Below are 121,896 nucleotides of genomic sequence, written 5' to 3' on the forward strand. Positions count from 1 at the left end.
GACAAATAAACAAAACACAAGTTTCCGTTTAAAGCGGACGGCCTCGCCAGGAGAGCCCGCGAGGGAGAATGTATTTTTGTCCATTTTTCGGGCTTTCGGTATTGAGGCAACACCCTTTACGTTATTAGGCCCTGTCGCCCTCAACCTTATAATCTGTTTACGGACAAAGGAACGCTAGGCTCGAGCTTGTTCTCATCAGCTTGGAGCCTTATGTAAGGCTCGAAATTCGGTCACGAATTAATGATAACACAAACAGGTTTGGGGTTTTCGCGGTAGAGGAAAATCCCGGGCACGTTTACACTGATTAGTGTGTTGATTATAGGTATCGCCTTGATGAGGGATTAACACCCTATCTTCGGTTTTGCACACTATTAAAACACAAGATTTCACGTAAAGGTAGAACGGGCTGTTACTTCGAATGGTTTATTAAAAACAAAACAAAAACATCAAATTTGGCAACGTGAACTTGATTTTGAGTTGGTATGCAATGGAATATTGAGAATAAACTTTATCCACTGCAAGATGCAACTTTATTTGTTTAGCTACATTTAACAAAAAATAACAACCATATCTGTATAGTTTAACTCACACAGACAAAATAACGCCACGAAAAACTTACCCTTTTGAAAAACCTGTTCAGTTAACAATGAAGTTTAAAACTTATCTGCTCCTATATGTGCAAGCCACAAACCTTGGTTGTGTCTTCTTGTGATAGGATCTTTTATTTAAATGTTTGCACAGACGAGATTGCGCTACGTCGAACGTGAGTTGAGTTGTCTGTAATTTGCTACGTTTTAAAGATAAGGATTTTTTGTTATTAATATCTAATTTTAGCTTCATTGCGTCTTAGTTTGACGAACTCCAAAGAAACTAAAACTTTGAACCTACTGTCTGTCAACGTTGTTTTAGGTGTGTGTATAGGCTTTGAATTTTAAACTTGATCGATTTAAAAAAAAAGCTTTTAAAAGAGACGTAATTAAGAAAACTGTAAAAAAAGCAATTTATTGCGACAGAATATGTTTTGCCTTGGGCAAGAATTGAAAAGGTCGGCGTTTGTGGGAACGTAAATCCTTTACATAAACACCTTAAACCCTGGAATTACATCGCTCGTCAAATCAAACTTAAACCCTCTCAATTTTTTATCTGCACCTATAATTACGGTGTACGTTTATAGATGATTTTATCGAAACTTTTATCGCATATTGTAGCTAGAAATGTAACTTCTTTCGACTTCTTTGCTTTGGTTTACGTGAATCACGTGTTGGTGATCATTTGGGGATTTCCATCGAGGACAATGGCGATTTTTAATTTTTAATCCCGCTTTCGCAGGAAAGAGCCCGAAACAAAAGAACGCCTACACATTGACCTTTCCATTGTTTCCCGGCTTATGTGACTCACTACCGACGCATGTTGGCAAAAAACGAATGACGACTCGGATTGCAATTGCTCTCAATACGTTGACCTCGTATGGTTTATCACAGCTATATCCGAATCAACCATCGGTGAAACGCCGAGTATTACCGCATTGTTTAACGAATACGTCTTGACGTTTTATGGCACTATCTGTAATTGTTTTTGCCTTTGGATTTACGACAGTGCGTAAAACTTAATCCTCGCGATTCGACATTTTAAATTGACGACCTCGACTTTTTTTTTAGAAAAGCCTAAACATTCGTAACTCGTAATGGTTCGGATAAAGGTGAAATAATAAAAAAATCATGTTTCATCCAGAACGAATTTTATAGGATTTTCGATAATAAAATAGCGCTAGCTTGATTCAGTATCGTTTACCCAACAACAATGTGTAACTTTGTTGGTGTAATTAAAATGTTGTTTAGTGGGTGACGCATTGTCAGTGTGAAGTGACTCTGAAACTGTCATATGTGATTGAGTATATTAAACATTTGACATATACTTTCATTCCGACGAAGATACTGGTTATCGTTTAAGTAAAAAACTGAGTAAAAAAAAACGAAAAAAGTTGGTTCCAAATTGAGCCAAATAAAATACACATCATGAGTTTTTAGTCAAAACTAGGTCCTTAAGAATTTATTAAAAGCCAGTTGTAGTTTTTGTGCCTGAAAAGTGAACATTTTCGGTCTTTATTCAAACCCTTTTAATTAATTTTCATAACGCTTTGTTGCTTACAAAGTAGTTATAACTGTACATTTTTTGTATTATGTTCAATTTACGAAAAAAGTAAAAGCGACATCAAAATAAAACTAATTGAAACGCCGACAAGCACAAATATTATTAAAACTTTTTTGTAAAATTAACAGAGTCAACCCCTCTCACCCTTGCCGCTATACCGTGGTAAATGCTAACATGATTGTAGGTATTACAAAGAGAAGTCAAACTCATTTTGACATGTTTGACCAGTACTAATGCACCAGGTTATCGTGGTGAACATCAACCATTAAGGTCCAGGCGCCTAACTTGGGGGCGATTTGTATACGAAGTTAATCCCCCGTGATTAATCTGTCTGACAGGCGAAGAGACCTTTTTTAAAGATCGTTTAAACGAACAAAATCTTACAAGCCTCCCAATTGGCAGAGATCCGCGTAAATTCCGTCAAAAAAAAAAACGATGCAAGGGCTTGACTGGATTATGGGGGAGGGGGGTATGCTGTCTGAATTTCCTATTCTAACTTTGTCCATTTTGCTTCCTTATACGGTAAATTTTCTTCCTTTTGCCAGCTTGAAAGTATCCCTAATTTTGGGTTCGAAACTGCTGATTTTAGTAAATCGATAAGAAAGTTTTACCGAACGTCCGTTGAAAACAGTAATGCAGTGCATACATAAAATATACGTTTCAAATATAATTTCTGGAATTGTATCGTGCTGAGGCCAAATCTTAAGTGGGTTTGGCCAGTGCTTAACGTTCATATAGTTCAACAAAAAACATCCGATATTTAAAAGACTCTTTTTTAGCATTTGGGATTAACCATTTACCACCCCGCCTTGCAACACTATTTGTCTGTTCCGTGAAACAAATGGGCTAAATATGCTAATCTGCGTTATAGTTCCCAAAGCCGTTTTTTTTTGCAAGTGCAACCAAGGCTCAAATGGGCAATAGATGGAAATCTTCACAATTTGCCAAAGCCGATTTTTCTTCGCAAAAAAGGGAAAAACTTAACCAAAAGAGAGCGAAAGAGCGACCTATCAAGGTGCGATGAGGCGATACACAAGCTGGCCAAAAAAGCTCTTCAAAGCAGCCTATGCCTTTTTACTAGTCACGTTGCAGAGGCGTTATAGTTAGCATCCCGCCCGCAAGCTTCGCACGATTTTATCACGATCGCCATCGGGTGAGCTTTAATTGGCTCCAACTCACAGTTCCTTTTTATTCCCGGCTTGGCCCCTAATTCGTCGTGGAGCTTTACTGAAGACCACAATCGCCAGCCTTGTGTGTAGCCTGCGGTGGGTTGCACGTGATTTTCACGTTTCCTTGGTCGTCTTGCACATATAATAATCGGCTTATTTTAGAAGGTTACCTAAATCACGAATTTTCCATTTTGTTGATTAGCCCGAAAAACGCCTCTTTGTATTTGACACCGTTGTTACTTCATCGTTATACAAACTCACAACTAAGTTATTGTTTATCCTTAATGTTATCATTGTTTAACCCGTTTAGTCTGTTGCGATCTTTTCCTGTTAATAACAGATCATATCTGCCTAAATATTATGACTTATTTTTGTTATGACTGTCTTTTCCTATGTTTCTCCTTGCTGTTATAGATTTCCGAGTTATGTCTCATTAAATGCAACTCAAACGAAAAACTTAACTTTAATAATGTTTTGTGCGTTCTCCACTTATGTAAACCTAACACACAAAAATATTATTTAAAACATTGTATATAAAGCTGTTACAATCATGTATAGTATGTGAGGGTGGCCATTTTGTTGATGCCGGCACAAAATGCTTCATACGACATATAACGGAGTTTTATAAAACATATAACGGAACAAATTTAATTTTATGTAACTGCATTAACGTCTAATAAATGATATTTGAGACTTTTTCAAACACGGGTAACAACGGTAAGTTGTAAATATGCTGTTCCTACCATAGGCATATAGCATATACTGAAAAGAAGTTTTTCTGGTACCTACTTTATTTTATCTGATGTTTCTGCTACCTTTGTCAGTATAGGACAAGTAGTAGTTAGTATAAAGTTTAGTTACAGTTTAGATTTTAAGTTGTTAGTACAGGGGTGTCCAACATGTGGCACGCGACCTATTAAAAAATGGCACGCAAGCCCCCCAAAATACAGCCAATTGTCAAAAAAGCTAAATTTGTTATACTGCCAATTGTCATTGTGAATTCACAATACAAAACAATCCCAGCAATTATACGACAACAAACAATTACTTCTGATATTATAACACTATATACTGTTTTTATTTTTTGTATAAAAGCGCTTTTAATATTAGAAAAAAAAATAGTTGCTAAACTTTGGCACGGGAAGAAGTTAAGATAAAAATTGGCACGCCGGCAAGTTTGAGTTGGACACCACTGAGTTAGCACATGGATGCGTTTATATTGTTGTTTACCGTTTGACTGGATTTCGCAAGTTCTTGTCTGCAAGTTTTTCGCGGAAACCTTTTAGTTTATCGCTCACTTTATCGATTGGGCGCCGACAGTTTTGCAAGAGGAAGTTGTCTAAGATAAACGGAAGCTCTACATTTCGGCAAATTCGGAAACCGGTTGTTCTACATACATTTACCTACAACAAGCGTCAAAAAAGCGTCGCCGTTCGATATGTTAGTCACCTCCGGTTGCGTGAAGTTAACTTGATATTTTGGCGGATGCCGAGAATATTGTTTGCCGAAAATCCCGCACAGGTTTCCCGAAATGGCCCAAGACAGGAAACGGTGGGTCTTGAAACCGGTATTAGCCGATCGCTATCTGCTTGGTGTGAATATCCGCCAGACGAGTTGTGTGATGGCGTGAGCAGTCGTCGAGGATTTGCGAAATATTTATTTACGACTGTCCGTTTGAGAAATGAACATTCGGATACGAAACATTTAAAGTCGGAGTCGGCGTCTTTCTAATTGTACGATTCTGTCTAACCCTTTCCGCTTCAAATTAAGCGTAAAAATGTGCCAAAATTCCATAACAAACAGTATCCAGTCTTACGGAAATTAAAAAATATAACAATGTAGAAATATGGTGAGACAACAAATATTTGTACAAAGTGAATGTTACGTAAACTCCACATTTTGCCAGGAGTTTTTCGTTTTTAATGCGACTTCGTTATTTCCTACAGGGCTTATATGTTCCAAGTATCGCTGTTCAAATATTACGAATCGATGATATAGGACATTCACTGTAATTCATAGAAATTAATCCCATTTTTTTCATACAGTATATACACCGAAAGCCATCGCAGACTCGAATTTTTCGATCAATGATGTAAGCAGGACATAATTTTTCCATTGAAATTCTTCATCATACATTTACGAAACTTCAGGCTGAATTTTCCCTTATTCGGTAAAACAGACTGCGACATGGAATCTCATATGTCGTTAGAGTGTCTTATGCCTAATAACACAAATTAATTTGAAGAAAACTTATTGCATCATTGCTTTAGATTTTTTTTAATACCTAAATAGGTTCTTAGTTTTTAGATCATTGTTCTAGAAATTTCATACATTGAAAATTAAGCTGCATTAGAACACGTAAGATCGTGCTTGAGCAAATAAAGTGTATTGGTATAATCAAGATTAAGATTAGAACGATGTTTGGCACACTTATATTTAATGATTGAATCGCTTTTATTTTAATCAAACGCATAATTTTTTTTTTTTTTTGGGGGGGGGGGGTGGTTAAAGTTGCTATATGCCTCCTTTCGCCTGTACTTATTACATTCAGGTTTATAAAATAGTAGACCAGTCTATAGTAAATTCCTTTCAATATAATTTATTCCAGAAAAGTTCAGAAAAACAATAAAAATCGCGTTTTCACGTGGAACATGACGAGATATAAAAAACGAAAACAAATGACAAGAAACTCAGCGCGAAACACAGTTGAACAACAAAAGAAAAAATAGCGGAAAATACAGAAAAGCTCAATGGACAGTAAACGGAGCAAGATTGGCAGCAAGTTCCAAAACGTCCTGAAATAGACTTGAAGGTAAGAACAAGAAAGACAGCTACGACCCCGGATGACCAAAGTTCGCTTGAATTCAGGTTAACTCGCAGCGTTGCCAAAACAGCTTCGAACAAACTCTGCCCGAAAGGTCTGCAGATGTGAATCACGCCGTGCTTTGCTCGAGACGGCAAATGGCAACAAGCTGCTCCAACAGTGGCATCTTTGTGCCAACGCCAGGAAGGGCGCGATCATTTTCGCGGCCCTATCTCAAGCCGCGATCGTCCGCTCGACTGCTCTCTTGTGCGTTTTGCGGCGGCGCTCCGACCCCGAAACAGCAAATAGTCTGTGTTGCGATTCTTTGCACAGCCGCGCCCCAAAAAACGAGGCCGAAAGATCTGCCACTAGTGCGTTGCGGGAGATGGTACCAGTGTTGACGCCAAACAAGATCGGCCTGCAACCGGACTCTGACGCACGGTGGAAAAGATTGAGGCACAGTTTTCAACGCAATCAAAATAAATAACACTCCTATACATGAGCGGGCTTCTCCTCCGAAACTCTCCACTTGACAATCATCTCTTCCCAATTTTTTTTCACCTTTAAGGCGTTACGTGACTTTAAGAGGAATTTACCAGCACCTTGCACTGCATCTTGCGCAGGAGGCACGTGACTTTCTTCTCTTCAGCCAAACTCCGGACCTCCTCCGGCGCGAGAGCTCCTTCTCTGAGGAGGATGTGGCGAACTCCTCCCAAGAGGACACGCTCCTCTTGGTGAGCACTGACGCGTGACAGCGATAGGCGAGCACGTAGCACTTGGCGCGCAGACGGTAGTGACACTTGCGTTTGATTATGAAGCCAGAGAAACGTTTGAACCTTTAGAAAAAAGAAAAATTGTTTAAAATGCTGATAGAACGCTTTAATACATATATCAAAGGGACGATTTCTGCAAAATCAAAATAGAAAACGTTAACGTCAAATTGAGTTGAAGATTCCGCTATATTTTGCTTGAGATTTGCAAACTTTAAATTGGCATTTAATTCAAGATACAGATGGGTTAAAATATAATATATTTCATTTAGAATTTGGTTGAATTTATCTCTAAAAATGTTTCGATATAATGCAGTTAACAAAATTATTTAATTTACCTTTTAAGCAGTCCTCCGTTTTTGTCTTTTTCGCGTTTAGCTTCGGACGCTTCGCAGCAGATCGCCAAGCAACAAGCTGCCAGAAAGGCGATGGCCAAAAGTCGGTTGCATCTTTGTGTCTGCATCTCTTTTGTAAGGTCTGCTACTTCGAACGATATATACTCTCAAGGTAAATCCTGTGTCTTTAGCCGATGCTTCTGTGATTTGATGCTACACTCAGCTCTCCGCAGCCTTATATACGTCGCCGAAACCGCGCCTTTTTTCCTTTTTCAACGGCCGCGAAGGCGAACGCGCGTGGCGGCGATAGGCTATCGCGGCTGCTGGCGCAAGTGCGTCGAGATTTCGCTCGCTATATTTATGTCGAGTAATCTTTGGCGTTTCGAGCGCTTACCTCATGCCTTTCTTATCTCGCGACGTCGCGTTTTTGTTTGCCAATCGGCGTGGACGTGACTCGGACGGCGAATGTGGGGAAGCACCCCCCGTACCTTGCCACACGACATGGCTATACCAGTGATTTTCAACTTTCTATGGCTTACGGCACCACTCAAAAAAAATAAATAGATTTTCAGCAACCCGACTGGAAATATACACTCTTATGCCCTCAGTTTTGTAAAACGCGTTAAAGCTGGTAGGATTATTTTGAACTTTGGTGTAATCGCTCCGGCCAAACCCGGTAAACCGAAACACTTGGAACGTCCTGGTTGACCTTTTAATTTAATTATTTGAACGTAGCGAAATTTCCGTAAGAACTGGAATTGCCATTGGGCTTACCACCCAGAGGAAATTTTAAATTGCTTCGGAATTATTCATCTAAGTCATTTCGGGAGCGGTATATATTCGACACACCATTTTAATTTTGGTTTTATTTTTTCGTTTCGTCTAACGATTTTTAGGACTTACAACCATTATCATCCAATAAAGATATTAAGTAGAGTTAAAATTTGAAATACTTACTTTACATCAACAATTCTTGGCAGATACCCGTATTTGAAATATTTAAGATCAGAAAACTAATGTTAACATTCTGATCATTAAAGCACCAGTTGTGCGACAAAACGCTACCAATTCAAAATACCACCTGCCTGCAGTATCACTTTTTTTTAACTACAATCATAGTTTGTAACAAAAATCAAGAGATTGAAATTTCGGAAACCAAATGTATAAACTCATTGAGTTTGTTCATCAGAACAGTTGCCGTTTTTAATCATTTGTTTTTAAATTTTTTTTGCTGTTTTTGAATATCATTTTGGTAAACTTCCCATATAATGTAATCCTTTATTTAAATATTAAAATCAGTAATGAAAAGTAAGAAGGATGAAAATGGATTTTGTACAAATCACAATTGTCCATAAATTTAATGTTGAAATCATCACGTGTTCAAAATCCGAATAGTTCTTTTATGGCTGGATATATTAAACTTTGTTGTACTTGCAAATGCTCTATTTTACTGGTCAAACTCATAGGCTAAAAAAAACGAGAAAAATGCTGTTTGGCAAAAAAACGCTCTTATACAAAAGTAACGGTGATAGCACAAAAATTGACCAGTTTAAAAACTCTCTAAATATGGCGTAAATTCCCGTTACCTTTAACCGAAACGCTTTGACAAGTTTAGGCTGATGATTCGTAGTGTGTTGGCCTATATGGTTTGTTTTTGGTACTTTTGTTAAGAGCGTGAAGTGTTTTTGAACTTTGGATCTTGATTATGATAAAATAACAACGAGATTCAAAATAAACTAGTACTTAGTCCTTCAGGGTGACACAACATTATACAATGAAAAGTTTTTTTTCATGAACAACTTTTTTTTATATCTAATAATATTGAGAATAAAATAAAACAAAATATGTTCATATGTGGTTATAGCTCCACAAATTATCACTTGACTTTATTTTAAATACTTCCTAATTAAACAACAACTTTCTTCCACGTGAAAGCATTGCGTCTTTTTCAAGTATACTTTTCTTTTTATCATAAGTTCGTAATAAATAATTGTGCGTGAAAATGGTTATTGCATACTAGATTACGTTAATCGTAATTACAGCTGACATATCAAAAGATGATATATGGTGTCATAGCTAAAATATTAGGCAAGTTAAAAGTTTGCTGCTTAAAATTAAACATTTCATTCTTGCCAAGTTTATCAAAGCGACGAAACAAACCGAATATTGGACATTGGCGCCATCGCAATATCAAATTTGTGAAAACACGTTCGTAAGATATCCCCGTGAAGGATTATCATAATGTCGGCGACCGAATTTATGCCTTGAATGTTTACTCTGAACAAGAATTTCCTTTTCGGCTTCACGGCACGTCAAAAGTCACCGAAAAGGCTATTAAGAGTGATTTTGCGGTCTGATTTAATGAGAAGGGCTAAATTAAATATCGCAAGGTGGTTTAAGCGGCGACGATTCTGCGCTGGAGACGTTTACCTTGCGTTGGATTAAGCGTGTACTCTGGCGCCACAATTGTTTGTGGACCGGCTTTAATAAAATAGCAAATTGATAATCGTCGACGGGCATTAGATGTAAAGCTTTTCAAAGTCGGGTTTTCCAAATATGGGCGTGCGATGGTGTACTGTCATGACACTAAAGTTTAATCTCATTAAGTTAAAAATACAGCAATATAAAGCTGAAATATTCGAACATCTATAAGAGGCCAGTGTTGTAATGACTTAGTCAATGACATGAAATAAGTCACTGCTTTCAATAAGTTGACTCGAATTTGGGCGAAGTTATTGGATTGACTTAAGTCTGTCAGACAAATGACTTGACTGAAGTCATTTGGACAAATGATGTGGATTGAAATTAAGCGTTTTTATTTACCATTTAAAAAAAAATGGGTTAGTTTTCTTAATTGGTGCAGGTAAAAATATTAACTTAGTCTATGCGTTTTATGATTTTTAAGGTTAAATTATTGCTCATATCCGGACAAGTTTACCAAATTTAATAGTTTAAAGTTTAATTGGACTTGATTTTCTCTAATCTAATTATGACTTAACACTTAGGAAATGCAAAAATAATTATTTTCGTTGGAATTGCGCCAGTGTATTTTTAGATTGCCTAAGAAAGAACTTTCGGCGTTGAGACGTTGTGACGTCAGCCAATTCTATATCGATATCGTCATACAATCAGAGTTTAATCCAAACGAGAGTTTTGGCGAAAGTCGGCCAGCTTTGATGAGAAAGGCCACACGTATAGTCGGTATTGAAAAAATAGAATGCGGCATCTGAACTGCGGTTTCGATTACCTTTCGCTGGAGAATGTAAGTTTTATTTAGTGGCATTTCACAGGCATTTTTGTGACGCAGTTGTGCGCACCGTTATTAGGAAGCAAAAACAATGTGTTGAGCGCAGTCAAGTAAACCGTCAGTTTGCAAATGGAGTCAAGACGTCATCTCACCAGCATAACAAACAAAGTTAACAAATTACTGAAAAGTTTAAACTACTCAAGCCGAGTCTTGCGTTAAGGCGCTCGATTGTGAACTTTTTAGACAATATTTTGACAAATGGCCTTACCAACAGTTACAGACCTAAGGACCAAAATTCGCGTTCTTCTAAAACTACAAACATATTCAATATGAAGATTACCATTCTACACGCATCTGTTAATTCGAAAATTAGAAGCCATTGTTGAATATTTTCTACACTGGTCCGTGTATAATTAGTTGGAGGGCATCACAAAGTTAAGATTATTCCAATGTCAAACACAAACGATTCATTAAAAAAATTACATATTGCCTAAACATCTTCAAAAAGGCGCCATAAATTGTGGTACAGTTGAGATTTACGCCATATTGCGCGAAAACAAGAGGGCTGTTCAGAAAATGGCGAAAGGCTTAAAAGCTTTCGGAAATAATGACTTTAAAGTGCCTGAAAACGCTGTTTGGGGAAGATGCCACGAGGCCACAATTTAAAGTGTTGTGGTTTGGCGTACTGTCGAAACAACCTTTAACGTTGCAAACTTGCCGTGGGTAAATATTTACAAGCGAGGGTAGCGGGCGTCAATTAGTGATTTCAAAAGGGGCGGGGTCTCCTTTTCTGTCCCATTGCCTATAGGGTTTCCACCCTGATTGGCGCGGGCCCTTTGAAACATGCTGAGCCAACGCGAATTTTTGATGCTGTTTGCGTCTATTTTAAGCCACGAGTGACGTAAAAAATCAAGGCTCTCACGCTAATGCGAGCTGATCTTGCTGAAACAACAAAACTCACCCCCGACCCTCTGAACCCAACCGTAATTGATCGATGACGCACTTCGCTTATCTCTTTCTACATGGGCGGGACCCAATTGGCAAAGTTTCGGTCATACACAACTCGCCTTTGTGTGCTGTGAGCTCTATCCAAGGGTGAAGTCAATCTGAGGGTAGTCAATTGTTATCACGTAAGCGTTCTATGTCAATTTTGTAACCTAATACCGGTGTGATTTAGCGTATTTGAACAAGTTCGTTTGTGCATTGTTATGGGAATCGTTCTGAAGGTCAAACTGTCAACAATCAGTAAGTATATTGGATAATGTTAAAGACACCCGAAAAGAATACAACCTTTGGAAAGATTTTCGTGAAAGTAGTTCGAAAGGTTTGCAAACTCAGCCATGCAGAGATTTGAACTCACGACCCCGTCTTACTGTCTCGCAGCGGAAATCCAGATCAGGCCGACCGATTACTACACGTCACTGCCTAGGTTGCAACCATGAGTCGGCGGGTGGCCAAATGATCATAGGCCTAGCGCCCTGTTTCTTCTCAAAGGTAAAACACAAAAGCCACACAGTTCTCATGCACGGAAAGGTTAGTAAACCCATTTTATTTTCGTTCTACAGAATAGATAAACACATCTCGTTATTTACCATTGCAGGAATTTAAAAAAATCGACGCTGCAAAATGTTTGTTATATCGAATGATTCCTTACGAAAAGATAATAGAATTAAAGTAGACATGCAAAAATTCTTAAAGAAATAATTTCTAGCCTATATTGTGTATATATGATAGGAATATCAAGGACCATATAAAAGTATGTAACATTTGGAAATGCTTTATACCACGTTATATATGGCTTTGATGTTCGCACTATGTTCAAACAAAACCTCTTGCCATTATACCAGAAATTTGATTATATTATTGTTCAATATTTGCCAAGGTTCAAAATAGTTCTCAAAATAAATGTTTTTTTAATTTACTGCATTGCAAACAAACTATGTATATTACGCTATATATTCTGGATGGCGTACCTGTGTACAGTTTAATTTTACACTCGGACTTCAGAAAACACAAATACAAGTTCAACGTTACAGCCGCCTAAAAGCTCGCCACCCTTTTGTAGCACTTTCTTAATATTGTAAACTTAGACAACGTAGGCTACCGCAGGAGGGCGTAACAGTGTCAAACTCACACTGATACTTTAAACGCCGGGCGTTGGCAACATGAGGATCACGGAATGACGTTTAGAAATCGCAAGAAACCTATATTGGGGTGTATAATTTGGTGAATCACGTCATGCATTCCGTTTCGGGTATTAGTTTTAACGCAACGGATGTACGTCATAACAGGTGACGAAGTAACAATCACATGTTGTTTTGCACTTTTACAAAATACCTTAGTTTCAAATAATGCATTCCTCGTATCCTCAAGGGTAAAAACGCAACTTTGGTTAACAGCGATTATTATGCTTAATGAGGAATACCTCATCAGAACGCTTTCGATTTGTGAATAAACCACTTAAATAATCATTTGATTTAAATCGGCCTCTGTTTCCAAAAGGATACAAACTTTTCGAAAGCGATCATATTTAGATTTAATTTCGCTTCGCGCTGTACAGTTTATTTAGGTTTGTCAAATCTGTTCGAACAAGACAGGAAGTGTAGATTCACATTAAACAAGGTGATACTTCAGAACGACTCACATCGATGAATGGCGTCTTCTCTTGCTTGTGTATTTCCAAGCACGTTTCGGCGATTGCTGTAAGTGATACGCAGTAGATCGTCATGGCTTTGATTGGCACTCCCCACTTCCGCACTGAAAACAAATTAAAAGCTTATAGTTTCTTGATATTCTTGTTTGTGTGGTCGGTGTGTTGAATACACGCCTTCGTGATATACAGTACAAACATGCGGAAACGTCAAGGAGGAGCAAAAGGGACAGGAAAACTTCCCGGGAGTTAACGCGAAGCAAAGTTTCTCTTTAAAAGGTCGTGGGAAAAGATGAGGCATAAGAATTGACAAACCCCCTCCCACACACATATCACCACTGTTTTTTGTCATGACACATGTGATAGTGAAGTAAGCAAATTTTCCAGCCTGAGGACACTGAGATGGTTGGAAAATCGACACACGTGAGTTTATTCTGGTATGATGTCCAGGTCCTAACGTGTTTGAATAAGAAAAACACTACGCGATATTTAATGCGAACAGTTGGTCTGTTACACCAATATATTCGTTGACTTGGTTTAAATGTAGGTTTTGCAAAGATTGTCCGCTGTAATCCTCCCTAAAGTGTGACCGACGCGAAGGGTGCCACGTGGTCGCTTTGATTGGATCAGAGTTTGTGAAACGATGTTATGCCATCGTATGGGCTGATTTCTACGGGATACTTTACTAATGGTGAACAGACTCGATGAGTAATGCAAACTTAGTAAATTTACTCTTTCCAGAGTCTATGCGAAGTGGTGTAAGGGTGGCTTCGTTTAGGTCTCAACTACCAGCCTGGGACTTGGACTGCTGTCAATCCTCGCCTTAAAGAACAGGTGTATAGTAAAAACTTCATGCTTTCTAATAAACAACTTGATGCCAAATAAATAACAAGCCAACGACGAACAATCATTATGTTATCTTCCGTAGGAATACATAACAAATTTATACAGTAGCGAAATAATTACTTTAAGAAGTGGACTAATTACTAATTATACTCATTGTAGCTTTTATAATTCTTTGCTTTAATTTTTTTAAACACACGGTAACTGCAGAATAGTCTAAAGCTAGTAATTCACGTAAAATATATTAAAAGCTTCACATATATTTTTCCTGCAAATGCATCGTCTGTATATATTATCAAATAGAATGATGGTAACTAAAAACGGCAACTGTATTTTTTTTCCAACTATAACACGAATAAATTATTATTGCAACATGTTTGAAACGGTATTTACCTTGCAATACGAAATTAAAAAACACATTTTTAAGATTGACACATACACACACACACTTGGCTTAATTAATTCCGTTCGTATCCCTTCTGTCGTACACAACAAAAGTTGAACGAGAGAAGAAAAACAAACTAAAGGATACAACTCACCCGCAACTGTAACAGTGCATCTTTACTTTGCGCAAAACGCTGCCGCGTTACGTGCAAGCCAAAACAGCAAAAGTGGCAACCGCAGATAAACTGATTACAAGCTGTGAGAACGCTAATTGGTCTCACTTCGCCAACGTTTCGATTGCGTCATATGCTGTTCTTTAGCGACCCCTTGTGGCGTGTGGCTTAATTTTTGTAGTTTAAAGTTACTCTTGTAAATGAATATCAAGGTTAAAAAATCGAGTTTATCGGCATCAGTTTAAATCAGAAATTTCAGTTTGGCCTCTACCAGCATTTCTGGGACTGAAATATTTTAAACCTCACTTTAATCATGATGGAGCGCAGTTCTTATCATTCGGAGTTTGCAATCGCTTGGAGCGCCTTAATTCAAATATTATTACTGCAGGGGCTCAACTAATGATAACACAAGTACGTATCGAAACGCCTTTTTTAAGATGATATCGATTTAATCGAAATCTTTGAACTTTCACAGATTTGTGCAAAGGGTAAAAATATTAATCTCCCCTGTGTCACGTTTCCACACTTAAATATAGTAGTTTTACAGGACGTTTTGTGCTTGAAAAACCCATGCTAACAGTTTGATCTGTTAGCTGATATGTAGCGACTTGAACCCTAATTCCGAAATAATAAAATAAGTAAACCAGGCAAACCATTAATTAATATTTAGATTATTTATATTTTGCACAAAATCGCCTAAAGTTAATATTGGTAAAAGAGGTAATTTAACAAGAACGATCTATGACGAAATCTAATTTATTTAAATCATTTTATTAGACAGTGAAAAGCAATGCTAATTACAAGTTATACGGTTGGCAGTGAAATAAACACATAATGCATGTTTATACATAAAAGCACCCGATGTCGCAAAAGCATAAAACTCGCACTGTACAATCAGTGAGATTGGCCTTAAATTGGACAATGTCATCGCAGCATTAAATCTGTTCATTAAAACCGCTTTGGCTTAAAGAGAGTTGGTTTGACCACATAAGGGCATTACGGCAAGTCAAAAATAAAATACCAGATGAAGCGAACTCTGCAAGATTATTCCGGTTAAATCCGGACGAAACTGCAATATTTGACTCTGTCCGGATAGAACTAGTCATGACTGGTGAGCCCTGCACTCTTCAAGGCAGTTTCTCAGTGGCAGTTGAATTTAACTGCAGTAGACGGGCAGTTTCTGATTGGTCAAAGCGTAGGCGTCGCTTGGGCGTTTATTGGGCGTTGTCAATTACACTCTGTACAATGTGAAAGGGTCAACAAGAATCGTTATATTTCCGCTGGGCTGCGTTTGTCTTTAGTTTCCCGGTTTGCGGCAATATTAAGGTCACGTTGACTTTTCTTTTCGTTGTCGCTTTCTTTGAGGTGGACGTATTCAGTCAAGGCTGCCAAAAACAAAATAAGCAATACAGCAAATTAGTATACGTGATAAAGGTAAACGTTCCGAAGTACAATCCACGTGTTGTTGACAATAGGCAACAAATCGATTTATCGTGTAGTTGTAGACCCAGTAAATTATTAGGATTAACAGTATTATGGCCAAGTTGAAGAATTCACTTTGTCAAATTTTCGCTTTTATTATGCCTTTCTGTTTAATCACCACAATAAAACAGCGCATGCGTTACCCAAATTATTATCAAATGGTCGCAAATTCTGTAAACAGATCATTAGCGCCTATTTATCTGACATTTTATAGAAGATGCTGGAGTGATAAAAAGGAACAAGGTAGTTTAATAAATTCGTCTAAAAAGCAAACTCCGATGAGCAGTCAACAAAACGCAGCTTAAGAAGACATAAAAAACAGTTTACGGCATTTCTAGTAATTTCTATACCGTTTAGAAAGTTTAGCTAAAATTTAAATATAGGCTGGGTTACCGAATACCGCAACCGCTTAACTTTATCTCCATCTTTAACCGTATATACATACGAGTACTAATTCCGCTCAATTAAAAACAAGTACGATTAACCGAAGTTTATCGAAATACAACAACCGTGTGTGCAATACAGCCAGGCTTGCTTTGCTGTTCGTCGACTCGAATTTGGCCCGGGTGGCCTTTGGTCTAGGGCTGTCCCGTATCCGGGCTGCAAAATCCAGGGAGTCCAGGGCAGCAGTTCGAGGGTCCGGGGTTCTAGTCCCGGCAGAGGCAAGGCGCGGTGCTTGTGAGCTAAGCACCTGTACAAGGCAGTCGGAACTTGAGTAACGTTGTCTGAAGATCACGCATAAGAACGCATTCCGCATTTACACCAATGCTAGTTTAGATCTTCGGTCATAAAGAAACAAAAACTCCAGTATTTGTAAATGAAATTTTGCGATTTCTATTGAAGTTCTGAGGGTTCAATGTGGACATTATACAATTCAAATTTTGTTGGTTATAAGTAAACGTATACATAAAACTATACTATCATTATATGTTTGCTACCCAATTTGGACTTATGTGTAATGCTGTCAATCTAAAAATCTCTCTAGCTTTAATGTATTTGATTAGTAATGTTAACACGTGCTTTTAATAGCGAAGGTAATTTTACATTGTTCTTAAATATATTTAAAACATATCCGAAATGCAATAACATAATGTAGTGGTTTATTAAAGTTATTGCATTATAGTCCCTACTCCTATTATAATCGAAGCGTTTGTTGGTCAATCAGACATATTCTGTGTGCGGATCTATATAGTGTCTGTTGTTATGTTGAGGTACCAGTTTGCAGATATACTTTTTTAGTTTTTCAGGAGTGCATCACATTTTAAATGATATCGACGTTTACTCACGCTTATCCCACGAGGCCAACGACAGATTCCTCTTAGCCAACATAAGGGTTAAGTGTCCACTCACCGTATGTTACAATAGCGACAGCGAGCATCCCTGATTGAGCGTAGATCTTGTCGTGAACGCAAAGCGCCGTGCTCCAGGCATAGGTGATAAGGTAGCCGATGGTTGTGTTCACGGCCCACCAGGTGTAGGCCAACTTTGTGTCGCACGGAAAAATTACGGCCACCGCGACTTAAAAGATGAAAGAAACTTGGCGCTCGAAATCGTCAACCTTTACTATTTGTAAATTAATGACTGGTTAAAACTAATGTTGTTTAAGTTCATAGATGTGTGTTATATATGAATTACCTTATGCTTTACTGAGGGCAAGACCACCATCGACCTGGCGGTCTGGCAATTATGACTTAAAGCACTTTATACATTACGGTCGTAACTGGGAACATTTATTTGAGGGCTAAGGCAAACTGTTGAAAGATTTCACCGATTTCGTAAATAGCAACGATAACATTGATTATTTTACTTTCTTTTTCTTGAAGTTCCCTTGCAATTAATTAATATGCCTTTCTAACCCCGGATTATTCTAATTTATTGTGTAACAGGTAATGTGTTATCTACAGTAATACGCAATTTAAGTAAAATTTTGTAGGTTAAATGCTGATGGCATATTTGCCAGGTTTCTGTTGAGTGCCAAAAACAATTAATGGCAATCAACCATTTTTAATGAGAATTTTTGATTTTCCATCAGTTACGGTTACACTTCTTATAACAATATATAAAGGACATGTCTTATTTCTGTTTTGCTTCTTAAGTTGTTTGGGCCACTTACTGATGCTCATGGTTTGATAGATGCCGTCAACGACGCCACAGAAGCTAATGAGGCCATAGACGATTCCGACGCTGGAGAATTCGTCCGGTCTCCAAAACAGACAGAAGAAATATATTCCGTAGTTGATGAGGAAAGCCAAGGCAGTAGGGTATCCTCTGCGAAAAATATAAGACATTGTATCTGTTAGATCACCTTTTTTGATAATTGTGAAGAATAGGTATGTATGCTTACGACAAACCTTCGACAAAAATGTCTGGGAACTTACTTTTAAGTAATATGGGTTATCGCGATATTGTTTTCTGTATTGTTAAAACTAAGATTGAAGTTAGGCAAGGGTATAGTTTATTTGGGTCAAATTATTTGAGTAAAATATATAAAGTGAAAGCCGTTAAAATGGTCAAAGAAAGTTTCCATGGAAGGTACTCGTCCGATAATAAACCGCCGGACGTTACAAGTTCGAAAAACAAACATAAGCCCCAGCACAACCCAAGTCCCATTGGTGCAGATTCGAAACAAAATCGGTTAAAGCCGAACACAAACACCTCACCAAAAACGCAAGAGAACAACTGCTGTAGTAGAATGGGCCGACTTGAAAGCGCTTGTCAGCCTTCACCTGGTAATTTGACTCAAATTAAAAAAGCAGAATAAGCGTTAGGTCTAGGCACCACATTTTCCAGTTTACGCGGCAAGCCAAGTTGGTACACCCTTAAAACGACCGATGTTTTGAGATAGCCGTGTAAACTGGTTGTGGGCCGCAGCAAAGAGTTGTTTCGATACAGTAATCTTTTCAGTTTATTGGATTCTTACCTTCCACACAGTGACACAACTCTTCCACTTACGAACGAACTAATCAGGGCCAGAGTTCCGTATATCGCCATACATATGCCCACCTGAAAGCAATATAATACATCCCTGTTTTCGGAGGTAGGATTTTCACTTAATAAATACCAAGCGTTCGTTTGAATTTGAATAAATGTATAAATACAGTTTAAAGTTAAACAAGTTTTCAGCGAACTATAAATAAACATTAAATGCAAAAACGATACAGAATTGATACTATATTTGCTATTCAAAATTGCTAATACTTAATTTAGATTGGCTACTATTAAAGCACAAGGCCTTAAGAATATTACACATGATGGCCTTGAAAAGGCTTACCGAAATCAGTCGGCCTCCGAAAAATGGATTCCTTTACCCCACCCTTTCCGTCAACTCAAAAATATATAGGCATGTACTTAGCTTTAAAACACACCTCGGCAACTCCAAACACGCAAGAAACGTAAGCTCGTGTAATCTCGCTGGTGCTGAATGCTACGTTTAGTCCCATCATCACTTGCGACCAGAACAGCAAAAGCTGTTTCGGTATAAAGAAGAACTTCCACGTCTTAATAAGCTCGGTGGTGACCTCTTTTAAAATGCTGACGCTTGGACTTACTGACTTTGACGCCGGCATCTAAAACGATAAACGATTCAACAAATTATAAAAATTTGCTGCATTCGCAACTTTCTATGTTGTTTTGTTAATACTAAAAACATTTAATGGTGAAAATAACGGCCCAAATAGACATAAAAAGCGACATGCTTTATTATTCAAACGTTTCGGCAAATGCTCATGCCTTCTGCGCACCTTTTTATCTATCATTTTTGCGACGCGTGTTTCGCACCTTTTTATCATTCCTTTGTGCGACTAAAGCTTATATAAACAGGTGTAACTGATGTGGCCTTCATATCATTGATGATGGCATGAGCATTTGCCGAAACGTTTGAATAATGAAGCATGTCGCTTTTTATGTCTATTTGGGCCGTTATTTTCATCATTAAACTTATGAACAGATCCGTATATAGTGTTCTAAAAACATTTGTTTGTCGTTTTAATATGCTGTACTATTGTAAATTTGACTAAACCTTCGCCAAATATATTTTAAATATTAATCATTACGCATTGTAAAAAATAAAATGGCGCCCAAAACCGCACGATAAAGTACCCTATGGTTGCTACAAGGTTTAAGAATCTTCTGTGCGCAAAGCGAAGATGTATGCATATACCGTTGGACTGTAATGATTAAGTTACTCACATTTGGTTTATGTTTTCCACTGTTGTTGTTATTGTTCTGGTCAGCGATGTTTCCATTGTGATCGAGCGCCATTTCGATGCTGCTGATTGCAGTTTGTCTGTCATTGAGGATTTCAGACTTTTTGCTTTGTGGTCTCTTAGACAACTCGTCAATAACAAACGAAGGATTGCTCTGCGGGATCTTATTACGAACTGGTGTTCCTTGATCTGAAAGTAATTGAGAATTTTGGACGGATGTCCAGTCAAAGAACTTTTCATTTTTTGTTCCTCATATTACAAAATAATACAAAAGCTCTATAATTAAGAACTGTATATGGGCCACTAAAGAACTTGGCAAAAAGGTTACCAAGTGAGTTCATGTAATATTTAAGATTCCCAAAACAATTATACGGTCGATAACGACTTTGAAAACACCTAAACATATACCTTCGTCAATTGATGGGACAAACCGCCAATGCAGCACCAGCGCAGCCAAAGTCATCCCGGCGAAAATTCCAATGACAAGGTTCAAGGACTCTTCGTTTGCTGGTTTGTAATTGGAAGAATTTGCTGTTATCGATGCGTCTTGACAATCGTTGGCTGCGCAGTGTTGAAAGTCGACGAAATCTATATCCCTATATAGATTTGGAAAGAAAGCGACAGATTTAGTTAGCAAAAATCTATAGATAGGTAAAAACAGAAACGAAAATAACTGATATTTCGTGTAAAATGTGCGGAAGCCCGATTAGATACTAAATGACGCCATGAGTGTGGTATAATTAACCGAATTAATAAAATTTAAACGCATTTCCTTAAGTGTTTATCTTCTGTTTTCATGCTATTCTATTTTAACTGAAAACTCTACGTTGGATTAAAAATGAAAGTTGAACAACTTTTTCGTATTGCATCGACGCCAATACTAACTAACGAGTGCATATACTATTGCTTGGTATCGGATATCCAATGTGTTATTATTTAACAAGCCTAATCGTAAACACTTTTGAGTGTTTAGTAAGACACAGATTATTTTAGTAAAAAACAGGATTATCTTTAAATAACCTGGTCCCAGCTGTAGAAGTGTTCATTGAAATGGTTGTCACTGAATTTGTAATGGGGAGATCGTTGGACAAAGTAGAAGCAGCAAGCTCGAAAGAGATAAATGGAATTAGGTTTCCAAATAGCTGAAAGAAAACGGATATTTAGTTGAATACAAGGTACAAATTTTAACGATTCATGATCGAAATGTGTATTTTATGTTACTCCCCAATTCCAGAATAGTATTGGCAACAATCTATTACAATTATTAAGAGTAATAGTACTTTCGCTCTCTTCCATACAACAATCCTTATTGGGTTAAATAATTCCTGCTTTCTAAGGCATCCTAAGCCAGTTGCAGATACCCGGTGTACCATTACTTTAGTTATGTTTCTAGTGTTGTTCTGAAGCTTGCAAACACGAGCTGGCTCCCCAAACAATACCGTCGCACATATCAAAAGTATACGCTGTTAAGACCCGAAATAGCCATCTGTAAAATTCTTAAAAGAAATCCACCTGTGTCGCCATAAGAGCCCCAAAGAAATAGGATGACACTTTACTGACGTAGGTCGAATAGTCCCTGGTTCCGCATAATTCCAGTCGACGGGCAAAGTGGATGTTGATTCGATTGATGCAGATCCAGAAGAGCGTCTTTCCAAATCCAGCAAGCACCGAAGATGGAATCAAAGTCGAATAAGCTAACAAGATTAAGAAATGTAAGGAAATTATAAACGCACAATTTTAACTTGACTTGTTTGCATTTACAATAAAATAAATGGCTATTAACGCTTGGAATCGTCTGCAATAAAGCAATTAAATCTCTAACACTATATATAGTCTATGTTTAAAAAAATCTTATCAATGACCTTTATAAGAACAGCGCGACTCATTAATTCGGGTATATAGTAAGTGTGTTGGATTAGAAAAAGAGAAAGGGTAACTGTTATTTCCTGGCCTGCAAAAGAAAAATGTGAAAACCTTGTTTTATGATAAAATACCGGTTTTTAAATAAACATAAAACACCGGTTTTAAATAGATAAATATACTATATAAGGGCTACCGTGTTAAAAAAAAACACAAAAGTTTCACTGTGCAAATTTTAATTAGCAACGGAAACAAACCTGGATAGAAGTTGGCCAAGACATACGTAAGAAGCGTGACGTCACTAAGCATGACGCCATACCTGACATTGACATAGGCGAGGGCGACCGGCGCCAGGAACATGCCGCAGAAGATGGCCGCACCCTCCATCACTGAGAGAGAAGTGGTTCCTAGGCAAAAAGTGAAGTTGACAAAATTACTTTGGAAATTTTCCGTTTCTGTTTCAAATTGTTCTGAATGAATTAGCAACAGTACTTTAGTATCGCTCTACATCAGCGGTTCCAAAACTGGGGTCCGCGGACGAAATGGGGTCCGTACAGCAGTTTCATAGGGTCCGCAAGGAGAATTAGTCTTCAGGTTTTTCAACATTGGGCTTTCGCGAATGTTTTTAAACATTAGCCTATGATTTAAACAAATCTGATATATTTATTGTCTTTAGGTATGCTTTATTATTCGATCTTGCAGCGTGTTTAATTAGGTCTCTTGTAACTTCATAAAGAATATATTATGCTGCTATCGGCAAATCGTTCGCGTTAGTTAGAAAGTTGTTACATTAGAAAGAATCGTGACTCCACTAGTGTACTACAAGAAACATGGGTCAACTGACCCTTCGAAATATGAAAATAATTGCAACGGGTCCATCAGGCAAAAAAAAAATTTAGAAAAGTTTGGGAACTGCTGCTCTACATGATAAACGTTTATGAAAACGCGAAGCACATATTCATACATAGCATGTAGTTGTCGTTCATTTCAGATATCTATGTACTTTTTCTAGCTTTATTTTGCTAAGTAATTGCGAAGAAGGAAATTTTAGTGCACAACTATACAACTATAATTTATCGGTGCTGCGCATTGGAGCAGTTGTGTACCTGAGCAGGAATAGTATACATCTATCCAAGTATTCAATGAAACATATGTACACACATATGTGTGTTAACAACTGAGATCTAGCCCTTCTGAAGCTGCTTTTTCACCAACGATTACGGCTTACATATCATTAGCACACTGAAAGCCATTGCAGACTCACCGAATCTGTCGATCAGAGTATTAAGTATTATATAAATAGAAATATGCTAAAAAGTTATCCGCCCCCTGCCTGTTTATCGAAAAAAGAAATGTGGGTCACTTAAGCATGGCGTAAATTCTGTCGTCTTGTATACACACATTCAAATAGGTATGCATATTTAACATTGTTAATTTAGCAAATTGAAGACTTATGTTTCTTCACGTCTGAGGGCCAAAAACGGAAAAGGCATTTCGTTCAATTTGCGCGCTTCCCTACCCTAGTAATATATATTTTATATAATATGCATACCTGTTTATATATTTATATATATATGCATGTTTAACATTGTTAATTTATCAAATCAATGACTTATGTGTCCACAATCAGGGTTAAAAAGGCGGATCGTCTGCATTTAAACGGTTACGTGCAGTGATTTTTTAAACACACTCACCTAGCCCATCTTCAATGTTGAGACTCGACTGGAGGTTGCGCAGTGCGTAGTGCGCAGAGAAAGTGAGGAAGACGCCAATCGTTGTGAGAACAAACGACTTGCGCGTTTCCCGACGCATCAAAGTCACCCCGCTGTCGCTTTCCATTCCAACTGTTAACTTGCCTTGTTATGTCAAGGCACACTTAAAGATAGGCGCTTTAGCTGGAGAAGATCTCACAACAATTCCAGCAGCAAGATTTATGTGAACACCGACCAAACCACAACACCAAGAGATCAACCTCAAAAAGTTAATTTACGTTTCTTCTATGCGTTCAGGTTCAATTTAAGAAATCTAATTGATTCCAGTGTTCTTTTCTCAACAACTCTTTTCGGATTCAAACAAATAACATCCATAATAACAATAAAAGCAGCGAGGTTAAAAGGAAAAAAACTAACTCTCGATAGCACGCGAAAAACCCTTAAAGCTGCTACATAATTAAAGCTACTTTCAGAATTATTTTTTTAATATTTCAAAGTTCTTAAATTGCAAACCCCTTAAGGCATGAGACAAACATCGTGTGCAGCTTATAAATAAAATTCCACTATATAGAAGCATTCACGCTAAGTTTACAAGACGCTTGTGGCATCAATGCACATGGTTGATAAATTACTCGAGGAAAATCTACTTATTAGATGATGTCGGTTGTATAACAAACAAGGTACAACGTATCAAAAGTTATAAATCCATCACTTGTCACTTGCCGCTAAAAGCGTGGCACAGAATCAGTCAACAGGATCAAAATGTGCCCAGATGGTTAAAATCTGACGTCGCGCAACTATTTTGCTTAGTCAGCGACAACCCTTTTATTTGCCGGCGACGTCAAATATACGGAATTTTATTTGCTGGGCGTGATGTAACATCTTGTTGCACAACAGATTTTTGAGACACAATTTGACCTTGTCTAGACGCAAAGCCCAATCAAGGTCAATATTTATAAACACACAAAACGCTTCATTTCGATTGCATTTGCAAATCAAGATAATCAACTATTGATAAAACAAAATAAAAAATACAAAAACTTTAAACACCCTGTGTAAAATGTAATACATTTCATTTATCGCAGCAGTATAATATGCCGCTTGAAGCGAATGCCGACTTGTTTACACACTCTGACCATTCAAACTGCAACAAGCGTTGTAGAAATTCCTGGAACGGCTGAATTCAAATTACCATCGATTATTGCAACACGGCGACACCAGTTAAGCGTTTGTTTCGAGCATTTTCCGTTCACTTTAGTATTTGCTGACAATAAATTAACCGAAGTTGAAAACATATATGAGAGTTCATGCGACAAAATAACACTTTGCATTTAACAATTCAAATGAAGTTGGCTAACTTTTACGTTGTAATCATTACTGAATTTATCTAAAATATGTATTTGGTGCATTAGTGAAAATACAAATTTGCGTTGGCCACTTCTGGACAACAACACAGAACTTTCCAGAAATGCAAATCAGCGAACACAATGCGCAATTCTTTGACGGTCTAAACACCGCTTATTTTGCACAACAAATTACGTACATTCTTAGCACCCGTTAGAGTGCAAACTTTAAACGTTCACCTCTTTACAACAACATATAGAAGTTTCTAGAAATTTGAGTTCAATCAGTAGACAGGAATCGCAAGGGTTTAGTAAACATCTTTGTGATTGTGGTTTAATGAGAGCCAACTCCCCCCCAGACAAAACAGGATTGAGACAGACCGGGAGACACACCCATAACACGCCAGTTCTGCTTTCCGCTTTGACACGATCGTTCTGCTTTAGAGTTCACTGTGCATCAGGGGCGGATCCATGGGGGGGTGGGGCGATTGCCGTGCCCCCAAAAATATTTTTTAATTAGGCCTATTTTGACTACGCAAATCTGTTCTTTTTGCTTTTTTGCGTCTTTCTTCATTCAAAAAAAAAATTCTCGACTCCTATCCAAAGGCGTTTTCTCACTTTGCGATAATCACAAACATCTTTTTTTTTGTAAAGCTTTTGTATTAAAAGTAACACCTACTCAATATAAACTTCAAAAGTAATCCAACTGTGTAGTGTTCTTCAGAGTACTTCTTTCACGGTTAGCCGTAATTTTGTGACATCACGTAGAAGTTTCCAGTAATTCGAGTTCAAGCAGTGGACAGGAATCGCAAGGGTTTGGCAAACATCTTTACGGCTGCGGTTTAATGAGGGCCCCCTCCTTAAGACAGAACCGGTTTGAGGCAGACCGGGAGACACACCCACAACACGCCAGTTCTGCTGTCCGCTTTGACACGATCGTCCTGCTTTAAGGTTAAGTGTGCAGTACCATGGGCGGACTCAGCGGGGCCGCGTGGCCATAACTCCAACTGTATTTTTATTTTGCCCATTTTAACTATACTTTATTATCAAATCTAATGCGTATACGGCTAAATTTGGTGTGTTGAACTGATGAGCTACGGATTTGCTGTTTGTTCCATATAATCATTGACCAAAAAATCTTATGCTCATTTCACTTAATTGTGTCATTATTCAGGGGGGACAGTGCGTTGTAAAATTGCCGTTATAGCAATGTGAGTTAATATAACATTCCACCACGCTATTAACGACGTGAAGCCACAAAACAAAAGTTTATAAAGAGTAATATATATTTTGGAGCATAACGGTTGGAGGTTGTAGTAAGACGTAATAAGAATATCAAAGCTCATACAGAATATATTTAGTAATATATATGTTTTTACAGTTAACTGCTTTTAATTTAGAAATTGCACAGTTATTTGCTAACTTATATAACACTCTAGCAAAACACTGTAATAGGAAGCGCAAGCCACTGAAAAGACTTTGCAGCTGTTTTTTTTATAATTTGAATACGTCATAAATGGTCTTAAGCGACTTTTTACGACGCGGAGGATTTCCCCATGATCTCACAAATATATTCTGCTGTTTTGCGACTTTTTTGTGAAATGTATTAATTCAATCGGCATATGCATTGTGTTTGAAAATCTCTCTTTTAGCTATTTGTATCAAATAGTTGGGAATTTTTCATTAAAAGATTAATGCGAGTATGATATGAACTATATAGTTTCAGAAAGTGGTCTGCAAAATTTCGTTGTTTATATGCTCTTTTGTTAGTCTTGACCTGGAATAAAAAGCAATACTCAACTAAATATCTGAAGGTCGGGTATTAAAAAAGCAAAGTCACACTTTTAGACATGTACAGAAAATGTTGACAACAAATGTTTGTTTAAAGTTGAAGGACGCGTACGCCTGCATAGCGAAAAATATTCAATTCAAAATAACGACGAAAAAGCAAAAATATTTTTTCAACACGTTGAATGGCCAATAAATAGACTTTCGTGACAATAAATAGACTTTCGCGAATCACTAAGAACAACACGCAAAATTCATTACAGATATATTTAAGTAGCAATTTTCTTCATTGGAACTTGTTGGTCTCGCTTTTAAAAAACAAAAATTCCGGAGCAAATGAACTCTGCAAGATCATCAGAAACCCAAATCCAGTTGAAACCGGATAGGGCAGCCATATATTTGCTTCGTTTCAGCTCAGATCCGGCGCAGTCAAGCTAACGCTGCACATTTTATATTGAAAGCACGTGACTGATTTAATTGCGCGCTTTATTTGACTGACGTCAACGCAGACAATTCTAATCGCTGATTGGCCAAAATGCGTGGGCGTTTTGTGGGTGATGCCAATTGCAATATGTTCAATTGTTCATTGCGAGATTGTCAGTAATAGTTATATTTTTGTTGATTTGGGTACGTCGTCGCTTGGTTGGATTACGTCATGTTGATTGCGCTTTTTCCGCACGCTTTTTACCTTGGTGTAAGTATTCTATTATCGCTTTAAAGTACAGCAAAGCAATTTACAGGTTAACAGTTGGAAAAATCCTTCGTGAAATAGACAATAACAGACAATTGCCTGAACTGACAGAATGTAGCGATTTTCCTTGCTGAAAATACATAAATTTTGTCCATTTTTATACGGAATATACGATCTAAATTATTATATTCTTAAAGCCATCGCAGACCAACTGAATCTATCGATCAACTAAGCCAGTCTAGAAACACAACTAACCTGCCGTCAGGTTCGAACTCACGACCTCCGGTCATACCGGGACCGTCGCTCAACCACTATACACAGGCTCAGGGGGGAGCTGGTGGAGACCATCCATGACGCCAATATATTGCTTCAAGGGCTTTGACAACGAATAAAGAAACAAACAAAGAACACAACGAGGTTAACTTGGCGACTGCAAACGCTCTGATACGTGAACACATTTAAAGCATGCAAATTACAGCTAATTGCTTGCGATTAATCATGGCTTTTGCGCTGTCAGCTACAACACGTTTCATTTTCCTGCACTTGTCAGCCTTTGCACATTTTATTTGCTCAATGTGCTTTAACACCTTGTCACAGAATACCAAAGCTAAGGTTATTTGAACAGGGCAGCATCGACAACGACTTCAACGACCTTCTATTACTGAGAGTCAAGTTGGTGCACTGACTTTAGAGCAGTGCTGAAAATAGAATACCATTCCTCCCGAAACGATAAAAAAATTCTCACCGAAACGATTGAAATTATTTAAAGATGACGTCACAAATTTACGTCATAACGCGTCGTCTAAAACAAATATAGTCCTACGAAACATGCGATTTGTTTGATGTAGTGCTCAAAAATGCAACTTAAATCCTAATTTTCATACATTTAAGGAAATGATGGAAAGGCCTGCTAAAAAATACGTCAATCCATGCGGTTCCGGCTTTCGTCTGGTTTGGAGTTTTAATAAGTTAATTTCGATTTTGCAGGAATGTTAACCATAACGTTGTTTTTAATCAATGAGAAGTTGACCTGAGCTAAACCGAATGTTTTCAGTTAGCTTTACAAAACCGAACCTGTTAACAAAGCGGTACTACTACTCTCCTGACAAAGCTGCTTTAAAAAAATTGAACAAACTTTCTATTTTGCGCGGGGTTCAAAAGATGGTTTTACTACTCTTTTTAACTGCTATAATTAGGGCAATTATTTTTTTACCTAAATAATGAGAAATTGTGACCTAAAAAATGAAATTTTTGACAAGGCCTAAAAATATATTTTTTTGACCAAATTTTGACCTATTCCAAAAACATTGATCTAAAAAGCATATTTGTTGTCAGACTTAATTATATTTAGATTTGCCAGCCTATACCAAATGTTTCACTCGAAAAACATATTTTATGACCTTATGGTAGGTGAGTATTCCAATATTCAAACCCACAGCGTCAGCGAAGTTAAAAAAGAACTAAACAAATAAATCGAAAATGTTGCAACAGTTGAATTGGCGTAAATATGTTTACTGCTGTTTGACAGGTTACCAAGGCGAACGCATTTTCTTTGTGCACATATCAAATGATTGAAAACCTACCCCCAACAACGCACCTTACACTTGTTAATACCTGTCGATTTCCATGTTGTATCTTACGTAATAGCAGTGATAAAAAAGTTGCACCATTAATCACGAAGCACATGTTATAGACCAGACCCAGGCAAACTATGGCCAGCAGGCCGGGTCCTGCTCATTTTCCTAAAATCTTATTGTTTACCTGTTATGCTTGATTTTAGAATATTTTATTGAAAATTTATAGTTGTAGGGCAACATTACTCTTTCTACTCTTCCTAGCCTGTCAATGTAAAAAAAAGAATTACACTTTTGTATTATGTGTGTTGCACATCCCCTTTTGACCCGACCCTCCTTCAAATGTTGTGTTTCTTATGCGCTGTAAAAATAATTTCACAACCCGTTAAGGACATTGCCTTAGCGGAAATGTGTTGGGCAGTAAATTTTAATATACGGCAGATCAGTTATTTATCTAAGATACAGATTTGGATTAAAATCCTATTAAGTTTATCAAATAGGGCAGGAGAAAACCAATCACTGAACTGCCACTGCCAATAGCGGTTCTCCTTGTTATTCACCAAAGGCGGGGATGAATTTTTACATTACAGTAGGTGGAACACTGTACACATTTCTAAAACTTGACCTCAACACAAAATGTTAATTCTGACAAATATACGCCGTTTGTTTGATACATTAAAATGGCTTATAGTTTCAAGATACAAAATTACTGCGGATTTCCGTTAAAGCCTTATCGCTAAAGCGTTCAAAACTAAAAATTGTATTATCCATATAAGGGCATCGTGTTAGGAATGCAGAGAAGTATACTACCTTTTTCTGTGCATAAACTCTAAAAGAGTGAGACCTAAAGAATTCTTCGCTACCTCAGAGTCAAGATGAAACTATACATTATCCTTTACTCATTTTTATTGCTGGCAGTTTAGTATTGAAGAAGGTTTTGCAAAATTGTGGTCGTAAAAGTCACATTTAAACAATTTGTCGTAAATTTTATGTTGCATGATAAACAAAAAACAGTAGTATGAATAGAAAACCCAGAGGAGTTGTTCAACAGTTTGTATAAAAAACGGTAGTATTTAGTAAAAAGTCTATATATTGAGCTGATTCAAAGCTAGATTTTGTGGCCATAACATTTGATTGTCTGAGGGAAATTTATAAACGTTGCGTCGAGGCTAAGGTCCTGGAAAAACAATTTTTGCGCGACCCAGATTTTTCCGAAAAGCGCGGACAGTGTTGCAGCGAACCTGCCACTGTAAAAATTTGACGACTTTATTTCGTAATCTTTGCTGATCAACGGACTCGCCGTAGGTCAGTACCGGTTGCAACCAGCGACGGCCGGATCCGCTGTGACGGTTTCGTGGTTTCGCAATCGACTCTTGACTACATAAAACTTGCTGATCATCGTGATGGCCCTTTTTGCGCCGGTGTCGTACTAAAGGCGGCAATAGTTAGTATAGATACGCACGTACTGCGAAGGGATTAATGCGCACGTTAAAAGCTATCTAACAAGATGTAAAAAATCACGCTTTCAGGAGACAAAATTTAAAAAGGTTTTTCGCGCAAATGAAAAGTTTTTAATTCAGCAACAAAGTAATTTGGCCATGTACGAAATTGTGTTTGTTCGAACAGCTGTCATACGAATTAGACTGGCGAATTGCTTGTTGGCTCGACGTTTTGTTGTCCTTATTTCATATCTAAACTATAATTAATTTAATTAATCAATCTATACGGGTTGAACCTACGAAGAGTATAGTTTGCATACAAAGTCAGCTTAAAGGTTTCAATTTGGTTAACTAATCGCAGTATAGTTTTAGTCAAGATAAAGGTGTCACAAGTTAAATTTTATGTAACTCTACATTATGTTGCTAAAAACGAGGTACGTTTCAAAATTTTATGTAAGGTTGGCCTACCGTATGTTTGTTATGGTGCAATGAAGTACGATAACACCTCTGCACATCGCCGATGATTTCAGTGGTTCTCAAACACTGGTATCCGTTATTATGCATTTAAGTCTTGCCTGCTTGCCTCCATTTCCAAATGCAATTCGAATTTTTCGAAAATTGCTAAACGTATAGCGGCACACTGCTGCTCAACAAAACTAACAAACTGGTTTAAAGAGGCATAATTTTACTCTTGGTAAGGCCCGAGCGCCTACAATTTCCAGCAAATCTAATTACTGTGGATGTATTCAATTTTCAGATATTACGTCGTCAACAACTTTTGCAAATATCGCTAATTCATTTGGTGCTAGTGCATGTGATGCGCGTCGTAAACATGTGTAGTGAGGAATTAATATATGTTCTAAACGTCCAAAGTGCTATACCATGTATTTAGAGCTAACCAATGCCTCGTTGCGTGTTGCCTAATTCGGTTTCTGTTAGTAAAATATCACACTATATCGATTAAGAAAAAAGGATTCAAAGCTGCTACGACATTTTTCCGGCTCTGAATCGAATTTTTAAATCTAATTATATTTGCAGAATACTCTGGTGAAGCTAGCAATTAAGGTCAGACTTTGTTATCTCCAAAGACGTATTTATTTTGCCAGAAACAGCATCGTCAGTGTATCTTAATTCGATTGATTCATTCTGCTTTTACTGATCAGAAAATAAGGTCTATCGTACAAGTGTCAAGGTGATTTCCAATTTCATATTTTCATACTAATTATTTGGGCACAGTATGCACGGATCTGTAATGTAGCTCGATTATAAATTGCAAAGCAAAAAAGGGCGAGTAGATCGACATCATCTCTTATTAAGCAAGATGATGTCGATCTACTCGACCTTTTTAGCTTTGCAATTTATTATCAAGTCACACTAATTATATTTGTTTAAAGTACTCAGCTGTGTTTTTGTTTCAAGAATAAAACTGTTTGTAACGAAACGAACATAATGTCAAACGCCAGTCGAAGAAGCCAGATCAGGCGCTCCATGATGATTAATATCGGAGCGGTGATGTTGGTCTTTTCGTCCTACAACGCATTAAAAAACCTTCAATCAAGTCTAAACATCCAGGAGGGCTTGGGTAAGCTAACTGACTTGTTTGAAGTTTTATTTATGTTATCAAATGATTAAGTTAGCAACTGGTTTGAACAAGGTGAAATAATTTTAAGTGTTAAATTTGACACGAGTCTATATAGTATATATATAGTTGCGTTAAATCTAAAAATGTGGGTCAACCAATGTTGAGAATAATCTTTGTAGTCGTTTAAGCTCATTTACGTGACGTACTGAGATACCAGCAACCCATTATTGAAAAATCTAAAAAATAAAAACGTTTTATTGAATCAATATTCACATTTTTGTCATGCAATTTCGAACATGGCGTAACTCAACTCTGTAAAATAGAAGTTGTGACGTAATGCTGTAGTGAACTGCTTTTGTTTACAGGTTCGGGTTCGGTTAAGGTTCATGTTCTTTCAAAATATTCGGTTCAGTTCCGGTTTGGCTCCTTAAAATCTTACAAAACACGTTTCAGGTTAGGTTACGAATTGGAAAAAATTGACCCAAAACCGGTTCATAAAGTTCCGATTCGGTTCCGGTTCGGCTCTTTAAAATCTTACAAAACACGGTTTAGGTTGGGTAGTTTTTTTTACCGGCGCTAAATTAACGACTCCAGCACTAAATAAAAAGTTTAACTTATAGTATGATACACTGCTAAACCTACTCGTTTATCCAAAGGAACCACTTCTCTCGCGGTTTTCATGGGTTCGACAATCTTCTGTGGTCTCTTCCTCAGCCCAGTCTTCCTTCGAATCTTCAGCGTCAAATGGGGATTCGTCTTCTGCGACCTCGCCTTGCTCGCTTACACCGCGGCAAACTTTTACCCGGGTGAGTTGACAGCTTTAATAGCGCACCGCTCCGAAGAAAAAATCAGCCAACAAAGCATTAAAACTCACAATATAAATTATGCATTTTCAACAAAGTAAATCATCAGTATTTCAACACAATTAAATAGTGAAAATGATTTAAACTATTGCAATACTTTACAATGTAAAATTAAAAAAATATATATATATCGAAAACTGACATGAACTAAAAAAAAGCTGCGTGTACCACTAAAATATAACAGCAATAATCCGTGAAGCGGTCTCCAAACGCCACTAAAAACAGTTAACTTGTTATTTGAGATGTTCGATGTACACTCGCAACCGAAACCCGATGTCAGTTGGTATTATCGATGCAGGCCCGATACTACTGTTGTATTTGTACTGATGCGATACCAAAATATTATCAATCTATACTTTTCATTTTGTAAGTGTCAAAGATTTATTTATAGAAAAAGAGATATTAACCACTAAATCTAGGTCTCCTACAGAATTGAAGCAATTCTGCCTAACCAGATGAAATCATCACGTTTTCAAATTTGTTAAATTTTGCGACTTGACCTTAGTAATAATCGTATTGAATCTTTGCCCACCAAATAGGTATAGGAATAAAAAAGTATCGAAAACCAAAACTTGTCGTTTGATCATTGAAAGATAGTATACTTGACAGACTTTATTAACTAACTCTTGACAATTGATTTATTAACTAACTCTTGACAATCGCATTTTGCCTAACATACTTGCAAACCAGATGCTTATGTTTTTTAGTTATTGTGCTCGCTTTGCGAAACATTCCTCGGGAAGAAATAAGATTAGTAATTTCAAGAAGTTGAAATTAAATTTGATTCGAACAATTTGACCTGGCCTGTTAATTTAGTTGTTACTTGTAAAAAATAAATTATTTTATTTTAAAAGTCATTTTTTGTGAGCCTTACAACTCCCCACATTGATGAATTTTCACAAAACCTATTTTGTTTATTGGCCCGTAGAACAATTAAATAACCAAAAAGCGGTAACAGACCTAAGAAGAAATAAAGTAAAACTGCAACAGAGATACATTATTATTTACTCGAATCGTAATTCAAAACACCTACATTTATGCGCCGTTCAAACTCCTCATGTACCTTATAAATTCAATGCCCAGGATAACCCAAATTCTTTTTCACAGCTTACTCGACTCTAATTCCCACTAGCGTCCTTGGCGGCATGGGTTTGAACATGTTCTGGGTTGGGGTCGGCCAACTGAACATCCACTTCGCACGAAATTACAAGGAGTGTGGCAAACAGGAACTGGACAACTACGTGAGCAGCATCAGCGCTTACTTTTTCTGTGGGTACCTCTCCACTCAGGTAAGACGACTTTGTCACAGAACTGAGGTTATTTTGGGTCGTGAAACTTATTTCTGCTCACGGTTTTCTGTACCTTTTTGGCATGCATCACATATCTGTGAATTCCCGTGTTTAATAAGTAAATTTTATTTAACCGAAACTTCTTGACGACTGGAAATGTTCACCTAAAATGTCGCAAAACTTGTTCTTATAACTGAGTAAGAAACAAAAGTAAATTTAAAGAAAAAAAGACGGTTTATTTCAAGCTTATTGAAAAAATATAAGTTTCACAAAATATGAAATAACATCTTTCTTCAGAATTTATTATTTATGTACATGTAAATGAGTGCTTCGCCATACGAATACTGACCTCACCCTTTCGTACGATAACAACTATACGCTAACCCCAACTAGGAAATATGTTTTACCCTTCCATAAACCTCCTTCACAGACCCTACAAACTAAGATGCCAAATATAACAGTATTTAGATAGAGTCAAATAACCCAGGTTGCAGTTTCACTCTGATGTTCGCTGGCTTTTTTGTGTTGAATATGCTGTGTATAAGTAAGTCTGGCCTATGCGTATACGTGAGTGTAAGTTGCTGTGTTTTTTACTATTCGCTTGTTCTTTTAAACAGACAGTGAGTTTACTTGTGTCGTGTGTGATGCAAACGTTCAAGCTCACCATGTATGTTAGTTGGATCTGGTATGGAGTCCACTACTTTATTGGCAAACATTCTATGCCTGTTCTTATGACTAATGTTCGTATGTTGTATAAATGCACTTGGAGCGTAAGTGTGTATGGGTTACATTAGTTGGTAAGCGTGTATTGTTGAGTGTTTTCATGTGTGGGTGACAACTTTTCAAACGCTGGTTTACACTCTGTTGCATTTCTTTCCACAGCTGTTTGGGAATTTAATTCCTTTCGTGGTGTTTGAGATAGCATCTGGTCCCGATTCGACCGGCGGCAATATCTCGACCGCCGTCACTTCGTCGCAATCCTTAGTGACTGGCGCTCAACTGGCGTAAGACATCGAATGTAAAACGCGAGCGCACTTACTAGTAAAACCTGCGAAACTAGGAAACGGACACGGGAATGCGCAAAACACTAGCAAGATGAGCGCAATTTTCTAAACAGATTCAGACATTCTTGTTACTTTGGTCAATGGAAATTTGAAGTGCAGTGGGCCGTTATTAAACCATGTTTTAAATAAAGTTTTATTATGGCCACTTCGCCATATTTTGTTTGACGTCGGTGTTACAAATAACTCAATAATCACATCGATAGCATTTTGTGCGCTTCCGATTGAACTTTAAAGTGACTGATCGTTTTTTATCATATTTGTTTAAAAGAAAACGTAAAATGTATCAATGTAGATTAAACGTGCATGGGCATATCTGTCAAACAAAAATGCCAAACTTAATAGACTTATCTGGCTTAAATAAATAAATACGACGTAAAATTCTTTCTTAGCTGTCCGACGTTTCATTAAAAAGCCCTAACCAAAAACAACGGTACTGAAATTTTCGACAAAAATTCATTTGTTAATACGATTCAGCAAATTTTGATTGAAAATGGATGAAAGTTAAAGATTCACTGCATTATATAACGACCTTTTCGGTCAAGAAAACGCGGTGTTTTGCGCATTCCCGTTCTAAATTCAACCGAACGTTTGTAATTCTCTATGAATAACGCGAAATCTATGGCAGGGAGCTTTCGGTGTCGGATTACTGCGGGGCCAAGGACTGTCAGGACGCCTCGCTTGTTAGCGACTCCTCCCAGTACAGACCTGCGTCCGACGAGGCCATTTACGTTACATACGGGATCTTTGCCGCAATGATCGTGGTGGGCTTGGTTCTCCACGTCAAGTATCTTCCTGATGTAAATCAAGGTAACTGAAGTACTCGTTTAAACTTGTGTTCAGCTGTTAACGTACTTTTCATTGGAAAAATTGACAACAAGGTTGCCCGATTGTAGCCTATGTATTATATTCCTATACCCTTTCCTGTTTTATTTGCCTGAAATCGCGAGCATTTTGATTTACCTGTTAACGTACTTTTCTACAGTGAAACAAACATATGTATACTGGCAAATCGGCAAATACCAAATACTGGCAATAGGAAATGCCCAATAGTTTATTTTGTATTCCATTACGCTTTCCCGTTCTATTGCTTAAAAATCGCGCGCACTTTCATTTAACAGTTATTTGAGTTTGATCAGCAATACTGACTATTATGCTGTCCGATGCTATATGTCTTATTCAAATACCCTTTCCTGATATATTGCGCAAAATACATGGCCATCCGATCATATACAGATTTACGTGATTCCTGTATGTCCATTTGTGTATGTAATATTGATTAAAGTAAACCGTGCAAAGGTAATTTATCCCTGATTATTAAGCCAATTTTGTTAACTGCCAAGAGGCTTTGTTACTCTAATTGTTTATGATTACTATTCTCTAACTATTTTTTCTTTCAAGGTATAGAAAACGTTAAATTGGATCGTAAACCATACATGAAGGGCAAAAAAACGATTTATAATAATTTTGTTTTTAGTGGACGAAGTGGTGGACACCATTAAGGAGATGCAGTTCAGCAATCCTGCATTTGAAGGTAACATATTTCCTGTTTTAACAGATAAAATGGTAACTGATTAAAAAAACATGGAAACACCATGTGCAAAGTACAGTAGGCTATACTTTGCTTGGTTGATAAATAATGTCGATAGACCTAATTGGTTTATTTTCATACTTTAAGGTGAAGATGCGAAAGAAGAGGATAAAAAGGTTTCAGGAGGAGCGTTTAAAAACGAGGCTTATCTGGAGGATGAAAGTAACAACAAAGATCCGGAGGTTGTGACCTCGGAAATCGTTAAAGAACAGGAGCTTGCCTATCGCAAAAAGTGTCGCGTCACTAATGGTGACGTCACTGAAGACCCTAACAACAACAACGGCAAGTTTTACGACGTTTCCCTTGACAGAAAAGTCAGCAATTTGCCGGAAGAAACTATCAGCGATAGCGATGCGGTGAGAAAAATAGATACTGTACAATATATAAGGATCTCCTTCAAAAAACTTTTTGGAGCAAAACGTTGTACCTAGAAAATTATCAACCATTTTTGTCAGAGACCAAATAAGGGGTTCAGGTATGCAAGATGTGAAAAGAATGAAAAGTGCCTTCAATCGAACGTCTTAGCAACAGTGAGCTTTAGATTTATATAATGTTGTCCTCAATAAGTTATGCACACTTTCTGATTTGAAACTGATTTGTGTAATTTTCGACGGCTATAACGCTGCTCACATCTGATAACAAGGAAAACTTTGGTTTGAGACAATGGCTGATAATTTTTGTACACATCCATTCTTTAATTCAACTCTTATCTCGTTGTTAATGTTAGAGCACGTGCTGTTATTAGGCTGTTATGAGGTCAAAGTTTTGTCAAATAGAGTGCTGATTGTTTGTGTAGATTTGACTATTTAAGTCTTCAGAAAACGGAGTTAGGTTTAATTTAACAGCAACCAAATCTATTTCTAGCATAGGTTTCGTCGTTTTAATTATTACTTTGTTGGCTAACTTTGTTGTTTGCAATCGAGTTAAACTTTACACCGTTCAGTTTAGTTTGTATTTGTAGAGCGACGGTCATGGTTTGACCGGAGGTTGTAAGTTCGAACCTCGCCTCAGGATAGTTTGTTTTTTACCTTGGTTTCACGAAAAACCTGATTGGGCTGCATGATTTCAGGTGAGCCTTTCCGAAGGCATCAAACGTACCTATCCAGATAATAACGCGTCTTTAAAACTGTGGGCATAGTTTGGGTGGGCTTGATCTTGTTTACTTTAAACCTTAAATTGTAGTTTTCAAACGCAGAAAGCAGTCAAAATCCCATCAGCGCTCTCCAAACCCGAAGCCTCAACCCAAGAGTGGAAAACAGCGGCCAGTGAAATATGGCAGTTGCTGAAAACCAACTGGAGCTTCTATTTGAAGCCGATGCAAATGCTGCTAAATTGCTCGCAGTTTCTTATTGGTTTCCAGTCGGCCTTTGCAGCGACAGAGATCACGAGGGCCTATGTTTCCTGTGTGTTCGGTGTGGCACAGGTAAGTTGAATACAAATCGGTCGGGCTTCATCTATAAAAACACCAACGTCGGAATATAGCACAATTTGGAATAAGGCCATAATAGGACTAATACCCAATACAGTAAATATTTCTAAATCAATTTCGTCTTTGCACAAAAATACACCGGTCTTATTAATAACCAACCGGACAGAATAAGATATAAACCTTTTACCTGTCAACCTTAGCTCATTTTCAATATTATAGGGTAAATTGCAAACACAAGATGGCGAAATACGCTTTTTAATGGACAATTAGCTAGCCAAAATAAATAAAATTTATTTGAAAGTAATTCGAAACAAAAACTATAAGGTCACATTGACCAATCACACATATTGACATGTTTCATTACACGATAAAGTCATTCTAGGCATTGTAATCATAAGAGGGATATTTCTTCAATATTTTGTTTCTTTTTTAGGTTGGGATTTGCATGGCCATCTTTGGAGCGCTGTCACTTATAACAGCACTGATCGGAGGCAAAATAGCGACAAGGATTGGAAGGTAGATATATCAAATCAAGGTTTTTCAACCCATGGGTCACGACCCAAAATGGGGTCGCCGTTTGAATTAGTTGGATCGCTGACTAGTAGTTCTATATAACTAGATTTATCGAGATATTTTCTGTGCAAGATTTTTCCTCGATGTGAAACAATTGCGGAAGCAATACGAATACGCATAGTAATTAAAATCGAACTTATTATGGTTAATTTTATGGTTTGTTCGTCTGCAAAATGTCCAATGAAGAAACTTAAATTGCCGAAGCCTTGCTGTTATGCTTAAAGCCTAACATTTTAGTCGCCGCGTAAAAGTGTTAAGAAACACTGAATTAAAATGTGATTGTTTGATTTCGAAAAGTCGTACGTCAAAGTTTGGTGAAAATGAGATTAAATTTGGTGAAAAATGATTTTATGAAGATTTGATTTTGGACAAATAATCTTTGAACAATAAAAAAATGTCAACAGCACCATGATTTTTTGTCTTATAGATTGTTCCCCATACTCCTTGGTTTTATCCTTAACTTCGGAGTCTGCATCTTCTGTCTTCTTTGGATCCCAGAAGACAACTCTAGTGTGTGGGTGGTCTATGTGCTTCTCGGATTTTGTGGAATCATCGAAGGAATCTACCAGACCTTTTCCAGCAGTAAGGGTGTTAATATCGCTTGGAGGCTAAATAATTACTTACCAATATTTCTAGCTTATTTACGATAAAAAAGCTCATCTTATTTTTCTTGATTACCCTAACATGATTATCTTTTTTATATTTATTTGAAATAGCTTTTAATTGACAAGGGGTAACTAAACATTTTTAGGAAGTACCAAATTACTTTAAGGACCGGCGACCGCGGGCCTAATATATAATATTATGTAATCAATACTGAAAAACGTATTAAGTAATTTACATCAAGGTGGATGGCGTCAAACCATGGTGGATGGCGTCAAACCAAGTTGTTACTAAGATTCCTTTACAACTCTGAGAAACGCATTTCTTCTGTTATTTTAATTATGTGTGAAACGCAAAAAATACAATATTAAATAAACAAAAAGTGACACATTTAGGTAAAGCCTAAAAAGCGAAAGCCTGCCATTGCTGAAAAGTATAACGTTATAATTGCCTTGAACCTCTCTCTTGCTACACGATCGCTATGCAATCAAGCGCCCAGCGTCCCACTTTCAAACTCAACAAAATATATTTATAGACACGGGCTTGAGTTCTGCCTCGTAATGAGCACATGGCAAACCATATCTTCTTGTTTTCTTCACAGTGCTAGTGGGTATTCTCTTTCCTGACGAAACTCTTCCAGCCTACACAGCTTGGGCAGTTACCTCCACTTGCGGTTTCTTGATCCAGTATGCCTGGAGCACAAGCGTCTGCGTGGAAGTCAAGATATATGCATTGATTGCTGTCGTCGCAGTGAGCGCAGTCACTTACGGTATAATACACTTTTTATGCAGTTCTTGTTAGGCGATTTGACCCTCTTGGGCTTTTGTACCATTTAAATTAAGGGTATGATGGTGAGTAAGATTATTTTGTTTTTTAAATAAGAGCTATTTTCTACGCGAATGTTCGTGGTAAAGACTTAGCTTTTCCCCAGCGTTTTTTTATTTCTAAAACCCCATTTGGTCTTGTTTTTAAGTAAAACATTTGAAGCATTTATAGTTAAAATTGCTCAAACTTTTAATCGGATTGTCTTAACTGGAAGCATGGCACATTGAGTTTGACAATTCACAAATAGGTCCGCACAAAAGTGTGTAAACATGTTGCATTGGCGATACATTCGTGCAAGTATGTAACATAAGCCTGTATCGATGTTATGTACTCGTTGTTACGCGTTCAAACAGCTCCAATGAGAGGCGAACTGTTTGAAGATATTATTGCAGGGGTGTCCAACAAGCGGCACGCGTGCCAAATGTGGCACGCGACCTAATAAAAAATGGCACGCAAGCCCTCCCCCCAAAATACTAAAATTGTTATTCAGCCAATTGCCAAAAAAGCTCAATTTGTTGTTCAGACAATTGTCAAAAAATACTAAGTTTGTTATACAGCAAATTGCTATTGTTTGTTCACAATATAAAACAATCGCGGCAATCACGACAACCAACAATTACTTCTAAAATAGTAACTGTGTGGAGACTAGCATTCACATAATTATATAGCTTGGTGTAAAGAAACAAAAGCTCACCGAGAGACACTTTGATGCAGTGATGTGCATTAGACAGTTTTTTTTTAAGTTTAAATAAACGTTCTTATTTTTGGTAAAAAAGCGCTTTTATGATTAAAAAGAATTGGTTCGGTTACGAAACTTTGGCACGGGAAGAAGTTATAATATAAAAATTGGCACGCCGGCATGTTTGAGTTGGACACCCCTGTATTATTGACTAACTCACGGATTGCTGTCCGCGTAATCTTCGGTTCGATTTTCAGGGTCGCGTGTTACAGCAATCAAGATATAACGTGTGCTTATAAATTATTTTTACCACTCGAGCACAACGAGAAAAAAATTAGAGCAAAGTAGGAAATCATATTTTGCCATTGGGCAAAAGATTTCAATTTTTTGATCGATTTAATGTAGCGAAAAGAGAATTAACTCACGGCTGTCTCTTATATTACAATTACGTTACAATTCCTGAAGTTTGCATAAGACTACCAGAAAGAGGGGCTATATAGTTGTACGTCTACTAAAGGATAACCTCCTGAACTACACTTTTAACAAATGAGCCACAAAGAAACAAATATTAGCAATATTTGCAACCCAGGGTATAAAGTTCTTTGTATTTTATAGCTTTTTTACTATCATTTCTTTCTTGATTTTTCGTTATAATTTATTAAACAGAATTCCTAAATCATTGACTTAGAGAATTTAAACAAAAAATTCAACCTATACCAGGTCATTAGATTTTAAATGCATACCGTCAACAGGTCTCGCCGAATTCCTACAAAGTAGAAAAGTGCGTCAAAACAGTGAGGAAGAAAGATTTGAAGCGAAAACGTGATTTCCAAGTTAGCCTTAACTGAAACACAAACTGCCATCGACTGCTTCAAAGGACATCTCACATAATGCAATTTTGTTTGTCCACTGGTTTTACAATTATGCCTTCAATATCGTATCCTGGTCGCAAACATATAACTGTGTAAATTCTTCAGATGTTTCTGCGTTTTAAAGTGTTCTAAAATCGCATGTCCACTGTTTCTTAACAAAATATAAAGTCCGTTTTAATTTTGTAAAGTGTTATTCACATTCGTAAAGTGTGTATTTGCAGGAAGTATTTTATTGCACTACATCATTTTATAGCACTGAACGTAGATGTATCGGGAAATATTGCATTATTACTACGTAATATTCATGTAACGATGAAACAAATACGTAACAATTAAAAAATCCAAGGCTCGGAACAGCCTAAAAATGGACACTCTTGGTGCTATTTTAGAGTCAGCTTAACACCAACCAAGCCTCGACTTTAAGCTCAAGCTTCACATTATTAATAGGCTAGTAAATCGCATGTGTACACTTATTTTCTCATTAATTTGTGTTTCATTCGTTTGGTCATATCTCATTGTGGGTCGCCCAAAAAACTTGCATTAAAAGCAGGTCGCAAACTGAACACGGTTGGGAATCATTGCCCCAATCCATTTTGAAGAAATCACTGAAATTTCGTTGTTTGGCTTAAATCATTAAAACCGTTAACTTCCCGAATATCTTTGTAAGCTGCAGTAAATGGTATTCAATAGGACAAAACGGCAAATATGATTAAACAAAATACGATACGTTTCAGCATAAGCTTTTTAAAATTAGAGATATTTGAAAGTTTAAAAATTGGAGATATTTACACACCCCGCCTACTTTTAAGCTAACAATAAAGACGCAGTTTGCCACGCCCATATTTCTTACCCTCTCCGACCAATCAGCAACCGGAACTAGCTGCCATGGCACGCCCAAAGCGCCATGCAACGCTCAAGTTTTGCTTGCGTTTTAAAAAAATAGATAAATTGTCACAAAGTCCAGTTTGTATGCTTAGAACAGGGGCAACATTTTACATTTATTTCTTAGGTTAAACCAAACACATGTAAAACACCTTTCAATTGGTATAGAATCGCGTTTTAACACGGATCTCTGTTACGTTTCGCACAATGAATGTTGCGTTTTTCGGGGCAGGAAAGGGGCGGACATTTTAAAATGAATTTCGGTCACTCGACAGAGACAATAAAGCTGGTAACTGATTGATTAAGCAGTAACCCATCGAATGCAACACGATCGCTTTTCGGATGGTCGCAATTCGCTTTCGAAATTCTAAGATTTTTTAAAAACGGTCGGTATACTGAAAGTCATTGGGGCCAAACGACACGTTAGATTATACAGACAGTCTTTTTTCACCTAGTTCAATCTTTCTCGTTGAACCACGCTGGGCACGCTGCCAATCGTTGCGGTATTTGCTGCGTCCAGGAGTTCCCATTGCGAGTGGCAATAAACTGTAGCGACGAAAGCTTCAATAACTTCAAGCGAATAGGGCTAGGCAAGCTGCTGGTTTCCTGAGTTAGTTACGAGACACCCGATCCATCAGAAATTAGTGCAGTTCTAAGCAAAAGGGTCTACGACAATGAGGCCATCCAAGGTCAGAAAAGGTTGACTTTTAGACCTTAAGATCTTGAACAATGCACTTTAACCATTAACAAAGTGGCAACGTACTAAGCGGAGGTGATTATTCCAATGCGCTTATGGCAGATTAAGAAACGACTTTTCTATGTCGTTACATTATGGGGATGTTACTACTAAATATGAGGGGTTGAGGTAGATGATCTGGCGTGGCAAAACACTAAATATCACTGGTATATTGTAATTCTAGACAAATTAGAATTAAATCTGTTTTGTTTCTATCGAAATTTAGTTCGAGTGAAAAACATTTCCTCCTTTTGTGCGAATAGTTAAAACAAACAATTTTGGTTGTGCATGTAAAAAGAAGAAGGTAAACGCGATACAGAACTTAAAAAACAAAAATAGAACAGATTTCTTTTTGAGTATTTCAAATTATGACCCACAAATTCTACAATACAAAATATTCTACGTAGAAATTAGTATGATGTTGAACTACTTGGTTAGGAGAAAATCGAGTTTCTTTTACAAATACTTACGGCTTTCGCCAAAACATTAGGTCGCATAACCATATGTGGAATAAATAATTTGCGTGAAATTTGTGTTTAATTTAGGCCTTCCTTGTAATATTTAAAAACCACCAGTCGATGCACAATATTCTTAATTACACACGGCCTGAAAAACTTGCAACATCATTAGAAATGAGCGTCGCTTTGTTGTGCGTTTGAAAGGCAATTCCGGGTATTGTTGTCGATGTCGTGATGTGCATTGTACGCATTTTCACTGTGCCACAATTATGACCGCGTAGGCTAATTGTGTTAACGAGCAAGCTAGAAGGCTCTGCTATGTAGGGCGACTGAAAGTGGTGAATTTTGCAACGTTTGTAACTTGCAAGTGAGATGAGTTGCATCAAAACCGACATACTTTGCTGTAAATAGGTTTAAGCGAAAGTTGGTCCTTAAAATGGCTTTGTAATTAGGTTCAGAACTGTCTAACCTGTTTAGGGTTTTTTTGTAGTTGTTTAGCTGTGATTTTTGCTGTATAGATTTTGGCAGCGAATAGTTAAAACAAACGAAATTAAACTTAAGTGCACAGCAACGAATTATCTATATATCGGTTATACCCGTACAAATGTAATTCAAGGTATTTCATACCTTAAAGCTGTAAACATCCTACAGGCCTACATAACAGTAATGTGTTTTTTTACTTTCAATACATAAAACGAAATATCTAACTGCGCATTTGTTTTAAAATTGAAATGGTTAACGAAAAGGCAAAAACTAAAGTCAAATTGCAAACACCACTCCCACTGTTATGACGCAACAATCCACTATTAATTTTTTGACATATCTACAAGGAAAATTAAAATTTTGAGCGTTTTTTAATTGAAATACGAGGCAATGTGAGGTTGCTAGTTTAGTATCAGCAGAAGTCATTAAAGTAAGCACACCGTTTTCATATTTGCACTCCTTACCACTGTTTGTGATTTGGCTTGCAACATTTTGTAGTTGAGCGCCAAACTAGCAAAAATGACCGAACGAGAAAAGGCTAGAAGACTGATGATCATTTTCAACGTCGGAGTAATCCTGGTATTTTCCGCCCACAACGCACTGCTCAATCTACAGTCCAGCATCAATATTGACGGAGGCCTGGGTACGTTTCGTTAAGAATGGTAGTCATGCATAGATTATATAAGCTATTGCTGCCAGGCATAATATCAATTTTGTAGAGCACCAGATATTTTACACAAACTTCAATATTATTCTAAAATATAGATTAATTTGAAACGTTTAACGATATTTTTTTCACTTTTTGTTTTAGAGTTGAGAAGTTAATTACCAATAGTTGATAACCTACTATTGTTTAAATATATCTTTCAAGACTAAATCGTTGCATTGAAACGAACATCATGGCTAAAATACCTATGTTTCGCTGGTATCGATACCACCCTAGTATCGAACACCGATACTACCACTTGGAATCGGGTATCGATTTCGACCCGATTTTTGTTATACATCCCTAGTAGGAACTGACCCTTAGTCAGGCGCAGTTGAAAATCAACCGGAGTAGCTATCGAAAGTCGTATATAGAAAGCTGCAGAAAAACAATTTATTTTTAATAAAAAAATGATAAAAAGCGATTTCCGTAATTCGTTAATGCGGAATATTTCTGTTCTAAATGATAAAAATAGTACGTATAGAATATATGCATGCATACGTGAAATAGAAAAATTCTGAGTTGTGTCACTTTTTAGGTAAAATGATCAAAATTTATTTAATCTGTACTACCGAAATGTTACACGCGGTACTTTTACTGATATAGGTCAAAGTGTTCAATGTGCACAGAGTGTAACGTGTAAGCACAATTCATCAAATTGCGACCAGCTGTATGTGCTGTATGTTTTGTTTACGTAAACGAGGTTTTTATTTCACTAAGCACTGCGGAAGTGTGGTAATCATTGAAACGCGCACATCATAAGTAAACGTAGATCTTGTGTACATAACATTATACCGATGGCAATCAAAGCGACATTGTCTATTAGACCAACCATGCATTGTTTTATACATTAAATAAACAGCAGCAGTTATTAATCAAATTCGCTATTATGCTATTGTACGCCAACTTGGGATAAAGTATTGAAGTTTATAACAATACTCGATTGAAAAGTGTAACAACTGCTACTGATATGTTCGACTTGACGCTTAGGATTTAAGGACCCATATTTTAATAAGGAAAATCCCCTATCACCAGTTTATTGTTCAATCAATTTTACTTCATTTACTGTCGTCTGATATTATTCGTGTAATAGTGTCGCATATCTAAACAAGATATGGAACGATGGTTTGTCTTTCATTATCGAGGGCCAGTTTAACTAAAAATTTTGTCTTTATATAAATCACGTTATCAAAGGTATACACTGTATGAAACAATGTTTTTAACAATTACTTTTCTGGGTTAAATATCGGCATTTTTAGAATTTTTTTATTTCGCATACTTTAAATATGCATGTGAGTGGAGGTTGTTGATGAGGTATGTTGCCAGACAAGGGAGTTTAAAAACAAGGGTTTTTATAATAACAGTTTGAATTCGATGTTTTAGGAACCCTGTCGTTAGCTGTTCTGAATGCTGCTTCCCTCATAAGTGGTGTTCTGCTGACACCGATCGCTCTCCAGTTCATAGACATCAAGGCAGCAATCGTAGCTAATGACGTCATACTCCTGTCAATCATCGCCGCCAATTACTATCCAGGTGAATTACTTAAAAGTATTGGTCGTAGGTGAGCAAGTCACGGGAAAACATGATTACGGTGTAGTATGAATATCAAAGTTCCTACCGAAGTAGTTAGCATTTTGAACTTTATGAATATCTTTTTATCTTTATGTTGGACTATGACAAAAATAATAAAAATATATTCTCAAAATGTTACATACTTTTGTATTGGCTTTAAAATTCTTACTACGTCTTTCTACCACCTCCATGCATTATGCTTCAACGATTAAGATAAAAATAGCTTTTTACCTCAGGAACTTGTAGAAGTTGTAATTCAAAAAGATCTTTTTAAAATGCATTTTTTTGCTTTTTATAACAAACTTCTTAGGATTCGCACCCACAAGAGATTATTTGGAAAGTTATACGAGTCATGTTTATTTTCAAACAACACATGGCAAACGTAAGCCTTATTCAAAAACCTATTTTATTGGGTACGAACATCAATCAGCTCTTAATAAAAAAAACAGATCCTCTGAATTCCTCCTAAAGAAGGCGACTTAAATCAATTGCCGAAACGTCGGGAAAGAAATGCAATTACCAGAGGAGCTGTTTTTTGATAGTTTAGCCTGCTGCTGAAAACAGCATTCGACACTGATTACAAAAGCATTACAACCGCCTTGTAACTTTTCTCCAGTTCTTGCAACACTCGTGCCAACATTTCTGCTCTGTGGTCTTTCGCTGACCATCTTCTGGGTGGCCACCGGCGCCCTGAACATCTACTTCGCCAAGATGTACGCCAACAATAACCTCGAAGAGCTGCCCAAGTACATAAGCAACATGAACGCCTACTTCTTTGGCGCCTACATGGCTTCCCAGGTGAAAACTTGAAGGGCAAAGTCGAGCCTACAGTAATCCCTTGTTAGACATTTCGGGTTTATCCTTGGATCAACGCAGGTAATTTTTGTCACGTTACGAATGTGGCGTTCCTTTAAAACAGGGGTTCTTAAACTTCTTTACACCAGACCCCTAAAATTTTCTTTCATCTCGCGTGGACCACTGTAGGCAAAAAAATTAAAAAAATGACGTCATAAATTGACGTCACAGTACAAATAGACTTCAAAAATTTGCTGATTTTGGTCCAAAATTGTGAAAGTGAAATGGAATCTAAATACATTCAGTGGAAAATCGTTTTATTTTTAATTAAATTAATTTCTTTGATAAATTGGTAACTTCTTAAATAAACACTAATATTTCAATTAGACCTTCATGGACCCCCTAAAACTAGTTCACGGACCCCCAAGGGGTCCATGGACCCCAGTTTAAGAACCCCTGCTTTAAAGCCTTTATTTGGCGTTACTCTTTAAGTATTTAACTCTAAAAATGTATATCGTTTTGTTCAATTAATTGGACTTGTTGTGTTTGTTAAAGATTTTCTTAAATAAGGTTTTATTCTTGTTTGCTTAATCGTTTCAACCATTTGTTTAAACAACGCGAGACGTTTAAACACAAGCTATCTAACATTACCATGAAAGATTACAGAATAAGAGTATTTGACAAAACTGTAATGTACCGCGCATTCAGGACCGTAATGAAGTATGAGAGTCGAAACTTTTCTGCCTAAAAAAATATTTATGAACCCTCTGATCAATTTTAATAATTTGAAATGTTTTAGTACATTTTTAACTATATTTTTGTTCAAAAAATTGTTTTTATAACGTTTAATTTTTCAATTTTTTTTTAGTTAGTTGGAAACCTTATTCCGTATGCAGTTTTCGAATTGACGTCTGACAGCAATCAGAACGAGACAATCAGGTAAGAAGAACGCTAGACAAATTACCTTTCTACAGGTATTTTTCGGAATCTGCGGTCGCTATAAATCCACAGTGATTTTTCTGTACAGTTAATGCCCAGGTCCTAAAATAGATGTAAGCCACACAAAAAATGTTAAGTTTTTATTGTTATGCTTATCCTAAGCACATAAGAGCCGAAATATATTTTAGAAGTTCGAAATATTTCATTATTTGTTAGTTGTTAATTAGTTCTACTGTTAAATAATAATGAAAACTATTACATATTAAAATAAAAGCATAGGGTATAGGTGCTTTGCTATAAACACTTGTGGTTCAGAGCAAATACCCTGATTTCTAGGCAAATATGCATAGGCTACCTGTATATATAAATATGTGCTCTTTGTTGCCTAATTCAAATTTGGATGACAGAATCTTGCCAACACTATAGTGACAAAAACATTTTACACTAAAATTTTTCAGGTTGTTTTTGTGCCGCAAAATCGTCGAAAGAAACTCCGGGCGTTTAACACTATTAATAACAACACATTAAACGCTGGCTTGACCTTGTTGAGGTGGTAAATTGGAAGAACCTGTACTCTATTTTCAAAAGATTTTGTATATAAGCGAAACTTTTATGTCTTTACGAATATCCTTGGATTCTTGCTCGCATCAGATATAGGATCGAGAATGATATTATTTCACATGGAAAAAGATACTCTTAACTGCTGATTAATTATTATTATACACGCGTGCGAGTCAGGGCAAATTATTTGTTCTGTAGCAAACTCTAAAATAAAACTACACATTTGTGTAATTAAATTCGCTACATTTGTTGTTGAATATTGGCCAAAACCTCTAAACTTCTAATTAATCAATAGGAACTTCACGATCAGTGAGGTGTGCGGGGCGAACGACTGTCAAGACGCGGAAGTTGTGAGCAGTACCTTATCCCAATATCATCCCAGCGACCCCTACGCCTTGTTCTATGTTCTGGCAGCCTTTCTCGCCTTGGACATTCTCGGAACCATCGCGCACATCGTCTATTTGCCGAAAGTCGAAAACGGTAAAGCAGTGTTTCTCAACCTTTTATGGCTAGCGGAACCCCTCAGAAATTCAGAAATAAGAAATAGATTGCGGCACCCCTGCAAGATTTTTCCGCAGGTAATTCACTGGAATGTCACAATAACGGAACTGAAACGACACACATCAACTCTACACAACGTAGGACGTTATAGTTGGATGTATGCCACCCTAATCTTTACCATAAAAGTTGTAAGAGTTAAGCAAAATCAGTTTCTTAAAGATTCTTAAATAACTCTCGACACCCTTGAGCATTAAAAATGGCACCCCAGAGTGTCTTGGCACCCCGGTTGAGAACCACTGCGTTAAATGAACTAATTTTAAAGTTGTGGTTTCACGTAATGCTCGGTGCCGATGTATTGCTTTAGCATGACAAAAACGCGACCTGTAATGTTTACTGTGGTACGACACGCGATCAAAAACATTAAAATAACTTCACACGACTTATGAAACGCTTGCGCAGTGTCACATCCTTTTCAACAGAACTTGTTTTTTGGTTCGTTGTTTATACTTGACACGGCGGTAATAAGCGTAATGTGAATGGTTAAGTGTTAGGCTATGCCCAATTCTAACATAAGGAAGTGCATGAAAGTGTATGACGTCTTGCGTGAAGATTGTTAAATTCGAATTATAAGAATAGTAGCGGTAATTCTTAGCGAGCGTTCAACACTTATAGTACCCATCTTTCACCCGATCAAAAATGTTGACTGCAATTCTGACACTTCCAAGTTCACTTGTTTGCCTTCGCACATTCGCCGACATGTTGGTCAGATGTTTTGCGAAGAAAGTCATGTCGAACATGTTGATAGATTCATGTAGAACATGCCAACCCACGAGGGTTTAACTCTTTATGATTTAGCCCTGGTCCTGCGGTTAGGATTAGGCGTAGGTTTCGCTTTTTTTTTAATTTGCCACGTTACCCGGGTACCATTCCTTCTATAGTTATAAAGACTAATATGTCAAATAGTGTACCATAAAAGGTCAACTGAAACATTTGTAGGTTTCCCACAAATATCTCATTATCAATCAAATTTGATAAGGAGGGTACCTGAACCATTACAGTTTACAGAACCAACCACAAGACACCATTTGTATGTAAAGGTGTAGACCTGTTTACCTATTCACATCAAGGTTTCGAAACCGATGTGCCGCAGCAGAATTTAAGTTTCACAAATTTTGTCAGCGACAAAAAACGACACTTTAACTTAGAGTTCTAAATGCCATATTGTGAAAAACCTTACAGCCCCTGATCTGCCATGCTAAAAAGTAACCAATGATTTTGAAAGTTCGAAATAGTTTTCAGGAGGACCGTACCGTAAGACTAAAATACTGGAAAATATAGGTAAAAAAGGACACTATCTTATTAGAACCTTTTGCTCATTTAACCATATAATATTCGTTTACTCTAGACTGCGTTGGACATATGCCATTTTCAGGGAAGTATTTTATTGACCGTGCTAATATTTTTAAATGCATTATGCAGCAATTAAAAAATAAAACAACATTCCATGCATAGGCTGAGATTGAAGTTGAGGCTAACTACGCTTTACATACAGAGCGTAACAATTCAACCTTTTTTGTTTGCAGATCAAATTTCCGAAATCGCGAAAATGGTTTACAAGTCGGGAAAAATCGAAAACCCTGTTGAGGAAACACCAGCTCCAGTGTCCAGTACAGCGAATGACGTAATATCAGACCAAGCCCTACCCGGGAGTGACTACGCCACTTCAATGACGTCACAAGTACGTATATCAAATGACGTGGTATATAAACCTATAGATAGTATCTTCGGTAGAAATTGGCCTAAAAATCGATTTCTGCATTTAATTAAATTGGAAACTGTACGCCATCGCAGACTCACCTAATCTGTCGATCAATCATGCAAGCATGGCAGACTAGAAAAACAACTAGCGTGCAGTGAGGTTCGAACTCACGACCTTCGGTCTTTCCGGGACCATCGCTCTACCAACTACCAACTGAGCTACACAGGCTCAAATAGGAGCTAGTCGAGAAACAATCATACGCCAATGCTTACTACACTGTTTTACAAGCAACTTCACATAGAAGGGTATCTACAGTTCCATTTCATTTAATCAGATGCATACTCATATTTATTTTAACAACTGTGATTCAATAAAATGGTTTTAAACTTAAAATACAATGGAAATATAGTTTCTTCGTTTTTTTATCAACAAACGAAAAATAAAGACATAACAAAATTACTGCAAAGAAGGTGCTGAACAATTGTGATAAAACATTTATGTCAGACCTCTAAACAAAGACAAGAGCTTTTGCTTCTAAGACAACATGTTTTCTCAGCAATTAAACACAAAAAAAGCCGTAAGCATATATTTACCAAATAATTAGTTATTTAATTCCGAACAAAATTTTAAATCGAATGTCAGCCCAAGAACATAAACAGCCAATAGGTCTATCATTTACATTCGCCACACTTTCAGCCTTCTTATTCCATGGAGGATGTAAGCCTGCAGGTAACTCATAAAGTTATAGAACTCAAAAGCACGACTACTAATTAAGACCATTAATCGAAGGTTTATCAATAGTTTTTCATCAAGATTTGCAACCCGAGTAAACCATAACACATCACAATAGATGTAGCCTCTAAAAACGACGATAATACATTTTTCCTATAGCTATCCACCATTGAATGCATTTATGCTTGATTTGTGTTGCGCATTTGCTCACGAGAATTATTTTATGGCTTAACTGAATTTCAGTAAAAAAAACTGACGCTGGGGTTGAATAATTATCAAGATAATTACAACGGTCGAGTATCGAGATTTAAACAATTACGCGCCTTAGCTACAGATTCTGACAAAGAAAATTTGTAGCTCTGACAGGCGGTGATTTACTAAGGAGAGAAAAGCCGTTTTTAAGTGATAACTGTCTAAAAATGTCGGATTTAAACAAGTCGGATTTTGATACTCGTTTGAATCCTGAATATACTCGAGTAAAATACAACACTGCTCAGATCCCATTTCTTTTGCAGAGCCGAGCCAACATAATTTACAAATCTTGAAAGCGTGATGGCATTAATTAATAAAACTTTTTCCATAGTTGTCCATAGCAGCATCTGAAGATCTGAATCAGGTGCCGTCGTTCAGCAAGCGTGAAGCCCGCCTAGACAAGCTTCGAGAGGTTTGGCATGACCTGAGAAGCACCTGGTGGTTCTTTGTGCGACCCAGACAGCTGCTGATTTGCGGATCCCAAGTTCTGCTTGGACTTAACGCTACATTCGCTTGGAACGAGATAACCAGGGCTTACGTATCATGCGCGTTCGGTGTAGCTCAGGTAAGATCTTGTTTTTGTTTCCTAGATGACTTTGGCTATAGAGATAATAACACAAGCAATACGATTATGAGCAGGGCTCACCTTTAAAGAAAAGGGAAATGCATTTTGTCATTGCAACTTTGTTAACAACTTCATAAGGAATCACAAATTGTAAAATTAATCAATATGACAAAACAACACCAACTTTTTAAACAAAATTGACACTGTCTTCCACTCTCGGAGAACCTTTGCTCTATAACACTGGCCCTAAACCATTTTGGCACAATTTGTAAGGCATTTTAAAACCTGCGCACATTTTTTACACATTTTTGCGTTCGCATTTTTGCGCATTGTGTGCACAATAACGCCACGTCCCATGTTGGTCACACAGGCATAGACAGTGCACATCATCAACTTTGCATAGGGTTGATGAACCTTATTGATTCATTATAATCCAATAATACAAAATGTGTAAGATCACTAATAGAGAAAAACCTGCAAATATAAGAATTCAAATAATTTCTGAAACACTTGGGGCTTGGGCTTTAGTCATGGTACCCAGGTTTGGAACAATCGCTCTATAAATTTGAAAAAAAGAAAGACGAAACTCTGATGCTCAAAACTTACCCCACGTCATTCATTTTCAGGTCGGCATCTCAATGTCGATTTACGGATCCCTCTCCTTAATAACTTCGGTTGCAGCCGGAAAAATATCTGGAAAGATAGGAAGGTTCGTTCGTTTTCGTTGGCCTAAGTAAACCAGAAGTAAACCAACCAAGTTACAAGTGAATAAAACATATGGTTCTCAACCTTTTATGGCTTGCAGCACCCCTCAGAAATATTAAATAGATTGCGGCACCGTTACGAGATTTTTCCGTAGGTAAATCACTAAAATTTCACAATAAACGGAACTGGAATATCACACATTAACTCTACACAACATAGGAAGTTATAATTGGATTTATTTCACTCCAATCTTACACCAAAATTTGTACAAGTTGAACAAAACTCTCCTTTTTTGAGCAAATTCATTAGAGTTCGAAATGACAGGGGAGCTTTTTTGGGGACATCACTTTTTTGAAGAATACAAGATTTGAAACATTACACTTAGCTTGGCCTATATTACAAATAAGCCTCTATATTTCGTCTCGTATAGAAAGCACGATAACTTTTGGTTGGGGTTAAAATAAAAAAGAATAAATCTCGGGTAAAATGCGAACTCTCAGCATTGGAAATTGAAATCCTTTTAAGGGACACTAAAGGTTCGATGTCGACAAAAAGAGGTACATAGTGATATGGGCCATGTTTTGACCTTAGGTAAAGCAGTGTTCGTTCACTGTTCCTAGTTCTCATTACAACATCGTATATTCGTAAATCAGCTCCTCCGAATTCTTATAGAACAAACAAAGACAACTATAAATTATGGTTATTAAATTATTTTTAATTCTGATTGAATTCAAAGTATTTCCGAGAACGCTCAGAATGTATTGAATTTATTTTATGTCGCCGAATTCCCGCTATATACATATATGACAAGCATTGATGGCCCATTTTATTTTCCCTTGGTGTTTTATAGGATGTGGCCCATGTGCTTCGCGTTCGCGCTCAACTTGGTCGCCTACTTGTTCGCGCTGTTTTGGATCCCGGACGAAAGTTCGAGTGTTGCGATTGTGTTTGCGCTCATCGGATTGTTTGGCCTGGTGGACGGAATCTACCTCACCTTATCTGCAAGTGAGACCTTCGGTATTTCGGGTTAAGAGCTGCTTAAAGTGTAAAACTTTTCGCGATTTGAATGGTGTTCGAATTGGCGAAATAGTTTCACCACGGAAAACAAGGTCGCTGAGAAATCTGTTGTCAAGTCGCATAATTTCGTTTCATTTTTTGTTTTTTAGTGCGACAATATGTAAAGCGAGTTTCTATAAGTATTCTAATCTCTAGCGTGCATCCCGGAAAAAGTATATTTCTTAGTACAAAGAAGCCATGTTTGCTCATCTATTTGCAAAGATTGCTGTTTTGTGGCAACGGTAACGTATAGTTTTCATTGTTTGACTGTCATGAGGCAAAACTTTTGGTGATACTCCTAAATTTGCCGATTAGACATTATATCAACAAAATATTATATATTGACCTAGCTCCAGCAGTTAAGAATATTTCACAAAAAATAAGAAGTTTGTTGTATGTAAGTAAACTGCAACGACGTTTCAAGTTAAAGTTATGAACTATAACGGATATATTTTGTTACATAAGTCGGCCTAATCTGCCATGAATATTGCGTATGGTTTCATTGCGTAACCACTACTTCTTGAAATATCAGTTCTGGTGGTTGAATTTATGGACGGCGATCAGCGAGCCTTCACCAGCTGGACGACCATGACCACTGCTGGTTACTTCATCACCTTCGCCTGGAGCACAAGCCTCTGCGTAGACCAGAAGCTCTACATTCAGATAGCTGTGCTGGTGTTTAGCGCGTTGACTTACGGTAAGCTGGCACAATTGTTTGCCATGGTAACGGTGTTTTTTTTTAAACAAATTATCCTAACCCGAGGTGAGAAGCCCCGGTGATCGTGGCAACTAGATGTAAACTACTCAAGTATATGGACCAGTTAGTATCAAAACCCTTAGAAAGTGTAAAATTACTTACCAACCGTAAACCTTGAAGCTGGTCCCCCGAAAAATTAATTTAAGGGAATTGTGAAGAAAAAGTCCCACAATCGCATTTATCTATTCGCATTTATCTATAAAAAAGACCAACAATCGCATTATCTATTCAGGAAAAAACACGGAATCGGTTTTGACGCTAATAAGTTGAAATTTTAACACAAACCGTTTATTTACCTCAGCTATCCAGCAAACATACTTTCCTTTGGAAGGAGAGTAATAACTTCTTCCGATTTAGTTGATATCGTTCAAATGTAACTTGTTAGCTCGAAAGTTAATGGTTAATATCGCTGAATATTAAAACCGAAGGCGTTATTGGATCACAGGCGCTCATTTCGTAAAAGTTATTATCTTGAACATTCTATTGTTTTTAATAAACTGGAAGTTAAGTCAAATTCAATTTTGTTTTTAATTTTGTAGGAATTGCCGAGTTTATAGTTCGCAAGGCTTCAGTGAAGAACAAAGTGGACGTCGTTACCAAACTTTAGCGACACGATTTTCGCTAACCAACGTTCCTCTGAAGTCAATCACAAGACAGTCTTACAAGCGGTGGTTTCTCAATTGTGGCAACATGCTGTCGGTTTTGGAAAAATCAAGTGGTCAGCAAAGAACCGTGGTAACTGGTTCGGCACAATTGTTGCAAGATTCAAAACTTACGTTTATTTAAGTTCTTCAACCCGTTTATTTGATCGTTGTTCGTACGTTTGTGAACAATCCATTAAATTTTCTTCTATTTGTATTGTTTTATTTTATCAGGGCCTCTACGTTCTTAATACAAACAAAATTTGGAAATTTAAAAAAATCTGTTAACTGTTCCACTTTTTTCTAAAGTCAATATCCAGCGGTGGTTCGAAAACTATATTGATGGACAAGAAAATCGTTTATGTTACATGTGAACGTTGATGTGAACTACACAGCCCTGATTTAAGCCTATAATTAAGGGAATGAGTCTTAATAAAAACACATATACGCAATAAGTGAATTATTGAACCATAATGTTTACTGATTAAATCCTAGAAACGACTGTAGCGCTTACATAATTAATTCAAAGGTGTTTCTCGAAATGGGTTGTTAGAAAGTTTAACCCAACGCCGTTTTGCAATATGACGCTCGTAACAGGCAATATTAATTTTTCTCATGACAGAGCATCACAAATAGGGAACACACAATAAGACCTAAAAGGCAATAATAACTAAAGCAGGTCTATAAAACCATAGTATTAAGATCAACAACATAATAAAACTAAATACGCGGTGATATCCGCGACAGAATAAGAACTTCATCGTCTGAATAATACATAAACATGTCGAGATAAGTTCCAAATTCATCAGAATAAGCCTAAACTCCTAGAACTAAAGGCCTAGAAAGAGGGGTATGTGAAGATCGGGGAACATGGGTCTGGTATCGCCGTTATGGTCTTGCTGACAGGGCGCCCTGGTTTGAATGGCGCCGATAGGGCACCGCGGTTTTGGCATAGGATTTTTCAGTGACAATGCTAAAGTAATGGGTGGGGTTAGAAAATGGGTCATGGTTGACATGATAGAGAGAGTTAGTGATGTACTTACGGGTAGGGTTTGGGGTCATAACCTATAGGTAAAATGTTGTATAGGTCTGACTCTTGTCATTCAGGTCTTATTCCGGCGCGTTTAGGAGTTCCGTTTCACACGGCACTACGACTACCACTAAGCGGATAGTTATTATAAACCCTTTTTTATACTTTGACCTGATGAAGCACGGTTGTGCGAAAGCTTGTCGAGAATCAAATACAATTTGTCTTTATACAGTGCCACCTGATTCCTCTATTTAGAATTAGACAAATACGGCCATATACAAAGATTCGAATTTATGATTCTCAACCTTGTCTGGTTTATGGTACCCCTAAAAAACAAACATTCTGCACCCTGGCTGGAATTTTCGTTTATAGTATTTTACTGAAATGTCACTATAAATAAAACTAAATACAACACAATCAACTTAAAAATGTCATTTAATTATAATTGTTTCAAGGAGCTTAGCCTACCAATTGAGCAAAAATCTTATTTTTAAAGATTCTCGCGGCACCCTTAGGCTCTAGAAATAACACGCCAGGGCACCACGACACCCCTTGAGAACTTTGAGAACCACTGCTCTAACCAAACGAAACAAAAAATGTGTATCAATAAATATTTTCATTAAAGGCGGCACCCATAACCGATGTGGCTCATATGACGTGTTCCCACGTCTAGACGGGTGGTATACTCCTAACACTGTCACGAGTAGTTTTGCATTTGCAAAGCTGCAACTCGTGTTACTACATTCGTCACTAGGCCAGACTGGTCGAACTTTCACGTGCGCTTGACAGGTTATGCGTGTACTGACCGACAGAGAACTTTTAACCTATATTCGTGGAAAGTTCTGAGGGGTAGTCGCCAATCTCGATACGGCAAATGGTCACGATTTGTGCAAAAATAACTTTTTTTGACTCTTAAGGCAGATCTGCCCTTTTGAAAGCAATGCAAGCCCACAAAATCAAATTAAATATTGTCATCCGCCAACACGGATTATCGTTACTTAGAAGACGAAAAGTACCACTTTAAAAGCGTAACAACTTGTGAAACACCGAAAAATTTTTTATGTGGGTATAGTTTTTCATTTTTTGTTATTTAAAAAAGTAGACTTTATTTTTGTTACTGATTCGTAGGGCGATCCTTTTTGACTTGTCATAAAAAGTCAAAACTTTGTCAAGATTTACACGTTAGGTCAACATTTGTCAAAATTATTCCAAGTCAAAATCAATTAAAAATGCCCATAAATCGTTTACAAAATTAAAAAACAGCCCGAACTTGGTTTTTGCCTTACTGTGTATCACTGATTTGGAGAAATGTATTGCACAGTAGTTGCTGGCTTTTTTCGCATGTGATTTGCAATAATCCAATTTCCTATTTCAATAATATGGTATTTTGTTAATCTTCTGCAATTATTTTCACCTTGTGTTTAACTGCTTACAGCACATTTTTCTAAAATAACCAGAGTTTTGCTCTTCTTTCTCATTTTTATAGTTTTTTTGTCTTTATGAAATGGCAAAAATATCGACTAAGTATTTTGTTTTGTTTTGCATAAACCCGAAAAAAATAACTGATTTGCGCTCAAACAGTAGCCAGTACATCATCACAAACATGGCAGTGACAACGCTTAAACACTAATGCAGTTCTTCAAACAACAATTATGCTATTTAAATCAATGTTTTTCCAATAGGTCAAAATTTTGTCAAAAAATTATTTTTAGGTCAAAATTTCTCTTTTTTAGGTCAAAAAATAATCGCTATAATGATAAGAGCGTAATGCCCGATAGACTATTGCAAGAGAGTTACTGTTCACTAATTCAACTGTTAAATACAATTAATTTCAACCTAGCCAATGATGGATTGGGCTAAATCGGCAAAAATGGCGAGTCCGTTTAAAAGAATGCAAGGTCATCCTAAGGGCCAGATAGCAATCTAAGTTGTGTCAAAACTAATTTGTGCCAAAATATTTAAACAAAATCGGCTGCTAATAGCCTGAAGCACAGATGACAATATCAGTTATATTCAAATACTCGGTTGTGTCCAAAACCTATAGCAGTTAAATTTGGTAAAAAATTTGAAGCGTTATCGAAGAAATAGCATTTGCAAGTTTAACAATTTTCGTTTACATATATAATAGCAAAACTACATTGCGAATACTAACGAAAATATATTTATTTCGTTATTTTAATATGTCTTTTTCATGTTATATATTGAAAGATACTATTTTTTTCGAGTTGAAACAAAAAGTTTGTGTATGTTATCATTTTATGACTGACTTTCTCTTTAGTTAGTGTCGGTCATCTGTTTTTAATTATTTTTTCACGTTGTGTTGAGTTAACAAAAGTTTTTGTCACCATTGTTTTTTTCAAAAAACTGTCATACTATTTGTGGTAAATTCCTATCTACTATAAACGATTCTCTTTTTTGGTGTTTTGCGTGGTTTGTTGATGACAAGGATGCAGATATTAAACAGTAAAATATGACCTAAGAAAACGAAGAATAAACCAATTTAACAACATAAATTTAAATTATTTTAATTAAAGGCAATACCAAACGAATTGACGTATTTTTCTAAAGTTAATATTACCTAATAAATTGACGTTAAAATAAAGAGGATTGAAACAACCTATGCGCTTTATGTAACCTGATTCAGTTGTTCATCAAATAAACTATTATTCAAATTTAATACGTTTTTTTGATAAGCGGTGAAATTGTGGATGTATTTTGGTAATACTATATTTACTTGGACTTTAGTTTGGCCTGCAAAGACGCACGGTACCTTAAACTTTTTCAACGAGATTCGTAGAGATCGGCCGGCATGACTTGTAAAGTCACGCGAGCGCCGCATGTTCTAGATACAGGTTAAAAGTTCATCGGTGAATAACTTTTATAAAAGCCGGTAGCGACAAGAGAAAGGCACTTTAAGCAAGCTGGGGTCTGCTGAAGCTCCATCGGCCTTTAACTGTACGGTCGGTAATATTTTTAAGCTAAGGTACTTTGAAGTGTTCGCCTAATTTTCTGTTCATATGATACGTGAAGGTTCACTTTAAACCGTTACAGAAAGCTGACTGTCACAGTTATTTCTTAGCATGTGGAAAATTTAGCTTTTGGACATCGTTTTTTCAAGTCTGGTTTTCCTGAAAAAAAAAATTGTTTTCAGAAAAAAATTTAAATAAAATTAACGAAGACGTTTTTTTTTGTACGCCAGGTCAAATATATATTCATCTAAAGTGTGTAAACCAGTATTCTCTTGTTAGATAGGCAAAAGTTTATGTGTAGACCTTTTTCATTCAAAGCGTATTAACGTTAGAGGAAGTTCAATCTCGAAGAACGTAGCTGCTTTTAATTTGTGTTTGTGTCAAAGTGTCTGTATAATATTGTATATCACCGCTCAAAAAAAAAAAAACGTTTTTTTACATACACGCTATTCAAATATTCACGTCAGAATCAACAGAAGTAAATTACAGTTTCACGTCGACATATCCTAGAGATCCGTGGTCGGCAAACGCCAGTCCGCGGGCCGGTACCGGTCCGCGAGGAGTTGGTTACCGGTCCGTAGCAGGGTTGTAAGATTAAAATTAGTTGAATAACGAACTTAAATATCCTTATTTTAAGAAGCTGGTAAGAATATAGGAATTGTTAATTATGTTATACCAGTGTAATTTAAGAAAAAAACGTAAAGGCCTAAAAGTTTTATTGAAATGAGCCGCGGGCTGGGTTAAACAAAATTGTTTGGCTGGCCCGATGCCGCTTGCGGGTTTCAGTAAATAAATAATTCTTAGATGGGAGCATCTCTTTGCGGCAAAACAAGCATAAAGTTCGCATTGAATGTTGTAATAAATTTCATTTCCTAAACATTTGTTGTTTTTTCATGGCCGGTCCGCGACAAAATTTTAGTTTTAAACCGGTCCACAGTGCAAAAAAGGTTGCCGACCCCTGCTATAGATCTTAGCCGGCCTTATATAGGATAACGCCCAATCGAAATACATTGATTTTGCAAGGCACAAAAAGAAAACAAGAGATGGAAAAAGTGAAAAGTGCGGAACTGCGAAGAGTCAAGATATCGTTTGCACTTTACGTGGCTGGGTTTATGTTCGTGTTTTCCTCACACAACGCCGTGTTTAATTTACAGTCAAGCATTAACGTTGTCGACGGTTTGGGTGAGTTAAAATACCGCTTAAGACAAATATGGGTCGCAAGTAACAAAATCCCTAAATAATAATGAACAATAAGCGTTGATTAAACACTTAAAACTTAACGACGTTCGTCCAATTGACCTGTCCTTTCAATTGTTTTACAATCAGCAACTGCAGTTTCTTTATTAAAGCGAGAAAGGTTAAACCTTCAAATTTGTCAGCCAATTTTGTCTGGTGATTATTTGACACTGCAATCCTTTTTACACAATTGCAAAAAATGTTAGCCCCAAAAGTAGATTTTCCCACCCCATTAATAATTTTCTCACAACACGTTACCGACCAAACAAACACGGATTTTTCTCCATAGGAATGTTTTGAAAAGGGTTGTTTTTTGCATCGGCGGCCTTTTATAAACATGAACGTCTCCAAAAGGCACCAGCACAACCCTTAAACATCAAAGCCGCGCATTCTGTGCAAGTCTGTCAGTGCAGTCAGCCGTACAGGCATCACAGCCCATTTAAATCACCGCTGAGAAAAGGTCAACAGAGCCTTTGAAAACCCAATGTGTAGACAACCACTGTTAAATCATTCAGGCACCACTGGACAGTCCGTTTTCCAGGCGTCCACTGTGGTCAGTGCCCTTCTACTTTCGCCGCTGCTTCGAAAGCTCGGTATTCGACGGGGACTGATCGCTTCGGACTGCTTCTACGTTTTCTACATTGCTGTAAACTTCTATCCAGGTTAGTCATGGATTTGACATCGTCGATTTTCGCGGCCAAGTATTAAGTTTCTAACCTGGTAAGTGGGCCAATTAAAAGTTCTTTGAAGCTTGCAGTGGGCGTAGTAAGCATTTAGTTTATAGCAATCAACAGTGCTACAATATCATGACTTAACTTACTGAACTTGAGTTATACTGAACTTGAGTTATATAAAATGTTTTTATATAGAAAAAACGATTAGCTTGCTATATTCTGTTGTTATTAGTTTTTATTTGATGTAGGCTACTGCTCATATTCGACGAGCTTTCCTATTTTAACAGTTTAATGTTATACCGTAAGTATAATCGTTTTCAATTTAGAGATAGCTTGCCATCAACTGCAGTTGGCGACTAAACTAAATCAAACTTGGACCCAATTTTGGGTCGCGACCCATAGGTGGAGAAATAATAGGATAGACAATACTTTCACTCAATTTTTGAAAACATTTAGCAAAGTTTATTTACATTAGCGATTAGCTTGCTATATTCTGTTGTTATTAATTTTTATTTGATGTAGGCTACTGCTCATATTCGACGAGCTTTCCTATTTTAACAGTTTAATGTTTTGTGTTCATATCAGTAACTCGATTTGACTTGCCCTAACAGTTGGAAATGACCTGGGCTGCTAATGACTTGGGACTGGGACTTGATAATTTTTTCAAAGATTTGACTGGAGTTATTTTATGAATTCCCTGGGTGGTGTTTAAGTCATTTTAAATTTTTGTGATTACAAAACTGACGACCAATGGAGGTTTAGTATCAATTTCCATTCTCGGTAAAAGTACTTTTTAAAGGACTTTAATAGGTCTCTAAAGAGGGCTTCTGCAAATATTAAGTGGCTGAATGGGTTGGGGACGTATGTCTGCAAAAACGTTTTGAAAAATCTTAATTACTAAGAAATTACGGAATTCTCAGACAACCTGTATCACATTTAGACTTCTATCCAATCTCTTTGCGTTAATGATTTATTTCGTGATGAAACGTGAATAGGCAATAATATATTCTCAGATTTGTTTAAGTGTATCTGTAGACTTTGAAGTTCAATTTTGTTTCTTTCTGTTAAAATCGCCTTACCACATTTTCATAATTCTATAGCCGGTAAGAATTAGCTCAGAAGTCACAGAATTTACGAACGAAGGTAATGAGTCTTATTACAAATGTAAACTTGTTTAGATTTCTACACAATCATTCCGGGAAGCCTGTTCGGAGGATTGGCCAAAACTCTATTCTGGGTCAACGCCAGTACATTGAACGTCCACTTTGCGAAGGAGTTGACTAAACGAGGCCGACTCGGATTTCCGACCTATCTCAGTCAAGTAGGCGGATATTACTTCGGCTGCTACTTGTCGTGCCAGGTAAAGTTGGGGCATATTTTGCTTTTTTGTTTTTGTTATCGAAAAACAGACAACATTTCTAGAGCATATACTAACGGGTACGGAATAATTTAAAACTCTGAAAGTCTTTCAATTGATCTACATATTGAAAGTCTTTAAAAATCCCTTTGCGTTTTGAAATTTACATTCTATGTATTTTTAAATTTACATTTACATTATGTCCATCCTAAATTGTGTGTTTCTACTTGTTATTATATTTAACGTGGCATGTATACTTTTTGATTTAGGAATTATATTCTATAAAATCTAAAGTAATCTAATTTTATGTCTTTGAAAAGCTATAAATTTTCTTTGAAAATTCTTTAAATGTATTTAAACAGCAATTAAAGCTCAAAATAAATCGGAGTAATTTTTTGTTTCAGAAATAAAAAAAAACAGTATGTGCTGAAAACAACCTCAGAAGCCAACTCGTTATTGTAGGCATTACTTCGAATAAAACATTTTGTCACTTTTTAATAAACATTTTACAAGCATTTTAAAGCCACATAAGGTTGTGCATATATTAACTGATGACGAAACAAGCAGGTATTGAAACGTCCTAATTAAAATGATGTTGATTTACTCAACCCTTTTGGCTTTGAAATTTTTTATAAGGCTAGTTTACACGCAGGTTTTCGGAAACATGATTCCGTTCGCCGTATTTCAAATCGACAAGTCGCAATCAGTGACAAATTTCAGTTTAAACGCGACCTGGACAGGACGAAGTAACCTAACCATCCCGACAGTAACAACCACAACGGATCTCGGGTATGTGCTTGGAAGATCTGAAAACTTGAATCTTATATAAACCGTTTCTAACGGGTATAATAATAATGAAATACAGTTCCTCTAGTAATTCCAGTTGTACCAACGATGATCGACTTTAAATAATATAAGCTTATCGACTATAAAATTGGTATGATTTCTTTTGTATGGGGTACGCCACGTAAAAGTCAAAATTTAAGAAAACCACTGGACGACATAGAAACACAGACGATGCTAAATGGGCATAAATCACAGGTTTCGTTTAAAAAAATGCAAGGTCATTATTCCAAGGGCCAGATAGCAATCTAAGTTATGTGCAAACGGGTTTTCGCCAAAGTATTCAAATAAATTGGCTGCTAATAGCTTGAAGCACTGACTACAATCTCAGTTGTTGAAATACGTGGTTGTGTCCAAAACCCACATAGCAGTTTGCAAAAAATACTGCGGCGCTAAGGCATCACTTTAAAAAAGAGGGCATGGCAATTTCAATAGATAAAGTTTTCGTTTTATATTGCCGAAATATATAGTGCGGATAATTTTAACTTTTTTCATTAAAGATTTAAAAAAACAGTCGTGTTGTTTCCGATCCGTAAAGTTTATTTGCTATATAGGATACTCAAATATTTTGTTCGCTAGTATGGATAAATATAAATTGATGGCAAGGGTCCGGAAATTTAACAGCAAAAATCTGAACTAAGAAAACACCGATTTATCAACATTAATTTCAACTTATTAATAATACCTAATACTTTTACGTTAAAATAAAAATGTTACGCTTTATATAACCATAATTAATTGTCCATCAAACAATAAATTATTAAAATTAACTATTTTTTTGATAGATGGATAATGCTGAAATTATTTCTAACATAAGTTTACTTGGCGTCAAACAATTTTGTCAAAATCTGAAAAAAATTGACAAAGTGACAATGTTTGCCAGCAGAACCTACTATTCAGTAAGCGACCACTGCGGATCCAACGATTGCCAAGACCAAGCGGTAATTGGGAGATCGACCAACTACCAACCGAAAAGCAAGGACACAACCTACATAGCTCTCGGAGTCCTTGTGTTTCTTAACGTCTTGGGTCTCATCGTACACTATCTATCTTTTCCTGCCCGACGCCCCGCTTAGTAAGTATGGATTGCGGCCATATCTTGTAGGGGCCTATTCCTTGTTGTGATGCCAGTTTTGTGTGGAATATGTCGTTCATGATTGTATGTTTTTCATACTAAGACAAAACCTATAGACCTGTGTTCTCAACCTTTTTGCGCGGCGACTTAATTGTTGAGCGAAGTATAAAAAAACTTTCTGTAAGACAAAAAACATAGGCAATATTTAAGTTTAAATTTTATTAATATTGACAATTTTCTTATTATCTAAAGCAATATCCACATCTCTTTTCTGTGCATCATTTGTCGCGAATCTTTCAAATTGACGTTTTACAAATTTAAAACAAATGAACGTATTTTTTTCGCGTTACTCGCGATTAAACAGGGTTTTAGCCACCTATTTGGGTTTTTAAGATTAATTCTATTATGGCGTAACTTTGTGACGTCATTCTAAAACTGGCATGTCCCCAACCCATACAAAAATCCTGGACCCTTTCATGTTTTTGCAGTGGCTTTACGTAGTGGGCCTTAATATCTCTTAAAAACTATTTAAGCCGCCTTCTTGCAAACGGATGTCTAATTTTTTGAAATGATTAAACGAATTTAATAATACGGCGTCGGTTAATTTGAATCTGTTTCTATTTAGGCGATTACGAGAGCGACACACCTAAAGGAACAAACTCATCGCCCCCTTCGCATCCCAATAACAACATACCCATCAAAAGAAGAAGTCTTCGCGATTTCGTGTGGCAGGATCTAAAAGGAAACTTCAGGCAGTTTTTTAAGCTCGACCAGTTGATTTTAACTGGACTGCTGCTGCATTTGGGACTGACAGGCGATTTTACATATGGGGAGGTGACCAGGTCCTACGTGTCGTGCGTTTTCGGCGTTACGCAGGTACGCAAAATAATTACATGACCAGCTATTGTATTTTGTTTGAATTTTGAGTTCAATTTTTTTACGTTTATTGTTAGAATGGAGTTTTTTGGAGCCTATTCGTGACAAGAGTTTTTGGCGCTGTTCAACAATCCTACCACGTTTTCATCCGGGGCTTTATATTGCTATTTGCTGACATTATTTAGGTTAGGGTCCGAGTTAGCGTTTAGGTTTGAACAAGTATTATTAGTATTATTAAATATTTTTTATTAATTCTACTATATATTTCTTTCTGACCACTCATTTCGTTACTGTTAAAAAAGTGGTAGGATTCTAGACCAGCGCCGATTTTTTTTTACAAAGTTTATAAAACTGTTATGGCTGATATTGTGCTACACCATAGCTAGGTACCTCAACGTTTCTAGGTACCCTCAACGTTTTTTTTTTTTTTTTTAGTTATTCGACCAATCGGGTGTTGTAATTTAAAACAGTAAAAAACAAATGTAATACATTGACTAGCTGATACGCTAGCTACTTATTATGCGTATAACTTGAGATGTATCAAATGGCTCATGTTTAAACAGGTCGGTGTCGCCATGTCACTGTACGGCGCGCTTGCGCTAGTGGGCGCTATTGCATGTGGAAGAATGGCTGGTAAATGGGGAAGGTAAATGACTCATTGTGTTGACTTACGCCTAATATAGATAAATTAAGTTGAATACTATATACTTATTTCTCATAATGTTCTTTCGTAAAAGTAACCACTCCTTCACCAAGGTAAAGCCAGTAGAGTTTTCTTAAATCTATATGGTTTGCTTTGGATTTCATTTCTCGTAATGTTTATTTATAATTTTTTTTTTAAATAATTTTTAGGAGATGTATTTTTGGTAAAGACCTGAAATTGCCCTGCTTGTAACACAGACAAATTAAAAACAATTAAATACTGTTTTGACATTTTAGGGTAATATATTTATGATGACAACATGATACGAATGAAATAAAAGTGTTCTTCACAACTGTGTTTTAAAAACCAATACAAATACACAAAATTGACAAGTTACGATATACAATGTAAAGACATTCGCTTCCTAAAACAATTCGGTATGAATTGTCGATGTAAAATCTCCCGAAACTATAGCTTACCTTTTTATAACAGGATCCTTCCAGGAGTTTGCTTCGTGATCCTGAACATTTCCAGTTACCTTGTGGCGCTTCTCTGGGTCCCAACAGAAAACTCGAGCATCGGTTTCGTCTTTGGACTGATGTGTCTACTTGGGGCTGCAGACGGCTTGCTGACCACCCTTAACACAAGTACGCCAGCGTTAGTTAGTTAACAACCATTAGCTTGTCTAAACCAGGGCTTCCCGAACATCCCTGCTGAATGTCACAAGCAACTCAAAGCGGTCGCGCGTAAGTACGTACAACTTTTTAAACAAAGAATTGCATCTGTAAAATTTGTAATTGTTTTGTTTGCTATTCCAATGGAATATGTAATACAAAGCAAAAATTAACATTAGTTCAATGCAGACTGAAATGTTTGGGAAGACCTGGTTTAAATCGCGGCTTGTTTGTCGTAAAGCTATATAATTATATCAGTGCTTGAACAACTTATTTATAGCTTGTGACACACTATACGAAAGTCTAAGTTCGACATAAAAAATCCAAAATAATTTTAATAGCAGTAAGATAAAGCCGTAGAATTTTGAAGTTTCTGCTTTAACGAGACAAAAGTGGGCGTTTCTTATTGTTTTAAAGGCTTTCCGTTGGATTTGATATCGTTCTCAACTTCATTGCTAAACCACTTTCTAATGTCAGGTTTGCTTTCGAGTGCATTATCGTCTCTCCTGCCTAATTTGCATTTTTTTTGCCATAAGATGAGCATAGGAAATGTTTCAAGAAAAATATTAGAAAACTTACCTAATGTTTTTATTGCGCAAGCTATGAAACACTCATAGCTGTTGGGTGCTTTAGAGTCGCTCTTGCACGCTTAACAGGCAACAAGCAATGAACCGATTTTACCTTCTGCCAGTAATGGTGGCTGTAGTTTTCCCTGACTGCCTCAAGTACGGCTACACGGCCTTGATCACCGTCGTTACCATCGGGAGCCTCTGGCAGTTCGCATGGAGCACTTTCGTCTGCGTTGCAACCAAGATCTACGTTATGTTCGGCTCTCTGGCGCTTTGCGTGGTTTCTTTTGGCAAGTGTAGTTGGCATCGACCTGTGTGGTTCTTCAGTTTATAGAAACGGGGCTATAGCGTGTTGCCTGTTATAACTCACTTACTATTTCCATACAAAGGTCCGACTCCCTAAAAACATATTTGTTTGTTATATCCTAAAACAATATTTAAAAAACTTTAAACGCATAAAATTGTAACAATTAAAATGTCTAAAATGTACATATTTTATGATACTGTATTCGTTCGTTATACAAGAATTCAACTTTTTTTGCGTTTCAAAAACCTTTTTCATCTCCCTACAGCCAAGAGGACAAAAAATCTACGAAAGCAACAACGTAATCATCCGGTCTGTTGTAATGAATGACAACGTTTCATAGAAAATTTAGAAGTATTGAAATTAAAAATTAAATCATTAAACCGTGTTGTAAGTTACCAAATTTAACTATTATCTACTTTTTGATACATCGCCGACTTTCGTCACGTAGCTTTTCTGCGATACAGCAAATCCTTAAAACATAATAGTGATGCCCAATTCTGCCACTTTAACTTCGCAGGAACCAAAAAATCGCCTAACACGGTTGACTTTTTGCCCCAAATTGTATATATATTTTAAGATAGATGACAAATTCGTCACTTGGCAAATTTGAACTAACTACGAGGTCAAATAAATAAGCGTGACCCGCAAAAGATCGCTACAAATTTCGTAAAATAAAGCATACTTCTTTTATTTATCTTTTACTTGTTTTAAGTTCGACTAAAATTAATAACAGAAATGCAAGCAATAAACGATAGCAGGAATTTTAAAGCCCATATAAGCTGCTTTAAAATTTGATTTGTGTGTATCTAAAACACAGTTAGTTTAGTGTGCGAGCAAACATTATTTAAGACGTATTTTTGTTTACTAGAAATTAGGATTTTTTTATTTTTTTATTTTAGGTGTTTCGGAATACCGCGTGCGTCTCAAGGAAAAGTTGCTTATCGAAGACGAACAAAATTCTAAAATAACAACAGTGGATGATATTGTTGTTCAGTAATCTCCCATCACTATATCTTACATACTGCTTGTGTGCTTGGACAACTGTATTCCACAAGATTCTTGCCAAATTTTTATATTGACATTGTATGTTGAAGCACCAGTGCCGCTACATTCGAAAACTACAGCGAATTGAGTTCGTATATTTGCGTTTTATAGTAACTATATTTCCTTATTGAGTACCTTGTAGCTTTGTTAAGTCGAATTGTCAATAGTCAGCGGATGCTGTAAGCCTACTGTGAGATTGGAACTAACAACAAGTGCTACACAAATTTAACGGTGAAGCAAATCAAAATGTTGTTTACAAAGCCATGCACAATCCTACTTACTCCGATGGCAAAACCTACTATCCCATTTGAAAAAATACTCTTTTTATACATTCTGACAGCACTAGTCCAGCCAAGTTATTAAATTACGTCCAACTGCTGGTAAAGCGCCAGTTTTGCTTTCATTTAAACATTACACAAATTTGGCGTTTTTGCTGAGTTGCTTTCATTTTTAATTTTGTTGCATTCCTGTGTTGTTTGTTAGAGTTCAATTGGTTCAGAACTAATTGCCTTATTTTATGCATTTTATGCTCTTATAACCTGCCATCGAATATTGCCGATATGAATAAAACATAACGTGTTGCACGGTGAGACATTTTTCGTAGATTTTCGTTAATTGAAAATTTTATTGAATTTCGTTGATTTAGATTTTAGACAGACAGCAAAAATTTACCTTATAAATTTTGGTGAAGCTCAAAACTAAAAAAAAATATTAAAGAATAGGCAAATATTATCTTTTAAGCATTTGACCTTAAAATTGTTATCGAGCTAAGGACGAGGAATTAAAAGCTTAGCTTCATAACAACTTGTAAACAAAACTAAATACCAGATCTTTTGCAAAGAGCCTGATGTGTCCAAGGTGTGATTGTCTGATTGATTAAAACAGTAATGCCAGCAGCACACAGGATTTCTCGCAAAGCGCTAATTGTCTTAATTAAACGTCTTTTGCAATTGTTTTTACCTCTAGGCTTGTTAGCTTAACAAGTTCGTTTGCACAGTCAGGAGCTTCGGCGTATTGGTGATTTACGGACGCCATAAACAACATGTTTCAGATCCCATTAACATCAACCTATAGCCTGTAATTACTACCAAACTGCTCATACTCTGACATTATTTCGCTTTACTCTGTTGGTGCTGTATTGACATATCCAAACCGACTCTGTAAAGAATATTCATCAAATGTAGGAAATACAAAAATCAAGTTTATTTTGACACAGTTGTAAACTTTGGCTCATAGCTTAAGTATAGCAAAACGAGGTTAACAGTAAGCTAACGAAACGAGTTGTCAAAGTTGAAATCGCAAGGAAAGGCATAAATATGTTAGTGTTAATATCATAATAATACTTAACCCACCCACCCAAAATGTTGTTAGCAACATAAAGCCTCGAACGATAATGTCCTAGGATTCTAGACCAGCGCCGCAAATCTTACAAAGCTTAACTTTATAAAACTGGCACCTTTCTATGTTGGCTGTTTACCAGTTAACTAAACAATGAACCTTTAACAACAAGCATCGGGCGTGAAGCCTATTATTTCCAGTGTTGTCTCATTAGATAACAAAACTGTAATTATTTAAGAGTTTTTGGCAAAAACATTCCTGCATTTTCTTATTTACTTCTTTCAGTGTGGCGGCTTTCTATTGGACACCAGGAGCGCTAGAGTTCTAACTTATTTTTAAATTGGGTTATGAACAGAATTATTTTTTTAACCTTTTTTGAAAGTACGGGCCAAATATTTATTCCGAGGAGTAAATGCTGACAATACACCTAATTAATATTTTTTATATTACTCAGCACTCTATGCAAAATTTAAGAACTTGCGTTATTTTGTTGGCCGTTAGGTGTTAAAGTGAAAATCCGGAATAAGAAAATAAGTTTTAGAAATGTTAATCTTTTTATTATTTAAATTTTATAAATTGGACCAGTTCAGAAGCAGAGTAAGATGCAATATCACAGAGGCCAAATGGTAGACCATGCTGCCACAGCATTTATTGATTATTTTTTTATCGGTCAACTGATCTTGTGACAAGATTTTTTTTAAGTCACAAATTTGGTTAAAATTTTTCCAATAATTTTAGATAGTAACTTTAGTTTGACAATTTGACCCCCAAGATATTCATTTTCAATCAATGTCCTGGTTTCTTTGGGCTTTAGGTAAGATTGTTTAAAACATGCTGGCTATTTTAATAAGAAAAGCTTACTGGTTTTGCGTCAAACTCAGTGTAGATTTCTGATACCGTTTATACACAATGAAGTGACTCTGTAAAAATCTGAAGCATAAATATATTCTAATAATACATCCTGAAACGAATATTATTAAATTACTAGAAGAGTTTTAGTGTTGTCATATTTCGGCAAAGAAACATGTCATCATATGGGTAAAATGAGTAAATTCTTAAAAAGTAGTTTGGATGAGTGCTGATTGAATATTACATTAATTATTGTACTATGATATAGTTTTTTTTAAGGGGTCTGCTATTGTTTTAACGATGCCAAATGGGTCAGCGATGTGTAATTATCTGCAAGCTCCTGATAAAACATCGGATACAACTATAGAGCTTTGACTTAATTGAATCAAGAAACTGTCATATCACAAAATGCACTTCTAAGTTACTTGTTTGTTTGGTGATGTATTTTCACATTCGACGCTAATACTGGCCACGCGGGTTTATTAAGAGAGAAAGAGAAAGATAGACAGTAAACGATCTGAAAATAGTCACAAAACTTCAATTTACAAAGCGCCGTGGTCACAAAGGTTAACAAAAATAGCAAAAACGACCCAAAACAAAACAAAAAATTACGCGCATTATAGCGGCAGTGGTTCGTCAAATCGACCACAACGAGATTAACTGTACAGCAAAAAACAAACGACTGCCATTGATAGGGTTAGCGGATATCTTACAACAAACGCACACAAATACACGTACAGATAAACAAACGTATTTCAATAAATAGTTGAACTTAAGATTTTCGTGTTTTGTGGTAAACACTTTTTGACGAAACACAAATTGGGTTGTTGCAATAAATACACTTAATATGGTGCTTTCTGAGTAGATAGCAGGCCAGTAGTTTCAGTGTAATAAGCAAAGTAGGGTGTCACTAAAATACAGTAGTACAGCATTTTTTTAGACAAAAATTTTTGTAGATTACTGAACAATTTACTTAAAATTAGTGCTAATTACGATTATAAAGCTATTCTGTTAAGCAAAGGGCGTGGAACAAATTAACTTACTGTACGAAAGTCAATCCATTAGTTAAGCCGTTAGTAGCAAATGTTATGGTTAACAAAAAATAACAACGCACCAAGTGACGCTCTTTTGGTAGAAAAACGCGATATGTTTAATCCGAAATTTGATCTCAGTTTTGCTTGTAAGCACTGAAGAGGACACTCTCTTAAAGTGGGGGGTAAAAATCATTGTGACGTGTCTATATGTCGATATTAGTACTCTACGTATTGCAACTTTAGGCATCGGTCAGATTCCGGCAAATCTGTCCAGCCGAGCAGCCGTTTAAATATGGATTCGCAATGGTACGGTGGTTAGAAAGAAAATAAAAAAACAACAAGAGAAAAAATTCACAATAAAACACGATGTTTCACGCGGTAAAGCAAAAGTGGCGAGCGACGTGCCGGGAAAATCCGCGGCGTGGAACATTGCGATCGAAACGCGGAGAGCAATGGCGACGGGCGAGTAGCGGTTTTTCACGGAAAATATGCGGCGGTGTGTACTGTACTGTACGAGACAGTAGCGGAAGCTAACGTAAAATGACTCGGAAAAAAACAAACAAGAAGAACTAAAAGTAGAAATGTAACGAATTTCTGGGGTATCGATTATTCGGCGGTAAAAAATTTAACTAAAGCTAGTTACCAAAACCAAAAAAAATAATGGTTGTAGTTTCCGCCAATGTCAAGCCTAATAAAATACCGCTGTTATAATTAGAATCGGTATTTTAAGAAAAGGTAAACACAATGGTTCTGGTGAATTAAAATGGAATTCGTTAGACCTCATTAGGCCGCGAATGCCACAAAAACAAGTATTCAAAGCACCTGGGCAAAAACCAATCAAATTACGCCCGAAAAATCGGTTGTCGTAAAAGCTTTCTCTACTCGACCTTTCATGGAATCGTGTATTTTCACTGCTTGACTCTGGTTCACACTGGTCTCCCGACCAACCTCTCCACAACCAGCACAGCAACCTGGCCTGCGTTTCTCAGCAGATCGACAGCTCGCTTGTGCGTGATGCCAACGAAGTCAGATCCATTGACCTGTGAATTCAAGACGAGATTGCGTTATTTACTACGGCAATTCAATAGTTTTTTTGCTGCTGAAAGTCGATTTATACCTCCACTAACAACCTTTTGTTCTATTTCGGATTCCAAAGTATGTGTTGTCAAAGAAAAGCCCATTATTCGAATTTGATTAGTAGTTTTGCTCTTATACATCAAGCAGTAAGTAAACAAAACTATGATGCTGAATAGTTTATTCTTTCATTTCAGTAACTTACATATACTTTTTGTTTATGATTATATAAACTCTTTACACACAACAATGTTGTTTTATTGCACTTGAATAAAGTGCTTAAGCTACTGTGGTATAATCTCATATAAATTATAGCAGTTAAAATTACCCATGGTCGTTTATGAACAACCTGGTATAGACAAATAACAAATAACGAAATTCAATCTCAGTTAACAAAAAAGTCCATGTTCTTAAATTAAGTTTGAAACTGTCTGTCAAGAAGCGAGCTTGGGGTACCCACATTCACAAAAGGCTGTGTTTCATTTAATCGAACAGAAATGAGGTAAATCTATAGAAGTTTAACAAGAGCAAAGTGAAATCATACACATAATCTTATTTTCACATCAGGGTTTATAAATAAACTGGATTAGCAATAACAAATCACGAAATTTAATCTCTGTTAACAAAAAAGTCCATGCCCCCAAAAATTTTCGGATAACCAAACACCTAAAAACGCAAACCCACCAGCAGGATTTTATCGCCGGGCATGACTTGACCATCTGCAGCGCCCCCTGGTGCCACGTAAGTGATGAAGACGCCGTCGTCATCGGGGCGGTAGGGGTTTCCCCCTGCGTCAGTGCCCCCCATGATGTGGAAGCCGAAGGTGGGGTTCTTCATCACCGTAACTGTGACCAGTTCTGCTGCTGCGTCCGCTTCACGCCAGTGACGCGAAAGCTCACCTGAAAGGCTGCGAGGAAAAATTTAAGTTTAACTAACAGAATTAGTTTTTTTGTTTAATGAATATTTGTATTTTTACAATAGATTTGGATTTACAAACATGTAACAAAAAGTGTTTTTCGAAATTAATTTGAAAGAAAACGATCTTATTAAATTGGCTAACACCATAGGTTTGCGGTAATTTGTGGAAACCGGCATTTCGGCAAAACTTGCAGCAGATTTATTTTTTAAGTAATTTTGTGACGAGAGAGCTCTCCTGGGCTGCAGAAAGGAAAATGGAATAAGTAGAAATGTTTGGGAACCGCTGGTCAAGAAACTATAGAAACCAACACTTACCTCTGTTCGCTTCCAGCAGACTGATCCTCATCATGATGCGAATCCCGCCCCTGGTTGTGATAACGAGGAGCTGCAGGATTAGCAGGAGGATAATGCGGGATGTTGCCATGAGGAGGAGACACATCCGGGTATCGGAAGACCCCACCTGGAGCAGCAGGGGGATTCCCCAATCCAGCCCCACCCCTGTCCAAATGGTGGTGATGACGATGGTGGTCGATGACGTTGGACCTAGGTTGGTTGTGGTGGGCGGGAAATCCCCGCTCGTAGTGGTGGGGTTGCATGGGGGCTTGGTGGTGGGGGTGGTAGGGGTTGTGATGGCCTGGGGCAGCGGGGGCGTGCGAGTGACGGGGGTTGATCTGTTGCTGCTGATGTTGTTGTTTGGGGTGGTGGTAGGGACGGAACGCAGAGGCGACGCTGTTAATAAATAAAAGGTTGTTGACTATTGGCATAACAGGAGATGTTTCTTATGGAAAATAATTTAAAACAGTACTAAAATTTCCATCCTCATGAAACAAGAATAGTAAGTTTGCAACCTTTAGTTTTCATATTTGTGAAATAACAACGAAAGGATTTTTGCATCAAAGCCGTGACCCATGGCTTGAACTGCATTGAACCACAAAGAGGACATATTACTGTACCTCAGCTGCATTACATTTTATTTCAGCCGCACAAGTGCGCACCATCCCACGGGTTGAAAAGCACTGATTTAAAATGTAACTTTTCTTTGAATGTGGTTTCAACACGCGTCTGTAAAGCGGAAGATCTCACAGACAGTAGAACTAAACGCGGCGAAACTAGTTGTTACGCCTGGTCACCTCGAAAATGCCTTTTAGGTCGACAAGACCTGACTAAGGTTAAATAAATAGGTAATGGACTAAAATAAAATGCGCAGGGATGAAGCTTTGCCACGTTGACATTGTTTTGTGGTTTTTTTACGAACGCATTGAAAGATGTTAGTACAAACAAAAGTAATACGCCTTTGTGTTTGATATTCGCCACGGTTACATGGCCATGAGTTATTTTATTATACAAAAAATCGGGTTGTAGATAACCACAGCGTTCCCGAGTTCGCTTATCAATTATTGCGCAAGTTTTTTACCTTTCGTCTTCCCGTTCGTTGTAGTTCCGCTGCAGCGAGGGTGACAAAGGGGGTGGAACCTGATCGGCGTATTCGTCGTGAAAAGCGGTCGGCGGGGGCAAAAAGTACCCGGGGTCTTCCCTTCGATAGCGTCGCTCAGGTACACGCGCGTAATCTTCACCCCTAGGGTAAGCACCCCTTGACCCGTGAGAGGGGTGGTCCCTTGGGGGTATTTTAGGGGGCCTGGTCTTGCTTGGGGCCGGGATGAAGCCGTATTGACCCGGTCGCTTGCCCCCGGAGTGCTGGGGCGCCTTGGGTGGGTGAACGTAGTCGATGGGTTCGTAGGGGTAGGGGGCCCTGGACACTGGCTGGGGGTTACCCCGGTGGGGGTAATGGTGGGGCTGATGTGGCTGGTATCCGCGCTCTACTATAGAATCCTGCGAGTTGGATCCGCGCATCGCTTTAGAGTTGACGGGTAAAGCTGACTCGTACGGGTAAGCCTTGTCCGTTCTGCGAGTAGAGAATCTTGTGTGAGTGACGTTTGGTGCACAGATGCAAATTGTCAGGGTCAAAAAGTCATATACAGTATTCATAGAATCATAGTACACCGGGAGCCATCTCAGACTTTCGAATCTGTCGATCAATGATGCAAGGGCAGGCACGAAAGCCAGCTGTATCAAGCAATGGCGTCATGGTTGTTTCTCGGCTCGCTTCTCTCTGAGCCTGTATAGCTCAGTTGGTAGAGCGACCGCTCCGGTATGGCCGGAGGTCGTCAGTTCGAACTACACTGCAGGCAAGTTGGTTTTCTACCCTGCCCTGTTTGCATCATTGATCGACTGATTCGAAAAGACAGCCATGGCTTCCGGTTTATTATGATACGTAAGTCGTTATCGTTGGTCAAAATGAGAAATACAAATCATACACACCTATACAGCCAGGTAACATATACTACGGGTATCACTTGGGATACACCACTTCTCAATTCTCATGCATTAATGTTTTATTATATTAAAATTATTCTAGTTTCTTACAAGTGAATAATCAACAATCTTGAGTATGAGTTCGTTAAAATGTTTTTACATATTTTATAAAGAACTTAGGACTAGGGTTAAAGGACCTAGAAGGTTGAGGCAATATACAATTTAACCAGTATTATAATTTGTACTATGGAGCCCTGCATGACTTGCATTTTTGGTTTAAGTTTCATAAATATTTTAATCTTTGTATATGGCCGTATTTGTCTAATTCTAAATAGAGGAATCAGGTGGCACTGTATAAAGACAAATTGTATTTGATTCTCGACAAGCTTTCGCACAACCGTGCTTATACTTTGACCTGATGAAGCACGGTTGTGCGAAAGCTTGTCGAGAATCAAATACAATTTGTCTTTATACAGTGCCACCTGATTCCTCTATAAATATTTTAGGTTCTTAAAAATGAATTATTTTAAGTTTTAAAATACACCGCCTTCTTCTCACTTGGAATTCAGCACCGACTCATGCGAGCCGCTTCCCCTCAACGGGTAATTCCCCTGCGCGTCGGGCTGCGCGTACTCCAACTTGGTCACGCTCGGCTGCGTCGGCTCGCCGCGCCTCTCCTTCTTCCTTCCATTGTTTCCATTGTTCCCATTGTTTCGGCCATTGTTCTGGTCGACGAGGTTTCTAGAAGCCGCTGCTGCTCGCATCTGGTCGACCATCTCGACGTTCACGTAGTCGCTGTAGTCGTGCTTGTGCGCGCGCGGCGCCGGCACCGATGACGTCGATGATGACGTCATGCCGGTGACGTTGCGCCGCATGTGGGCCGCGTAGCTGGGAGGGGCGGCGCCCGGCATCGCGCGTGGCTTCTGTAAAAGCGAAGAGAGGGCATTGAAAAAACGGTTTAGTAGATATCATTTTGAACGTTTCGAATAACTCTTTATTCATTTTCAACCAAAGATTTTTTTTTATTTTAAACCAAAGAGTTATTCATTTCCTCCAAAGAGTTATTCATTTCCTCCAAAGAGTTATTCGAAACGTTCAAAATGCTACCTACTTCTTTGTGGGCTTTGATATTCTTATTACATCTCACTCCAACCTCCAACCATTATGCTCCAAGTTTATACCTGTGATACAGCTGTTTCTAAACTGTAAACCTTTTTTACACTGTTTTTTAAAAAATGTATGTGAAAAAGATGCATGATCAGGGCAGTTAAACGCAAGTAACCATTAAATTTTGTTATGGCAAATATATTACAAACGCATACCCTGAAATGAACTAACAGACCAGCTATCGCAAAATTGTTCTTCACTTTGATCGTTTTTTAAGTATATTTTAGGGGTTATATTTGTAAGAGGATTGTAAGCCTCTTAAGTCAAATTGATTAGCATTTCTGATAAAGCAAATAGTTTGCTGAAAGGTTCGCTTAATTTTGTATTGGTATTTTGCCGGAAGTTGAGCTACCCGGGATAGTAGTTACTCATGGCATACGCTGCTGTAACAGTCTCTAGATAAAACATTGTAATAAAAACATAAAGTTTATTTAAATAATACCACTTAATCAAACAATTTTTTCTTGGTTTTTAATGTTCAGAATGCATTTACCAAATGTAAATTGTGTTGTGGAAAAAATGGTCATTTTAAATTTCTTAAATTCTAAAGAGATGCACAATTGCACAAGACGCTAAAACACTGCACACATACCTGCATCGGCGGAATCGGCGGCTCTTCAGAAGTGCGACGTCCGTGGTTGAAGAAGAAATCGTCGTTTCCGGAACCTCCGGTGGGAAGGTCCATGGCGCTCTTGGGACGCACCACCGAGTCCACCGTCTTCCCGGAAGTCGGCTCCGGGCCGGGAGTCCGAGTCCGGAGGAACCTGCCGCTGGAGCGTCGCGCCGCCGGTTGTCGCGTGTCGCCTGAAGCGGCCGCGGCACGCACGAATCCAGCACTTTGCTCTCGCGTCAGAGAGGCGCGCTTCTGGTGGTTCAAGAGGACTTCAGGAGGTGCGGTGATGGAGCGCGGCATCGTGCGACTGGAGGAAGATGCTCCCTGCGCAGGAGGAGCTTTCGCGTTAGAGGAAAAGGACCTCCGCGCTTCGGAGTTACGCGGGAAGCTGCGCGGATCCAGCCTGGGATCGGACTGAGGTTGGGATGAGGAGGAAGACCCGGATCCGGGCTCGTGGTGTCTATAGGAGGGAGACATCGCTCTTTGTTGCTGTGGGTAGTGAGAAGTTGCTTGTGGAGGATGCTGCTGGTGGATTGTGGTGATTTCGTACTTTTCCTGCTTCTTCCTCTCGATGTGGCGGAGGAGCTGATCTTTCCAGTCCGACGGCATCGCGCCTCTTCTCGCGTCCGGAGGAAAAGCGCTCATGGCCCGCGAGATCGGGGGAGGAGACTGCATCCGGGATGCGGAGGCCTCCTGAACCTCGGAGGACCTACGCCGCTCGTCGCTCTTATAGGGCTTGAATCCTTGATTCGGACGCAGGCCAGGAGAGGTGGTTCCATCCAGTAGAAGACTCCCGAGCTGCTGCTCCAGGGTCTTCTTTTCCTCCTGCTCTTCGCTCTCGGCGGCTTCTGGAGCTCCGACGCTGCGGATTGAGCTCCTGATGTTGGAGCCGCGTTTTCCGAACGGCTTGGAGTTGGCGGAGGAGGGACGCGGTCTGGAGGACGCCGCTGGGTGATCAACGAGATCTTTGCCCCTAACGGCCGGCTGCAACTTCTCCTTCAACCTCTCATGGACGGACTGCTGAGGACGTGCGTCGCCCTTCCCAGAAGAAGAGTCCTCCGATCCTCCCCCGAAAGCGTTTTCGGCTGTGAGGCGATCCAGAGGAGTTGACTTTCCATGTGGAGAGAGTGCCATGGGAACTGGCGAGGTGATGCGAGGGATGCTGGCCAGGCTGGAGGTGCTCCCTCTGGAGGAGCGTCTTCCCGGAGTCAGCGGCGTCTTCTGCTGCATCATCTTCTCCAGCTTATCGCGGAAGTGCTTGTGCTTGGTGGCGGCCAGCGCCTCCTCAAACTTGGACTTCCGCTGAGCAGTTGGACGCCTCAGGGAGGAGAACTGCTCCAACGTCCGTTGCTCCTCTTCTTCTTCTTCCGTCTTCCCGTCGTCGCGTGACGTCCTAGTGACGTCATACACCAGCGGTGGCTCAGGCTCGGCGAACCGCACGCCGGTCGGCTTGATTTGCTCGTCGCTGCGAATTTGGGGCGCGGGCGGAGGGGGAAGCACCTTGGGTTTGGCGGCGGTGGGGGGCTTGCGGGCCACTTGGGGCTGCTGAGGGGGTGCGGTCGCTGATGACGTCATATCTTCGGATGCGCGTCGAGGGCCAGGGACGCCGCCCTCGAAGAACTTCTCGAACTTCTTAATGTTCTCAGAGACGTTGTTCTTGTTTTTGCTGTTGGCGGCTTTTTGAGGTTCAAGTTGCTGCTGCTTTGAGTTTTTATAGTCAAAGCTGTAGGTGACAGTTGTAGAGTCGACGCTAACATTTGGTGCAAAGTGAAGTTGATTAGCTCGCTTGTCGCTTTCCTGGTCAGCTTGTTGAGGCTGGTCAGTCCTCACTAAAGCTATCCAGCCGCCCTTGTTGCGCCGCAATGCGGTAGAGTCCGACTTGACTTCATAGCTCGGCTTGGGCGGTGCTTTCGTCACAATGACGTCATCCTGCGCGTCTGCGATCGACTCCTGGCTTTCGACGTCGTTGCCCACGCCCGAGTCGTGGTCGGTGGCAGGCAAGCTCTCGCCTGACGTCACTGATGACGACTTGCCCTCGGTCGGCGCGAACTCGAACGCGGCGTCATCCTTGGGTGACGTCATGATGTCGTCATCCTTTGACTTCGCCGCTTGATTCTCTTTAGCGGCCTTCACTTCGACGTCGTCCATGAACGGGATGCTGTCGAAGGCTGGGATGCTGCTTTCAGCTTCTACTGGAGTTTTGGGTGCAGCTCTGTCGGCAGAAGTTGCAACTGAGGTGTTCTGCGGCGGTGCGTGAGATTCCTTTGCGCCGCGGACAACGGCGGGCTTTGTCTCAGTCGCTGTAGCGGTTGCTGCTGCTGTCTTTTTAGGGTCGCGGCTACGGTTGGCCAGCAGCTCGAGACGGTCCAACAGGCTGGTGGCGTTGCTGTACGAGCTGCTGCCTCGCCGCTCAGAATCGGCACTAGTTTGAGACGAATCTCCGCCTACCGCTTCGAGCAGATCCTGTTCACTGCGCGTAAAGTCGCCGGTCGCAGCCGCTGCGGGACTTCGCGTCGTGATGGCCGGCAGATGCGAGTGCGAGGTCCAGGCGCGGATCCCCGACGGCGCGCCGGCTTCTGAGGGCTCTTCGTCCGCCGAAAGATTTCCGCCGGCTTCGGGGCGCTGATTTCCCGCCGATTCGCGAAGTCGAGCAGCGTCCTCGGCGCTGGGAACGCGAAGTATGTTGGCTATTTTCAGGGTCGGCTTCTCGTAATGGCCGGCGCCCGGGCCCGCGTTGGGAGTGGCCAGCACAGAAAGGCCGGTATGCTGCTTTAGCGTGTCCGACACCACCACTGAAAAGTCGTCCACGCTGGGTTTGGGCTTCACTTCTGGAAGAGGAAACAGTTTAAGCCGTGGAAAAGACTCGACATTGGTTAATTTTGAAAAAGAGATTGTGTCATGCCAGTGTAACAAGACTCTATTCGTTTAAAGGGGAAATCTTATTAGTGAACCCAAATGGTTTTTAGCTGGTAACTAATTACGCAAACAAAACATTAGAATGTGTGAACCGCATAAAAGCTTTCAATGTTAGTATTGTACAGAAATAAGGTTGGAAGAAATTGCTAGCGTAGAACAATTTTTAAAACGTAGTTTTACCTTTTATAGTGCGTTTTACAACAAATTTTGTTTTTTATGTCAAGTAGTAAAGGACATGCGATTCATTGCAGATATGGCAGTTCAGTAATATGAGCTTTTCTAATTGAAAAACAGTTTTAAATCATCAATTTATCGCACAATGAAAGAAGTGTGTCGTTAATAGTTCGACATTTGTTATTTTTAGAAATAAAACTAAACCTTCTTAGCGGCAAGATTTTCAACCGAATAATATTTAATAGTAACAAAACAGCTTTGATTTGTTATTGTCCCTTCCTTAAAAAGCCAGTATGCATTTCGAACAACATAGCAGTATTTGAATTTTTAAATACCAGCTTACCTGGAGCTTGGACTGGAACTTGGAATGACTTTTCTTCTTCTGCTTCAATTTCCTCCCTGAATGAAAAATAAAGTTGTTTAACGTTTTAACGGCGCCGAGATTATTGTAAACCGCAAATTCCAGAACTGAGAACTGCACAACGAGTTTAGGGTGCTCGAATTGCGCTACGTAAATTTTAAACAAACTACACTATTTTTTGGCAAATCGTGAGGACTAATGTATTGCAAATTGACAGCAATTTGTACCACATTTCTTGTAATATAGTCCTGTAATATAGAACAATACAACGTATTTTCAAAAAACCGTTCCGGCTTACTTTCGCCAATGGCTACAATGCAACAGCGATTATAACAAAGTTCCATGTACGAAAATGAAAAACGATAAAACCAATGTCAGACACAATCCACTAGAATTGCACAGCATTTCAACAGAAGTTTTAAACCAATAAGGGCTCTCTTTTTATCGATGTATAGGCTAAAGGGTAGCAAACAAGTTTAGTTTATCGACAACTTGTTTAAAATTTACAGGCGCACAAAACCACTAAAATCACACCACGTGTCACCACATTATAAATCAGCATTAGAACTATGCATTGACCGGAGGTAGTTAGTTCGAACCTCACTGTAGGCTAGCTGTTTTTCCAGCCTGCCTTGCTTGCATCATTGGTCAACATAGATTCGGTTAGTCTGCGATCGCTTTCGGTGCAAGAACTACACACAGTTGAAAAACTCAAACTCACTCGCTCTCGAAGTCGGAGCCCTCGCCAGCCAGCGCCAAGAAAGTGTTGCTGTATGTTGTGGCTTCCATATTGAAAACAACGTGGGTTTGACCCCTTGGTCGCTGGGCGTACCGCACTGGGTCATCGTCATCTGCCGCGTCATTCGCGTATCCATCGTCGTCGTCGTCCAGAATGCTTAAGAGCTTGGAGCTGCGGCTCGCTCCTGCGAAATGCAAGTCATTAGGATGGAGATTTTCGGACCGGGTTCGAACCCAGGCTGAGGTGAACCTGACGCAAGCGGTTTGTAGAAGTAAATTGGTGTCTCTCAGCTAAGGCGGAGAGACCGGAAATAACTATTTTGTGTTGGAATTTCGGCATACGGTGAAATAAAGAGCTGGAAAATTCGCTTTTTGCAATTGGTTTTTAATGTACGGTAAATAACGTTGTATACGCTTATATCTTTGTATTGTAGCTGTGCTGCAAAAACTATTACGGATATTTTTTTATGTTTCCTATTTATCTTAAATTTACCTCAAGTTAGGAGTATACAGGGTTTTTATAAGATTTGGGCTTTATGTTTGTTTACTGTCTCAATACTCTAATAAAACAATTTCCCACATTTCAGTGTAAAAATACTCTGCAACACAAAAAAATATTTTCGCGAAATGTTAGAGAAGCAATTTGAAATGTCGTTTCTGTTTCTATAAAACAAAAATATAAAACTTGTAATGTAAAGCTGCTTATCTATTTGCCTAACACGTAGACTAATCTAATAGTAATCATTCTTTTTTAGCGTTTAAATCCTACAATACAATATCACAGGCAAGCCTCAATGATTCGCAACGCCGAAAGTTAATCGATACGAGACGGCTAAGCAACGGCAGTATACGAGCAAAACCCAAAGCTTTATATCTCCGAGACGGGCCAACGTTTGAACCTTTTAATCAAGAGCCACCAGCTAATCGATCAGTAAAGGCAATTTGTGCAAAATAATCGGCATTTTAATTTTTTCAAATCAACCAAGTGTGTTTTATCAAAAACAGGCTCGAGAGCGACTGCTCGCTGTATGTTGTATACCTGCTCTAGCCATGAGATACAGTTTTAATTAAATCCTAATAAGTGTTTCACGTGTTTTGTCTAATGTGTGTAATTCAATTTCGCTCACTCTTAGCTGCTTAAAAACTAAAATCCGATTTCATTCAGTTGTAGCACCTAATGTTAGTTAACATTGAGGCATTTTGTAACTTGATACACCAAACTAAGTGTGTTTCATAATGCAAAGTTACAATTTTTTTCTTAACGTTCCTATATTCACTCGTCAATAAATATTTCTACTCAATAGCCTTTAAACCGTGTGATTAATAAGATCCGTTGGCTTATTGCTAAAAGGCAAGTTCGACGTTACACGAGGTTGGGAGAAAGGGAACATAATTATACTTCAGGGATTTTGGGCGCGTTTGGAATATTTGCGGTGCCTGCCGATTATTGCACATTTCTTCCGCTGTTGGACTTCACAAACGAAAACAACTATAGTGGTTAGATCTTGAGGTTATACAACAAATGTGATGCAATGTACGGATCGGAGAATTTCGCATACTTTTACTGTCATAATAGAGATATGTTAGAAACAAGTTTGGCATTTGCCATTTGTAAATCTAAAGGTACAACTTGTTTTCCGAATGTTGCAAATTGACAGTTTTCTTGTGCGGTACAAAAATCGCTTCCAAAACAAACAAAATGTTGTAGTTGTCAGTTGACAAACCAAAAATGTGTTTCGATTTATTTATGTTAGTTTCGCCACCTCAGACAGAAAACAAAAGCAAGCCATCAAAAATACCTTGCGAAAAAAAATTCAAAAAAATTGAGATAACCTGGCCTCAGATTATTATTATATATTACATCGCAAAGTCCGTTAGGAAAAGACAAACAAACTTAGAGGGACAAGGTAACCACGAAGTATTTTTTATCACCTCTATTCCGTTGCATTTAATTTCTCTATATTAATTACAAGAAACAAACTGAATCCGAATCTCAATCTTTACAGAACGGGAAGACACAAGAAAACACAAAAAAATTAGGGGACAAGTTAGCCAAAAAGTATTTTTTTACCAGCGCTATACCGTTGCATTTACTTTATCCATGTTTTAGAATCAAATAAGAAACAAACCGAATCCGAATCTAAATCTTTACAAAACCAGAAGAAACAAGAAATCTCAAAAAAATAGGGGGTTAATTAGCCAAAAAGTATTTTTTATCAGCGATAAACCGTTGCATTTACTTTCTCCATATTCGGGAACGAACAAGAAACAAACAGAATCCGACTCTCTACAGAACCGTAAGACACAAGAGAACACAAGTACTCACCATCGTCCTTTTGCGGGAAGAGGATGTTGGTGAGGACTCTCTTCCCGGATCCTGGCTCCACCTCGGCATGAAGAGGAACGTTGGGCTTGGACTGGTTCGGAGTGATCCAGAGAGCGTTTAGTCTCGCCAGCTTGATCATACTAATCGGTAGGTGGGGAAGACTGAAGAAGAAACGATGTACATGAGGATTTGAAAGATTTTTTCACCAACGAAAAATGTTAGGGTTAGTGAAGCGGTTAAACGTAATATAGTTTCATTTGCGCATTAAATAAATACAATATTAAATGGGAGTACGAGGGTAAGGCCATTGGTTGTTGCTTTTCAGATGAAATTAAATCAAAACACGTGGCTGTCGCAGCTATGTTGCTTGCACAACAACAAGTCCGACGAAAAACAAATGTCAATCACATCACCAACTTTGCGGGATCAGAAAAACACCTTTCTTAAGGCACTTGTCTGCGGTCAGTCACGCATTAAATGCTAGTATAACATGCATTAAATGAAATAATAAAAAAAGCTACAACCCTAAGTTTCATTTTATTCGACCGGATCTTGAATATTTTTTATAGAAATTTTATTCATGCCAATAACTTCGAACATGAATTATGACCAAAGCGGAATTTGTGTATATGTTCCCATACTTGAACATTTAGAAAAATAATTTTTTTTGAAAAAACGACAACATTTGATTAAAATTGCTCGAGAACCAAATAGAGTATCTACAGGAAACCCTAATCGTAGTAAATCATCAATGATAGCAGATAAAACTCTTTAGGGCCGAACTGCTGGTCTCCGCTGCATATCAAGTTGCTCTACACGTTTAACTATTCAAGCCATACAATTACAGTAAAACTGAGAAATGATTCAGGAAGCAGAAATTCAAGTTTAATCAATTAGCAATGGCGTTGAATCAGCTTGTATTTTCGTTGCATCTCTTGTTGGAAAGTTCTAGACCATGCCATTAACGAGCATGGCGCAAATTGAATAGTCTTGTTATTGTAAATGGAAACGACATCACAAAACCATTACCAGTTAAAGTAACGCATTCCAATGGGCGAAATATACGCCCTTGATAGACTCGTACGTCCAAACGAGTTTTACGGTTAAATGGATTTTGAACTTGAACACATAGATTTTTGAAGCATTATGCTGCATTCACGCGTTAAACAAGTGAAAGAATCGCAAACTAGGTTGTTTAACAATTTACAGGCACTTTAGACATCTGCAGAATACGAAGGGAATAACCTCAAACCATGGCTTTTTTTAGTTTAAAAACAATACGAAAAACATGAGAACTCACATAACATACGCGGTGCGAATTTTTAACTTTTAAATATAGGCTACGAAAAGCGTTTTGGTAGCTTTATCACTAAAATGTAAATCGTTTACTCGTCTACCCTTTCCCTGTTCCTATGTGAAACAAAAACTCATATTTGAACTTTTATATATGCTTGAACAGAAGCGCCCTAGTCTTACTCTTATTACGACCAAATTATAATAATCCTTTAAATTGTAAAATCAAACCTGTAACATTTTAAAAATAAATTCGAGGACTGATAACTTTAGTTTATCGAGATGGTAGGACTTATGCAACTTGTCATAAACATGAAAAATAAACGACAGAAAAAGTATGATTTATTTTAAGTAACTAACCAAAACAAGCGTGAGTTAATGTTGCTGTCTCTCAAGGTTTAATCAGATGGTAACAACACGAGAAGTAAAGGAAATCACCGAGTCTTAAAAAAGAAAATATATTTGCAAAGACCCATACAAATCTTACCGGTTCTGCGAGATGTTCAGCACGCGAAGATCGAGGAGGTTTCCAACGTTCTGCGGCAATTCGCTGATCTCGTTCCGGCTGATCTGGAGGATCTTCAGGGATTCGCAGGAGCCGATCTCACTAGGAAGAGCCGATAGGTTGTTCTCATCCAGGAGGAGAGTCTGGAGGGACCTGCGAGAGGATAAAGAGTGGGATTTTATTCAAGGCTTCCTATAAGACCAAATGATAGGGGGTGATGCCGGAATCCCAAGTTGTTATTTTTAACTGGTCTATAAAGTGTATAGATCGGTGTATCTTAAACTTTATAGGTTTGCTCCACAGTTAAGAAAATCAAAAACCATTCGAGGCCTTTTAACGAAAATATAATATCATAACCTGAAAAAGGCAAGGCAATAATAGGTACATAGTAAAATACTATCGGTTTGCTTATCATGTACATTGTGCATTCAAGTATAGCATGCTGTGATGCATCGTTTTGTTTTTTATGCAAGTCTGTGTGTATTAAGATGTTTTGCAAAATGACTTAAACGCTGTTTTGCAAAAAATATTAAACGTTTCTAGGCACAATTGTGATTCAACTTTAGCACGCATTGTGAGAATCACTGAGATAGATAAAAAAGAATGGTAAACATATCCATCTAGCGTAATTGACAGGATATATAGGATTTTACAGTGTTCTTTTTTTATGTGTTACAGCCTAATCATTTTTTCACAACAAATATAATCTAACCAGCCTACAAGCATTTTTAACACAAATTGGAATATTGTTTTTAACACTTCAATTTGGAGTATATTTTTTTCGTTGGATATTTTTAATACTTTTAATATCTAACGTAACTTACAAAGTAGAAAAAATCGAATATAGGTGATAAAAGTAAATTGTGAAAAAAAGAGTAATATCAAAGCTGTCAAATTCAGTGAAAATTAGATTAAAAAAAGAGCTTTGATGTAAAGTCGCCAGGTACCACAATAAAGGTATTCGACTTACCTCAGATTTCCTATAGTTTTGGGCAGAAAGTCCAGCTTGTTGTGCGAGAGGTCGAGCTCCTCCAACGAACGAAGCCTGCCCAGACTGTCAGGGACCGAACTCAGCTGGTTCGACTCAAGGTTAAGGATGGTCAGGTCCTTCAGGAAACCTATAGGGATAACATTGGTACAAAGGAGACTGCATTAGTCAATTGTTGGCATCTTTATGCGTCTAGGGCCTAAATCTAAAGAAGAGGTCAGTTAGGGATGGGCTACTTAGGTTATGACTTATGAGGCTTGTCGCATCTATTCAGCGATCAAATTGTTTTAATTTATTTCACGGGAAAATAAAGATGTACTTTAGGAGTGAAAATTCACTTAAATAAACAGAATTTTGCGTGTCCCTGACAGCGAAAACTCTACGGAACTCCGATATTCCCTATTTTATTATGATTCGTAATATTGAGGATGAATTATAAAATCGATAAACTTCACGAACGCATTTTATCGACACCATCTTTAGAAAAAAGATTCGACAACTAGTTGTATTGTTAGCAGTTAGAATAGACTGCGATGCTACCAAATGCTCACTAATAAATGGTTTGACGTTCATAGTGTACCAAAGTATATTGATATTGCCTTTTCAGATACACAATTTCGTTATCAGCATTATGAAACAGCAAACTGGGAATATTAAGTAGGTTTGAAGTACAGTTGAGTAGTAGTTAGGTATACTTGAGTATTTCCGCCCATCACTAGTTTCACCGTGTGTATTTTATTAGACATTGGTACACAACGATAAGTTTTGAAAATGGCTGGAGTGGCAAATCTAAAATATGCATTCCAGCAATTAAAACTGAAGTAATATTAAATCTATGCGATATTAATTAAACTATCCAAATGAGTTTTAAATCCAGTCAATTCTCCCTATACATTTGTTTATCTGAATTTGCTTGTACAACGAAAAACATGTTAATCTACCGATAAAACATTGGCAAGTAACTAAAAAAGCAAGTTGTACATTAAATAACTGTGTAGATTTAACAAAATAGTAGCGCATTTTCATCCACAGCTATGACTAAATGTAAAATGCTTACATTTTTGCTACACGTGTACACACCGAAGTCTAAAACAAATAAAATCAGTTTCGCTTCGTTTATTAGGAAGGTCTTAGGCCATCGGAATGCTTTAAAATTGTCTTAAACCTTTACTACGTCGTAAAACGTCTTCGACTTGGAACGCAACGATCGGTTTTGAGTAAACAAGCTCGGCCAAAATAGATTTGCTACCGGGTTATTGCAACAAAAGAGGGTTAAAGTCCGTTGCTATTGTTTCTCAGGTTCTCTTATGTTGTTCACAAAATGGAATGTTCCACTATTTGCAGGTTAACGGGTTAATCCTAAAGTTCCACGAACTAAATAAACTAAAATTGCTGATAAGAACGAGAAAAAGTAGGTTTAAAAGTGCTTCAATCTTTTTTTTCCACAGTTGGATATAAACCAATTATTTAAATTACAACCTTTTAAACTAACTGGACAAAATTTGCTACCGAACTTTTAGGGTTGGAATATTAAAGAACACCAATTTAAATTTTATACTACCATGTTATATCAAGCGATTGCCATTTAATTTAATCTACTTCTTCCGAGACCAAATGTAACAATGCGATTTAAAATTCCTTTATAACAATGATAGCATATCATTACGACAAAACCGAGGGTGGTGAATTATTAATGAATATTACCATAATAAAGATATACGTGCTGGCCAAGATTTCCTTGTAACCCAAAACAAACGGTGAAATCTCAAAAGGTCGATATTCTACTGCGACCACGTGGTTTTGCGGCCACAGGAATCCTTATTTGTATATTTGTCGAGTCGAAATACAGCAAGGACCGATACTAACCGGATCAGACGGGCTCGCATTAGACTCGGTTATGCGCGCGTCAAGACGAACATTAGACGCAATTTGCACGAAACTGCGAATTGGCCATACCGCGAGAGTTATTCAATACGCGCCTAGTTTAACAGGCTACACAATAGAGCGGGCTTATGATAGGGATTTTGGCCGATTTAGTTGGGAAAACACAAAATAAAAGCACTTTGACTATGTGCTTTCTCCACGTTTATGCAATTCTATTGCTTGAGATCTAAGCCTATAGATATACTGCCCAAATGTTTGATCAGGTTTATCGGCTGAAAACCTTTGATGTGAAGTTTGGATGAATGGTTAAAGTTTAGTCTAAAACTATTTCAATGCAAGACATTACGTGTTAAATTTTCAGGGCAGAATTTTTCAAAAGATAAAATTTTTTGTGAATGTACAGTAAACACCTCGCAAATCAGCCAGCAAAAAAATAAAGATTTTAAATACAAACCAGGAAAGATACTTAAAAGGTATGCCAAACTTATCCACCAAACTATGAGATTACATATCCTCCGTTTTACACAGCCCCGAGTTGAAGGCCAAAAATCAACAGTTCAAAAACAAAAAACGGATTCCTTCCACTACTTACCGATAGAATCCGGAACAGAAGTGAGACTGTTCTCGCTAAGGAGCAGATCCTTGAGGAGCACAAGTTGTCCAATCTGACCCGGTACAGCTTCCAGGTAGTTCCTACTAAGGTCGAGGTAGGTGAGCTTGGTGAGGGCTCCCAGGTCAGGAGGAACCTTACCAAGCTCGTTGCAATCCAACCAGAGCTCGGTGAGGCTTCGCAGCTCCCCGATTACTTCGGGCTGAAAGTGGAAAGATAAAGCGTCAGAAGTCTTGTCGATGAACAACAAGAACTTCAGAAAGGCTAGATCACAGTTGTTGTACACGTATGTGTATACATCTTTCTTTTATTTGACGCGGAATGGTAAATTCCCTACAATATGGAATTGTTTGTGCTAGTAGGATATAAGTAATGGTGCCATGGTCTGTAGCTTGATGAGATAAGGTTTGGTTGGGCCAACGTTTACAATTATTCAAAAAAAGTTTTAAAACCATCTCTTAGAGATGAAACGGAATAAGATCTCTTTGAGATGAAAAGAAATACTGAAACTGTAGGGGATTGCATGAGTAGGGACTCAAAATTGGGACTGCTGTTAGTATGCAATCAACACTCAAGCTTATTATTTCAAGCACAAATCAAATAAAAGGTATTTTGGATGAAACAGTTTGTCTTGAGTTAATTTATTTGACTAAAAACCGGTGAATTTATTTTAGCTAAATTTTAGTAAACTGTTCTTTGTTAAGCGGATATAAACATTATCTTAACAAATAAAACTCATAGTTAAAAACATGAGTAAAAACAGGATCAGACGTTTTGTTTAAAGGAAAATATATTTCGTCAAGTGGCATCATCAGTTCCTGTAAGAGTACAAATAAATAAAATCAGAGCGCAGCCATCAACAAACCAATAAAAGTAAACAATAAAATATTAAAACATGATAATAGGCTAAAAACGCAATGAAAAGCACTACAGCCTCGCAGGAAGCTCCACTTATTTGCGTCGCCTACTCATTTATCCCAGTCGTGTTGCCTTCGAGGCTGTAGTGCTTTTCATTGCGTTTTTAGTCTATTATAATGTTTTAATATTTTATTGTTTACTTTTATTGGTTTGTTGATGGCTGCGCTCTGATTTTATTTATTTCATTTATTTATTTGTACTCTTACAGGAACTGATGATGCCACTTGGCGAAATATATTTTCCTTTAAACAAAACGTCTGATCCTGTTTTTACTCATGTTTTTAACTATGAGTTTTACTTGTTAATATACGCGTCAGCGGAGCAGTAATCGACTGGCTAAAACCTGCTGCCGATGGTTTTGGATTCTATAAAGATACTCCCTATTATCTTAACAAATAAACAGGTGTTATTCTTAACGTTTCGTGTTCCAACGCGATCTACAGGTACACATTATAAAGACACCACTATTGTTAACTGTATAGATCTTCAAACAACATTATTTCAGTAAATGTGAGATTAAAATAAATTTCATGAAAACATTTAGAGCAAGATAACACCTACGAAACAAATTAAAAAAATGCGCGTTTCTCCTGCCATCATCGAGACTCCAGCTAAAACAACACAAAGCGAAGTATTTTACGTGTAAGTCCCGGGCGTATACCAAGAGTGCGACGACATGCCCTAGTTAGCGAGGAAATGGGAAGTCACAAGCACAATCTTATCAGAAGACGGAATGCGGCTCTCTGTGTGTTTACCTGTCGTCGCACACCAAGAAATAGGTGAGTCACCGGCAAAAGACAGTCACCAGTCTAGCCAGGTGGGGATTTCGGGGATTAGCGACAAAGAAGTTAAAGAGGCCGGTTCCGATCGGCCGCATACAAAAGAATGTGGGCCAAACTACTTTTTTAACGAGGACGAACTTTTTTTTCAACAATAACTAACCTATTTTGCGGATGGTTTGACAAAGAAGATTGGCGTTTTTAAAGCGATAAAAAAATTTGAAGATAGTTTTCCAAATAGTTTTTTTCGAAGGAAGTTTAAGTAAAGAGCGTGAAAAAGGGGGCCGGCCTAAGTTCTGGCCGGCTCAATATTTTGTGAAACGCTTAGACCGGAAAAAGCAAGGTCGAGACCGGACCGGAAAAAAGAAAGGTTGTTTTGCGCGGTAACCGATGTTTTTTGACTCACCATTCAGTCATACAGGGCAAACGGTGGAAAATTAATATCGTTCTGTCTTGGGGTCTTTACCAAATTAATCACTGATGTCACTAATTGACATTATAAGTTTACATAGTTGACAATTTTTTTAATTATTTTCTTCAGTATTTTGTTGTTGTATGCAGAATACAAGTAATGCGGTTGCGTGCTAGCAAACTGCAATACTGCAACTAAACTAAGTCTTATATTATGTTTGTAAATTCTACGGAAGCGTTTCAATGTATTACAATTGTTTTTGTGGCTGCTACATTGCTTGAAACGCACTTAACAGTGCATTCATACAAAGTTTTATTTTCATTTTTGATCTTCAACCTTTGTGGTTCTTCTTTAAGAAAAACTTTCGATTGCTCAAAACTAACAAAAGCGTTAAGGGGTTCTTCGATAAAATCAAAACCAAGCCCATTCAAACGACTACGTGTGCAAGTGCCACTCCGCAGACCAGTTGTGCATTCGCTCACCCTAGTTCAGTGTTATGATACACAAGTCACGCACAGTAAGGCAAGCCTGCGAAAAGACGAAACCCCGCGCATAGCTGAACCCCATAATCACCGACCCACGATCCATCTTAATTCCAGACTTGTCACCCTTTGGCCCCACTTGTGGGTCTCACGCGCGGTCTGCTTGAAGCTATTTTCGTAAACATTTAAGCTGGAAAGAGTAATCTCCTAACCCGCATAAACCTACACGTTCATCTAGCACGTTTTATCCTTGAACGATTACACCATCGTACTGCACATTGGATCCTAACAAACTATAAGTTGCCTCTTCAGACTTGGACAACTAGATTTATTTTAGCTTTATAAAATTAGATTAGAATTAAAATTAGAGCATTTTAGTTTTTTCCAAATTAGATTAAAATTAGAATTAGGTCATTTTAAGTTTTCTCGAATTAGATTAGAATTGGAATTACCGAATTCTTAAAAAAATCGAATTTAAACTAGAATTACATTTGATTATTTACAGTCAATTTCATTTAAATCGAGAAGTATTCTACTAAGAATGTGAATGGTCAATATATGTGCTAATTTTGATTTTTTTAGCATAAAATTTGCTTTTCAGACTGTGAAAATTACGTTCCAACCAAAGAGTTTGAATTCAAATTCTTTGTTTTGACTAAGAGACTAAAAATGGCGGTGGACAAAGAAGAATTTTTGGTGAAATCCGAATTAGATTAGAACTAGAATTAGAGCACACAGGCAATTCACAAATTAGATTAGAATTAGAATTAGCCGCATTTTGCTCTAATTCATTAAATTAGAAAACTAGAATTATCTAGTTGTCCAAGTCTGCCTCTGACATCAACGACAAACCGACTATTGCGTTTATAATACTGTGCTCGTTTCTCTTAGGGTGGTAATCATTTCAAAATGGCATTTTTTGTGAACATATGGACAAAATAAAAGGCAATTCTGCAGTTTAATGACAGAATCGGATAAACTTACTATACACGCTCATCAGAAATCCAAAATTTCTCAATCTAAACGACTTAACCGACTCAGTCAATCGATGAAAGATTTGTTTCTTTTAAGCAATGCCAGCTAGAAAAACTAGGCTGATCGTAAGTACCTTTAGCCTTCCCTTGCATTCATGAATTTTTTTTTTATTGATCGAATAATTCAATCAAAATCTCCTTAAAGCTCCCGGCATAAGATTGAAACCGTTCATGTAATTTATTGTAAAAGATTGACCGAATACCAAGGTAAGCGTCAAAATGAAACCGAGTAGGCGTCGCAACTCGTGTACTCACCCAGTCCTGAAATACGTTGCCGCCGAGGTCGAGTCGAGAAAGTTGGGTGAGTCGACGCATGGACTTGGGCAGGATCTGGAGTTGGTTGTCGCGTAACTCGAGTACGACGAGTTGAGTTAGACGACCGAAACTCGCAGGCAGGAACTCGAAAAAGCAGTCGTTCATGTAGAGCTCGCGTAGACTTATCAGCTGGGTAAAACCCTCGCCCAATCTGTGTAAAAAATGTATTAAAATTTCCAATGAATAGATGGTATTGCTATTCCATAGGTAAATGAGTAAAGCCCTCGCCCAATCTTAGTAAAAACAATGGTGCTTTGAAATTTTCTTCGAATAGATGATATCGATATTACTTAGATACATAAACTATATTAGCTGAGTAATGCCCTAGCCAACTCTGTGTACATAAATGGTGTTTTAGAATTGTCATCGAGTAGACGATATAGCTGTTACTTAGATAAATTAAAGATACTAGCTGAGTAAACCGCTTTCCCAACATGTGTAAAAAAATGCCCAATTCAAGTGACAATGATGATTTTGCTTTTTCGCATAGCACTTGACCCGATTATAAACCAATGCTTGGATGGGCCGGAATGGCTTAAAAAGACGCATGTGCGTTGAGGTTGCATGAAGGAGCAGTGTAAATACCAAAGTCCATTCAGAAGTATGCATGACTGTTATATCATATTTGACAAGGACCGTTACCCAAAACGTTTTAGCAACGTTTTGCAGTAGGTTTTAAAACCTTTTCTTGTTTCAGTGGAAAAAGTCTATGTAGGTGGCTCTCTTAATGAAACACACACATTTAAAATCACCATATATCGGGTAAAAGTTTTAACCTCACCATTTGAGTGTATTTTTTGACCATTCTATGATTTATTTAAAGTTGATGTTAGGAAACAAGCCTAGCTTTGCTAAACTTTGTTTAATATGCTTGTTGTTTTTTAGAGTAGAAAAATATAAACGCTAGTTTAAACCGAAAAATTCAATCAACATTATCAGGTAGGAATTTTATGATTAGGCATATGTAGTTTTGGTGACACTAGTCTATACCATATCGTCACGCTCATAACCAAATTGCCTAAGTCATTTTTTTATGATTTTCAGAGTTTTTGGCTAAGTTATTCCTTGTTGCCATCCCCATCCATAAAAAAGTGGCTAAGTCATTTTTTTGCACAAGGGAGTGGGAAATGATCTAAAATTGATCCAGACACTTTTTTTGTGGATGGTGATGGTAACAAGGAGTAACTGAATCAAAAACTTTGAAAATCAATAAAAAATGACTTGAGAAATTTGGTTATGAGCGCGACGATATGTAAAATGCGATGTAGGAGTGTCATATGTCAAAACTCTTAATACACTAAAATGTGTGGTCCAGTCCATATAACTGCTTGGGTAGTAAAAATACAACTTTGATAGCTCAGTTCTATCGGGTTGTCACAACAGCTTATAAGACGTCGTTAAAGAACGGGCGGCATATGGAGTGACTTATTTACAGATCATTAGCAACCAAACCCAACTAAGCACAGCCACTGCATACTTACAACACTAAAACAAGCACATGACCTTCATGACATCATTAAATCGTATGGAGAAAATCACCACACACGTGTTTACTTACAGCCTTACGGGCTAATAACCTCTGGTGGAGTTTAATATTTAGCATATAAAGGTTATAAAAAGCAATATATGTGGGAACATAGGCTTATGGGAAACTAATACAATTACAAGTCAAAACATTCCTGTTTAAATACAGAATATACACAAAAAGGTGTTGGGTAAATCATCAAAACTCGAATAAAAGTGGGTCCGTCAAGACTAAAATTTAGCCTGTTTTAATGATACAGTCATTAAACGTAATACGTTCGTTTCATTTACGATTGCTGCGCGTGTCATTATAAAATTAAGCAATATACATTATACAGTATGTAGAAAAAATAGGCTGATGAAAAACTAATGCAATTATATGTACAAACATTCCTTTTTAGATGCAGAAGATACACAAAAGTGTGTTATAGGTGAATCGTCATAACCCGGACAATGAGTTCTGTCAGTCAAAACTGAAATTTGAATTGTTTTAAATTTACAATTGCGGCAAGTGTCACGTGTCAACTGACCTTTCGACTGGGTTCACGCTGGCGTCCAGCACTTGTAGGTTCTTGCAGCTCTTAATGCATTCGGGTACATCCTCAATCACTGCAACAAAACAGGGAAATTAGGAACACAGCATGATTAGTTCATTTGAGCCTGATATGAAATTACAGTGCTGAGTAAATAAAGAATGTGGTAAATATGTTAAACTGGCAGTTGTTTTGGTTGTATCGCTAACTACCAAACATAAACAGCGAAGTATAACAGGATATTTTAACATGAAAAGTGTTTTGAGAGACGCGTTTTGTCTTCTGTGAATACCACAAAGGGTGAATGGTTTGTCGATTTACTGTACACCATTTGTCACATTTTAACGCAATTGCCCTCTTGTGAACAAAGTTAACAAGTATTATTTGATAATAAAAGCAAAGGTTGTTTGCAAAACTTGACATTACAAGCTCTGTTTCCATGTTTCGTACAAAACAGATAGGGAACAAAACATTATTTATTTTATATATAAAAACAGGAACATGTAGTAAGGCCATAAAAATGAGTGCCGCTTTTGTAAATATCCACGACAAGTTGCACAAGATCAAATAAATAGCTTGGATGGTAAAACAAATCAAGACTCCTAAAATTTCGTTTGGAAAGCAACAAATTAAAGACGCAAAGAAATCAGAATCGCGATGTCCAAGATTTCAAAAGAAAAAAACAAACAAAGAAGAAAAATGAGTAAGCGAAAAAAGCGTGTACCACTCTTTGTTCAATTTCCGTAAACCAGAAACGACTTTTTCAACGTTGTGGTTAAGGAAGCCGATTAGGGTTAAAGTTTAAGAGGGTGGATTTGCGTGTTGTAGGGTTGCGGTCTATTTGTGGTGGGTCTTCTCACAGGGACCAATACAACTGCTCACAAATAAGGTAGAACAATTGCACGAAGCAAAATCAAACTTAAGTGCTTAAAGTTGTGAAAAAAGCAGCCAGTTGACTAATAATAGGGGTTATTGACAGTATTGAGAAATGACTCATGGGGCATTTGGGGTCATACGAATGGGTCATATACATAGAGTAATAAGCACCTAATAGGGTAGTTAGATGGTACTTATTAGATGATATCTGCAATCTGTATATAAAAATAAGCTAAAATAATCCACTCAAATTATTAAAATTATTAATAGAAATTTTAATTGGTAACATCACATCATTCTCGTGCTGTTTCAACCCGAGTTGATTTCATGGCAATTAAGCTTTTTGAAATAGGGCTTGTTAAAACAAACAAAGTAGCCCAGCTTAAACATAGCGCTAAAAGATAAAGAAATCCCAAAGGCACAGGCCAACGTATGGCGCATACGAAAACGCAACGGGGACAAAAGCTGAACGTCGATAATTAAAAACGCCAAAATCAAGTGGGCGATCATTTCCTCTTAATGTTGAAGCTCTTAACGGGTTAAAGTGGAACATACGATCAAAGACTAAACGGCAAGCGACTGTCCATTTAATCGCGTTTCGTCACACGCAAAACACTCTCGAGAGCACATTTAAATGTCCCGAGAAAGAGCGGGGTGACGTAATAATTGCTTTTGGCCGATGACGTCAGTCTTTGCTTTGCGAAATCTAATTGCCGGTGTGGGTTTGACAGTTTAACTGCCACTTAGATGTTTCAGTGGAAAGCGTTTATACTTTGTGCTCAAATGGTGTTTGAACAGTGGTTAACAATCTTTAGTGAGTGGTGGAAACTTTTGATGACCTCTCAAAACTTAGTACCTTGTTGCCACTTTGCTAAGGATTTGGAAAAATGCATTAGGGATCGTTACAAGTGATGTTTCTGACATCACAATGAAAACACAAATTTGAGTTAACTGGAAAATTATTTAAATGTTTTTGCGGGCCAAAACCATGATTGATGGACCCCGTTGTCAAGGATGCAAATTTGCTTGAAACGTCCTATTGTTGATTGGTAGCTAACATTTAAACGACATTAGTTATCCATTTTTGAGGATAAGTGGTCATTGAAGATAAATTTTGTTAAGATTATGCAAGCACAATTGTATGTTTATCCCTGACATAAATCCCATTGGCTACATAAAAATTTAGCGTTTTTCCTTACAAATCGCAATAGAAGTATTGTAATGTAGCATGCAAGTAAGGAGACAAAAATTATCTCTCAAAAATAGGTTGATTCTTTCTAAAATTTCCCGCTATTTCGTAATGGTTTAGCTGTCCCGATACACAATCCGGGTGTTATATTTTCTTAAAAGCGTGAATGCGCTCGGAAGCATTTTAATGCATTTTTAATTGTATCAGGCCGAAATCGAAAGCGACGTCCTTCTAACATTTACATTAAAGGTTTGCTGACAAGGAATTCCTTGATAGAAACACCCCCAACAGGGCTATAATTAATTTATGGATGGTTCCTAGTGTTTTAAGCAACCAAAATAGCTGTATGCCCTGTAACATTTAACTTTAAGTAGGTATATCGACAACACTGATATCTTGTGTATCGCACAAATACAGGAATGGAAGATTAAAGACTATAGCTGCGTATTAAATTGGGTATTCATATTCGTCAAGCCGGAGTATTTAAAAAGTAAAACAATTTAGAATGTAAAAAAAAGCCTGAAACGAATAGTACACTCTTAGTTCTCGACTTCTCCAAGTTATTAACATTGGACAGTTGGCATTGAGAATACGTTTACAATTGTTTTGCTGCAGTTTGTATTACTGGAAATGCTACGCCACATCTCAAGTCCAACAGCTGTCAAAATGTTTCGAAAAACGTCTCTTATCAATTTAAAAAGCACAACAGCGACGTTCGAACGATTTCTTCCAGGTTTAATCACCTTTTTATTGCTGTATAGTTTTAAATAATACTGTTTGATTGGGACGATTAAGGTAAAATCAATTCATAAAAAACAAGCTCAAAAATAAGGTCGAACATAACAAGTTCAAAAATTAAGCCGGCACCAATTTATACAACTTATTTGCGTGCGAGTGCAGAACTCACGGGATAAAAAGGTTAAAAAAGAAGTCTGTATTAAAGGTACAAGTTGCATCAGAGCGTGTTAGAAGAACTTGGCTTGCTCAATATTGTCATGCAAGTTGGCGGACACTGTAAATCGCCTCGGCTGTTAATTAAAAAGGTTCCGTACAGCTGCCGGACTAGGCGTGATAAAGAGTGCAAGGTTTAAACGGATTAAAATATCTTGCCCTAAATATGATTCGAATTTTGTACGTATAAGTGTGTATTTTGTTTTAGGCACGTGTTTTTTAGGTATAGTAGAATGCAAATATTTAACGTAAAACGGAGGAATGTTAGGTCAAAAAACTACAATTCTAGGTATAAATATCATTTTTGTGAATAGGTTAACCCAGGGCAGTGCTTCTTAAACTATTTTAGTTTCGTTCACCCCTAGCATCGATCTCCAGATTTCATTCACCCTTGTCTAATGATATGATAAAACTATCTCGTCTATATATAACAGCACAAAATGATTTAGGTTGTTTCGAATTTTTGTTAAGAACTCAATCTAAGTTTTACCATTGAAAATCTACAATTTCTCGAGTCCAGAAATATAAAGCTCTACAAAAGCACAAAACACAGTCACCAATTTAGTACAAACCAACTTTACTACAATAAGCAAAAAAATCATCAAAAAACACCAGTTCAGTAGTTGATTTATTGCGGAGCTATCATACGTTTCTGACGGTTCACCCTTATTCACCCCTTTTGATTGGATCACCCCCGCAAAAATTTTGTTCACCCTGGGGTGAACCATTAACCAGTTTAAGAAACACCGACCCAGGGGATATTGCCCACACTCAGGTTTAGCTATTCATTCTTGTGAAATAATTTTTCGTCAACTTACCGTTTTTGCTGACGTCGAGGTGCTGAAGGTGAACTAGGTTGGCCAGGAATGGGGGAAGTCCCGCGATGTCGTTGTCGCTCACCGACAAAAAGCGCAGGTTTTGGCAGGCGAAGAGCTCCTAAGAAATGATTTTGGTTAACAAAAGAGTTGCAAAGCGCAATATATTACACGGGAAATGAACTCTCAAGAAAAGTGCGAAACGTTTTTACCGAAAAGCTTTCGAATAAAGTAAATTTCGGAGAAAAAATAAATTAAAGATTTTAACAAAAAGCGTCGGGAAACATTTATTTTCAAGAGAAGACCTCCTATGAAACAAATTTTTAATAAAAATAGCTGGAAAATAGATTATTTAGATGAGATATAGAGAATAGTTTGTTTTTAACCGAAAGCCCCAGGAAAATGTAAGACTAAGAAACCTAAATTACCAGGCGATGTTTGAATTGTAAACAATGACAAGTGCAAAATTGTTTGGAGAAAAGATGCTTTAGAACAAGAAGACAATTATAAAAAAACGATTTTGAACACCGTGTAAAATGCCAATGTGTGACAAAACCACTGGGTGAATAACTTTATGAAACCGACGCTTATCAAAGACAACTGGTAAATGTCAAGCGAAGGTCATTTATCACGACAGAATTGAAAGTATTTTGACGCTGGTTGACAAAAAACTCGTATTTGTCCAACCAAGAAAAACAACGAAAAATAAATATTATAACCCGTTCGTCAATATTAAAAAAGCTGTAGTTTGAGACGGCGAAAACGAAAGTGAAAAACAGAAGCTAAGCCGTTTTGTCTCACCAGATTTGGAATGAACAAGGCAAAAAAAAATAATAAACAGTTAAAGTTAGGCCAACAGCTAGTTAAGGTTTTAAAAAAATAATTGCAGCAACGTCGCTTGGCAACTACCGAACGAACGTCGAACAAATAGAAAAGTCCATACAAAAGTAGGTAACATTGTGTGGAAGTCGGCAAATAAAACTTGGTCAAACATTCAGTTTAAGCCCCAGTTCAAAAGAATTAAGGTTTATTAGGAGGCTTTAGAGAGTGTTAACTGCTTGGGTGTGCGCCCAGTGTTTATTCTGCGACTTACCACCACCCTAAGCCGTTACGCTGCAAAGCAGTGTTCCCTTTTGTCAACTGTAAACCAAGTGGCTCAGTTAAAATATATTATTACAGTGGAATGTACCGCGAAAACACTTAACTCTAACAGTTGCACATTTCTACGCGGTTATTGTTGTTGTTAACATTATATACCGGGGTAAATCAAACAAAGCCATCTCCTACAGAATAAATAGAGGGCCACAAAATGTAACACACTGAACGTTTTTTTGAAAATTTACTTCAAGCAGCGAGATTTACATTGTTTAGTTTTTTTGCATTGTATAAGGGGTTACACCTGAAAGAAGCAAATTACTGGGAAGGGAGAGTACATGTGGGCTAGAATGTGATACTGGACGTTTTACGAAAATCTATTTTCTGTTATATTTCTAAAATCGCCTGAGGTATGTTCCAATAGTTTGCATTTCCTATTACTTTTTAGTAAAAATTTGTTTTTTAGTAAACAAACGTTAAAAAGTTGGAACGCGATGGCTTGGGACGTGAACGTGAACACTTGAAATTTTCAAAAATGTATTTTCGTCAATAGTGGCAAAAAGTAAAAGGAATTTATAAGCTTCGAGTTCATACTGTATAGAAGTTTAAAATTCGCCCAGGAGGTAAAGACTGTAAGCGTTACGGCAACCCACCTATCAAAAGACATTATAAGTCAAACTGAAAGAGATAAATGTATACGACTTTCTTGTCTGAGTCAAAATCAGTCATAAGTACTAGTAATTAATAGAGAATTAGAAGTTATAAATGACTAATTTTGACTCAGACAAGTGTGCTGCTACCATTTGAGGTCATTGTCGTCATTAACGTGAAAAGGCGAGGAGATATCTTCATATTTTACATATTCAGTTTGCCATGGAAGTGATAACTAGAAAGCAATACACAAGAGCGCCCGGAAACAAACTGACGAGCAAAACGCTTGTCAACGACGTGTTTCGGACGTTCTAAATATAAACTGGGCGAGACGACGACGCCGCCGATCGATATTTACCAAGTGCAAGAACCCCGTTTTAGCCGAAGAGAGAGAAAGAGGGGTTGGGTAAGTGGGCAGGGGGTCGATACTTGAAAAGTCAACGGGTTTTGCTTGGTGGGTTGGTGGCCTTAATTAATGCGTCCAAACTTCACGTTGATGAGATTTAAAGAGCCAAGTAGAATAGATTTTAAAAGCAAATCTAGTTTTTTGATTTAAAAGGCTACGTCACGTTTGAGAAGTTGTTTAGGGAAAATTGATCAGCATCATTTTAGCATTGATTTAAGGTTAAGGTTTAAAACAGATTTACAAAATATGAACAAATTTCTATTAAGATTTAGAAATAGCTTCGCGACCCACTGGTTGGTAACTAATCTTCCCACATTTAAAGCGCATTTCCAACAAACATATTAAACACACACACATGCGCGTGGCAAAAGCCACAGCAGCAGCAGCATACAACACTCACCCTTGGTAGTTCGGTAATGGTGTTGGACTCCATGAGCAGTCGTGTTAGGGAGGGGGCGTGTGCCCAGACTTCGGGTGGAACTTCCTTCAGGTTGCTGTTGCAGTAGTCGATCTCTTCGATAGGATCGAACACCTCCGATGCGCTGTTGCACATGCAACGTCCTGAAGGTTTAAAAAGAGGGTCGGTTAAGGTTTTGGATTGCAAAAGCGACTCTCTATCGTTGAGATTGCAGATTTTCTATCATTGAAACGGTATTAGGAAAATGGGTTGGGCTTGAGATCGCGAAAGCGGACTGACAGTGCGCCTTTTAGTTTAATATTATTGGATTTAAATCGCTTGGCGACTTTTTGTCCACGTAATCTACGAAAACTGTCTTTACTAGCCTTTATTATGTGTATATTTAACCGCTTTTTAGTAAACGATTTCATTCTGACACAACAGCCTTTATTTTAGAAAAGTTTACGGCTATCTTTTTTAAACAAAACGAAAAAGTCACACGGTCCTTGTAAACCGCTTTCCACTTTCAAAGAAATGAAAAAAGGGCCCTCTCCATGAAAAAAATAAAGTGGAATGCAATGGGTCGTGCTATTTGCCAACATTCCATTTGAGTGCTTGGTCCTTTCAATTTTAGGTGACCTTTCATCAAAACTGAGTAAAAAGTGCCGTTATAAGAAAAAAGAACGTACAACATTTGGTTGACGCTTTAGTTTTGCTCACAAAGCAAACGGTCATAAGGCTACCGACAGTTCTCTCTACACACGAAAGTCCGCAAATATATTAAAAGGTCAGAACTTTTTATTTCGTTTAAATTGCCGACAATTTTCCGCGCTAAACGCTCACCAACTTAGTGTATACACCAAATTAGTGTAATCATACCTAAGACTCCAAAATTAATAGTGCAATATAACAAATCCTTATTTCTCGATTCACGGTACGTAGATAAACCAACATTAATATCCACGCATTAGTGACAATTCTTATTCACAATTTAGATATTAATCGTTCAATGGATCGTGTGCCTGACACAGGTCGTCCGGGTTTGCGTTTGATGGAAAACGCATCGATTCGTAATAACTAGTCCAGAAACGTACAAATTGCTAAATCGATAGTGATAAGGACTGCTCGAAAACCGGTTCGAACTTGGCGTGAAGCCTTGATTAAAATGGATGAAGGTGTGGGCAGAGGGAAATCAACAACACGCACAACAAATAGGCTATGGTAAATCTATGCAATTTTAAGCAAACTCGAAATCTATTTTTTGCTCGTTTTTATTCTGAAATTTGAATTAGGTCCGTCAATGAGAGCGAACTTTTAAGGAACTGTAGTGAAGTTCCAGGACTCAAAAGAAATCCTAGCGTCATACACTTCGGCATACCCATCGGAAAATGGTTTTCATTGTTTCAAAATAGTTGCAATCTATTAAAACTCTTCACAACGCAACTGTTTTCAAAAACCCGGGTAGTCTACTTGATGGCTAACATGGAGCCGTAAAGTAAGTCAAGTAAAACATTATATACATGCTTAAAATTATTGTATAAAACCGGCAATAATTGAACAGTAGGTTAAGTATAAACTACATTTATATACACGAACACGCGACCCAAACTCAGTTATAAGGTTTGGCTTTTGTGACCCGCACAGAAATTCTAAGATACCGAAATTATACTAACTGCAAATTCTCTACTGTATAGAAGGGCGTATCTGTATGGAATCCAAAACCATTGGCAGCAGGTTTCTGCTTGTCGATCACTGTTCCGCTGACACGTATATAAATAATAAAACAAGTTTAAAAACCAGAGTAAAATCAGGATCAGACAGTTTTTTAAAAACGGAATATATATTTCGCCTAAACTGGCATCATTTTTTTGCTTTGTATATTATGTATTTTACTTTACTTATAGGAACTGACGATGACAGTATAGGCGAAATATATATTCCTTTTTTTTTTAAATGTCTGATCCTAATTTTGCTGTGGTTTTTAAACTTTTGAGTTTTTTTTGTTCTCTACTGTAGTTACAGCAATAGGCAAAAATTTAAGAGGCCGTTAGATCTGGATGTTATAGTTAGATATTTCATTCAAGTACTAACTGCCAATTACTATAGTAGCAATATTTTGTGAGACCGTCAATAAATCAGAGAGACAGTTATGGCCCCAGAAAACACCCAAAACATACTACATACACTACTAACAGGGGAACTTACCGAAAAGCTCGCGCGCCTTCACCAGTGCGTCGTTCATGTTTTCCTGCTCGCCTTCGGGTTCCACCACGCCCGAGCACTCTGGGCACGTTTCCACGTCCCCGGGGCCCACGGGGAAGTCCCGGGAACCGGGGGCGGCCGCTTCGGCGCTCTTGTTGTTGTTGGAGTTGCGGTTGGCGCTCAAATCGGCGGGCGCTCGGATTAAATCGAATCGCAAGTCTTCGGCTTTTTGTTGCTCGTCGACTCGCCTCCGATATCCGGGGAAGATCTGCGGGAAGAGGTCCCTCTCGATGTCTCCGGTTCGGATCTCGGGAGCCGATCCCTTTGTGAAGGAAGAGTGGCGCGCTGCTGCGGCCGCGGTTATCTTATTGTACAGGTTCTCCACCACATCGCTACCGATCGTACTTCCGTCTTCGCTGTCCACCGACGACAGCAAACTGCTGCTCAGGCTGCTGTTGCTCCCTCTGTTTCTTCTATCCTCCTCCTCCTCTTCTTTACCGCTTCCGTTGCTGTCCAGTCGCCTCCGGGAAGAGCTCCGACCCTCGGCGGCTTGGGATCGCACGAAATCGAGGCTCACGTAGTCAAGCTTCACTCCGCTTGATGAGGATGTTGGAGCATCCGGAGCGACCGTGAGTCCAGCGTCCTGGTGGAGGTTGGAAGAGGACTCTATAGAGAGGAGGCGCGGTGGGGGAGGCTGTTCGACTCCCTCGTCCGACTTTGACGGGCTGGGCGAGAGCGGGTTGGATCCGGAAGTGCTGAGAGGTTCAAGACTAACAAGGGATCCGTTTTGAGCTACTGCGCCGCTCGACTGCGCTTTGGAAAGCGTCTTTAACTCGCTTCCACTGCGAAGGCCGTTTACGCAAGGAGTTGAACTTGAAAAGTTCCCCGGGCCGTGCGAGAGGCCGTGGCTTGACGAGGAAGCCGCCTTTATGGTCAGCTCGGAGCCTTGGCGGCCAACAGTGGCGAGCCCGCCTTCCGAAAGCGAAGAAGAACTGCTGAAACTGTTGACGCTAGGGCTGTAGCTGCTGCTGGTTGTACTACTACTGCTGTTTGACCAGCCGCTTTGGTTAAATCCGTTCGATTTCAAGTTGACGCCGCCGACGCTGGCGCTGATTCCCTTGCCGACGCCGAGGGCGCCCGATGGCGGCGCTGGCGGGGCTTTTCGTTTTTGTTTTCCGCCGTCTCCCGTCAGGCTCCCGAGGCTGCTGCTGGTGGTCTTGGTTCCGTTGCTGGCGCCGCCCTTGGATGAACCGCCTTTGGCCGCTTTGTCGCCGCCGATGCCGCTTGCCACTGCGTGATAAAGCAATAAAGCGTTAGAGCAGTGGCTGGCAAACTGTGGGCCACGGCCCAAATGTGGGCCGCAGAGTCATTTTTAGTGGGCCGCAAGTTACCTTTGAATAGCTTAGTGTTATTATGTAGTTGTGGGCCGCGTGATAGCCGTACATTCATTGCACTTTATCTTAAAAGTTGGTGTGGCATAGAATTTTTAAATTGGCTGCTTGGAAAGGCCCACGTGCCAAATATGGTCCTGGGAGCCTTTCGAACAGTATTTTTTGCCAACTTAAACTGTATCTAATTGAAAAAATTTTCACGCTTCGCGCGTATATTCTTCTTTTATACTATGTTTTACAGTATGATGTGGCAGCGCTTCGGACACCAAAGGCGCCGTGTTATATTGCATCTTAAAATCAAATATCCTGAATCCGCCACTTTTTCGTAGTGGGCCTTCAGTAGTTCTGAAAAGAATACTTTGGGCCGCGACAAAACAAGATTGCCGACCACTGCGTTAGAGTTTGCACTCCACATCAAGCCGCGAACCCTTTTCACTCGCCTTGTGGTAAAAGGGTAATAAAGTGGGATTAGCGACATTTAAAGTTCCCATGCTATGTGAGTCCTAACAGTTTGAGATTGTAATATAGGGTTGGGATTATTTGTAATTAAAGTTGAGTTCTATGCCAAGCGCTCAAGCTGCGCGGCCTACTTCTGTATGCTTTGGTATTACTTCAGTATTCCCACGGTGTTTCCACGTCTTTCAATAAAAAAGGCTTCTACGTGTTTATAATTTAGGAGTCACAAAAAGTTTCTCATAAAGGGCCGGACAACTGTAAAGCCAGGCCATCGCGGGCAGGTAACTGTCAGGATTTTAGATCGCGGGGCGGTAAAAAGACATTAGACACTTGTAAAACTTAAATAAACTAATTATTGTTATACCAAGGAAATATAAATAACTATGCAATACCAACTGTAGCGGGCCGTAATAAATTGTCGTACATATTACATAACAATTTAGTTTCAAACTTCATCTTAATTAGGGAACTATTGCGCGGGCCGGAATAATTGACCCGGCGGGCCGAATCATGCCCGAGGGCCGTAGTTCGCTGACACTGGTTTAGATTGAAAACTAGCTCTCATTTGTGGTAGCAATTTAAGATCTACAGTTAACTTAATGAGTAGTATGCGTGTGTTTTAATGCAACGGGTGAAAAATTCGCTGACATAAGGGAATGCTCCATTGGACCATATAAAAGAATGATGTTTTAAAATGAAAATTCGACTTTAATCCCGGGTAACAAACTGCAATTCAATAAGCGTGTGTGTATTTATAGCAGCTTTACAAGGTGGTAAAGGCACTTTAGTTCCAAATAAGCACCATAATGAAGTCAACTGGTATCTGCAGCACAAACGTTAGTTGAAATCCTTGTTTGCACCAGAAGAGCGATGGTATTAATTTGCGCATTAGGGGTAAATCTAGGTCTATTTCGTCGCCAACTCCGTGCGGTTTATGACACACAAGACCTCACGATTTTCTTATTGACATCCCCTTAACCACTACACGGTAAATGTGCGCACGACGCTAGACAACCGTGCCCTTGTTAAAAGCAGTAAATGCAGATGCATAATGGATTCGGCACGTCAAAAAACACTGCTTACGTCTAAGCAGGCCTGCGCAACATACAGCCCACGTCATGTAATAACATCGTTTTTAATACTTCGATATTAACTGCGGATTTGCACATGCATTGTATGATCCAACAATACGACAGTGGTAGTACGTTTATTCAAGGTGAAGATATATTCAATTTGTTTCATACATCTAACCCGACAAAAACTGTTACAAAAACGATAGTATGCGACCTACGAAAAACATGTTTTACTCACTGCGTCCCTTGTTACATTTGCGTTGTGCATACCTTTGCCTGGCTTAAAGACACATATCGTTATCTGTTCGTTTTGTTAGGCAAGATTTTAAGATACACTAACTAATTAACACGGAAAGCCTTGTGTAATAACCAGGTTTTCTTTTTTTAGACGGTATTTAAATCATGTGTTTAGAGGTGTATGTTACTTAAAGATATATAATACAGCAAAACAATTAACACTATTAATTGTTTATTACGCTTGTGAACATCCCGACCAGCTGATCAACAAATATATATATTAGGGAGATACCACTAGTCAATGAAGAAGTGAAGTACTCACACTTCAGATATCACGCTAAAGTTATATAATTAAGGCAACATATGGACGGGCTGTATAACCTATATTTTGTCATTTTATGCTGTTGTGTTTTGAAGACGCAAAATCTATTTCAAAATACCGATTTGTATAAAGTTAAAGTTAGCTGGGAACAATAATCTAGGTATAGACCTAAAGAGTAAGCTTAGAATATCCAAAGTCGCTTTGTTGATGACATTAGTTTGACGGCTTTTTGTCAACCAATTATCACATTGTATTGATCGATTTTCAACCTGAACCAGACAATTGCATTTACGACGGGAAAAATAAAAAAAAATCAATCAATAAATTTAAGCACTTGACAACGACAGACACTCACCTCAATGAACCACTAAAACACAAGGGTGAAAGACTGATGTCAGCAGGTTTTACGAAAATTGTATTTTAGTAATTCTGCTGATAGCTAATCCTGGCAAAATAACTTGAATGCTGTGTTTTGCAACAGGTTTCCTAAACATTTTAAAACAGCTCAGTTTAACGGAGAATGAAAAGATAATCCCATAACGACGTAGGTAGCGTTTGTGCTTTGTTCACAACGTTAACTAAACGCTGCCTTCTTCTGTATGATGGTCTTCTGCATACATTTTAGGTATGACTACACAACAACCTCCAGTCATTATGCCCCACATTTAGAGAAATTTGCTCAATCCAATACCCCGCAAGCAAAACATCTAAATCATAGTTTTGAACTGCTGGACGCTGAGTATTGAACTGCCAGACCGCCAGGGCAGTTGTTTTAAAGCGTCTGATAAATAACTGCAGTTTAACGTTTGGAGCCACCAAACTAGCTTTCGCAATCTTTCATTTCAGCAACAACCAAACTAGCTTTCGCAATCTTTCATTTCAGCAACAAATCCAGCAGTACAGCTAAAGTGTCCAGCAGCAGTGCTAGTACTAGCAGCGGCGAAAAGGCGAATCGCTAATGACTTTGCTCCGGATATAACGTGAAACAATATATTCCAAGCAAAGTGCGCTACACGTCGCCAAGTCCATTAGCCGGGTCAGGGCGCGCTGTGCGTCGTTCTAAAAACGCCACGGCGAGCTTGGCTGCTGCCACTGCACTGCGTTGAGCTACCAGGCAGCCTTTTGCAAGGTCAAGCCTCTGTCGGAATGAGGCAGAAACGCGCCTAGGTCCTGTGTGTCGAATATCGATTTTCGAAACTGGCCTTAAGACTTGGCGCTTATGCATAAAAAAGGCGTCAGTGCGTGCTTGTGTCCCGGCTCAAGGGCTGCCGAAAGCGCCATCGATTTTGCAATCTCTCGCGCGTCGAAAAAGGCTGCTAGAACCCTGTTATTCCCGAGGGTGATCAACGTATAGGCCCGCGACTTTAACGCCCCAAAGACTTGGCGCCTAATTCACCAGAGAGGTCGTTTTGCAGATGGACGACTCGATTCGTGTTTACTTGTCGTTGCCATCGACTTGTGGCATGTGGCGTGTAGGTTGCCAGACTGCCAGCCTCCGTTACAAGTTGCCACCGCGTTATTATATGGCAGTGGTTCTCAACCCGGCTGCCGCGGCACCCTGGGGTGATATTTCTAATGCCCAAGGGTCCGAGAGATATTTGAGAATTTTTAACAATCCGAGATTTGTTCAACTCCTACAACTTTTTATATAGGATTAAAGTGGAACAAATCCAATCATAACTTCCCACGTTGTGCAGAGTTGATCTGTGATGTTCCAGTTTCGTTTATTATGACTTTCTATAGTGAATTACTCACGTAAAAGTGTTGTAGGGGTGCCGCAATCTATTTATTATTTCTAAGGGGTGCCGCAAGCCATGAAAGGTTGAGAACCACTGTTATATAGCAAACGTTAGACGCTTTGTGTTTTACATTATAAATGCGTCGCAAGAATCGGAAGCAATTTCACTAATCTCCATTTACATTATATATTTCACGCACAGAAATATCAAAACCCACACTACGGGTAACAAGCAGGATACTTTGTGTAAATGTTTTTAAACGTTCATTAGGGTTGTGTGGACTTTAAATTATTATCTTTCATGTTCAACTACAACCGAAGTCTGTTATAGTTTAAAATGATCACCGAACTCAAATCAAACTTTCCTTTAATTAAGGAAAACAGAAGGAGTCCGATAAACATAAATTGAACTAGAGTTGCATTTTCGCAAATCACAACGATGACAAGGCAGTGGGAAAGAATAAGAAATTGCCCAAGCTGTGTTAATCGCGTGAAAAAAATGGAACCTCTTCTAAGAAACGCCAATCGACCGCAACCCTAAGCGCCGGAAAATACCTAGTTCGGCTTCCAAGCGATAAAGTGCACCTACATTAAATTTCGGGCTGCCGTTTTGACTGACAACGCGGTGCTATTTCGCGGTAGCTCTAAGTTTAAATCCGGCGTCTTTACAGCGACGATTACGACCGTCGGTTGCCCGAGGGCTGCATTAATCCAGTGCCGGCAATTAAAACGAGAAGGATGATCGGCTCGCGTGCTCTAAGGTTGCCGCAACGCGTTGAAAGAACGGCAAACCGACCACGCCGTTTTTGTACGTTTAATCACTTAATCCCCAAAAGCAAAAACAAAGGCCTGCCTGGGACGTTTATACGGATCATATATGTACAGGGCGGGAATCTGTACGCGTGTCAAGCACTTAAAATTGTAAGAGTAGACGCAAATCGGACGAAAATAGTTTTACAAGGGAGGGACCATTTTTCGGTTGCGGACTTTTCCGTAAAACTCGCCTCCAATTCCGAAACCCGATCTGATAAATCACAAATCCGGTCCGGCATGATATTGGTAAGATAAGAAGTAGCATAAACAACAAACCAGAAAAGATTTTCAACCTTTTACAAACTCCTATTAGTGGGGGGGTAGTAAATTGGGAAGTAAATTGGGATGGACGATAATAAACTACTAGTAAGGGAAATTATCAGTCACCTTATTTTAACTGTTTAAACGACAAAGACAAACCTGATGTTGGCTTAATCGGGATGCATTGGTTTTAAAATCGCTTTTCAGGTATAATTTTGAGAAACTGAATTTTGGCAGCAGATGCTAGCTGATTGTTCAAAACGGGGACGCGGTAAAATAAATACTTAAACTGTAGCACTGTGCGTTGTCGTATTGCCAGTATACAGCCCTGTTTGCAAACGAAGACCAATATTATCGATAGACAAGTGATGTGAATCTAGGCAGAGAAAAGTAGCCGTCAACAACAAGCATTCATTAAATCAACAAACATTACTTCTCGTAACAGCAGCAACAACAACACGCACATATACACAAGAACACGCACGCCTCAAAAACGCGCCGCGAATTCCTTTCGTATTGACGTAGCAGCCGTAAAGCCTTAACGCACTGCTGCTCGGTTGTCAACACAGCAGATAGGCAAGCGCTTTGACCAAAGGAACACCGGCCTTACAGCAGCCTCCCTTTGGCAACTTGTAAGGACACGCAAAAGCCGTGTCGAGTGTGTAGTGATCCAATCCAGCCCAGGAATGCCTTAACATGGTCGACTGGTAAACGTTCCATAGCATGGCAATGCATACAGCTTGATGGTCCATATGAAATGGATGTGATACCAACTAAAATCGCATTAACAACCATATGTGATAGTCCATACAGCCAACTGGTGAACGTATAAACCTTTGAAATCACTCTTATGAAGCACACGTTTGACTCGGTATGCTTAAAATAGGAATAGTTCTTTTCCGAGTAAAACAACTTCTGATTCTGATCAACCTAAACAACTGAAAGTATTTGAAGCCGAAAACCCATTTTTATAGACACAAGTCTACGAAAATACCTGTGTATAACATGCGAATTGCACACTGATGCAGAACTGTACACAGTCTTACTGTGAGGGCAATTCTTTCCCAAGTTATCGTCTAAACACCGTTATTAACCTTAGATAATAACCGGTATTATCCCGAAGTAACTGAAGCGTAGGCCTACAGCCCGTCTATTTATAAAAACAACAAATACGACACATCTGTAGTTGTTGTAGTCGTAATCGTAACGTTAAAAACATCATAGGGTAACATTTTATTAAGAAAGAATAACGTAACTAAAGCCCGTGATAGTATATAGACGTTTAGAGTTCAAATAAATTTTAAGCCCCAATACCGGACCCACTATAGCCGTTAGCATTGTTGTTTGGGTTACGTTTGATCTATTGTATTTCGGATTCCTTAACGCCTTTTATTGAAATTCTTCAAATTTCGGATCAAACAAGTCTTTAAAACGTGGGAAGCCGGCACATGTGCCTTATAACTCGGGTACGTTCGGATCCTACTCCAACCAAGTCTTTTAAGGACCGCTTGTTTGTACTTTGGCTGAACAAACAGCGCGATTAACTGGCGGCCCTCTAGTTTTCCGCACGACTTGTGTATTTTACACCTGAAAATCGCATAACGCTGAAACGCTTACCAACTTACCGAAACCTAAGGGAACTGTTACAACGGAATTACTGGGAGACATGGCTAGAAATACATTAAACCTGGATGGTATTGTTTCGTCAATTCATGCAATACGTCACAATTAAATGTATGTTAAATATACACTGTTGCCTGCCAGGCATAATATTATAAATCAATCATCTGTTTGATTGCTATTTCACGAATGTTACCAACTTATTTTATTTAGGTGATGGGCAACTCTTTATTTACAGTTAACCTATTGCTGGAAAAGAGGTAAAATTAAAAGCACATGAATGTAAGTTTTGCACGGTACAGTGCTTAACAGGCCAGGTTACATAGTAACAAAGAAACACAAAGGCGTGGTCCAGTCTTAACACACCCTTGTGTTTTTTTCGCAGCTTGATAATGAAAACTGTACCAATGTTTCACAACATAATCGACATTGTAAGAATATCAGAGCCCATACAGAAGTAGGTATCATTTTGAAGATTTCGAAACGTTCAAAATGCTACCTACATCTGTATGGGGTTAATATTCTTACTACTTCTTACTAAAACCTCCACCATTATGCTTTAAAATAATCGTCATTCCTACTGGAAATTATTACGCGTACAAACCCTTTTGAGGCGAGGTCTTTGGTTCCAGGCCGAAAAACTTCTTAATATTCCAGCTTCGAGGCATTGCCTGCTACAGTTGGTCGATAAGTCACGTACTTTTCGCGCTTAATACACGCCAGGTGGTCAATCGTTAACGTTCACAATTACATCATGACTTGGCTCGGCGTTTCTTGACTGAACAGAGGGACTTTTGTATTTGGTTTAACAGGCAAGTCAACAAAATGTTCACTATTTTCTTTAGCCCTTAATCTTAGCCTGTGGAATAGTTTCTGTATTCAGACAAAACGCCTTGAAATGAATGTCTATACAAAGCAATAGGAATCATTGGGTAAACAAATACATAAGCTTTCGTTGTAAAACACACGCGTAAATCACACGATATTACCTACTTCCAAATGAAAAGCGGAAAATTTGGATAGCGTGGGGTAAATAACATCCCACATTAAAAAACTTCGGAATTCCTCACTCGAAAAGGTATAACGGCTGTGTTGAAATTCAGTTGTAAATTGCATAGCTACATTCCAGGTGATTAAGCTACCTTAATACTGTCTCAAACTAGTTTTGACAATCAAACTAGTGTGATAAATTTATATCCATTAATTTCGCGAAATATGCATGTTTAGAAATACCGCATGAGAAAACAGTACAGTGGTGTTGTTTTCTATTCAAAGCTATCTTATACTGACCAAGGCATTAAACCAGCGCTGTAGGCGAAAAGTTAAACCGCGCATTTAAAACGCGGCTGAGTGTAGCATTACACCTTCGTCGTGGTTGTCCGGCCGTACACAGGGTTTCGCAACGCTCCACTAAGCCTCTAATTTCCTGCCTCACGGAATTCGCCAAACAACTGCTAAGAGCTGAGAGATTTAAAAACTGCTGAACTTCCTACTAACTGCTGCTGTTTCTGTAGCTAAAAAAGTGGGATTTTTCGCTAACTGGGTGTCGTAAGGCTGCGAACACACAAACTACCGGCGGGAAGTTAGCAGTTTGCCTGTTTTGAACGCACTTCGATCGTTTTGTGAAGCGTCAGCCTTGCCAGCAGCGTACAAGAGCCTCCGAACAGCGCGCTATGTCAACAAACTGGACCGAAAAACGAAGAACGGCGCTCTCGATTAGGGCCGCCATTGGACTGGGCAGAGTGTTTAACAGGGCCACTTTGAAATCCGACGGGAACCTTTTTTAGCCACTACTTTTGTTTCAAATTTCAACGAAAAAGTTAAAATAGGTGATTTTATTTTTTGTACATCATTTACATGCATTTTTAGTGACAAATGTAAATAAAGCCTTTAAAGCAGGTAAAAGCGTCCAGTTTAAAAAGCAGATGGGAACCGAGTTTGTCAGCGTTTTTCTTCCAAATTACAACCGATTAGTAATTTTTTCGACCATTTTTTGGCATTTCTAGCGACAAATGGCCTAAAGCCCCAAACGGACGTCAAAAAAGCCCATGAAGTAGCCCTGAATGCGGGCCGATCACTTTCGCCTAAGACCTAAGTAAAGGCATTTTCCCTTTTCGGAGTAAGCCCTTGGTGAGTCGGTTTTGTTATGAAGGGTTGCCTAGTTGAAGAGCGCAGCTTGTTGACTTTCGAAGGCAGCAAGGGCCATTTCATTTTGAAAGCCGCCACCGCCGCAATAACTTCGCCTTGATTGAAAATCCAAACCAAAGGACTTCTCTTTTTCGGGTACTCAGGCCTTTATTAATCGCCCGAAAAACCGCGATCTGTCATAATAGGGCTGCGTTCGACAGGGCACTACACTGTGTCGACTAGGGTTTAACATAATAAAAAATACAAATAACGCGAATAAAAGTTTAAAACAAAATACAAATATGGTTTGAAGCACAATGTCTAATTCATTTTTTTTTTTAATTTACGCCATTTAAAGTTTTTAATTTACGCCATTCAACATATATATTTTCCGTATGTAATGTAACGTAGCCGAACTAATTTCAGACCTCTCTAAAGTGTTACATAAAACAAAACAAAACTTGATCTATCGGGCAGTCGAGTATCTGTATCCAAGCCCCTCGGATTTTGTTAAAAATTTGTTTTAAGCGTGCATCATCGTCCAAATTTCTAAACTATGTGAACGTGGGGAGTGTAAAGAGAAACTACCCGAGCTACACATTAGTCACGAAACAGTTTAGTAAACAACCCTTCAAAGAACGACTTGCCCACTTGATTGAACTAACGCCAATGTTTACTTACAACTGGTGACCTATGATTTCTAGAAGTTTCTTATAATTTATTCTTTTAAAAGTCGACTTTACGTTTTGTTTATAAACACGATAATATCAAACCAATGTCTTCTTGTGCGAATAAATGTCCGACTCTACCAAAGTAATTAGTTTTCGCTACACTAACATCTTGTAAACAAAATAGGTCTAAATCTGTTAAGAAATCTCTACGTTTTTAAATATATATATATATATATATATCTGTTTCATAAGTATTTGATTACTTGCTTGTAAATATTTAAGACATTCACATATTTCAGGCATTGTTAACTAATTGCTTGCAAAGCTAAAATCTCAGCATCACAGTTTCAACACACTGGCATAATAGCAATCCTACGCTAAAATTTGAACTGCAAATTTAGAAATTCGAGCTGCAAATTTAAAAGGCTGACAGTGTTAAGCAAAGTTGTTCATTTCTACCTCCAAAATCTCAAAAAACTTTATCCGGCTGCTACTTTCTCAGCAAGAAGTCCGACCAAACTGACCAGCGCTGTTAGTCCACCTTCCGGCACAAAACACTGCCGCGATCTCATTCAAGAAAATCAAATAATTCTCGCGCGGTCGCAAATAGCCCAGGACCGAATTGCTGCCTTTCAAACGCGAGAATAAAAGTACGGATTGCAGGCAAAAGCCCTGGGGCTACTACTGCTATGTGCGCAGCGTGTGTCGACGCTAATAGGAGCCGCTAGCTTTTCCAAAACGACGCTCTTTTTCTGGCCACTGACACTCTGACCAAATTTTTCAGGCGTTCGACAGCAAACCTGTTAATATTTACATCTGCTGTTTCAGTGTTACGTCATAATGTTTCAGTCCACGGCCTATTTGTAAGGTTAACTGATTTAATAACATCATTTCAGTCTTGTCTGACTGAAAATAAGGTAAAAGTAACAGGAAAACCGGTTTTCTGACCTAAATCAAGGTAAAAATGACAAGATAGCAGCTTAAAAAGGGGCCTGGCTTCAAAAACGGCCTCGTAACCTAAAAGCGAAACCCTCCTTTACATTGTGTTTCCCAGCAGGCAGCAACTTTAGATCTTGTGCGAAAGGCAATAAAAGGGACAAAAACACAGCTTTCCTAGCGCGTCGCTAATGGAAGGATGGTCGGGCTGTTTGCCAGTAATCCACCATTACGCCAAATCTCTGGGTCGGAATTGTACGGTAGCAGTTGGCAGAGCTTGGTAAAATTGCAGTGTCGCGGTGGTTAGGCTGGTAAATGGGGCCTGGCCATGGAACTTCTATTATACTGTCTCCCTTTCTGTCTACATTCTAACTCCGAAAGTTAGACAATTAAAAAGTCTAACAACACCGAATGTCGTACTGCACTACTAAAAACGGTATTTACTTACACATTCGCCTAGTCATTCATGTGTTTTTCTTCTGTATTCCCTAATAATACTTGGATTGTCTGTAGCAGTGTTAAGGCTAAATTGCATCAAATGACAAGTTCATACAGGCCTGACAAACTAAAATTGGATAGGCATTCTCGAGTAGCCATAAAAAAAATTCACCATGTAATTGTGCTATGTAAAGACATTTTCTGTAGTAATAAAACGAATCACAACTGTAATTTTTTTAAGCAAAACGACTTTTGTGCAGACCTCTTTTAGTCTATCAATTGAAATATTTACTCCTGCAAATTTACAACGTTCTTCTTATTATTTTTACTCCCTTAAACTTACAATCTAAGATCTACCCATAAAAGCAAAGTGTTGCCTGTCAATATTAAGCCTCACATCAAAACAAATCTGTCTAATTTAGATCGACTGCCTTCAATTAGTTCTAATCTAAAGTTGTTAGCGCCAGTTCAATTTCAATTGACGATAATCATGATTGGCATATGCAGTCAAACCAAAACCTAAAACAGAAATTTTTACTGGAAAATCGCCCCTAATGCTTTTACCCATTGCTAGTTTGACTTAAAAGGTGCGTATCACAATTGCTCAACTACGCTACTACTACTGCACTTGTAACTAGCCTGACAACCAAGCAAAGCGCCATTGACGGACGAATTCCAAAGCAGGTCCTGATAGCGCCTTTCGGCCTTTTGTCTGAGGCGAGAACCAGTTGTAAGTTGCGCGCTCGAATGACCAGAAACAATTCGCTCGCTGGCCCGAATACTAACGCATCGTAACTGCTCGATAATCTGGTATGCCGCCTTTTGTGTTTTAAATCTTAATCCCGATCGAAGCCTGTGGGAACTGAGTGGGCAAGCAATGGCGAATACCTACTTCTGAAAAGCCAATACATCTGGTAGTGAACTTAGTCTGCCAATCAGTTTTAAATAGGACGCGTGTAATAGAGTGTGCTTTTCAATGTGAATGTGACAATGAACTTCAACGTGACTTTCAGTTTTTATATAAAGGTTTGGAACATTCAGGCCATAAACATAAACAGTGGTAAATTATGTAAAATAGAAAACAATTTTAACATTTACCGACAAAATCAATAAATGCCTATGTGTTGCCTATGTATGTAAGTTAGGATTTAATGTCTAAAATTTGAAAAAAGGGAAACTATATCTTGTAAATTAAGGTTTTTGCTGATTTTACTAACCTTTATCAAACATTTCCAAGAGGTAGGCTACCTTACTGTATTTTATTTTTAACAACAAAAGTGGGTTAAGCCTGTGCCTGACGACATTCAATCCTGTGTCTGACAAATCAATAAAACTTATCACTGCAACAAATTTGCTAAACAATTTTTTAAAACCATTAACCACGAGTTTCTAACTAGCATTTTTCCATTCACATCACTTCTGTCACAATTCAGCCGTTCGCAGCTCAAAGCACACTGGAGAAATAATCTTAATTCCACACTCTTGGGATTTGCTTCGATATTTTGTCGACGGACAAAGGGCGAGTCGCCGGCCTTGGCGTTGGCTCCGCCTGGAAATACATTGGCCCGTCGGGACAGATTTAGCGACGAATCGATAAGCGTGTCAAAACTAAACTCAAAATCTCTTTGATGTCTGGAAGGGGACACACACGACCTAGACATTGGCTTGCAGACGTTTTAGTCGCCAAATCCACATAATAATACGGTTTTGAAAAAGACGAGGTCTTAAACTGTGGCTAATAACCCCTTTGGGGTAATTTGACACTTCAAGGGGATAATTTTGTCGAATATTTAAGTGATGCTATTTTGCTTAGCCTTCCCATTGTTTAAATATTTAATGCAGATTTCAATGGAAATCATTTCGTCTTTTTTGTGTTATTTTGTCATGAACTAAGGAAAACTTTGAAACACTATTTGCAGAAAACGGTTAGAGGTTTAAATTCAGAAGTTTGTTACAAGGGAAAACGATACTAAAAAGTTTTGGAAACTTTGATTTGGACGTTTTACAGTATTTCCCTGACTCTGGCTGCTATGTCTAGTATTGGAAACGCCGTTTCCATATGTTGAAGCTGCCCACCAGCTCGTTTCTGTCTTTGAACACCCTTTGTAACGTAGTTTCATGCAAACAATAAGCGTCAACATCACGCCTTAATTTGACGCGTTCGCGGCTCTTTATCAGCTAAAAAGGCCATGTCTGCCTAAGACACGATCAAAGCAAACCAATTTGTTACGGTGGTGCTTTAGATTTCCATCAATAGATATCACTGAATACTTAAAAATAAATTAATCAACCTGACAACTATTATAAACTGCTATTGGGACTACACTAACTTAAACAGAATATAAAGACGTAAAAAAAAGAAAGACGTAAATTAATAACACCTTCATACTTTTATTATCTTTTCCTTCGGTAAGTTCTTTAACCATATTTACGGTAAAATAGAAGTGTAATCTTACTTGAAAAAGTTTACTTTTTGCAACACACGCTAATAAGAGTAACTTAATAATTTTATCTTGATTTTCCTTTTAAGAACAAAAACAGATCCTTAGTTCAGCGTTCCTAGATATATCAGCTCCCTTTTTCAAGTTCGCAGACCTAAACACGCCGACCAAACAAGCAGTCTGAGCAACCATATAATCCATCTTATCTGACCTCGACAGTTCGCCAACGAGGCAGAAGTGATTGCGATATAGGGAGGCCAAAGACCAGACACTCAGAGTGAGATTCTATTCCTATGGAACTAGCAGTAGCAGCCAACAGCACAAGACGACATAGACCTGTATTCCGCCAACTCCTTTTGAGAGGATAGCGAAGTTCACCACACAGCTGTACAATAGGCCGCTCTTAAACCCAACTAATCTTCCAAAGTGCTTGTTTCCGTCTTTTAAACCCTCCCTAGCTCATCCATTCCACCTCTGGGAAAGTTTAAATGCCCGCTTTCAAAAGCGACCGACTGTATTTCAATTAAGGATGGGAAACTGGGAATCAGGCCACTTTTAAAAAATGCCAAGCATGCTGGCCGAAGTTAGACTCAGGCACAGCTCAGGCAAAGAAGCAGTAGCTCTATGTGCTTGCGGCTTCGGGCCCTTTTAGCTTTTCGAGGGGCTCAATTGCGCCATTCAAAGCGAAGGCGAATGCTGGCGGGCCGACGCGCCTCGCCGCCCCACAATGGGATCTTCGGCTCTTGCGTCCCTTTGTGACGACATAGATTAGTCTCCGCCCGCCACTCCACGACGAGTTCGCGTCATAAAAGCGCCAGAAGTACGAGTGCTTGGGGAAGTGGAAGGATTATTATTATTATGCCATATACGAGGCTGCTGCTGTATGCTGTAGCGGTAGCCTGCAGTAGTATATTGCACAGCAGCGGCTTAAAACCGTTTTAGAGTCGTTACTTCAGAAAATAAACTAACGTACTTTAATTGCACCTTTATTACAAAGTATAAAGGTATAGCCTTCATTATTTTGACGGGTAAAAAACTTTCGAATAACCGTGTAATTTGCATTCAAATAAAGGTTTAAAATAACACCATTTAAAGGCTAGACAATACTTTCTTTAAGAGGTCAAATATAACATACCATATAATTGTCAAAATTACGGTTAAAATGTTAAATTAACCTTTTGGGAGTTACTACCCACAGGTTAAGGACACTGTTAATATATAGTGTACACTCTGGCTTTGCTACATCGCTTTGATTAGACCTTATTCACACGATTCGGCATACAAGGCGTTTGATCAAACACCTTTAGTCCGCGATTGTTTTTGTTTGAATTCGCTGCTTGTGACGTTTCCCCCATTGTTAAAAAACAATTGTTGCTTTGACGATGACGTTGACGCCGGTACGCGTTTAAAAGTGTCGCGCGTAAATAAAGAAGTCGGTTTTCGCAGTGATTTGGAGCTTTTCTGTGTGACGTAACACATCTTTGTCTTCCATGTTTAAAGTAAATAGAACAGCATCGTGACATTGTGTCAGAAACACCGTCGTTCTTTTTACATTTAAAGCTTATAACAAGTATACAGGAAAAAACTGTTGAACCGTGACTTTGGGGTTATGTTTGAAATGACCTTAAGTTTATAATTAAACCTATACCATTGTGCATGAAAGTATATAGCTTCTACTGACAAAAGACATTTTTTTCTCCTTGAAAATTTTAATGTTCCATTAGAAATGCCTTTTATCAGATGTCAAGACCAGCTCTTGCACCTTTTTCTTAAATAATTTCCGCTTGTAATATACATTTTATAAAAGGTAAATCGGCAGATGCCATATTGCAATACCTACTCAAAAATTCCAACTTTCTTTACTATAAAAAAAACACCCAAAACCACCAGTATTTTCATAAGCTAAAAATAAACCGTAGCCGTCTTACCTTGTGCGTAGTCTTCGTTTCTTGTGATGACTTCCATTTTGTTTGAGTCCTTGTTAAATCCCTTGTAGATACTCCATTGAGCGAATGTTTGGCAAAAATAGTAAAATCAATTTCCCTATACAATATTTGGCTTGCACAGATTGCACTATAACCTGGGAGAAACAAAGCAACGCAAGATTGATTTACATATATGTAGCTCTAGGGTGCTTATATAAATTGGATAAGCTATTAAAGTTTAATACACAGGATAAAGCCATTTGAACGGCCTACAAGCAACTTTCTTTATTTTGCCTTAATTTTTAGGCTAGGGTACTTTATACGGCGGTGTGGTCCAATACGAACAGAGAGCGTTTTTTTACGTGAGTTCTTACAACAATCTAA

The 121,896-nt window shown here is 38.2% G+C and overlaps 4 protein-coding genes across 4 annotated transcripts; 1 reads left to right on the forward strand and 3 right to left on the reverse strand.

Moving 5' to 3' along the window:
- Nucleotides 1-5,960: 5,960 nt before the first annotated feature.
- LOC146163362 (uncharacterized) lies at nt 5,961-7,415 on the reverse strand. The gene is made up of 2 exons (XM_083382643.1): nt 7,232-7,415; nt 5,961-6,959 (listed from the first exon to the last, which is right to left on the reverse strand). The coding sequence occupies exons 1-2, from the start codon at nt 7,354-7,356 to the stop codon at nt 6,716-6,718; spliced, it is 369 nt and encodes a 122-aa protein (XP_083238769.1). The 5' UTR covers nt 7,357-7,415; the 3' UTR covers nt 5,961-6,715.
- A 5,668-nt stretch (nt 7,416-13,083) lies between these two features.
- Nucleotides 13,084-23,911, reverse strand: LOC146163363 (protein unc-93 homolog A-like). The gene is made up of 11 exons (XM_083380463.1): nt 23,767-23,911; nt 22,330-22,479; nt 21,725-21,906; nt 21,233-21,354; nt 20,621-20,808; nt 20,196-20,401; nt 19,373-19,573; nt 18,928-19,010; nt 18,121-18,275; nt 17,358-17,525; nt 13,084-13,232 (listed from the first exon to the last, which is right to left on the reverse strand). The coding sequence occupies exons 1-11, from the start codon at nt 23,909-23,911 to the stop codon at nt 13,084-13,086; spliced, it is 1,749 nt and encodes a 582-aa protein (XP_083236589.1).
- A 37,217-nt stretch (nt 23,912-61,128) lies between these two features.
- Nucleotides 61,129-69,336, forward strand: LOC146163364 (protein unc-93 homolog A-like). Its single transcript, XM_083380464.1, has 10 exons — nt 61,129-61,267; nt 61,837-61,983; nt 63,174-63,355; nt 64,005-64,141; nt 65,082-65,224; nt 65,896-66,146; nt 66,710-66,792; nt 67,282-67,436; nt 68,155-68,322; nt 69,239-69,336. The coding sequence occupies exons 1-10, from the start codon at nt 61,129-61,131 to the stop codon at nt 69,334-69,336; spliced, it is 1,503 nt and encodes a 500-aa protein (XP_083236590.1).
- Nucleotides 69,337-73,530: 4,194 nt separating this feature from the next.
- LOC146163365 (uncharacterized) lies at nt 73,531-121,586 on the reverse strand. The gene is made up of 18 exons (XM_083380465.1): nt 121,516-121,586; nt 105,067-106,353; nt 102,865-103,025; nt 100,316-100,433; nt 96,479-96,557; nt 94,365-94,575; nt 90,467-90,686; nt 87,973-88,120; nt 86,985-87,155; nt 85,205-85,365; nt 82,862-83,063; nt 82,123-82,178; nt 78,669-81,517; nt 77,468-77,832; nt 76,011-76,499; nt 74,912-75,325; nt 74,363-74,585; nt 73,531-73,644 (listed from the first exon to the last, which is right to left on the reverse strand). The coding sequence occupies exons 1-18, from the start codon at nt 121,550-121,552 to the stop codon at nt 73,531-73,533; spliced, it is 7,305 nt and encodes a 2,434-aa protein (XP_083236591.1). The 5' UTR covers nt 121,553-121,586.
- Between the last annotated feature and the right edge of the window lie 310 nt (nt 121,587-121,896).

The sequence above is a fragment of the Ascidiella aspersa genome, chromosome 2 (assembly GCF_963924565.1).
Source record: "Ascidiella aspersa chromosome 2, kaAscAspe10.2, whole genome shotgun sequence".
NCBI classification, from domain to species: domain Eukaryota; kingdom Metazoa; phylum Chordata; class Ascidiacea; order Phlebobranchia; family Ascidiidae; genus Ascidiella; species Ascidiella aspersa.

Coding starts and splice junctions, on each gene's coding strand:
- LOC146163362 (XM_083382643.1), bottom strand. CDS start 7,356: ATGCAGACACAAAGATGCAACCGACTTTTGGCCATCGCCTTTCTGGCA. Junction 6,960..7,231: donor AACGGAGGACTGCTTAAAAG/GTAAATTAAATA, acceptor TTTTTTCTAAAG/GTTCAAACGTTTCTCTGGCT.
- LOC146163363 (XM_083380463.1), bottom strand. CDS start 23,911: ATGGAAAGCGACAGCGGGGTGACTTTGATGCGTCGGGAAACGCGCAAG. Junction 21,355..21,724: donor GGGCTCTTATGGCGACACAG/GTGGATTTCTTT, acceptor GTTTTCTTTCAG/CTATTTGGAAACCTAATTCC. Junction 20,809..21,232: donor ACTTCTACAGCTGGGACCAG/GTTATTTAAAGA, acceptor AAATCTATATAG/GGATATAGATTTCGTCGACT.
- LOC146163364 (XM_083380464.1), top strand. CDS start 61,129: ATGGAAAAAGTGAAAAGTGCGGAACTGCGAAGAGTCAAGATATCGTTT. Junction 66,147..66,709: donor GCGTTTTCGGCGTTACGCAG/GTACGCAAAATA, acceptor ATGTTTAAACAG/GTCGGTGTCGCCATGTCACT. Junction 66,793..67,281: donor ATGGCTGGTAAATGGGGAAG/GTAAATGACTCA, acceptor TTTTTATAACAG/GATCCTTCCAGGAGTTTGCT.
- LOC146163365 (XM_083380465.1), bottom strand. CDS start 121,552: ATGGAAGTCATCACAAGAAACGAAGACTACGCACAAG. Junction 88,121..90,466: donor TTCTGTTCCGGATTCTATCG/GTAAGTAGTGGA, acceptor TTATCCCTATAG/GTTTCCTGAAGGACCTGACC. Junction 76,500..77,467: donor GAGTCGGTGCTGAATTCCAA/GTGAGAAGAAGG, acceptor CTCTACTCGCAG/AACGGACAAGGCTTACCCGT.